This window comes from Dasypus novemcinctus, chromosome 21, assembly GCF_030445035.2.
Source record: "Dasypus novemcinctus isolate mDasNov1 chromosome 21, mDasNov1.1.hap2, whole genome shotgun sequence".
In the NCBI taxonomy this organism is placed as follows: domain Eukaryota; kingdom Metazoa; phylum Chordata; class Mammalia; order Cingulata; family Dasypodidae; genus Dasypus; species Dasypus novemcinctus.
The window spans coordinates 25,871,157-25,983,260 of NC_080693.1; the positions used below are offsets into that span (position 1 = coordinate 25,871,157).

The 112,104-nt window shown below is 46.8% G+C and overlaps 5 protein-coding genes, 1 long non-coding RNA gene and 1 pseudogene across 10 annotated transcripts; 5 read left to right on the plus strand and 2 right to left on the minus strand.

Moving 5' to 3' along the window:
- Positions 1-35,707: 35,707 nt before the first annotated feature.
- PELP1 (proline, glutamate and leucine rich protein 1) lies at positions 35,708-65,936 on the minus strand. Its single transcript, XM_058283656.1, has 17 exons — positions 65,661-65,936; positions 57,191-57,255; positions 56,488-56,593; positions 46,897-47,046; positions 46,609-46,680; positions 41,147-41,206; positions 40,719-40,869; positions 40,402-40,531; positions 40,188-40,275; positions 39,530-39,618; positions 39,332-39,448; positions 39,092-39,239; positions 38,806-38,965; positions 37,813-37,868; positions 37,481-37,687; positions 35,952-37,379; positions 35,708-35,856 (listed from the first exon to the last, which is right to left on the minus strand). Exons 1-17 carry the CDS (start codon positions 65,907-65,909, stop codon positions 35,764-35,766), a joined length of 3,369 nt encoding a protein of 1,122 aa, XP_058139639.1. The 5' UTR covers positions 65,910-65,936; the 3' UTR covers positions 35,708-35,763.
- On the plus strand, positions 47,169-54,407 carry LOC139437196 (cytokine receptor-like factor 3; annotated as a pseudogene).
- Positions 65,927-86,919, plus strand: ARRB2 (arrestin beta 2). 5 transcript variants are annotated; one of them, XM_012518297.2, is made up of 15 exons: positions 65,927-66,015; positions 81,436-81,466; positions 82,104-82,164; positions 82,277-82,321; positions 82,516-82,712; positions 83,024-83,083; positions 83,477-83,544; positions 83,706-83,841; positions 84,047-84,131; positions 84,396-84,468; positions 84,762-84,899; positions 85,684-85,767; positions 85,849-85,928; positions 86,011-86,065; positions 86,352-86,919. In XM_012518297.2, exons 1-15 carry the CDS (start codon positions 65,942-65,944, stop codon positions 86,443-86,445), a joined length of 1,281 nt encoding a protein of 426 aa, XP_012373751.1. In that variant the 5' UTR covers positions 65,927-65,941; the 3' UTR covers positions 86,446-86,919. The 5 variants fall into 5 exon arrangements, with proteins under 5 accessions (XP_012373751.1, XP_004475310.1, XP_004475305.1 ...); XM_004475253.4 differs by lacking the exon at positions 65,927-66,015 and adding an exon at positions 78,304-78,509 and having other exon boundaries at positions 81,410-81,466; positions 85,684-85,741; positions 86,352-86,445; XM_004475248.4 differs by lacking the exon at positions 65,927-66,015 and adding an exon at positions 78,309-78,509 and having other exon boundaries at positions 81,410-81,466.
- LOC131274997 (uncharacterized) lies at positions 66,144-67,017 on the plus strand. The gene is made up of 2 exons (XR_009182349.2): positions 66,144-66,306; positions 66,734-67,017. It is a non-coding gene; the product is annotated as an uncharacterized lncRNA (long non-coding RNA).
- Positions 86,920-97,247: 10,328 nt separating the features above from the next.
- MED11 (mediator complex subunit 11) lies at positions 97,248-98,596 on the plus strand. The gene is made up of 3 exons (XM_004475256.5): positions 97,248-97,407; positions 97,603-97,733; positions 98,327-98,596. The coding sequence occupies exons 1-3, from the start codon at positions 97,323-97,325 to the stop codon at positions 98,462-98,464; spliced, it is 354 nt and encodes a 117-aa protein (XP_004475313.1). The 5' UTR covers positions 97,248-97,322; the 3' UTR covers positions 98,465-98,596.
- Positions 98,597-99,780: 1,184 nt separating this feature from the next.
- CXCL16 (C-X-C motif chemokine ligand 16) lies at positions 99,781-102,814 on the minus strand. The gene is made up of 4 exons (XM_012518300.3): positions 102,745-102,814; positions 102,222-102,360; positions 101,750-101,832; positions 99,781-100,214 (listed from the first exon to the last, which is right to left on the minus strand). The coding sequence occupies exons 1-4, from the start codon at positions 102,812-102,814 to the stop codon at positions 99,781-99,783; spliced, it is 726 nt and encodes a 241-aa protein (XP_012373754.2).
- ZMYND15 (zinc finger MYND-type containing 15) lies at positions 102,759-109,076 on the plus strand. Its single transcript, XM_058283658.2, is given in 16 exon segments — positions 102,759-103,507; positions 103,965-104,085; positions 104,088-104,436; positions 104,438-104,580; positions 104,967-105,210; positions 105,299-105,454; positions 105,692-105,852; positions 106,381-106,533; positions 106,863-106,954; positions 107,097-107,202; positions 107,313-107,401; positions 107,491-107,589; positions 107,742-107,895; positions 107,985-108,043; positions 108,263-108,423; positions 108,771-109,076. Coding segments are annotated over 16 exon segments (2,646 nt in total). The 5' UTR covers positions 102,759-103,123; the 3' UTR covers positions 108,946-109,076.
- Positions 109,077-112,104: the final 3,028 nt, after the last annotated feature.

Sequence of the window (112,104 nt, forward strand, 5' to 3'; positions counted from 1 at the left end):
CAGCAACAGACCGCAAGGACGCCTTTTTCACAATCCCCGTGGACGAAGAGTCTCACACCATCTTTGCTTTTACATGGACAGACCCAGATGAGCCCCTAAATCCTAAACCCAAGTTAACTTGGACCGTCTCCCTCAGAGCTACAGCTCACAGCCCCCGTGTATTCAGCAAGCGCCGCGTAGACCTCGGCTCCAGCCTCCCCTCCGGGACCCTCGTCAGCGCATGGATGGCCTTCTAGCCCGCAGTCCCTCTTTATGCTTCTCTATCTCTAGTACTACTGCCTTTCTCAGTTTCCATGGACAAAAAGGTTAGCATAAGATGAAAATGATGGAAGCCAATCCTGGTCTCCTCTTTTCTCTCATATTTTTCTTCACTTTTCAAAGCTAATATTTTTCCCTAATATTTTTCTCCTAATTGTTTTTCTCCTTCTCAGGCGCGGCCCTTGTCTCCTACAGCACCTCACCCGAGTCATCCGCTGCGTTGTTCAAACCACCACCTAAGAACATGGAAACGGGGCCGTCCTGTGGGGAGAGCAACAGCCCATAACCACCTCAGAGGGCCGGACCCCACCGCCTGGGCCACAGGAGAAAGAAACCTCTGCGCGCCAGCGGCAGGAAGCAGCAGCGTGGGCCGACGCCCCTCTCCTCCACCCTCACGTGCCAGCGCGGCTGTCCACTCGCAGACCTAGTTTATTTTTTATTATTATAATCAAAACCCGGGAATGACGGGACTAGGCCCCATCCCTAGCCCCCGTAACAGCCCCACCTTGCAGAGGCTGCAAGTTTGTTATCAAACCTATCCCATTGTGAAAGGGCCACCAGCCGTTTACACAGAAGAAACCGCCTCTGGTGACATAGGACAGCCCCATCCTGGGCCTGCATATCCAGATACGGTTCATTTCCTCCAAGAATAGACAAGCCACCCCACCCCTCCAGCCCTCCCGCACCCCTAGAACTCACGGCCCCTCGCCCACCGCCCCCTGGCCATCCCTATGGTCCCCGAGTTTCACCCAAGCCCCCGCCCACTCCCACTGAGGAGCACGTGCCCACCTATAGACGTTCTGGATAAATTCATGACCGCCTCTGCCAGGGGCGGGCTGAGGCTTAGTCTTCAGACCCCCTCTGTTGGGAGAGCTTCCCCATAAATCCCTGCCTGCAGTCGCTGGTCTCCACGTCCCAGTTGGCTCACCCCGACATCGAGCGCCCTCCACTGCCCCCCCACGTGCCTCACCAGCTAGCTCGCCACTGCCAAGGTCTTGCTTAAGGTTGCAGGGGAGGAAGGAGGAGGCGAGGGCATCAGGTCTGCCGCAGCATCTGAGGAATGTACATTTGGGCCAACGAATTAATTCAACCAACTGAATACTTGCCCACCCTGTGCCAGGCCCGGGACCCATTCCTTTCCAGCTGCAAGGCCTCTGCCTCCCTGGTGCTGCCGGATAAAAGCTCAAACTCCTTGGCGTTCCAAGCCTTGGCTGGCCTGGCCTGCCCTCCTCCCGCCCCATCCTCCTCCCCCGCCCCTCTCCGGGGGCTGGTGCCGTGTGGTTTCCAGAACCCACCGTGTTATCCTGCCCCTCGGCCTGACCTCTGCAGCCCTTGCTCCTGGGAAATTCTGTTCACCTTTCAAAAGCCTGGTGAGACCCCAGGTTTTCCGTGACATCCTCCCGGGCACCCCCACCAGAACCTGATCCGCTTTCCTGTCCATTGCTGGCGCTTCCCGGCATTCTTCCAGGATTGCGGACAGTACTGCATCGTGATCGCTTGTTTGAATGTCTGCGTCCCCCTAAGAGGAGCATCCGCCAGGGCCACACTCCTACAATGACTTACCCATTGGTTCCCCTGGTCAATAAGTATTCGCCAATCACCAAGTGCAGTGACTGTCCCATGATGATGGAGGAGGTTATGGTTGTGGGAGGAGTGGGGTGAGGGGGTATATGGGGACCTCATATTTTTATAATATAACATTAAAAATAAATTAATTAAAAAATAAAAATAAATGATAAAACAGAAAATAAAAGTGTTGAAAGCAAAAAAAATAAGTATTCACCAAAACACACGAAAGGGAGATATCAATTAGAGACAATCCTTTCTAAGGGAGACAAAGCCAAACAAATTAGGCCCAGGCGATGTGAACAGTGAGGGAATAGTAAATTAAACCCTGCTACCATCCTCGTCTTGAGTACTTTAAACCTGGTGGAAACAAATGAAGTAGATGGACACATGCCTGTGAGACATCATTTTCTGGTCTGTTTATTTTTAGTAGGGTGTACATTCAAGTGATTCAAAATCCAAAAGAAAGTGGCGTCCAGTAGTGTTTTCCTCCCTGTTGGTCCCAAGCCACGCAGTCCCCTAACTGCAGCAGCCCCTGTTAGAGTCTCTTTGGTATTTATGCACAAGCAAAACTTTCCTCTTTGTCCTTTCCCTGCACATGGCAGGACACACAGTGCTGTGCCCCTTGTTTCTACCATATCACAACATAAATCAGCAGGTCACTCCCCCGGTACCTGAAGAGCCTTCCTTCTTTCTTAAGGCTGTCTGGTTTGGATGTACCGTAAAATACTCTACCACTGCCTTATTTTTCTTTTTTTTTTCATTATCTTTTTTTTTAAAGAAATATAGATCACACAAAATGTTACAGTAAAATATATGAGGTTCCCATCTATCCCCACTCCCCACCCCACCCGCACTCTCCCACATCAACGACCTTTTTCAATAGAGGGCAAACACCCCACATGGCTGATGGACGGGATTCTCCTGCTTGCAGTTGTAGACTCTCTTTGTTCCCTGGTGAGGTGGTTGACCATCCTCACCTCCCTGGGTAAGTCCAACGAACCAGAGTGTAGGTGTTGCAACTCTGCTGAGGTTCAGAGACCACCGCCTTATAAATGGACATTAGGTTGTTTACAATCTTTCCTAAATCAGACATATATCTGTAGTATAAAATGGAATTGGTGGATCAAAAGATACGTGCATACTCCAGTGGAAAAAGAAAGACCTCTTCTTATTGTGCCTGCCTTTTTAAAAGCAAGGGAAGCTTTCCCAGAAACCATCCATTCCATCCAGCGATGGCCAGAACTGTGTGACATGCCCACCCCAAAACCTTCAAACAGGCAAAGAAAACAGAACCACCACGATCATCTTAGTCTACCCAGGACTTACTCCTGAGTGACACAAGGTGGCATAGACACCAGGCATACTTGGAGCTCCACTAATAAGCTAAAAGGATCGGGTAATGGATTTGGAAGAGGCACCCAAAGGTGCCTGCTACAATTAGTTAAAGGCCTGAATTCAAAATAATATTCAAAAGATAAAAAGTACTGTCACCTGTTAATACAAAAAAGAGTGAATTATTAGGATATTTAGAGGTTTTTGTAAGGTTTACTAAGAATAAAGACTGTTTCTTCTAGGCATATGTCTTTATAACCTACAGCTATGTACTTATTTCCATTGGTAAGTAGAAAAGGGATAAAGGCAGGAGAAGGCATGTGAGACAAATGGTCTCAGAGAAAAGTAGGAACTATTCCAAAGAACAGGAAGGACTGACCAGCAGCAGGCAGAAATGAGATCCAGTTATCCCACTCCATGACCAGGGAGAAAGGGGGCTCTGAGATGCTGAATTAACCAAATGTTAGCAGCTCCTTAAGGTACAAACACATTCCTTCTCTCTTAGGTGTAGCCACCAGATGCCCCCTTGATCATAATAAGATATTAATAATGCATGCATACTTTAAAAGTTTTAGTCTTTCAAGTCTATTCTTTTATAGCTTTTATAACATAGTTATATTTGCCACTGTCTGAGTACTACCAAAAATATTACTATGGATAGTTTCTGCTTTTATAGGCTTGGAATTGCAAGTTCAGAGCTACATGTATTTTTTCAAATCTTTTTTTTTTAATATATTTGAGTTACACTTCTGTGGTTGAGTTTTTGTCCCCTGTCCTTGATCTTTATTAGTGTTACAAATACTAATTTTATTACAAAACACTGTCAGGGGGAAGTGGATGTGGCTCAAGCAATTGAGCTTCCGTCTACCATATAGGAGGTACAGGGTTCGATATCCGGGCCTCCTGGCGAAGGCAAGCTGGCCCATGCAGTGAGCTGGCCCATGCAGAGTGCTGCCCGGCGCAGGAGCGCTGGCCCTCACAGAGAGCTGGTGCAGCAAGATGATGCAACAAAAAGAAACGCAGAGGAGAGACAATAAGAGACATAGCAGAACAGGGAGCTGAGGCGGCGCAAGAGAATGATCACCTCTCTCCCGCTTCAAAAGGTCCTAGGATCAGTTCCCGGAGCCACCTAATGAGAATACAAGCAGACACAGAAGAACACACAGTGAATAGACACAGAGAGCAGACAATGGGGGTGGGGGGAGAAGAAATAAATAAATAAAATCTTTAAAACAAAACAACAACAACAAAAAAATGCTGTCAGGTATAGTAATGTAACTAAGACCCAACCACTTCAGCATTAGAGTTGTTTATAATCCAGAAGGGAAGATGAAATTTCAGGAAATCCACATAGCAGGGTAGAATGAAATATGTAATGAGAATGTATGGATAGCATATTATGGCATTATTATTTTATTTTATTTTGTTTGGAAGCAATTGTCATGATTCATGGCTAGAATCAGTCGGAGAATCAAACAGAGTTCAGTATTTCTATTAGAATTTCTAACATTTCTGTTTTCCCTATAGTGAATGAAAATATACGGGTATTCCAGAAATATTCCAGATTGCTTACTTGCAAAGAGCAGAGAATGCACGAAAGATGGAGCGAAGAACAATAGTGAGAAAGGGAAAAGCAGTCAGACTCACAAACTGTTTTGAAAATGATTACTCCATTTTGGGTGAAATGCCTCAATGAGTATGGTATAGCAAGTAATTGCCTAATAGAACATCCTTTAGCCAGAATGGAATTATGAGAATATCTGTGGGCCCTAATTTGAAAATGATCTCAGTACCCAATTTGGTCCAGAAACTTTTTTTTAAACATTCTTTTCTTTATTTTTAAAGAAATTTTAGATTATATAAAAGTTTCATCAAAAATATGGGGGCAGGGCTCAGCCCCCCGTTCTGGAGGAAGGCCAGCCCAGGGGAATGGGGTCCTGAGGCTTCCCTGCCCCCTCATTTGCATGGCTCCTCCCCCCACTAAAGCAATAGGGCCCCGCTATAGGAAGACCCCTGGGAAGAGGGCTGTCAGAGAGGCCTGGCCTGCACCCCGCTTCCTGGTAGCCCCAGGGCAGGGCTAGGCTGGGGCCCACCTCCTTCCCCAGCTATTTTATGTCTGTAATTAAATATGTTAAAGTCATTGTAAATCAGAAAAATATATATATAAGAGATTCCCATATACCCCACGCCCTCCCCCTCTCACACTTTCCCCCATTAACAACGTCTTTTGTTAGTGTGGTACGTCTGTCACAATTGATGAACCCATACTGAAGCAATGCTACTATGGTCTAGAGTTTACAATCTGGTTTATACTTTGCACTGCAGAATTTTACAGGTTTTGACAAAATGTATAATGGCCTGTAGCCATCATTGCAATGTCATTCAGAACAATTCCAGTGTCCCCAAAATGCCCATGTTACACCTATTCTTCCCTTTCCCTCCCCTCAAGCCTGCTGGTGACATTGTCTTCATATCAGTGTTACAAGTTCTTCCATTACTAGACTAATAAGTCTACTCTGGTCCATAGTTGCACTCCCCCGCCCCTTATGTTTATTCATTCCTCAGTCTTGAGTTTTGGGATTGGTGATACCCACTCTACTTCCAATTGAGAGGGGGCTTAGATCACATGGGGCAGATGGATGGAACTCTCTTGCTTGTGGATTTAGATACTGTTTTTTGGGATGGGCATTGTATTAGTCAGCCAAAGGGGTGCTGATGCAAAATACCAGAAATTGGTTGGTTTTTATAAAGGGTATTTATTTGGGGTAGAAGCTCACTGTTACCAGGCCATAAAGCATAGGTTACTTCCTTCACCAAAGTCTATTTCCAAGTGTTGGAGCAAAATGGTTGCCAATGGCTGCCAGGGTTCAGGCTTCCTGGGTTCCTCTCTTCCCAGGGCTTACTTCTTTCCAGGCTCATGGTTCCTCTCTTCCTGGGGCTTGTTTCTCTTTCTTTTGTGTGCTTACTTCCTGGGGCTCCAGCTTAAGATTTCAGCATCAAACTCCAACATTAAAAGCCCACAACTCTGTCCTTTGCCATGCCTTTTATCTGTGAGTCCCCACCCACCAAGAGGTGAGGACTCAACACCTTACTGATGTGGCCCAATCAAAGCCCTAATCATAATTTAATCACTCCTAGGTAGACCAGTTTACAAACGTAATCCAATATCTATTTTTGGAATTCATAACTTCCTCAAACTGCTGCAGGTATTGTTCATCATCATCCTTTTGTTAGTTGTCCTGGGAGAGTCCGGAGAACTGGAGAGAAGGTGTTGGTTGGAACTCTGCTGAGATTCAGGGCTCAGCCAGCATATGAACAGAACTGAAGATTTAAGTCTCTGGGACATACACTTAATGAGGATAGTGCTAAGTATACATTTAAATAAAAGGGGAAGAAGTACCATGTGTAGAAAAATCATAAATGAGTCTAAGTCTGTTACATTGCAGAGATAGGTTATCACATATTCCAAGGTAAGGTCCACTGACAGGGTGCTGATTTCCTGGGGTTGTCTGCCCTTCTATAGTATCTAGATGTCTCTAGAGCCTCAGTTGGGTGCCTGCCTACCACATAGGAGGTCCAGTTTCAGTTCCCAGTGCCTCCTAAAGAAGACAGACAAGACAGCAACCTGATACAACAAGATGACAAAATGAAGAGACACAACAAGGAATCACAATGAGGACACAACAAGCAGGTGCTAAGGTGATTCAAGCTATTGGGCATCTCCCAGAGGCCCCGGGTTCAGTACCCAGTGCCTCCTAAAAAGAAGATGAGGCTGTCTAGAGCTGGAGCCCCAGGAAGTAAGCACACAGAGGGCCTTAGTCATGAGGAAAGAGAGAAGGCCCAGGAAGAGAAACAAGCCATTTGCCTAATAGTCTATAGCTGGTCTTGTGGAGATTACAGAGCAGCTGAGCTGGAGAGAGGCAGCCCCGGGAAGAGAGGAAACCAGGAAGCCTGAACCCTGGCAGATATGGGCAGCCATCTTGCTCCAATACGTGGCAATAGACTTCAGTGAGGGAAATAACCTATGCTTTATGGCCTGATAACTGTAAGCTCCTACCCCAAATAAATAGCCTTTATTAAAAAAAAAAAAAAAAAAAAAAACAAGAAAAAGCACACAATGAACAGACATAGAGAGCACACAGTGAGCACAAACAATGATGGAGGGATAAATTAAATCTTTTAAAAAATATATCATAAACAAAGTATTATCAATGGCTTTTAGTATAATCACAATGTCATGCATTCATCAACACAAAAAATTTTAGAATTATTTCATTACTCCAGAAAAAAAAATACCACACCCCTTAGCATGCCTTCCCTAGTCCTATATAACTACTACTCACATTTTATCGTTATAAATTGATTTACATTTATATGTTATACAAATGGAATCATACAATATGTTACACAATGTTTTTGATTCATAGTAATGCAATCATACAGTATTTGTCCTTTTGTGTCTGACTTGCTTCACTCAACATAATGTCCTCCAGGCTCATCCATGTGGTCCCATGCTTTACAATTCCATTTCTTCTTAGAGCTGCATCATATTTCATCATGTGAATACACCAGTTTGTTTATCCATTCATTGACTGAAAGACACATGGGTTGTTTAAACTTTTGGCAATCGTGAATAATGCCACTATGAACAGAGGTGTGCAGATGTCTGTTCGTGTCACTGTTCTCAGTACTTCTGGGTATAAACCCAGTAGTGGTATTGCAGGGTCATGTGGCAAATCTATATTCAACTACTTTAGGAACTGCCAGTCCTCCACAGTGGCTGTACCATTCTCCATTCCCACCAACAGTCAATAAGTGTTTCTATCTCTTTACATCCTCTCCAACACTTGTAGTTCTGTCTTTTTAATAGTGGCTATTCTGATAAGTGTGAAATGATCTCTCATTGTAGTTTTGATTTGCATTTCCCTAATTATTAGTGCTGTTGAACATTTTTTCATGTGTTTTGTTGCCATTTGTATTTCTTTTTTTTTTTAAGACTTATTTTTTATTTATTTCTCTCCCCTCCCCCTTCTCCCCACCCCCCATTGTCTGTTCTCTGTGTCCATTCACTGTGTGTTCTTCTGTGTTCATTTGTATTCTTGTCAGCGGCACCCAGAACCTGTGTCTCATTTTTGTTGCATCATTTTGCTGTGTCAGCTCTCTGTGTGTGCAGAGCCACTCCTGGGCAGGCTGCACATTTTTCGCACTGGGTGGCTCTCCTTATGGGGTGCACTCCTTGCACGTGGGGCTCCCCTACACAGGGGACACCCCTGCGTGGCAGGGCACTCCTTGCGTGCATCAGCACTGTGCATGGGCGAGCTCATTACACGGGTCAGGAGGTCCGGGGTTTGAACCCTGGACCTTCCATGTGGTAGGCAGACGCCCTATTCATTGGGCCAAATCCACTTCCCTGTATTTCTTCTTTGAACAAATGTCTATGCAAGTCTTTTGCATTTTTTAATTGGATCATTTGCCTTTTTTTGTTGAGTTGTAACATCACTTTATATATTTATGGATATTAAATCCTTATAGGACATGTGGTTTCCAAACATTTTCTCCCTTTGATTCAGCTACCTTTTCACCCTTTTGACAAAGTCCTGTGAGGTGCAAAAGTGTTTCATTTTGAGGAGGTCCCATTTATCTATCTTTTGTTGCACATGCTTTGGGAGTTGGTTACCTTTTCACCCTTTTTTTTTTCCAGTTTTTTAAAAAGATTTTATTTGTTTATTTCTCCCCACCCCCTCATTCTTTGCAACTGCTGTGTCTGTTTGTCTTCCTTGTTTCATTAGGAGGCACTGGGAAGTGAATCTGGGAACTCTGATTTGGGAGGGAGGTGCCTAATTGCCGGAGCCACCTCCATTCTCTGCTTTGTTGTGTCTCTCATATTTTTCTTCTTGTGTCTCTTGTTGTGTCATCTTGTTCATCAGCTTGCCATGCCTGCCCATCACACCAGCTCGCTGTCTTCTTTAGGAGGCACAGGAACCAAACCAGGGACCTCCTGTGTGGTAGGCGAGAGCCCAGTCACTTGAGCCACATCACTTCCCCCTTTCACCCTTTTGACAAAGTCCTGTGAGGTGCAAAAGTGTTTAATTTTGAGAAGGTCCCATTTTGTTTTTTCCTTTAGTTGGTGCATGCTTTGAGTGTAAGGTCCAAGAAACCATCGCCTACAAAAAGGTCTTGAAGATATTTCCCTACATTTTCTTCTAGTAGTTTTATGGTTCTGGGCTTTTATATTTAGGTCTTTGATCCATTGAGTTGATTCTTGTACAGAGAGTGAGATAAGGTCCTCTTTTATTCTTTTATAGATACCCAGTTCTCCCAGCACCATTTGTTGAAGACTGTTTTGTCCTGTTAACATGGACTTGGTAGGTTTGTCAGAAATTAGTTTACTATAGAGGTGAGGGTTTATTTCTGGATTCTCAGTTTTATTCCACTGATCTTTATGCCAGAACCATGCTGTTTTGACCACTGTAGCTTTGTAATGTGTTTCAAGGTCAGGCAGTGAAATTCCTCCCAAGTTGCTCGTCTTTTTTAGAATGCTTTTGGCTATTTGGGTGCATTTTCCCTTCCAAATGACTTTGGAAATTGCCTTTCTAATTCTATAAAGTAGGTTAGGTTGTTGGAATTTTTTTTTTTTTAAGATTTATTTATTTATTTAATTCCCCCCCCTCCCCCGGTTGTCTGTTCTTGGTGTCTATTTGCTGCGTCTTGTTTCTTTGTCCGCTTCTGTTGTCATCAGCGGCACAGGAAGTGTGGGCGGTGCCATTCCTGGGCAGGCTGCTCTTTCTTTTCACGCTGGGCGGCTTTCCTCACGGGTGCACTCCTTGCGCATGGGGCTCCCCCACGCGGGGGACACCCTTGCGTGGCACGGCACTCCTTGCGCGCATCAGCACTGCGCATGGTCAGCTCCACACGGGTCAAGGAGGCCCGGGGTATGAACTGCGGACCTCCCATATGGTAGACGGACACCCTAACCACTGGGCCAAAGTCCGTTTCCCAGGTTGTTGGAATTTTGACTGATATTGCATTGAATCTAAAAATCAGTTTGGGTAAGACTGACATCTTCATGATATTTAGTCTTCTAATCCATGAACACAGAATGTCTTTCCATTTGTTTAGGTCTTCGTTGATTTCTTTTAGCATTGTTTTGTAATTTTCTGCATACAGACTCTGTACTTCTTTGGTTAAATTAATTCCTAGGTAGTTGAGTCTTTTTGTTGCTATAATAAATGGATGTTTTCCCCTGTTTCCTCCTCAGATTGTTCAATATACAAAAACATTACTGGGGAAATGGATGTGGCTCAAGCAGTTGGGCTCCCATCTACCAAATAGGGGGTCCAGTGTCTGATGCCCAGGGCCTCCTGGTGAAGGCAAGTTGGCCTGAGTGGTAAGCTGACCCACGCGGAGTGCCAGCCCACACAGGAGTGCCACCCCACACAGGAGTGTCGGCTGACACAGAGAGCTGGCGCAGCAAGATGACACAAGAGACACAGAGGAGAGACAATAAGAGATATAGCAGAACAGTGGGCTGAGGTGGTGTAAGAATGATTGCCTCTCTCCCACTCCGGAAGGTCCTAGGATTGGTTCCTGGAGCTGCCTAATGAGAATACAAGCAGACACAGAAGAACACACAGTGAATGGACACAGAGAGCAGAAAATGAGGGGAAACGGACTTGGCCCAGTGGTTAGGGCGTCCATCTACCACATGGGAGGTCTGCAGTTCAAACCCCGGGCCTCCTTGACCTGTGTGGAGCCAGCCCATGCACAGTGCTGATGCACGCAAGGAGTGCCGTGCCATGCAGGGGTGTCCCCTGCATAGGGGAGCCCCACGCGCAAGGAGTGCGCCCCATAAGCAGAGCTGCCCAGTGCCAAAGAAAGTGCAGCCTGCCTAGGAATGGCGCCGCCCACACTTCCCGTGCCGCTGACGACAACAGAAGCAGACAAAGAAACAAGATGCAGCAAATAGACACAGAGAATAGACAACCGGGGAAGGGGGGGGGAATTAAATAAAAATAAATAAATCTTTAAAAAAAAAAAAGGCAGAAAATGAAGGGGGAGAAGGATAAGTAAATAAAACATTTAAAATAATTAATGATTTTTGCATGTTGATCTTGTATCCTGCCACTTTGCTGAACTCATTTATTAGCTCAAATAGCTTTGTTGTAGACATGTCAGAATTTTCTAAACATAGGATCATGTCATCTGCAAATAGAGTTTTACTTCCTCTTTTCCTATGTGGATACCTTAAAAAATTTTTTTTCTTCTCTACTTGCTCTAGCTAGAACTTCTACTACGATGCTGACTAACATTGGTGACAGTGGGCATCCTTATCTTGTTCCCAATCTTAGAGGGAAAGCTTTCAACCTTTCCACATTGAGTAAGACGTTGGCTGTGGGTTTTTCACATATGCCTTTTATCACATTGAGGAATTTCCCTTCTATTCCTATCTTTAGAAGTGTTTTTTCTCAAGAAAGGATGCTGGATTTTTCTAATGCTTTTTCTGCATTGCTTGAAATGATTATGTGGGGGTTTTTTCCTTCAATTTGTTAATGTGGTGTATTATGTTAATTGATTTTCTTATGTTGAACCAGACTTGCATACCAGGAATAAATTCCACTTAGTCGTGAAGCATGTCTTTTTTTTTTTTTTTAACAGACTTGGGACCAAATTTACTATTAGTAAATTGGCAGAGCAAGTAAATGCAAGGATCTCCTTGAATTTCATTAATAGTTTTTTTTATATTTCTCAGTTAAATATACTGATACATATAAAAATTTTTGAGTCATACAATATGTTATGCAATATATTTGGTTCATAATAACTCAATCACACAGTATTTGTCCTTTTGTGTCTGGCTTGCTTCATGCAACATAATGTCCTCCAGGTTCATCCATGTTTGTATATGCTTCACAACTTCATTTTTCTTACAGTTGCATAATATTCCATCGTGTGAATACACCACAGTTTGTTTATCCATTCATCGGTTGATGGACCCATGGGTTGTTTCCAACCTTTGGCAATCAGGATAATGTCGCTATAAACATCGGTGAGCAGGTGTCTATTCATATCACTGCTCTCATTTCTTCTGGGTATAAACCCAGTAGTAGTATTGCAGGGTTGCATGGCAAATTTATATTCAGCTTCTTTGGGAGCTGCCAAATAGTCGTCCACAGTGGCTGTACCACAATGCATTCCCACTAACAGTGAACAAGTGTTCCTACCTCTCCACATCCCTCCAACACTTGTAGTTCTCTGTCTTTTTAATAGTGGCCATTCTGACAGGTGTGAAATGACATCTCACTGTAGTTTTGATATGCATTTCCCTAATCATTAGTGATGCTGAACATTTTTTCATGTGTTTTGTTGCCATTTGTATTTCTTCTTTGGACAAACGTCTATTCAAGTCTTTTGCCCATTTTTTAATTGGGCATTTTTTACTGTTGAGTTGTAACATCTCATTATATATCCTGCATAATAACCCTTACCAGACATATGATTTCCAAATATTTTCTCTCATTGAGTCAGCTGCCTTTTCACCCTTTTGACAAAGTCCTGTGAGATGTGAAAGTATTTAATTTTGAGGAGGTCCCATTTATCTATTTTTTTCTTTTGTTGCATGTGTTTTGGGTGTAAGGTCCAAGAAACCACCACCTACTAAAAGGTCTTGAAGATGTTTCCCTACATTTTCTTCTAGTAGTTTTATGGTTCTGGCTTCTATATTTAGGTGTTTGATCCATTTTGAGTTGATTCTTGTATAGGGAGTGAGATAGGGTCCTCATTCATTCTTTTGGTTATGGATATCCAGTTCTCCCAGCACCATTTGTTGAAGAGACTGTTTTGTCTTGTTAACATGGACTTGGCTGGTTTGTCAAAAACCAGTAGACTGTATAAGTGAAGGTTTATTTCTGGATTCTCAATTCTATTCCACTGATCGATGCATCTATCTTTATGCAAATACCATGCTGTTTTGAACACTGTAGCTTTGTAATATATTTTAAGGTCAGGCAGTGAAATTCCTCCCATGTCATTCTTCTTTTTTAGAATGCTTTTGGCTATTTGGGTGCATTTTTCCTTCCAAATGACTTTAGAAATTGACTTTTCTAATTCTATAAAATAGGCTGTTGGAATTTTTAAAAAAGATTTATTTTATTTCTTTCTTTCTCCCCACCCCCTCATTATTTTGTATTTGCTGTATCTGTTTGTTGTATGTTGGTCTTCTTTTTAGGAGGCACCAGAAACTGAACCCAGGACCTCCGACATGGGAGGGAGGCACCCAATTGCTTGAGCCACCTCCGCTCCCTGCTTTGCTGTATCTCTCATTATGTTTTCCTCATGTCTCTTGTGTCATCCCATTGGGTCAGGTCGCCACACCTCCCCATAGAGTCAGCCTGCCGGCTTGCTTGTCTTCCCTAGGAAGCACCAGAAACAGAACCCGGGACCTCCCATGTGGTATTTGGGAGCTCAATCACTTGAGCCACATCCACTTCCCAGCTGTTGGAATTTTTATTGGTATTGCATTGAATTTATAAGTCAGTTTGGTAAGATTGACATCTTCACAATATTTAGTCTTCCAATCCCTGAACATGGAATGTCTTTTCATTTAAGTCTTCATTGATTTCTTTTAACATTGTTTTGTAGTTATCTGCATATAGGTCCTGTACTTCTTTGGTTAAATTAATTCCTCGGTATTCGAGTCTTTTTCTTGCTATTGTAAATGAAATTTTCCACTGATTTCCTCCTCAGATTGTTCAGTACTCGTGTACAAAACCATTACTGATCTTTGCCTATTGATCTTGTATCCTGCCACTTTGCTGAACTCATTTATTAGCTCAAGTAGATTTGTCATGGATATTTCAGAGTTTTCTAAATACAGGATCATATCTGGAAGTGGTAAGAGCTTCACGTCCTCTTTTCCTATTTGGATGCCTTTATTTTTTATTTTTTTCTCATTGCTCTAGCCAGAACTTCTAGTACAATATTGAACAGCAGTGGTGACAGTGGGTGTCCTTGTCTTGTTCCCAATCTTAGAGGGAAAGCTTTCAACCTTTCCCCACTGGGTACGATGCTAGTTGTGGTTTTTCCATATATGCCTTTTGTCATATTGAGGAATTTTCCTTCTACTCCTATCTTTTGAAGTGTTTTCATCAAAAAAGGATGCTGGGGGAAGTGCATGTGTCTCAAGCGATTAAACTCCTATCTACCACATGCAGGGTCTTGGGTTCGGTTCTTGGTGCCTCCCTGAGAAGACAGGCAAGACAGCGAGCTGACACAATAAGATGATGCAACAAGAGACACAAGGGGTAAAATACAATGAAAGACACAATAAAGCAGGGAGCAGAGGTGGCTCAAGCAATTAGGCACCTCCCTTCTGCATGGGATGTCCTGGGTTTGGTCCCTGGCACCTCCTAAAAGGAAGACAAGCACACAATGAACAGACAAAGTAAGCACAAACAACGGGTGGGGGGGGGCGATGATGACAATAAATAAATAAAATCTTTTTTTAAAAAAAAAAGATGCTATATTTTGTTGAATGCCTTTTCTGTGTCAATTGAGATGATCATGGTTTTTTTCCTTCAATTTGTTAATGTGGTTTACTACGTTGAACGATTTTCTTATGTTGAACCAGCCTTTCAAACCAGGAATAAATCCCCCTTGGTTGTGATGTATGCTGTTGTATTCTATTTGCAAGTATTTTGTTGAGAATGTTGGCATCTTTGTTCATTAAAGAGATTGGTCTATAATTTTCTTTTCTTGTATCTTTATCTGGCTTTGGTATTAAGATGATTTTGGCTTCATAAAATGCATTAGATAATTTTCCCTTCTCAATTTTTTGGGTTAAGAATTCTTTTTTAAAAATTAAAAAAATAATTATTTAAACAGGATTGGTGTTAATTCTTTACTAAATGCTTGGTAAGAATTCACTTGTGAAGCCATCTGGTCCTGGACTTTTCTTAAGTGGGAGATTTTTGATGATGGATTCAATCTCTTTAAATGTTATTGGTTTGGTAAGTTCTTGTATTTCTGGTAGCATCAGTGTAGTTTTCCATTTCTAGGAGTTTGTCCATTTCATCCAGGTTGTCTAGTTTGTTGGCATATAGTTTCTCATAATATCCTCTTGTGATCCTTTTTATTTCTGTGGGGTCAGTCATAACTTCCCCCCTTTCACTTCTGATTGTATTTATTTGCATCTTCTCTTTTCTTTCTTTTTTAGTCTAGGTAGGGGTTTGTCAATTTTATTGATCTACTCAAAGAGCCAGCTTTTGGTTTTGTTGATTTTCTCTCTCTCTCTCTTTTTTTTTGCTACCAATTTCCTTTATTTCTGCTCTAATCTTTATTATTTCTTTCCTTCTTTGCTTGCTTTGGGATTGGTTTACTATTCCTTTTCTAGTTTCCATAGTTCAGTTAAATCTCTGGTTTTAACTCTTTCTTCTTTTTTAATTTGAGCATTCAGGGCTACACATTTTCCTTTCAAGAGTACCTTTGCTGTATTCCATAAATTTTGATAAGTTATGTTCTCATTTTCATTTGTCTCAATATATTTATTGATTTCACTTGCAGTACCTTCTTTGATCCGCTGATTATTTTAGGAGTGTGTTGTTTAGCCTCCAAGCATTTGTGAATTACTTATTTCCAGTCTATTATTGATTTCCAGTTTCATTCCATTATGATCTGAGAAGGTTCTTTGTATAATTTCAATCTTTTTCTATTTCTTGAGAGCTGCATTGTGCCCTAACACGTGGTCTATCCTGGAGAAAGATCTATTGGCCCTTGAGAAGAATATAGAACCCAATGAGTTTGGATGCAACATTCTGTATATGTCCATTAGGTCTAACTAATTTATCATACTGTTCGAGTTCTCTGTTTCCTTGTTCATCTTCTGTCTAGTTGTTTTATCTAATGGTGTGTGTGGTGTGTTGAAGACTCCAACGGTTATTGTAGAGGTGCCCATTTCTCCTTTAAGTTTTGCTGAAGTTTGCCACATGTATTTTGGGGCACCCTGGTTAGGTACATAGATATTTATGACTGTTATATCTTTCTGATGGATTGTTTCCTTTATTAATATATAATAACCTTCTGTATCTCTTATAACTTTTTTGCATTAAAGTCTGTGCTGTTTGATATTAGTGTGGCTACCCCTGCTCTTTTTTGGTTACTATTTGCGTGGAATATCTTTTTCCAACCTTTCACTTTCAGTTGGTTTGTATCCCTGGGTCTAAGGCGAGTCTCTTGTAAGCATCGTGTGAATGGGGTTTTTTAAATCCATTCTGTCAGCCTGTTATCTCTTCATGGGGGAGTTTAATCCATTCATATTCAATGATATTATTGTAAATGCATTATTTACTTCCACCATTTTATTCTTTGGTTTTCATGTCATATCACATTTTCATCTTTTTAATCTTTTGGTTATCCTTTCTGCTATTCTTTCTCCTGTGCTCTCTTCCAAGCCTCTCTCTTCTGTCTTTTTCTTTCAGGCTCTCAGGCTTCCTTTAATATTTCCTGCAAAGGTGGATTCTTCCTCACAAACTCTCTTAGTTTCTATTTGTGAATATTTTACACTCACCTTAATATTTGAAGGACAATTTTGCTGGATAAAGAATTCCCAGCTGGCAGTTTTTCTTTCAGTATCCTGGTTGTATCATACCACTGTCTTCTCGCCTCCATGGTTTCTAATGACAGTTCTGCACTAACGCTTCCTGGGCTTCCCTGGTATGTGATGGTTTGCTTTTCCCTTGCTGCTCTGAGAATTTTCTCTTTATCTTTGACGTTTGGCATTCTGAGTAGTATGTGTCTTGGAATAGGTCTATTCAGATTTATTCTGATTGGAGTATGCTGCACTTAGACATGTAAGTTCATTTCTTTTGTGGGAGTTGGGAATTTTTCAGATAGTATTTCCTCATGTACTCTTTCTGCCCCTTTTCCCTTCCCTTCTCCTTCTGGAACTCCCATGGCATGTATGTCATTGCATTTCATGTTGTCATTCAACTCCCTGAGCCCCTGCTCAATTTTTTCCCATTCTTTTCTAATTTCAGCTGTTCTGTCTTCAGTATCTCTTATTTCCTCTATGATTTTGAGTCTGCTGTTGTATGCCTCTAATGTGTTTTTTATCTTACCTATTGTGTCTTTCTTTCCCAAGAGCTGTTACTTTTCTTTTCTTTTTTTTAAGATTTATTTCTTTCTCTCCCCTCCCCCCACCCCGGTTTTCTGTTCTCTGTGTCTATTTGCTGTGTCTTCTTTGTCCGCGTCTGTTGTTGTCAGCGGCATGGGAATCTGTTTCTTTTTGTTGTGTCATCTTGTTGTGTCAGCTCTCCATGTGTGCAGCACCATTCCTGGGCAGGCTGCACTTTCTTTCACACAGGGCAGCTCTCCTTACAAGGTGTGCTCCTTGCACATGGGGCTCCCCTATACGGGGGACACCCCTGCGTGGCAGGGCACTCCTTGCGCGCACCAGCACTGCGCATGGACCAGCTCCACACGGGTCAAGGAGGCCCGGGTTTTGAACCGCAGACCTCCCATGTAGTAGATGGATGCCCTAACCACTGGGCCAAGTCCGCCACCCTCTGTTACTTTTCTATTCAGGTTTTCAAATTCTTTTTTGTGCTCACTCAATGTCTTTTTTTTTTTTTAATTTCCCCAATGTGGGGTGATCTTTTTTATTTGTTTGCTTATTTATTTCTCTCCCCTCCTCCCACCCCAGTTGTTTGTTCTATTTGCTGCGTGTTCTTCTTTGTCTGCTTCTGTTGTTGTCAGTGGCATGGGAATCTGTTTCTTTTTGTTGCGTCATCTTGTTGTGTCAGCTCTCCGTGTGCGCGGCACCACTCCTGGGCAGGCTGCACTTTCTTTTACGCTGGGTGGCTCTCCTTACGGGGCACACTCCTTGAGCATGGGGCTCCCTATGCGGGGGACACCCCTGCGTGGCAGGGCAACTCCCTGTGCACATCTGCACTGCACATAGGCCAGCTCCACACGGGTCAAAGAGGCCCAGGGTTTGAACCGTGGACCTCCCATGTGGTAGACGGACGCCCTAACCACTGGGCCAAGTCCACTTCCCTCAACATCCTCTTGATGTCATTTATCTTTAGCCATATTATCTTTCAGCTTGTTAATTTGATTTTGGAAATTTGTGTGCATTTTGTTAATTATTTTTCTCAAATCCTGTGTCTCTGCTGGGTCTTTGATACATTCCTTTTCTTGGGCTATGTCTTCCATTTTCCTAGTATGGCAGAAGTGGCTCAAGCCATTGGGTGAATTTTGCTAATGTCTAGGCATCTGATTAGGACTGTAGATTACTCAGATGCTCAAGTTCTCTCTCATAGGGATTTAGCAGCAGGCTGTGTATTCCTGCTGCTCTTTGATTCTTGGTTCAGCCTGGATTGTTAGGATTTTCCCTGTTAGTTTGCTCAAAACTGGGTTCTGGACCGAGTAATGAGTTGTAGACCTGCTTCCTAGGGCCTTCGAGAGGGAGGATATGAAGGACAGAAAAAGCCTCTCTCATTCACTTTTAATTTCCTCCCATGCACTTCCTCGGTCTGCCAGCAGATGGTGAACTTTGACAGCCCTCTCAGTTCAATTCGTGGTGGGCATATGTTGCTCCAACACAGACTGGACCAAGTGATAGAGGTTCCTTCTGAGAGCCTTGTAACTCAAACTTTCTCACAGACAGTTCTCCAGCCTTGGCTGGCAGCACCCTCCCTTTTCTTGAATAGGAAAGAATTCCATTCCTCTCTGCGTCCTCAACAATCAGTCCCGGTTAGTATAGAGGGAAATTTGGAGGGTTGGATCTCTTTAGTTCAGAGCTTGCTCCTAAGGCAAACTGGTGTGGCCCCACTCAGCTGGGAGGAAACAGCAGACCAAATTTGTCAAAAGCTGAGTCAGCCTTAGGTTGTGTCCCTCTCTCTCCCCTTTCCTGGGCCAGTGGATCCCTGGAGCTCCCTTAGTCTGTAGCTGGCCCAGAGGCCTGAGAATTATAAATTGTCTTTAGTGTGGGGGAGGGTGCTGTATCAGCGGCTGCTTTTTTTTTTAAGATGTTTTATTTATTTCTTTCCCTCCCCCCTCGTTGTTTGTGCTGTCTGCTCTCTATGTCTGTTCACTATGTGCTTCTTTTTAGGAGGCATCAGAAACCGAACCCAGGACCTCCCATGTGGGAGGGAGGCACCCTATGGCTTGAGCCACTTCTACTCCCCTGGTTTGTTGTGTCTCTTTGTTGCATAATCTTGTTGGATCAGCTGTCTTGCTTGTCTTCTTTAGGAGGCACCTGCAACCAAACCTGGGACCTCCCCATAGGCAGGTGCCCAGCTGCTTGAGCCCCATCCACTTCCCAACCTGCTGGTTTTAACTCACAGTTTTGCAGTGGCAACTATTTTTCTTTGTCTCTCTCTCTTCTGGGCAGTGTCTTTGCCTGGTGTCCTAAACCCTAGAAGATTTTTTTCCCAGGCCATTTCAACCTGTCCTCTAGCTATTTTTCTGGGAGTGAAGCGAGCCCTTTGTCTTTCTAGTCTGCCATCTTCCCGGAAGTTCTCCCTATCCTTCACTTTTAATCCTTTATTTTACACAAGTACAAGTCACTATATCTAAAGCAAATCTCGGGAAGCAGACTTGGCCCAGTAGATAGGGCTTCCGTCTACCACATGGGAGGTCCGTGGTTCAAACCCCGGGCCTCCTTGACCCGTGTGGAGCTGGCCCATGCGCAGTGCTGATGCGCACAAGGAGTGCCCTGCCATGCAGGGGTGTCCCCCGCATAGGGGAGCCCCACGCGCAAGGAGTGCACCCTGTAAGGAGAGCCACCCAGTGCAAAAGAAAGTGCAGCCTGCCCAGGAGTGGCGTCGCACACACGGAGAGCTGACACAACAACGAAAAAAGAAACACAGATTCCCAGTGCCGCTGATAAGGATAGAAGTGATCACAGAAGAACACACAGTGAACAGACACAAAAAGCAGACAACTGGCGGGGGGGGGGAGGGGGAGAGGAAAAAAAAATAAAGCAAATCTCACAAAGAGCGTAATTAAGAAGCGGTGAAGAATGTGATGTGTTTGTAGGGAATTGGCACTTAGACACTGGAAATGCTTATGAAAAAATGTAGAAACTTGGTGAGAACATTATGGCTAATTTTATATAAAGAGCTGTCAGGATTTGGGTGGAATTTGTCAATGAATCTTGTTAGAGGTAATTCACTTACTAGACAATACTTTTGGATTTAATTTTTATCAGTTGTGTTTAAATTCCATGTTAAATTCCATTCTTAAAACTTGAAATGAGACTCACCTAAACTCTAGATATGCTGGAATTAACTTATAAGCATCATTCTTAGAGTTAAGGTTACCATTCCTGACAGAATTTCTAAAAGTAGGTGTTTCCTATTCATATCAATTTATTATTTTCAAGGCATTTCCTATTGTGGTTTTTTTGAGGGGGAGGAGGGGAGTTTCAGATCATCTTGTGCTTTCCCACCACCAAACTTATTATGAGATATAAATCCACTTTGAAATCATGATTTCATGTCAGATTTCCAGCTTACTATGGTGACAAAACATATACTCAGTAACACTGGTCATTGGTTTATGTTGAGGAAAACAAAGACCTGGCACATCAGGGCTGGCTATGTACTCTATCAAATGCTTCCTTCTGCTTGGGCTCACAGATTTGTTTGACTTGCAAGAACAAAACTGAATCAATGATCATAACTATAAGCAGCATGTGTGCTTTGGGAACAAAAATGTTTCTCAATGTGAACAGGTACATTGTAGTTTGAATTCAGCAGCATATTAAGTGCTGAAAGTTATTAGTTGGCAGGGGAGTCAGGAATAAAAGGAAAGAATTATTTAAGTCCTCCATGGACTAAAACACCTGCTTGCTTGCTTTAGTATTTGTATTTGGTAAGTAAGGGTTAAGCAGTCTTGGAGTCTCAGAGTCAGTATTCTTTCTGCAAGCAGTTATCGAGTATGGAGTACTTTCCTTTTTATTTTATTAATATGTCTTTGCTCGATCAGCAAGGATGTAAGTGGCTGAAACCTATTATATTCCAATCTTTGTGCTAGGTATTGGAAATACAAAGAGTAAGATATATTCCTTGTCTTCTTGGATCATATTCTTTGGGAACATGAGCTTTTAGGGAAATCAACTCCTGCTCCCACCCACTGGATATGAATAGAAATTACTCTCATTTCAAATAAATATTCTACATGAAAATGTTTACAAGAGTTATGCATTCTGGAACTAATGCAGAAAGGTAGAGGGGGAGGAACCAAATAGGAAAAAAAAACTGTCTTTACAATATTTAATAATATTCAAAAATTTGATAAAAATAATGAGTAGTGAAGTTTGTAAGCACAGGCAAAAGGGCTTTCTTGGTTCCCCCACAAGGTGCCTCCCGTTGTCTTGAGGACATTTCTTACGCTCTTTTATGTAAAGTTGCAGAACAAGCCGCTAAGACTCAAAAGAAAGCATCGCTCTTGATATCTAATTTACATCTTAATAGTAACACCACATATTGGTAAAATGAATTTACTTTTAATATTTTCACATTACTGTTAATCAGACATGGTTGTTTGTTTTTTTACTATATTGAAACGAGTCTTTCGAGTCTCTTCACACACATTCACAAAACCCAGGTCCAAAGTGGAAAACTTAGAATCTGCATATCAAAAAGGCGATTTGCTCAACTGTTTTTTTTTTTTTAATATATTTTTTATTTTACTGTTTTCTTTGTAGCTTATTAGTAAAATGCTAGATCTGAAAACACATAGTACTATATTCCCCAAACTCCTAAATGCTGCCTTTAATCAGTTCCTGGAAAAGAGTAGAGGGAAAACAAATTTAATGAATCAAGGTGGTGGACTTTTTTAGTTAATAGTAATTTTGTAGCTGTAGATAGCATGAAAGGGATTTTTTCCAACCCTTGGTTTTAAAAAGTCCAAGTGAAAAAGCACAAAGACAATGGGAATTAACTGAGGAAAAAGTTATCCAGTAAGCAATACACATGTGATATTAACAGGCATGACAGAGATCTGAGACAGTTCTAAGCTTGGATAAGTTTGGAAGGTGCTGGAAAGGCTTTCTTTTTTTAAATTAATTTCTCTCCCCTTCCCCCCACCCCAGTTGTCTGTTCTCTGTGTCTATTTGCTGTGTGTTCTTCTTTTTCTCCACTTCTGTTGTTGTCAGTGGCACAGGAATCTGTGTTTCATTTTGTTGCGTCATCTTGCCGTGTCAGCTCTCTGTGTGTGCGGCACCATTCCTGGGCAGGCTGCACTTTCTTTCGCGCTGGGTGGCTCTCCTTACGGGGCGCACTCCTTGCACGTGGGGCTTCCCTATGCAGGGGGCACCCCTGCGTGGCACGGCACTCCTTGCGCGCATCAGCACTGCACATGGACCAGCTCCACACGGGTCAAGGAGGCCCGGGGTTAGAACCGCGGACCTCCCATGTGGTAGACGGACGCCCTTCACTATCCACTGGGCCAAGTCTGCTTCCCCCTATTACTCTTGAGACAGCATAAGGATCCCTTTCTAACATCTGGGATAGATGGTCAATTTCAGCCTTTTCTTGGGCACTTGCAGCAACAGGAAATAATCCTACTTGGGTCCATTCCTCTTTAGGACAACAATCATCCCTAGAAAATTCATTTTTATATTGTGGCAAACATCTGTCATCTGTAAATTTCCTGTTACGTTTTTGTCCTTTGAAGCTACACAGAGTAAGTCTAATTCTTCTTCCATTTTATAACTCAACAGAAATTTAGAGACAATTATTGTATCCTTCTCTTATACCTTCTTTTCTTCATGTGATCAGAACCTTCACAAGCCAGTGATCTGCCTCTGAAAAATCTTAAAATCATTGTTAGCTACAAGTATTATTTCTCTTGGGAAAAAAAAAAAAAACATTTATGAGCCTCCTCCTATGTGCTAGGCAGTATTGAGCAAAAAGAATAAAAGGTAAGGTTCAAAATACTTTCATTCTTTTTCATGATGCCCTTGATTATTTGGAGCCCCTTACCCTTTCGCATAAATTTGATGATTGGCTTTTCCATTTCTGCAAAGGCTATTGAAATTTTTATTAGAATTGCATTAAATATATAAATCACTATGGGTGGAACTAACATCTTAACTATATATATTTTTTTCTCTCCCATAACCCCTCCCCCCACTTGTCCGCTCTGTGTCCACTAGCTGTGTATTCTGTGACTGTTTCTATCCTTATCATTGGCACCAGGAACCTGTGTTTCTTTTTGTTGCATCATCTTGTTGTGTCAACTCTCCGTGTGTGCGGCGCCATTCTTGGGCAGGCTGCACTTTCTTTCGTGCTGGGTGGCTCTCCTTATGGGGCGCATTCCTTGCACGATTTCTCCCCCCTCCCTCCATTGTCTGCTCTCTGTGTCCATTCGCTGTGTGTTCTGTGTCCGCTTGTATTCTCATTAGGTGGCTCTGGGAACTGATTCTGGGACCTTCCAGAGTGGGAGAGAGGTGCTCATCCTCTTGCACCACCTCGGCATCCTGGTCTGCTGCATCTCTTATCATCTCTTCTTGTCTCTTCTCCGTGTCTGTTTTTGTTGCATCATCTTGCTCCATCAGCTCTCCGTGTGGGCCAGCACTCCTGTGTGGGGCGGCACTCCAAGGGGGCCAGCTTGCCACATGGGCCAGCCTGCCTTCACCAGGAGGCCCTGGGTATCAAATCCTGGATCTCCTCCTATATGGTCGGTGGGAGCCCAATTGCTTGAGCCACATCCGCTTCTCATCTTAACAGTATTTAGTCTTTCAATTCATGAACATCAAACATTCTTTATTTAGATCTCCTTTTATTTCTTTAAGCAAATTTTTTTTTTTTTTAGTTTTCAGAGTACATGTCCTTTACATCCTTGGTTAAATTTATTCCTAGATATTTTATTCTATTAGTTGCTGTGGTAGTTTCAATCTCTTCTGGACTTCACTAAATTTTGTCCTTAGAGCTAATCCATTCCTGTGCCTGTAAACCCATTGCAGTGGGACTTTTTGAATCAATTACTTCAGCTAAGGGCCTTTGATTAGCTCAGGGTGGGTCTCAATCTGCTTACTGGAGTCCTTTATAAGTGAAGAGATAAGAAGCCACTGATACAGAAAAAAGCAGCAGAGCCAGAGAGAAACCCGCAGAGGCTGAGAGAAAAGGCCCCAGAGCCAGAAACTGCAAGCGAGGAGGCCTGGAGGAGGGCGGATGCGCCAGATGCCCTGCTCGCCCACAGCCGCAGCTCAGGGACAGCGTCTCCTGTGATGCCTTGACTTGAGCACTGTCAAAACCGCAGAACTGTAAGCTTATTAGTCAATAATCTCCATCCTAAAGGCAATCCATTTCCGATATATTGCCTTGCCAGCCTTTAGCCAGCTAAAACAGTTGCCATTGTAAATGGAATTTTTTAATTAGTTCTTTATTACTGTAGAAACACTACAGATTTTTGCATGTTGATCTTGTACTCTACCACTTTACTGAATTTGTTTATTAGCTCTAGTAGCTTTGGTATTGATTTTTCATGATTTTCTCTTTATAAGATGATGGCATCTGCAATTAGGGAAATTTTCACTTCTTCCTTTCCAGTTCAGATGCTATTTCTTTCTTTTTCTTGCCTAACTGCTCTGGCTAGAACTTCCAGTACAGTGTTGAATAATAGTGGTGACAGTAGACATCCTTGTCTTGTTTACGATCTTGTACAGGGAAAACTTTCAGTCTTTCACCATTGAATGTGATGTTAGCAGTTGTTTTTTCATATATGCCTTTTATAATTTTGAGAAGTTCCCTTTTATTCCTAGTTTTCTAAGTTTTTTGTTTTTTATTTATTTATCAAGAAGGGGTGCTGGACTTTGAAAAATGCCTTTCTGTGTCAATTGAGATGATCATGAGTGGTTTTTTTCCTTCATACATTAATCGATTTTCTTATTTTGAGCCACCCATGTATACCTGGGATAAATCCCACTTGATCATGGCATATAATTCTTTTAATGTGCTGTTGGAGTCTATTTGCTATATTCATAAGAGATATTGGTCTGTAATTTTCTTTTCTTGTGATATCTTTGGAATAGGGTGATGCTGGCCTTGTAGAATGTATTAGTCTTCCCTCCTCCTCAATTTTTTTGGAAAAGTTTGAGCAGGATTAATATTAATTCTTCTTTGAATGTTTGGTAATATTCCCCTGTGAAGCCATCTGATCCTGAGCTTTTCTGCTGGGAGGTTTTTGATTACTGATTCAATCTCTTAACTAGTTACTGGTTCGTTGAGATCTTTTTCTTCTTAAGTCAGTGTAGGTAGTATGTGCGTTTGTAGGAATTCGTCTATTTTGTCTAGGTTATCTAATTTGTTGAACAGCTGTTCATAGTTATTTTCTGATGGTTCTTTTAGTGGGTTTGGTAATAATGTTCCTCTTTTCATTTCTGATTTTAGTTATTTGTGGGTGTTTTTTTTTTTTTTTTGCCAGTCTAGTATGTCCATTTTACTGATCTTTTCAAAGAACCAACTTTTTGTTTTGTTCATTCTGTTGCTTTTTTATTCTCTAGTTCATTTATCTCTGCTCTACTTTTCATTAGTTCCTTCTTTCTGATTAGTTAGCTCTTCTTTTTCTAGTTCTTTCAGTTTTTAGGTTAGGTCTCTGATTCAAAATATAATGTAAACATTTAGTTATAAATTTTCCTCTCAGCACTGCCTTTGCTACATCCCATACATTTGGGTATGTTGTCTCTTCATTTCATTCACCTCTCAAGATATTTCCCAATTTCCCTTGTGATTTCCTCTCTAACCCATTGATTTGTTATGAGAATGTTAATTTCCACATATTTGTGAATTTTCCATTTCTCTGTCTTTCATTTCTTGAAATCCAGATGCCATGCTATTAGAGGAAACCCAGGCCACATGTACAGACCATGCACAGATGCTGCAGCCAACCACCGTAACTTAAAACCCCAGTCAACCGTCAAAACCAGCCACCAGACATTTATGTGAGGAAGCCGTCGAAATGGCTCCAGCCTCAGCCACTGTCTGACTACAACCACAAGATTCCTCACATGCGAACCACTAAGCTGAGTCCAGTCAACCCCAAGAACCATAAAAGTTAATACAAATTGTTAACGTTTTAAGCCACTAAGTTTTGGGATGACTCATTACCCAAATGTAGGTAACAAACAGACATGAAGAAACCAAGGGCAGGGAAAAGGAGAAGGCCCGGAGGCAGGAGCGAGCCCAGTCCTTATAGAAAAAAAAATGTTCCACAGAAACCACAGGACCATAGAGGCAAGGAATATGGAAGGCAAACAGGCCTGTCTTATAGAAAAAAACCTGAATAATTTTAAAGGAATAGTAGTCAGACTAGGTAAAACAACAAGCATTAGCATATTTGTGTTTATAGAAATAGAGATTAAATAGCATAAAGCAAAGAATACCTCAAGTGGGGAAACTTTAGTTTGGTTTTGTCTTCCTAATTTTATCTTGGAATGGAATGGCTAAACCACTTAACACTTTTTCCCCCTATCTAATGGATACCTGTGTACATACACATATAGCATATATTTCAGTTATCCTGAGGACATAATATAAGCCATTGAAAGCAAGGATTCTTTGTAATATTTGTACTTAAGGGCTCAAACTATGGATGTTCTCAGAGTGAAATTACTGGGATTTTGATCATTTGGAAGGAATAATATAAGAAGCTAGAAAGTATTAAGAGAACAAAATAACTGAGAGACTTAGATCAGGGACTTGGAAAGGGAGTTTGTTTTGGAAACCTCAAAACTTGAGAAGAGGTGGCAACTGGAAAGTTTTCTAGTAAAATTCCAAGTGATAGGGTGTCATTTGAAAAATAGTACTTTATCTTTCAAACAGTTTACATGGAATTAGATTTTTCACTTCAGTTGGTTCTCTCAGGACTTAATGTAGGGTGTGGATTTAAAAGTCAAGGACAAAATAAGAAACTTGGCTCATCCAAACCCATCTGTGACATTCTAAATGTGTGATTTTGGAAATTTTGGAAACAAACTCAGATGGAATGTAAGTAACCTAGATCATAGACTTGAAAAGGCAAGATTTTAAAAAGGAAAACTCTTAAAAATGTTCTAATTGAAGACAGAGTGTGTTAACAGAGACGAGCCTGACGACAAGAATACAGCAGGTCAAACATTTAATGACATCTGAAAAATGTAATTACCTAAAACACCTGTGAGAAAGAAGGTGCACCCTTTATGCCAGGTGCATTTCTAACACAGTCACACATCTTGGGTTTTCTACTCAGGGACTGGGAGGAAAAAACACAGCAGCTTGAGTTGACTGGAGTATCTCTGCGACTAATTTATGATGGCTCCTTTGGGTTTACTGTACAGAAGATCCCTTGTTGGCATCCCATTCCATTCTTCTACAGAAGAATGACTACGTCCAAAGGAGCTGACTAGGGAGCCCCTCCTAAGCTGGAGGGAGGGTTCTAGAGCTCTCTCCTTTCATCTTGGCCTTGTTCTCCGTGTAGACACCACCACACTTCAAATGCAGGAAAGCTATATATCTTGGTGCTTCTAGCCCCTACTTGAAGCCCATCCTGGTGTGAGTGCTCTCATCTACGACCCATGAAGATGGAAGAGAGGGAGCCCATGAACTGGAAGTTTTCTTCACCAGTGCACCTCTCTTCAGTGACTAAGAAGAGTGGGGCTCAAAGATGGAGTAAAGAATAGGTTGTGTAGACAGCCCTTCAGTTTTCCTCAAACATACAGCACATAATACATAAACACAAAAAAATTTGGCATCTGCCATTTTTTATTTCCAAGATGACAGACTCACTCCACACCTTGCCCGAGAAAGCTTGTCTTTGTAACCGGGATGAGAGTACCAATTCTCAGTCCAAAAAGATATTGCAGGGACTTCTGATAAAAAAAGGATTGTACACCCCCTTATCTCCACTCCTTCCCAAAACCCAACCCTAATGGCAGTAAAGGAATTTTTAAAAAAGATATAAGCCCATAAGATCAAAGACAGTGGGAGAGGCAACAACCATAGATGACTGATGTCAACAAATTTTGTATCCTGGGAAGCAGTCAGGGGAGAACTGCCTTAATAGAATGGATAGATGAAAACTAAATCTATGGAGTGGGGACGAGCTGGGGTTATATAAAATCTTCAAGAAGCAAGTCAATTCCTGACACAGAATCTTAAAAAGGCTCAGAAATTGGAGACATCAGGTACCTCTAAGCCTGTAGGTGCAGGGTAAGAGTGGACACTGGAGGATTAGCTGAAAACTCCTAGATGGTGGTTTTATCTCCAGATCTCTTCCCCAAGCTGTCCAACCCTGGGGAGAAACTAGAAGTTTACTTTCTAAGGATACCAGGCACAGCTGAAAGTGAGGGTACAATTCTATGCTGAAAACAAGGTGAAGAATGGGATGTCCTGCCCCCAATCCACCCAAGCTTCCTTAATGCCAGCAGTCAGGGTTAGACCTTCTAAACAAGAAGTAAAAACAAGAGGTATTTGGGGGAAAGCCACTCATGACCAAGAGAGATAATCTAACAAATAATGGTATTTAGGGTCCTCTCACAAGATAATCAGGTCCCCACCTGATCACCCTGAGAAGCCCCACTTTCAACTCAAAGGACCGGAGAGGGACCAAAATTACCCATGTTTGTGATACCTCCCAGGGCCCAGACAGGATTCCCCCAGTTATTCCTTCACTCATTAGTTCCTTCTTTTACTTATTCAGTGGTTACTAAGCCCCTACTAGGTACCAGGGCTGTAAACAAAGTCTCTGCCTTCATGGAGCTTACATTCTCCTGGGAGGAGACAAACTCTAAAGAAACTGGTTTTAAGCAATATGTATCAGGTAAGTGCTATAAAACGGGAGAAAGGCAGGGTAAAGAGTTAATAGCGGGAGAGACAGCATGGGGGACTTAGGATGGCCAGGTGCAGCCTCTCTGAAGGGAAAACCCTTGTAGGGCGAACTCACAAGCAGATGTGCACACAAAGCCTGTTAGGATCCAGAAGCTGGACACCTACCTGGGAGTCTGCCTCTCCTTGGAGGGTAGGACGGGAACCAGATGAGAGGGTGAGGACTGGTCCCTCCTTGGCAGCTGGATGCCATTCAGAGAGCACATCAGGAGCGGAGCAAGGCTGGCGGCATCACGGCTACCTTAGCAGCCTGCACTCGCAGCACCACCTCCTTTCCTGCCCGTCACGTGCAGAAGCTTGCTCTTCCCCTTCCCCACCTCCCAACTGCCCCACGGGCTCTACTTTCACCACCATTCTGCAACTGTTCTCCCAGAGGTCCCAGATCTGACAAATCTAGTAGACAGTTCTCAACGGCACTGATGTTCTCTCCCTCCTTTCTGAAGCTCTTTTAGCTCCCGGGCACCACCCTTTCCCAATTCTCTACACTCTGCTGCTTTTTTTTTTCCCTTGGAGGTACCAGGGATTGAACTCAGGACCTTGTACAAGGGAAGCAGGCATTCAACCACTGAGCCATATCTGCTCCCCATCATCACTCTGCTTTAAGGGCTCCTCTTGGCCTTAAAATGAGGATGTTGTCTGGGTTCCACCTGAGCCCACTTCTTTCACTCCAGTCATATTCCCTGAGTGATGTGTCCTCTCCAAAATCTCTCTCCAGCCCTGAACCCTCTCCTGAGCTCCACAGCCCACATATCCAGCAGCTTGCTAGACACTGAGCTGTCCTACAGCATGTGTACTCAAAACCTTCTATACTGATTACCAGCTTGTGACATTCCTTTAGAGAATAGTCTTAAGACATTATCCCCCAGAGCCAGGTACCCTACTTTGTGCACCAGAAGCATTCAACAAATGCTTGTTTAAATCACTCTTCCTCTCCCTTTCCCCACCCCAAAACTACTCCTGCCTTGGCTATAGGCCCCACATCTGGGGGATTAGCTACAGTCTCAGCTATCTATTCTCCCATAACCCCAACTCTCAGGGACTATAAGCACTAAGGACACTGGCACAGCATACTGGTAGTGACAACAGAAGACCAAAGGCCTGGCAGCTCTTCCTGGGGAAAAGCAGAGACCGGGAGACTGCTCCCAAGTGAGCCCCATCAGCCTGTGGTGAGGCTCCCTGGGACTGAAGCAGGCGCGCCTGGGACAGCGGGGTGAGGGCTCCCTTCCGCACCAGGGCAGCCCGACCTCCCAGCCCCATCCGGAGCTTCTGCCCCAAGTCAGACCTCAGCATGCCTCACCTAGACCAGTGCGCATTCCCTCACTGGCCTTTCGGGCTCCAGTTCTCCTCCAAGCCTGCCACAGCTGATCACATCTCTCCTCAAGGATAAACCAAAAATGAATCTCTACTACTAGAGAAGGAAGCCTGAACTCCTACAGAACAAAGTCCAAATTCCTAAACAGCTCTCAAGGCCCTCCACCACCTGACCCCTACAAACCTGTCCAACCCCATCCCGTGCCTCTCCCTTCACTTTCACAACCTAGAACAGAAAGGCTCTCTTAAGTCCTACACCCATCTCTGAATCCCGCTTTCTGCTAATCCACATCTTCCCCTCCTTCCTGAACCTATATAATCGCTTGAGGGATGCAAACACAGACTCACATTCCAATCCCGATGAAGTCCCACCATGCAATGTTTTAAAATCCTTGTCATTCCAAATACACACCAGAATTCCAACTTTGTGTCCCATGCAAATTTAATAAACAGATCTACATTCAAGCTAGAGTGATTTTGAGGAAGACAGATATATAAAAGGTCTTATGCACACTGTAAGAAACCTCCCCAAGTAACTCTGATCTGGTATCCCTTGAATAATTTAATTAATTTTCCTAACATTCCACCAACATCCTCTAACCTGGCACAAGCACATTGTGAAACTGTTGAAGTGCTTGCTAAAGTCAAACAATATGCTGTCCACATTTCCCCAACTATCAACCCAGAAACCAGAAGGCTAGATAGGCCCTGTTCTGAATTGTGGATCCATTCTGGCTCCTACCTGTTATTTTTCCCCTAAGTCAACCCACAATATACCTTAATAACCCAATATTCCTACCAAATATTGGAACTTATCATAAAGCCACAATAAGTAAATGTGCACAGGCAGATCAATGGAATAGAACACCACGTCAAAAAACAGATCAAAGTACACATAGGAATTTAGAATATAATAAACATGGCAATCCAAATCAGGAGAAGACTAATTATTTAATAAGTGACATGTGGATAAAATAGTAAAGTTGGATCTGTACCAACTTTATATCTTACACTCAGATAAATTCCAAGTGGATGAAAGATTTAAATGTAAAATATAAAACCATAAAAGTACTAGCATTATAAAAGTATGGTATCATAAAAATACTAGGAAAAAAATGTGTGAATCTTCTAATAATTTCAGACAGTGAAGGCTTTTGAAAATATGCCTCAAAATCCAGAGCTTTAGGGGAGCAGATATGGCTCACACAGTTGGGCAACTGCCTCCCATATTCCCAGTCCCGGCTTAGGTTCCTGGTGCCTCCTAAAGAAGACAAGCTGACACAATGAGTTGACAAATGAGCAGACACAATGAGCAGACACAAAGAGCAGGCAGTGGATGTGGCTTAAGTGGTTGGGCACCTGCCACCCACACAGGAGGTCCCAGGTTTGGTTTCCAGTGCCTCCTAAAGAAGACGCAGAGACAACAAGTGGACACAAAGGGCAGAGACAAGGGAGCACCTGGGGGGGGGGGGGAAGTCCAGAGCTTTAAAAGAGTGATAAATTCAAGTAAAGAAAAATAAAAATTTTCAGTATGGCACAAACCACCAGAGCACTCAAAAGACAAAAACAAGCTGGGAAAAAAAAATTGCAAAGGGTTAATTTTCCAAAATATAAAGAGCCATGAAACAGACAAAAAAACTTCAACAACTTAAAGGGCATGGGTATTTCCCATAAAAGGAAATTCAAAGAGATCTTAGACCTCTCATAAGAGAAATAAAAATTAAAATGCACTGATGTACCATTTTCTACCTAACATAATAGCAAAGTTCCGCAGTTTGTTAACACTCTTGGGTTAGAGTCTGGGAAAACATTTATTCCTGGTAGGTACAAAAATTGGTAGAACCTCTAAGAAAGGAATTCAGCAATTCAACTTACAAAATTTATTCCATAGATTTTTCACTCGTGCAAAATGACATATATATGCCATTTCTATACATGTATACATGTTTGCTTTGTGGCAGTTAAGGATTGGAATGAACCTAAGTGTCCACTGATCAGGGAATGGTTAAATTATGATATAATTAAATTCCAAGGAGCTGTGAAAAAAAAAAAAAAGCTATGTATAAACTGAAATGAATAGTTACCAAATTCTGGCAATTCTACCTTCAAAAAATATCTGAAATCCAACCACTTATCCGTAACCTTGGTCGAGGCATCATTTCACGAAGGGGAATTGGCGTTCTGGCTGGTCTCTACCACCCCCACTCCCCTTCAGTCAACTCCCCAACAGAGCAGTCAGACCCATCCTGTTAATATATTTATCACATTAGGTCAAAGCTGAATCTTGACTCAAAACTCTCCAATGTCAGAGCCCTAAGCCCTACGTTGCTCCATCCCATTTCTTACTCCTACTCTATTGCTCTGAACTCATCCTGTTATCAACCTCCCTGCTTCCCTTGAACCCCAAGCATGCTCCTGTTTCAGGACCTTTGTATTTGCTGTGCCCTCTGCCTAAAAAACAATTTCCGCAGAAACCTGCATTGCTCTCACTCAACTCCTGAAGGTCTTTTTTTTTTTTTATCTCTCTCCTTCTCCTCGCTTCCCCACCCGTTGTTGTTCTGTGTCCATTTGCTGCGTGTTCTTCTTTGTCCGCTTCTGTTGTTGTCAGTGGCACAGGAATCTGTGTTTCTTTTTGTTGCATCATCTTGCTGCATCAGCTTTCTGTGCTGCACCATCCCTGGGCAGGCTGAGCTTTTTTTGCACTGGGCAGCTCTCCTTACGGGGCACACTCTTGTGAGTGGGGCTCCCCAACGCAAGGGACACCCCTGTGTGGCATGGCACACCTTGCACACATCAGCACTGCATGTGGGCCTGCTGCACATGGGTCAAGGAGGCCCGGGGTTTGAACCGTGGACCTCCCATGTGGTAGACGGATGCCCTAACCACTGGGCCAAGTCCACTTCCCTGCATGTCTTTATTCAAATACCACCTTCTCTGTGTGATCGTCCTTGGCCATCCTACTTACCATTGTACAAACATACAAATGTAGTAAAATGTTCTCTGTAGAATCTAGGTCATGGATAATGAGTGTTCTCTGCGTCTTTCAAATTCTCTAAATGTTTGAAAATTTCCCTAACTAAATGTTGAAATAACACATACCCAAACTTATTCCCCTGAATTTATTTTCCTATAGTGCTCATCACCACCTAACACAAAATATATTTTGTCTATCTTGTTTATTTTCTACCACCTTGCCCTACCCAATCGATCTAGAATATAAATTCCATAAGGACAGGGCAGCAGGGCAGGGATTTTTGTTCCCTGCACTCTCTCCAGCCTATAAAACAGTGCTTATCACTGCACCAATGCCCAAGTCCTGATTTTGACATTGTACTAGGACCATGTAGGAGGTAACCAACCACTGGAGGATACAGGGTGAAGGGTACACGGGACAGCTCTCTATTATCTTTGCTGTGAGCCTATAATTATTTTAAAAATATACATAAACGAGAAAAGTGCTTTAGTACATAATTGGTACTCAATAACTATTCCTTGAATGAGTAAATCCCCAGGATATTAAGTGAAAACCTGTACAATATAGTGTGTATAATATACTACCATTTGTGTAAGAAGAGGAGAAAAAATATGATAAAAATCTGCTTGTAAATGCACACAAAATCTCTGGAATAAATACTGGTAAAACTGGCTGCCTGTAGACAGGAAATGGGTGGAGAACCTAGAGTACACAGGTGAGAAGACTCAACAAATCTTTGATTTGGAACTATGTGAATATATTATCCATTCAGAATACAATTTAGAAAAACTTCTGATCAATGTCAACATTACCTCTACAGCTTCCAGAAATCAAATTCTATCCCTTTTTGAAAATCACTATTTCAGGAGTTTTCACACTTCTTCACCTTTGTTCTGGCAATGATCCTTAAGCTTTAAATAACCTTCTCCACCTAAAAAAAACATACTCCTCTTGAACTTGAATCAGAGGAAAAACAAACAGCTATTAAAAAAAAAAATTAGCAATAAATAGGAAAATTAGGATATTGCCATATATATACAACATTATTTGAATAATAGTTATTTAATATGTCATTTTTCTTAGGTTTGATTATGGTATTGTGATTAGAAGAACATCCTTATTCTTAAGAGATAATGATGAAGAATTTAGGGGTGAAGGGCCATGATACTTTCATGTGGTTCCACACATGAAATGTGGATATAGAGACTGACATACATACACATATACATACACAGAAGTATCTATGTAGGTGCAAATGTTTGTATGTAGATAAAAGCGTAGTGATAAGGGGAGCAGGTGTAGCTCAGTGCTTGAGCACCTGCTTCCCATGTATGAGGTCCTGGGTTCAATTCCCAGTGCCTCCTAAAAAAAAAAAAAAAAGCACAGTGATAAGAGATAAAAGCGAACACGGCAAAATACTAATAACTGGCGAATCTAGGCAAAGGTTAATTGTACTTTTCTTACAGTAGGTTTAACATGTTTCAAAATAACAAGTTAGGAGAAAAAGTTGTTTTTTAGCCCCTTTTGAAGTTTTCAAAAATTAGCTCAAACGCTGCCTTCTCAGAAAAGCCCTTCAGGGCACACTGAGCGGGAATAAATCCCTGTTCGGCTCACTTCAATAAAAACTGAGTGAATAAACCACAGGGCATCTACCTCAAGTCCACACACCTTGGTCCCTCTCATATACTCCACAGTTTCATGCTTACATATGCGAATTCCAGCAAGGCCTAGAACTACTGTACGTGCTGAAAGGAGCCAAAACAGCCTGGGAAATTTCCAAATCTCAAGTGGGAAGGCCCAGGATGAGCCTATCACACTCCTGCTGGGGAGGTGCCATCACTGGAAGGACCAGCCCCAGAACGGAAAGCATCCCCAAACCCACTATGGATGCCCCTTTAATTTGGGGTGACCAAGGTTCAAGTTTCACAGAATTTAGTGCCTAAATGCTACACCTCTTCACAATTTTTTAAACTTCAATCACACTCGCTCAGCTTGTTCTTATAGACCAAGGGCGTGGGGGGGGCGGTATGAGTGTTTTTTTAAAAACACTAGCTCACTTACCAGGATACATAATCCATGCGTACACTTTCCACACATTTCTCACACCTGGGTCACAAACTTGAAAGCGGGGCAACATTTTAGAACTCCTTGTATTAACCACACAGCAACCCAGCACATAATTAGCATCAGCAGAAGCAGAGGGGAAGAACTGTAAAATCCTCACACTGACTTGCTCAAACACAGGACAGGTCCCACTGCCCCTAAAAGTCACTGGCTCCTCCTCTGAACAATGGAGATAACAGGGCAGCTGTGAAGATACCTGGAAAAACAATGGATACCTTGGAAACCCTGGCAGACACTTGAACTTCTGGCTGGGCAAAAGGCAGAAGCAGCAGTAGATAGTTAAGGACTTAACTTTATTGGAAACGAGGAGTGGGGGTGGGCAGGAGAGGGCTAGGACTCGAGCTCAGGAGCAGATGGCGGCTTCTCATCATCAGGAGGGCAATCGATGAAGTCAGCCAGCATGGCAGCTGTGTCATCCTGTTCCTGTCAGGGAGAAAGACGTGAGGCTCCAACAGTCACCACAGACACAGAAGAGTGGGTCAGGCTGGGGGCAGAGCTGCCTCCCACGCAATTCTCACCTTCCCCTCCAGAGCTGCCGCCTGTGCCTCCGTCTCGGTCTCCTCTTCAGCCGGCGCCTCTGGGGGAGGCGGTGCCTTGTCTCCCCCGCCCTCAGCCCCCTCTTCCAGCAGGGCTGGGGGGGCAGGGGGCTCCTCCTCGACCAGCTCCTGAGGGGGTGGCCCTGCCATGGGGCTTCCCCCTTCCCCGTCCGCCTCCCCCTGGGAGGGGAGGACCTCGGGGGCCAGAGTGGGGGCGGCCTCGGCCCCAGGCTCCTCCTCGGCCTCCGGCTCCTCCACCTCCAGCAGCAGCCCTGGCTCCACCTCCGGCTCCGGCTGTGCCTTGGGGGACTCTGAGGAGGGCAGCGCTGCGGGCAGGGCCGGGGGCGGAGGCCCAGCTTCTTCTACCTCTCCTCCTGCCGAGCCAAACTCCAACTCCTCTACCTCCTCCAACTCTTCTTCCTCCTCCTCCTCCTCCTCTTCCTCCTCTTCTTCCTCTAACTCTCCTTCCTCCTCCTCAAATTCCTCCTCAAACTCTTCTTCCTCTTCTTCCTCTTCAAAATACTCTTCTTCATCCTCTTCTTCTTCCTCAAAATCCTCCTCCTCCTCCTCCTCCTCTTCTTCCTCTTCTTCCTCCTCTTCTTCCTCCTCCTCCTCCTCCTCATCACTGCTGTTGATATTAATGACTGTCAAATCTTCTTCTAGGGCCGGGGGTCCTCCCCCACCAGGCGTCCCTTCAGGGACCAACTGGGGTGGTGGGAGTGTCACAGGACCGGGAACAGGAGGGGGCGGGGGTGGTGGGAGAGGCCCTGGGGGTGCGGGGAGCTCTTCGGGCTCCTCCTTGGCTGGCACAGGAGGGGAGGCTGTGGGTGGCCCAGCAGGGGTCACAGGGGGAGGTGTGGCGTCTGATGGCGGCGGGGGAGGCAGGGGTGGCAGCCCTTCGGGCACGATCACCACACTGTCATCAGAGTCGCTCTCCAAGGAGATCTCCACATCGGACGCCTCCTCCTTATCGTAGTGGACAAAGGCTGGTCTGGGAACTCTTCCCCCAAACGTCTCTTCTGGGGGTATAGGAGGTGGGGGAGTGCCACCAGGGGCAAGGGCAGGGTCCTCATTTGAGCCTGCCCGGTGGTTCTCAGGGCCAGGAAGGAGCCGGGGCGGTACAGACACCAGGCCTGGGACGGAGAGGCCTAGGTGGTTGGCTGTGGCTGGAGGTCCAGGGCGTGCTGAGGGCAGCGGGCCCGCCGAGGGCAGGGTGCCCACCGAGGGCAGGGGGCCTATGGAGGGCATGGGGCCCGGGGGATGGAAGGGTGGGGCCCTGAACGGAGAAGGGGCCTCAGGAGGGGGCACTGGGGCAGGCGTGGGGCAGGTGCCCATGGACTGCAGGGGTGGGACCCGGGGGTGGGTCAGAGCAGCACAGGTCACAAGTGCTTCTGAGCAGAAAGAAGAGACCTGAGGAAGGAGGAAAGGGCAAGCATCAGGAATACGGGGCTCCCCAGCCCAGAGGAGCTACAAGCACCAGAGACGACAGTGCAGGCATGGGCAGCGCATACCTCGAGGCTGTCTTCTCGCTGGCCGAGGGAGAAGGCCTGCAGGGCACAGGCGAGAGGGGGAGGGCAGCGAGGAGAAGGCGCCAACAGCAGTGCCAGCAGCAGGCGGTAGAGCTCACGGCGGCAGCGGGAGCTGGTATACGGAGAGCTCCCCAGGACCTCGCTCTGCTGGACACCCATGACCAGAGGGAGGACCAGGTCATGCAGTCTCTACAAAGGACACGGAGCACACCTAGACACAATGCCAAGGCCACCGAGCGTTCTCCAGGCCTCTCCCACCCAGGCCCACCTCTGGGAGCCCCCTCCCCAGCCTCCCCGCGCCAGGCTCCACTAACCCTGTGAGTCTCCTCCTTGATGAGAGGCCCACACATGAGGATGGTGCGGCTGAGGCCTGGGGCAGGAGAAAGGTGTGAGAGGCCATGTGCAGGACGGGGGCTCGTGCGGAGCCTCACAGCCCAGGGTGAGCACCTGGCTCTGCTGCTGCCTGGCTCGGCAAGTCGGGGAGCCCGAGCCTGTGCTGTCGACTACACAGCAGAGATCATGAAAGTGCCTCTATACATGAAACTGCTGACATTTGAGATGCGGTTAGAAAACATTATAAATGCCTAGAGATTTGGGGAGGGCTGGCAGAAAGTTAAATATATGGAATGGAAAGTCACGGTGTTTGACTAGAAGCTGCTGCTTACAGATAAGAGAGTGCTGGAAGCAGGAAGCTCCACTGGGCAACCTGCCCTGGGGAGAACGTAAGCTCACATGGCAGGGATTCTTTTCCCCAAGTGCCTAGAAAAGTAGCTGGCATACAGAGTAGATACACACATACAAAAAGCTGACTAAATGAGATAAAAGAGACCTTGGGGGGGGGGCAGAGTAAACTACCAAAACCCCCAAACAAAGAGCAGCATTTAAGAGTCAGCCTGCAGCCCTGGGAAATGCCTTGGTCAATGCCTGGCTCCTTCAGGCCTGGCCTGCGGCCCTCAGCCGGCTCTGCAGTTCACCCACTCCACTTTACCCTTAGTGGCGCTGCAGTTCACCCACTCCACTTCACCCTTAGTGGCGCTGCAGTTCACCCACTCCACTTCACCCTTAGTGGCGCTGCAGTTCACCCACTCCACTTCACCCTTAGTGGCGCTGCAGTTCACCCACTCCACTTCACCCTTAGTGGCGCTGCAGTTCACCCACTCCACTTCACCCTTAGTGGCGCTGCAGTTCACCCACTCCGCTTCACCTTTAGTGGCGCTGCAGTTCACCCACTCCACTTCACCCAATGGTTCGGGGCTGTGGCCCAAGGCACCCAGAGCCTTGGGGCCCAGGGCCCGGCCCTCACCCACCTCTCAGCGCAGCTGCACACACGTCGCTGTTGGCGTTGCTATCCCCTTTCCGGTGGATGGGTGGGGTCATAGCCTCCCCCACATCCAGCTTGAGCTTCTTGGGGGCGCTGGGCTTCCCGGTTTGTAGGCCCCCATCAGGGCTCCCCCGGGGGCTGCGCAGCTGGCCGTGGAAGGAAACAAATCACAACAGGAAGGCGGGCCAGAGGGGAGAGAGAGGGCTGGTGAGGAGGCAAATTTGGCCTGAGGATACAGGCTGAGCCCTGGGACAGCAGGAGGCCTCACTCACCTTCAGGGCATCTGCCGCAGGGGAGATGTCACTGAGCAGGTGGGTCAGCAGGGCCTCTGCCGAGGCTCCCCCCTGGAGCACTCCCGCCGAGGCTCCGCACACCTGCACCCACAGCTCTAACACGGCATACACCTTGGTCCGTATGGTGCTGCAGGGTGAGCAGAAAGGCAAGTCACGAGGAAGAGCCTCCAGCTGGCTCCTCCCCCGCCCTTCCGCGTCAGTCCCCTCCTGGGTGGTCACCTGTAGGGCCTCTCCTGGCCAGGGGAAAGGGTGTCCCTACCCACACTCCAGGCATTGAGGACCTGGGGGAGCAGGCGGCTAATCAGGCCCCCAAATCGCAAGAGCCGGCTTCCACACCTGGAGGGTAGAGACAGAATGGCAAGCCCTCCCCTCCCGCGTGCCCCGGCCCCTGCGCCAGCCCCTGCCCATCACACTCACGCCAGGATGAGGGCAGAGAGCAGGTCCAAGGCTTCCAGATGGACGGAAGGCAGCAGCAGCAACCGCAGGGGTCCATCTCCAAGCAAGCTCTGGCAAAACGATTGGCAAAAAAAAGGAGTGGAGAAGGAAAGTGAGAGACGAAAGAGTCAGACACACAGACAGAGCAACCGGGTATGACTAGCTACATGGAGATGTAAATGTAAGGGGCACACTAGAAAAAAGGAAAAAGATAAAAATTAAAATAAATTAAATAAATAAAAAATAAATAAATGTAAGGGGCACCACCTCCCACACCCCAATTCTCTTAACAAAATCAAACTTCCATCTTTTAAAGCAGACCCTGCAAGAACAAAATAAAACAGCAAATAAAAAAATAAGAACAGAAAAGAAATTGTAATAATAATTTTAAAAACCAGGCCCTGGAAGGAAGGTCAGGGGAGGGTTTGCTACAAGTGTGTCCACATATGTGAGAAAACCCATCCTGAACGCGAGCGTCACGTGTGCTGGGGGAGGAAAGGGAATACAGCACTGGCTGGATCAAAGCAAGAAGCTGTCCAGGGTGGCTTCGGGGAAGACACTGTTTGGAGGACTTCAAAGTCCTACAGTGCTTTCCTGGCCAGCTGAGCAAGGCCCTGAGCAGAGGGCAAACTCTACTTACTATATTCTTGCCAGTGACACTAAGTGTCCGGCAGATGACATCCAGGATTTCCTGCACAGGGACGGACACAGGAGCCCCAAACTCAGAGCTAAAGAGAGAATCAGAGCAGGGAGACCCTCAGCACAGGCTTCCGGCATGACTCCACCCCCTCCACTCCTGCCTCAGGATGGAGCCCCCACTCTGGCCCCTCGCTCCCTCCACTGCTCCCACACACCTGAGCATGAGCCCCAGGCAGCGGGCCAGGCCGGAAAACCTCTGGCGAAGCTGGAGGAGGGCGTGGGCATCACCGTCTTCTGAGGGGGAGAAGAGCACCTCCACTCCAGGGCCCTCATACTGCACAGGAGCTGAGCAGAAACACGACCACCTTCGACACCTGCCCTTCTCCCTTCCCAGCCTTTTCTCACTGTGGTGGACGGCCCAGCCCACGTTCTAATCAGTGCTGCCTGGAAACCAACTGCCCTGCCTTTCTGGCCCACCGTCCTTCTAAGTTCCCCAACCACTCTCCTGTTGACTCCCAGCCACGGTCCCTACCTGCCTCTGCTCCCTCGTACAGGGTCCCCAGCAGGCTGTGCAGCGAGGCCAGCAGGCTGTGGAGCTCCTGCTCCCAGCTCTCCGTGTGCTTCAGGCCCTGGGAAAAGCCAGCCCCTAAGGAGGGCAGCCTGGAATAACACTCACAGGCCAGCTGCAGAAGGAGGATCAGACACCTGGTCAGATGGAAATCCAGCTCAGCCACAGAATCTCCCCACCCCACCAATGCCCAGAAAGATGGAGATACAAGAGAGAGGGCACTGAAGGAAACACGGAAAGGGGCAAAAAGACAGGACACGGGCAGGAACAAGTAGAGAGTTTAATGTGTTAACAGGGTGGGAAGTGGGAATACGGTCCAAGAGCAGTAACAGAAAAACAAAGAATGATGGTAAGGAACAGCCCCGCTTTCCATATCCTTCCCTTCCCGTCACCTGCTGGAGCTGAGGGCTCAAGGCATCCACCCGAGACAGGAAAAACGAGGCCAGCTTGCCCTGGATTGGAGGCAAAGAAAGGCAGAGGCTGGTAAGTAACTCTAAGGGCCAGAGATGTGCACCCTGTCCACTCCCACCATCACAATCTAAACCCACGCCTTTTTCTTTCCTACAGATACAGGAAGCAAAGAATCTTAAGGGGCATCAGGGCCTGGTAGCAGACATGCTTTCACGGTAAAAGGACAACTGAAAGTCAGCTCTTATTCTTAGCTTGTCTGTCCTGGGGGAAAAGGAGCTGACCCCTGATCCACAGGCAGCTGGGCTTCCTCCCGAGAGTTTCTGTAAAATGATAACGTCATCTCCCTCAAGTCAATAAGGATACAAAGTACTGAGAGCAGTAAGCAGCTCTCTACAAGCTTAGACAGACAAAAAGGTCCAAGCTGGGAGGCGAGGTACATGAATCTCCAATTTGGAAGTATGGTCATGATTAGAACCACCACTAGATCGTATTATTTAAGCAGATATATTAGTCCATCAAGTGTAATACAAGATGTGTATGGGGTTGGGGGCATGGGAACTCTGTATTTCCCACACGATTTCTCTGTAAACCAACAACTGCTCTAAAAGATAAAATTTTTTTAAAAAAAGCAGCACATACTACTCTCTCGTAAAATTTTAAAATATTGTGATAACCACATTTCAGTAGAAGTGGTTTCCCTTAAAATACCATGTATTTTATTTTACGAATTTAAAAACATTATTCCGAGAAAGGATCCATGGCACAAAAATGTTAAGAACCCCACACTAAAGATCTAGAAAGGAATGATACAGGATTTTGGTAGGATTTAAGAGTTAGGAAAGCTGAAAGCTTTATATCAATGTTAAACTTCTTGAATTTTGAATTTTTACTCAAGGTAGTGGTGTAAGTGAATAGCTTTGTTCTTAGGAAATGCACATGGCAGTATTATGTGGTCAAGGAGCATAACGGATACAACCTACTCTCAAATGTCCAGGAAACAGATGATAAATAGACAGGCAAACCAAAAGATGGACAGATGGATTAATGGCTGGATAGATAAGACAAATAGAAAGAATAAGTTAAATGTGGAAAAATGTTAAATTGGTGGATCTGGACATGGAGGTGTATGTACATGCTGGAGTTCTCTGTAGAGTTTTATATTATTTTTGCAATTGGCTTGTAACCTGGAGCCTTCTAGGGAAGACGAGCAAGACAGCAAACTGACCCTATGGGCTGATGTGATGAGCTGGTGAGGCAAGCTGACCCAACAAGATGCCACAAAAAGGAGATACAAAGAGGAAACACAATGAGAGACACAACAAAGCAGGGAGTAGAGGTGGCTCAAGCAACTGAGCACCTCTCCCCCACATGGGAGATCCTGGGTTCAGTTCCCAGTGCCTCCTAAAGAGAAGATGAGCAGACACAGAAAGCACAAAACAAATGGACAAAGAGCAACAGTGAGAGCAAACAACTGGGGGGGGGGGGGGCTTATAAATAAATAAAATAAATCTAAAAAAAAAAAAGGTATAGAGAATAATAACCTGGAACCAACACTGGCTAAGAGAGGGTCAAGAGAGAAAGATACTGAGGCTGGACAGGGCAGAACTGAGTGGTTTTAGGAGAACAGGTAAAATGCAGATGAGACCAGAGTAGAGAGAAACTATGTGAGGAAAGCTAGAGTCAGAGGGTATGCCTGGAGAAGCAGGTGGGGCCGTAAACGCTGGGTTGAAAAGTACTGACCTTCTCTAGAGCTCAGATCCATGACCCAGGCGGTATTACATGCACAAAGCTAAGCTTCTAGAAGAGAAATCAGTAGTAGCACCAGGTAGAGAGGAAGGGGCTTAAGGAAGAAAATGAGGAACAGCACGTGGTTCAGAAACCAGGACACCCGAGCTACCTGCAGCAGGACCACACTTAGTTTCCCACGTTCTACTTCAAGACTCTTACTGACCATGAGACAAGCAGTTATAGTGACCCAGTTATAGTGACTTCAGAGAGGATCTAGAACCATTTCTCCTGGAACCTGGAAAGCATTTTCACGTGTGATGCTGTGGATTTCAGAACACTTTAAGCCAAATAAGAGCAACCACCCACAGGTCTCCTGATTCCCAGCTTCTCCAAGGATGATTTTCTTATAAAGCTTTGGGACTGCAACAAAGCAGAATACAGTGACATGGCTCTGACCACAAGGTCTGTGCTGGTGACCCACAAAGGAAATTCAGGTAATGGCTCACTTGGGGCATTTCACTTAAAACACATATGCACACACAACACATGCCTGGGATGTCTCCCAAAATTCCAAGGAACTATTAATCACTTTGGCAAGGAAGAGGAGGTGAAATAAAGTTGTGTAGGGATTTACTTCATGGACTCAGAATGCCTGAGATGCATCATCTGGGAAGAACTTGGAGACTGCAAGTGCCCTGGGATCTGCTAGGGGAAGGGAAGTAAGACATAAAAACACTTCAAAATGGCAATTATCAGTTTCCTAAGTTCTGATCTGTGAGACTTTCCAAGTACAAATCATCACAGGGGCCTCTCACAAAGAGATTCTTATCTAGTGTTGGCAGGACATTTAGCCCAATTCCTCAACAGAGAGAAAGTCTCCAGATGACTCTTTATTCCTAAAGAAATAAAGACATAGATACCCTGTAACGACATATGAAAGTTTTATTGTCTGGTTTGGAAAGGGCACACAAAAAGCAGGCCAAAAAGTAAACACAACTGACAGAAGGTTGTGGATTATAGATGCATTCTTCTTACTACTCATACTGAAAATTAACAGCAGAAGAAACATTTGGCTCTCTACTCCCCATAATTTTCAATCTCTCTACCCTGCAGGTAACACTCAATTCCCCCCACTTTTATAGGAGGATGCAGGTAGATGAAGATGATACCAAACAAAACTAAATTAAAATAGACACTAGCAATGAGATCTCACTTTGACCAATGAGGGGTCAGGGACAACATGTAATTTGGGAAGTCTAACTTACAGAATATTTTACAATACAAGCAGTTTTTATTAAACTTAACTCCATGAGTTACGCCAAATGTCTTCTTGACAAAGGTCCTGCCCTGTCCTCTCAAAGATTCTAGAGTTGTGGTTAGAAGCATTTGCATATAAACAAGGAATTAACAAGAACATGACTTCATGTTCACTGAGAAATAGCATCTGCTAAAGAACTGTGATGGATTGGATCACATCCCCCACAAAGGCATGTTCAAGTCTTAACCTTTCATTCTGTGACTGTGAACAACAAATTCCTATTGTTTAAGGCAATGGGTGTGTGATGTTTGTTATAGCAGCCCTGGCAAACTAAGACAGAAACTTTGCCAGGTACTGCAAGTAACCAATTACTAAAGCCATGGCAGACACCACTCCTCGATCACAGAGCCTGAACCCACAGAGCTCCAACTCACCCTTCTTGAGCCAGCAGTCTACAGAGACACTCCCAAGTGATCAGAGCTGGCACTAGATTTGAAACCATATGCCAAGCCTGTCTATATTCTTAAAAGCACCTTGAGAGTTTGGTTTAGTGGAAAGAACACAGGCTTTTAAGGCAAACAGATTTGGTTACATCCTGATTTTACAACTAGCAGATAAATAACCTTGGACTGAGTTACTTAAATCCCTCTGGGCTGTTTTTTCCTCTGTAAAATGGGGTAATACCAACTCTGCAGAATTTTTATCATGATAAATGGGACAACAGTTTAAAACACTTGACTGAGTGCCTGGCGTACAGTGGGCCCCTATTAAATACCAGTTCCCTTTCCCTTAAAAGATTTTGTTTATTCTCTTGGTTGGGTCATAGAACCCTGTAATCTTACTTTCAAGATAATGTGAATGGCAAACTCTCACTTAATTGATAATATTGATGGCCAATACAGTTAAACACACCAGTTATGCAAAAAGTACTATTAAGTTGCCACTAATTCCACCTCTTTATAGATTTATGCTTCCATCTGAGTAAGGGTACACACCCAATGGTTTGTCAAGCAATGATGAGTATTTTTTTTCCTTTTTTCTTTTTTTATGTTTTGTTTTGTTTTAGAGTATTAACAACATAAGAGAGGTACATTTACTCTACAGGAAAACATCTACTTCTTAGGTATTAGCTGACATCTAATTCTACGACAAGCAAGAAAAGTGCTAATTACAAATGGCCAGTAATTTTTGCTGCTTTAGCAGAATCTATTAACCATTCATATTTGTTATTACTTCTCTGGAAACTAAAATTGTAATTCTTGTACTTACCTCCCTCATCGGACCCACACACCCCCTGCCCGTCTGAACTAATAAGGCTTTGCTGTACAGCTATCTGTATGGGTCATGACAGCTTGGGGGAAGGGGTCAGGAAATGATAGAGGGAGATTATAACCAGGAATATGAGAGGAGTTTTGGGAGAATAGTCATAGGAAAGTGATAAGTCAGGAAGACTTCCTGGAGAAAATTATAAGAACTTTAGAACAAAGTAAGAATAGAAAAATGAGCAGGGCATTCTAGAGACACAGAGAAGACCGGGCATAAAGGGGCAGGGGTCCATGGTTAAGGGCCTAGGCTTTGGCATCAGATACGGGTTCTGAGCCCTACTAATCTTGAGCAAGTAACTTGATTTCAATTTCTTCACCTGTGAAGATTAAATGAGATAAGGCATCTAAAGTGCTACAAGATGGTATAATTGTGGCTGTGGAGATAGGTGAATTTAAAGAACAATAAAAAGAGAGGTGCTCAGAGGGACTCGAACAGATATTTATACACCAGTATCTATAGAATTATCCACAACAGCCAAAACAACTCAAGCGTCCATCAACAGACAAAGGGACGAACAAAATGTGGTATAAACATACAATAGAGTATGGAGAACTATTCAGCCGAAAACAGAGTGAATTCATGCAACGACATGGATGGACCTTGAAGACATCATGTTGAATGGAATAAGCAAGACACAAAGACCAATACTTTATGATCCTGCTTATATGAAATAACTAGAATAAGCAAATTCATAGACACAAAAAACAGATTAGTTTACCAGGGGCCAGGGGTGAGGTGAAGGGGAAGTTACTGCTTAATGGGTATTAGTGTTTCTGTTTGAGAGACGAAAAAGTTAGGGTAATGGATGTTGGTGATGGTAGCAATATTTTGTGACTATAATACCATTGAATTTGTATATTTGTACATTTAAGTGGCTAAAATGGGAAAGTTTTATTTATATGTATGCTACTACAAAATTTCTAGTTTAAGAAAAAAAAAGAGGCAGGGTAGGGACCTACTGTTTTACAATTAGCCTTTTATTGATTTTATTTTTAAGCTATATTATCTTAAAAAGGTAAAATTTTGTTTGGGAAAAAAAGATAGGTGCTTGGAAATCTCAGGAATGGAAGCAGAGGTGAGAGAGCTACAAAGGCTTATTTTGGTGGGGAAAGGAGTTTCTTGAATACTTACTTTGAGAGAACCACAAGCCCGAGGAAAATAGATCATACAAGCCTTCATTCCCTCCAGTGCTGAGAGCTCACACTGTGGGAAAGACAGCAAGTGAGGGAGGACACCTCTGAGAGCCCAACACCCCCACGTAAACCCACCCCTTAAAGTCCCTTCTCCAGATAATGATTTTTCTTGGCCCCTCCCTCTTACTTCTTCAATCCTAATCCCCAATCACTTCCTATCACGTTCTTTAACTCAAACAGCATGCGTGGAGGCAAGCACTGCCAGGGGCCAACGGGGACCGCTCACCTCGGGTCTCAGGCCCAGCAGGGAGGTGAGAAGGCCAGGAAGGTGGTTCATGGAGATGTCCCGGAAGAGCGTGGGAAGCTGGGCCGCGTATCGGAGCAGGTCCCTCAGGATGGCCACGGCCAACTCCATCGTGGGGGCTGGGTCCTGGGTCTAAGAGAAGGACAACACCCCATGCTTCCAACCTCACCTGAACATGGGCTTCTGAGAAATAGCGCTGTTAACGACAATATTACCATCAAATCTACTGTCTATAGAAATAGAGGGCGTTAGAAATGTGGATTATCCAAAAGTAACATATTGGTCTATAGAAAGGACATGTTTACATTTTTTTTGGTTTGTTTGTTTTTAGGAGGTACCAGAGATCAAACCCAGGACCTCATACATGGGAAGCAAGCACTCAACCCCTGAGCTTATTGGCTCCCCCATGTTTTACATTTTTGTATTAAGGATACCTGGAGTCATAAGAATTTGTTTGAAAGTAACAAAGCCACACCTTATAAACTGGAAGATATCAAGAGTTTTCTGGTTCTCTCATAATATATATGCTAGGAATAGGAAACAGGACCTTTCAGACTCAAAAACAAACAAACAAACAAAAAATCCCAACCACAACAGAACTGTTCCACCTCTCCAAGGTTTCTATCTAGATGGTTTAAACCTAGAACTCATGAAGAAAAACTATTTGGATTTAGAAGGATTTCCCTGGAAAATTAACACGTACCTAAGGGAAAAACATAACAGCACATATCTCCTGCTAGTCCAAAGAAGGCCATGTGCCAACAAAACAAATGAGAATGCATATTAATTGGTGGATTCCCGCAGCTGGCTGCCACGGGGCTGGACAAGAGGTGAAACGGAGCTGGAGCCCAAGCTACTGCTGCAGGAAGTTCATGAGAATGTGGTGGCTGCACAGAGCTACTGGCAGGAGTTGGGCTAGAGGCTGCAGGGGTGGCTGGAGGTGTGGAGGCAGATCAGAGAGAGTGCATCACAGATAAGAGACGTCTTCAAAAAACATTAATGGAGAAGTAGATGTGGCTCAAGTGATTAGGCTCCCATCTACCATATGGAGGGTCTGGGGTTTGATTCCCAGGGCCTCCTGGTGAAAAGCAAGCCAAGGGGAGCTTGCTGGCCTGAGTGGTACAGACAGCTGGCACAAAAAGATGATGCAACAAAAAGAGACACAGAGGAGAGACAGTGAGAGATACAAAAAACCAGGGAGCTGACATGGTTCAGGCGACCGAGTGCCTCTCCCCCATATCAGAAGGTCCCGGGATCATTTCCCGGCACCTCCCAAAGAGAAGATGAGAAGAGATGACAAGCAGACACAGAAGAACGTGCAATGAATGGACATAGAGAGTGGAATCCTCGGGAAGCTCCTTGATGAGAGACTGGTGACCCTTTTGCAAGAAGAGGATACCAGGTCCGCCAGAGGAGTGGACTGGTGGCTGCCTCGTCATTTTGCACTGATGCTTGGTGGCCATGAAGCTGCCGCTGTTGCCGCTGCTAAAGGTGCTGGCAGAGCAGTTGCAGCACAACATGGAGGATGGCCCAGGCACGTGGCAGCTGGCATGGGCTGCTGGAGCTGGTGGCCGTGTGGATGCAGGGCATAGTGCTGGCAGCTGGCAGCCGGAAAGCAAGGCTGCGGGACCCGAGAGGGCCCTTCTTGGTGTGCAGCCTGGAGCGGGTGCCACGCAGGGGGCCCTGCCTCGAGCCAAGAAAGTATGTGATGGTCATGGATGTGATTCAGGCATGCAACCCCGAGCTGTGCCTTCAGGCTGTGAAGATGACAGGCCTTTCTGATAATCCCATCCATGAACGCATGTGGGAGGTGGCAGTGGAAGACTTACATAGGAATATTCCTTAGATGATACTGGAACATCAAGACAACTAAGATTCTGATGCTGTTGAGGTTCTAATACCATGTGGGTTTCTTGGACATCTTACAATGTATTTGTGGTAAAAGTTTCTCAGAGAGCTTTGGGTCATCAAAGTATCTGGATGTAGGATTTTTTTTAAGGCTAGGAAACTTCAGCTACCTCAGCCTCTGCTGCTGTCCCTTGCTTTGAATGTTTGCTGATAAAAAGCAGATGTTTTATTTTTTTCTTTTGGGTTTGTGTATGTTAATATTCCCTCTTTCTCTCTCTCTCTCTCTAACACACAAATTTCATGTTGCATATTCCAAATTGTTTAAGTGTTGATATTTTTTCCCATTACTGCTATGACTTTTGCTTTATGGTATAAAATTTGACTTTCAATCATTGCCCACAGTGATTAAAGTGTGGTTACAGGCAGGAAAACAGACTGCGTAAAAAAGGAATGACAACACGGCGGCACCATTTCTTCTCCATCAACGACTTCCATATTTAGTTTGCAAGTCAAATGGCATTTTCTAAATGCAGGTACAGCTGTCGTCTAAAAGATACAGCTTTCTTTCTACTTCCACTCAGCCATCTAAGGTCATTTCCAGCTAGATATGGAAGATGATACCTACCATGCTTCCTTCACTGAGAGATGGTGAAACATGTTCAGACTTTCTTTGATGAAAGACGCCATACAGTGGCATTAAAATCAAGACTGGGAAGAACTTTCAGGCCTTAACTAAACTTCTACCTCCCAATTTTTGGTGAGACACCACCAGGGAGCAACCTCCTGGTTTAGAATTCTTATGTCTTTTTGCAGAGTGACTCTTGTGTTGTGGTTGTATTGAATGTTAGGTTTCTGCTCTCTGCATGTTACCTAGGTCTCATTTCTCTTGCGCTTGTGAACATCGAGGGAGTCGAATTTTGCTCCAACGTTGCTATAGCATTGTCTGGGTTACTATAGTTCAACTACCAATAAATGGTTTTATATGTCAAAAAAAAAAAAAGAGGTGGACACCATTGAGCAGGAGACCATTAAGCCACCTGATGACTGCCAGAAGCTAAGTGAGCATGGAGGTAACACTGCAAAAGACTTAATTCAAGAAGGCGAGGTTGCCATTCTTAGGGATGGAGGAGAACAGAATGAGAAACTGGAGCTTTGCCAAAAGGCCTCTCACATTCTGTTGGACAGCTTACCAGAAATGCCATTACTGGTTGATGTGCCTTGTTTATCTGCTCATTTGGATGACTCAATTCTTAACATAGTTAAAAACCACATGTTTAAACCATGAAACAGTTAGCATCTCGCCCACAAGTACAGTTAGAAGAACTAATAGAGAAACCTGGAGGCATCATAGTAAGATGGTGTAAGGTTAATGACTTTCCAGCCCAAGACTACAGGCTCTAGTTCTGGAAATGCACTTCACATCATTTTGAGGATGTATATGTAGGCTCTGAAACTGAATTCATAGTATTGCACAGAGACCCCAATGTTGATTATCAGTCAGAGTCTGTGCCCGGGGAGATGGCCAACAGGAATGGAGTTCTTGGAGTGTCCCTCACATAGGTCATTCCACATTGGGGTACCTCATGGTATGCTCTTTTCTCACTCTTGAAGCTTAACTATTTATAAGAACACTTGTAGGGAAGCAGACTTGGCCTAATGCATAGGGCGTCCGCCTACCACATGGGAGGTCCACGGTTCAAACCCTGGGCCTCCTTGACCCAGGTGCTGATGTGCACAAGGAGTGCCCTGCCACGCAAGGGTATCCCCCGCGTCAGGGAGCCCCCCGTAAGGAGAGCCGCCCAGCACGAAAGAAAGCGCAGCCTGCCCAAGAATGGCACCATACACATGGAGAGCTGACACAGCAAGATGATGCAACAAAAAGAAAACCCAGATTCCTGGTGCCACTGATAAGGACAGAAGTGGTCACAGAAGAACACACAGCGAATGGACACAGAGAGCAGACAACTGGGGGGGGGGGAAGGGGAGAGATATAAAAAAATAAATAAGTAAATCTTAAAAAAAAAAAAAAGAACACTTGTATTCTTTGCTAAGGGCAGCACACTGACAACCTTTTTCTAAGGACAAATTCTGAATTGATGAGAACAACATGAAAATGTTTCTTCCTGCTCAAATTACTTCATGTGAATTTTGAGAAATTTTCACAAGTTCTTTTTTAAGATTTATTTTCTTTATTTCTCTCCCCTTCCCCTACCGTTGTCTGCTCTCTGTGCCCATTTGCTGTGTGTTCTGTGTCTGCTTGCATTCTCGGCAGCACCAGGAATCTGTGCCTCTTTTTGTTGTGTCATCTTGCTGCGTCAGCTCTCCATGTGTGCAGTGCCACTCCTGGGCGGCCTGCGCTTTTATCACGCAGGGTAGCTCAACGTGGGGCGCACTCCTTGCACATGGGGCTCCCCTAAGTGGGGGACACCCCTGTGTGGCACGGCACTCCTTGCACATGGCAGTGCTGCACATGGGCCAGCTCACCACACAGGCCAGGAGGCCCAGGGTTCAAACCCTGGACCTCCCATATGGTAGGTGGACACTCTATCAGTTGAGCCACATCTGCTTCCCTTTCATAAGTTCTTATGACCAGAGTTCAAAAATAATCCTGGACAGCAGTATTAGCATCATCTAAAGTCAAAATTTTAAATAATGCATAGGACACTGAATTTCCATACCCTCAATAAATAAATATCTTGGCTTTTACGAGGCTTTTTCTTAAAAGTTTTATGATTTGAAATTGATCTCTCTCCTGCATTATAATTTTAAAAAGACTTAGACTCATTTGTTAATTAGTTCTTAATTAGTTTGGAATAAGCTCAAACAATTGTTTTAACCATGATTTTATTAGATAGGAGATATGCCTGAATTAAAGTTATTTCTCAAGAGTCTAATAATTTTTCATATCTTCACATTAAAAAGAATGGACAGCTAGCTTTGAAGGATACAGTCTGAGCAGTCAAAGAAATACAGTACTCCAAATGATTCTGAACCATCACGTTTCTCCACTTCAGTGTTTCAACTTATTTTTGTGGGCAGACATTGAATTTCAGGCAAGTAGATATTAAAACATCCATCTTTCAAGTTTTAGGCAGTAGAGTGGAAGAGCATAGAGCATGGCTGAGTTTAGGATATGAAATAGTCCTGAGTTCATGCCTTTACCTAAAGGCAGTGTTGCTTTGGGGAAGTTTCTTTATTTCTCTATGCTTCAGTTTTCTCATCTGTATTCACGGGGTTATTATGAAGATTAACTGAGATAATGTATGTAAAATTCTTTGCTTGTCCTTGATACATAGTAGGTACTCTATGTTTATGTCTCTTTTTCTTCTTCAAAAGTCAGTCTTGGTGGGGAACATATGTGGCTCAACCAATTGGGCTCCCGACTACCATATAGGAGGTCCAGGGTTTGATCCCTCGGGCCTTCTGGTGAAGGCAAGTTGGCCCACGGGGCGAGCTGGCCCACACAGCAAGCTGGCCCACTCAGGAATGCAGCCCCATACAGGAGTGCCGCCTCTGTGGGAAAGTCACCCCGCGCAGGAATGCCGGCCAATGCAGAGAACTGGTGCAGCAAGATGATGCAACAAGAGACACAGAGGAGAGAAAATAAGAAGACGTAGCAGAACAGGGGAGCTGAGGTGGTACAAGAGAAGAATCACCTGTCTCCCACTCCGGAAGTTCCCAGGATTGTTTCCCAGAGCCACAGACACAGAAGAATACACAGCAAATGGACACAAAGAGCAGACAACAGGCGTACAGGGGAGTGGGGGAGAAATAAATAAAAAATATATCTTAAAAAAAAAAAGTCAGTCTTGGGAAGAAGATGTAGCTCAGTGGTTGAGCACCTGCTTCCCATATATGAGGTCTTGGGTTTATTCCCCAGTACCTCCTAAAAACAAACAAAAAACAACTCTCACTGAGGGAGGATATAGCTCAGTGGTTAAGCGCATGCTCCCCATGTACAAGGTCCTGGGTCCTGGGTTCAATCCCAGGATTTCCTAAAAAGTCAATCTTAAAAATTCAGAGGCCAAGAAAAATTTTTCCTTTTGCGAATCAGTAAGAGCAGGTCACTGTGAAAGATAACTTATCTGTGCAAATCATACTAGATATATAATTTTCTGTAAAATCAAACTGAAAGCAAGTCTCTTACCATCAATTAATTTCCTACTTCTTTACTCATTTCTTCCTGTAGTAGGAAATTTACCTTTTATTTGTTTTCATGTTATTTGAGATGTACACTCTATGGTAATGTTTCTAAATAGCTCCTTCTAGAAAGCAAAGCCCAGTTTTGTTATGTAGAAGTAAGGTTTGCCTGATTTTCACTATCCTCAGCTCAGCAGAGCAAACTCTTCTCTAAATTTTAAGTCTTGAGAGTGTGGGATTTTATTGTGAATGCCTGCCCCAAATTCCTCTCATTCTCTGTCCTTGTTGTGTAAGGCACCAAGAGTATCTGAAAGTTTTATCTAAACCAATGTTGCCACATTCCTTTCTAGTCAAATGATTTGAAATGGCAGCAGTTACCAGAATGTAATAGTTTATGCTTTATCTCATTTTTTATACCTCCTCTCACCTCGTGTTATGATGAAAGAATGACTTAATAACCAGAAAAATACTAATGAGAGAAATATAAGGAATCTATTTTTTTTTAAGTCTATTTAATTATTACCTAAATAACCATTAGTTTTTCTTTACTAACACTCCTCTTCTGTCTGCATCCCTTGTTTACAGAAATTCTTCCATTAGTGAATCTCTTAGGAACTAGGTTCTTTTGTGCAACAGAGCTTCCTGAGTGGTAAATTCAAACTAAGAATTTCAGAATATCATCATCATAGTTATAATAATTGTAGTTAATATTTAAATAGCATTTACTACACACCAGGTACCGTTCTAAGCACTTTACTTGCATGAACTCATTTGATTGTTACAATAACCAAATGATAAAGAGATGCAGTTATCCATTTTAGGATGAGGAAACTGAGGCAGAGAGACATTAAGTCACTAACCCAGTGTCATACAACTAGTAAATGGTGGAGCCAGGCAGTCTGGCTCCAGAGTCTGTGCTCTTAATCACTCATCTGAATTATTTCTTGTTTTTTCTTTTCGTGAGAGTATTGATTCTAGTTTGTGTGGAAATCTATAGAGTTTTTCTGCTACTTTTTTTCAGCCCTTTAACTTTTCTCTCACTATCTGGTGATGGTGACTCTTGCCACTTGATCTTGTTGCATACTTCAATTAATTTCTTAAAAATTTAATAAATATTAAATAAGACATTAGAAATTAAAAAAAAAAAAAAAAGGAATAGGTGGGCCTACCAAGTAGAAAGGGACCCTCAACACTGTCCAGTGAGTCTACTGCATTTCTCTCTGTAACTCTCTTCACTCCTCAAACTTCCAAACCCCAACTTCTCCCACCACAATCACCTCAGTGTACCCTTGCCTACAAATTCATGGAGAAAAATAGAGCCCAAAGCCAGGAAATCCCTTAACTTCCTTCTCCCGAACCTGAAAACACCATCTTCAGGCTCACCACCCTCTCTTGGCTTCTTCCCGTTACACTAGAGGACGAATTCCTCCTCCTGTCAACAGCCCCCCAGTATGCTTTACAGCCTGCACCCCGTCTTCTTCCCAGAACCTTACCCTATCAATTAGCCCTCCCTCTCCTGCATTTCCAACCAGTTCCTCTCAAATGGATTCTTCCGGCTGACATTTATGGGTGCTCGAGTTTCTTTCATCTTCAAAATCCTTCCTTTTCAGCCCATATTCCACTTGCCAAATCCCAGTTCTGGGAAGGTAAATCTCTCCCTTACCTTCACATCCAAACATCTTGGAAGGATTTCCTACCTTCCTTGCTTCATTCCCCACCTCTCATTCACTTCTCATCCCATGCCAGTCTGGCCTCAGTGTCCACAACGCCACCAAAAACACTTTCACTACATTCCTGATAACCCTTGAGCTACTATATCTGGTAATTTTTGTCCTCATCTTGCTCTACTTCACAAGGGCATAAACATTTAAGTGACTCCTCCCTCTTCCCTGAAATACTCTTCTGTTTGATTCCATCCACCCATAATCTTACTTATCTCCACTCTCTGCTGCTCCGTCTGTCTCCTTTGTAAGCACATTCTCCTCTAGCTGATCATTAAAATCCCATCTCAATAATACCATCCTCAGCTTCAATTACCGTCTAAATGCTGAAGACTCCCTCTCCCTCCCCTTTGTAAAAACATACCAGCTGAAGCCCTCCAACCACTCAGGCACCTGGCCACTCCCACTCCCACTCCCACGCCCACCACATGTGCACTAAGCTTACTAAGAGGCTTCCACGGAAAGCCAAGCCACACCCTTGGCATTTCCACCCCTCTCCTCTGAACCTGATTTTCTTAGTGTTCAAAAATCCAGGAGCCACCCTGGACATACCCTTCTCCCTGACTCTAACCCATCATCAGGACCCATCCGTCCACTTAGCTTCCTAAGTCTCTCTCAAAAAACTCATCCACTTATCATTTCTATTGCCACCATCCTATGTGAGGTATCAGGAATTCTTTAGCAGGCTTCTATATGGTCTCTCTGGTTCCACTCTGGCTCCTTTCTCCACACAGCAGCCAGAGTGATGCTTTCAAATGAAAAGCTGATCATATCATCCCCACCACCTCTTCACCCCTACTTGAAAACTTTCAATGATTTCCCACTGCTAGAAGAACAAAACCCAGAATTCTTAACAAGGCCCATGGTTAGCTCCCTTCTACCTACCTCTCCAGCTTCATCTCATCTCCAGCCCTGCCACCTTGCTTACAATTCTTCTGAAGGGCCAAACACCTCTTTTCTCAGGGCATTTGTATACTTAGAACACTTTCCCCCCTTTCTTCGTTTAATTACCTCCAACTGATCAGTTCTGAAAAGACTTCCCTGACCACTGACCCTCACCATCACCACCCACCACCCCAATCTGGGTCATTCTCTTGTTTTATGTTCTCAGAGAACTGTACTCTTTCCCTTCATAGCACCTCCTCAGTTTACCACTTCACACTCATTTGTGTAATTATTCAATTAAATCTTCTTCCACTAGAACAGGGATCAGCAGCTACAATCTGTGGGATCCTATTTTTCTATGGCCCATAAGCTAAGAATGTTTTTTACATTTCTAAAGGGTTAGGAAAACAAACTAACAAACAATATGCAACGAGACCATATATAGTTTATGCGGTCCACAGAGCCTAAGACATTTACTACCTAGTCCTTTATAGAAAAAGTCCACCAACCCCTGCACTAGACTATAAGCACCATAAAAACAGGGGCTACAGACCTCTTTCTACTGCCTCCCCACAGTTTGGCATGCAGTTGACCATACATGCTTAGAAAATTCTTGTTGAATAGCTAAGGACAGTGACATAGGAGGTTGTAAAAGTAGAAAAAAAAATTAAAATGTTGAAAAAGGAACAAGGGCAGGCAAAAAAAAATCAAACACCTAGAAAAAGGAATTTTAGAGATGACACTTGTTAGAAAAATGACAAGGAAGTTATATTGTGTGAAAGGTCAGATGAACTAAAATAACCCAATAGATAAAAACATCAGAAAGTTAAAAAGATGTTCTTCTTTGGAACTCATGTTCCCCTCCACCAGGAAATTGTTTCTAACTATTCTGTAAACCAGAGAACTAAATGTCCAAGCACCAAAGAACATACCACACCCAGGATGGACAACTGGGTGGAGGAGGGTGGTGAATCCTTACCTGCAAGACCTGCTGAATGCTCCGGAGCCAAGAGACACAGTGCTGCTGGAACATCTCTGTGGGGCTCTCCCCTACCAGCAGGGACAACAGACACAAGCCTTCGAACCTTGTAAGACAGGAGAGAGTGGAGGCAGATGTGGTTCAAGTGACTGGGCTCCCGTCTACCATATGTGAGGCCCCAGGTTCGATTCCTGGGGCCTCCTGGTAAAGGCAAGCTGGTCCGCGCCGCTGCAGAGAGCTGAGCTGGCAGCAGACAGTAAGCGCAAACAACAAGGGGTGGGGGAATAAACAAAATGAAGTAAAATAAATATATCTTTAAAAAAAAAAAAAAGGAGAGATGACAAGCAGGTGGCACTAAACTTCAGAAAATCTGTTTACCATTCTTTTACTCTCACTGGACTATGGCAAGAATTTACCCCCAGACCCACATAAGTTCCAAACTCCTGAAATACTTGGAAGACTTGGAGTGATTGGGGGCAGCAAGGAAAGAAGAGAGAAGTAACTCCAGGTGGCGAACAGGAAACTCAGGAGCTGGAACAGGTGGGGTTCAACTCAGTTGAGCTCACAAAAGAATGAAACGCTCCACCCTCTAGGGAATGGACTAATCTCTTGGATCCATGGGGTGGTGACAATAGATGGACAGATAAATAGCCAACTTCCTAAGGATCATTTCCCAGGAGAAAAAACAAGGTTAAAGACTTACCGAGTTTTGATAGAACCAAGACGTGCATTACTGAGACCCACCAATGCTCCAACAGCTGAAAGGTTCTGGAGGAAAGAAAACAGGCGAGTCAGAGATAGGATACTAAAGACACAGAATTTCTCCAGGCCCTTCCCTGATGCTTCTATGAGGTCTTTGCTGAAGTCACACCTCCTCCGAGGCCCAGAGGCCCTTGCCTACCAACACAGACCTAGTCAACCAAAGCCCCTTTTCAGTCTTCTCTCCCATTCTGAGCACCCCATAAAAAGTTCCTTTACTAGATCTCCCACAAGTAACCTCTCCACATCCAGACTTCTCTTAAGGCACCTGCATCTCCCTGACAGTTCTTATCACTCATTCTATCAACATATACACATTATGCACTGAGTCAGATGAAGGAATACAGAACTGAATAAAACAAATAAGTTTCATGCTCTTGTGGAGGGAAGTGTTCATTTATTTATTTAATAAGTGTGTTTAATGCCACCTTCATGTAAGGTACTATTTTAGGTGCTGAGGAATTTATAGCCTAGTTAGAAGAAACAGAAAATGAACAATTCACCGAGCAAAAATATTGTACATCAGATGGCGCTAAGTGCTATGGGGAACCATGACACAGGGTAAGAGAAAACAAAAAGGAAAGAAGTGCCTGGAGAACAGAAGGACAGTTCATAGTTTTTTAGAGTGGGTTCAAAAAGTCTCTCTAAAAAGGTGGCATACAAACAGAGACGTAAAGGAAAGTGAGAGAGCAAGCAAGATACACTGATACCCTCATACACTGCTGGTAAGAATGTAAAATGTTACAGAAACTGTGGAAAACAGTTTGGCAGTTCCTCAAAAAGATAAATGTGGTGACCATATGTTCCAGCAAATCCACACACAGGTATGTATGCAAGAGAAATGAAGACACATGTCCACACAAAAACTTGCATACAAATGTTCACAGCACCATTATTCATAATAGCAAAAAGTGGAAACAATCCAAATGTCCATCAATGGATGAATAAACACAACAAAGTATATCCATAAAATGGAATATTACGTGACCATTCAAAAAAATGAAGTTCTTTTATGCCTCAAAAGTGTTCACCATGAAAGTGAAAAGATAACCTACAGAATGAGAAAAAAGTATTTGGAAACCATGATCTGATAATGTTTAATATCCAAAATACATAAAGAAAGCCCACAACTCAACAACAAAAAGACAACCCAATTTAAAAACGGGCAAGGCATGAATAGAAATTTCTCTAAAGATATAAGAATAGCCAAAAAGTACATGAAAAGATGCTCGACATCATTAGCCATTAGGGAACGGCAAATCAAAACCCCAGTGAGAGACTATTTCACACCCACTAGAATGGCTACTATTTAAAAAAATGGAAAACAGGTGTTGGAAAGTATGTGGAGAAACAAACACTCATTCACTGTATTGTATTTGGAGAATGAAAAATGGTGTAAAGCCACTGAGGAAAATGTTGGCAGTTCCTCAGAAAGTTACAAATAAAATTACCATATGAACTGATAATCCAAATTCTAGATATATATCCAAAAGAATTAAAAGCAGAGACTAGAACAGATCCTTGCACACTGATGCTCATACTGGCATTATTCACAATTGCCAAAAGATGGAAACAACCCAAGTGTCCATCTACAGATGAATAGATAAACAAAATGTGGTATATACATACGATGGAATATTATTCAGCCATAGAAAGGAATGATGTTCTGATATATGCGACAACATGGATGAACCCTGAAAACATCATGTTGAATGAATATAAGACAAACATAAAAGGAAAACTATTGTATGATCTCACTGCTATGAAATAATTAGAAAAAGCAAATTCTGAGTCATAAGCTAGAACACAGGTTACCAGGGGCCAGGGAACTAGGAGGTAATGCTTAATTGGTACAGTTCCTGTTTGGAGTGATGAAAAAGTTGTGGGAATGGATGATGGTGATGTAGGAAACCAATGTGAATGTAATTAACACCAGTGAATTACTAATATATATTTGAAAGCAGGTGTATATATGTTACTAGAATAAACAAAGGACTGCCAACACAATAAACCCTACTGTAATTGATGGACTATAGCTTATAAGTATAAGGATGTTCTTTCATGAATGATAACAAATGTACCTCATTAACGCAAGGTGTTAATAAATAGGGTAGTATATGGGAACTCTGTATTTAATATCTTTTATGCATATTTCTGCAAATCTACAACATCTCTAGTGAAAAATTAATAAAAAACATACAGGGAAATGGATGTGGCTCAAGCAGATAGGCTTCCGTTTACCATATAGGAGGTCCAGGGTTTGATGCCCAGGGCCTCCTGGTGAAGACAAGCTGGCCTGCGCATTGAGCTGGCCCACACAGGAGTGCCGCCCTGCGCAGGAACGCCGCCCCGTGTGGGAGTGCCACCCCGCGCAGGAGTGCCACCCCGTGCAGGAATGCCGGCTAACGCAGAGAGCTGGTGCAGCAAGATGATGCAACAAGAGACACAGAGGAGCGACAAAAAGAAGACATAGCAGAACAGATTGCTGAGGTGGCACAAGAGAATGATTGCCTCTCTCCCACTCTGGAAGATCCCAGGATTGGTTCTGGGAGATGCCAAATGAGAATACACAGCAAGAACAATGCCTAATGAGCAGACACAGAAAGAACAACATACAGTGCATAGACACTGAGAGAAGACGACGGGAGGGGGGGAATAAATAAATAAATCTTTAAAAAAAATACATAAAAAGGGGGAAATGTTAGGGTACATACGTTACTAGAATATTTTTTTTAAGAAATCCATGTCTTTATAACACAAATGCTAAATACGGTGTATAATTAACAATATTATAAAAATATTCTTTCATCAATTTTAACAAAGGTAGCACACTAATGCAGTTTTAATGGGGAAAACTGGGGGGGGACATGGAAACTGTATTTTCTGCATGATTTTTCTGTAAACCTAGAACTTCTCTTATAAGAAAAAAAGGAACAAAGTTCTAGTACAAATATACTAAAAACCACTGAACTGCACACTTTAAGCGGGCAAACTGAATGATATGTGAATTATATCTCAATAAAAGTGTTTTTTAAAAAATCCATACTGATAACCAAAAAAAAAAGTCTCCAGGCAGAGGAAAGAATAAGGGTGAAGTTATGAGATGACATACACTTGGCCTATCTGAGCACAGCAAGGAGGTGAATTACACTGGAGAAGAGCAAGCAAGGGAGAGAGGAGCAATAAGATGAAGTCAGCGGGAGCAGGGCCAGACCTGGTAGAGCCAAAGAGGTGGCTGGTAACTTTTACTCTGAGTAAGATAAAAGGCCACAGGGGAGAAAGGAATTGAGCAGAGGAGTAACATTACCTGACTTACAGTTTATTTTTCAAAAACATCATCATTTGAGTTGCCTTGTAGAGAAGGTAGAAGCAAAAAGACTAGTTAGGAGGCTACTGTAATAACCCAGGCAAGAAAAGATGTGGTAACAGTGAAGGGACAAAGCAGTCAATTACAGATATATTTTTAAGGTAGCACCAACAGGATTTAATAGCAAACTGGATACAGGTGGGAGAGAAAGAGAGGCCATAAAGATAACTCCAAGGTTTTCAGCTTGAGCAACTAGAAAGATGGAGTTGTCATTTGCTGAAAAGGGGAATACTGCTGGAGGAGCAGGTTTTAGGGGTGAGAGCCAGGGGTTCAGTTTTAGGTAAGTTAAACAGGGATGCCTATTTAACATCAGAATGGAGACACCAAACAGGCATTGATTAGCTCAGTCTGGAGTTAAGAGGAGAAATCCTAGTTAGAAAAGTGACTGTGGGAGTTGTCAGTCAGAGTTGATCAGATCACCCAGGGAGTCAGGGTAATGAAAGAGAGGCCGTGCTAGGACAGGGTTCTTGGGCACTCAAACCTTCAGAGGTCAGAGAGATGAGGAAGAACCAGTGAAAGAGGCTGAAAAGGTGTCCAGAGTGGTGAGAAAAGGATCAAGAGAATGGTATGCCAGAAGCCAATGGGAGAAGGTGCTTCAAGAAGAAAGGAGCAATCACCTTTATCAAACGCTTCAGAAACATTTACATAATTTCAAAGTATCTCTCTGCAAGACACTAATCAGAAAGGGAAAAATCATAACTTTACCGGGAAAAATCCTGGCAGATACCACATTAACTCAGTTATCATGTTTAACATCACCAGTAATGGAACAAATAGACATTATGTGCCTCCTGATATGACACACTAAGAATGGCACAATATCATTTCTGTGGTACTCCTACCAAAAATACACAACCTGAATCTAATTATGAGGAAAAAGCAGACATAGAAACTGAGGGACATCCTACAAAATAACTCTCCTGTACTCTTCAAAATGTCAAGATCAAGGAAGCGGATGTGGCTCAAGCAGTTGGGCACCTCCTTCCCACATGGGAGATCCTGGGTTCCTGGTGCCTCCTAAAAAAAGAAGACAACAATATAACAAGGAGACAGCAAGCGCAACCAAAGGGGAAGGGAGAAATAAACAGAAATCTTAAAAAAAAAAAAAAAGTCCAGATCATACAACAAAGACTGAGGAACAATTTCAGATTTAAAAAAAACTAGAGGGAAGCAGACTTGGCGCAATGGACAGGGCATCCACCTACCACATGGGAGGTCCGCAGTTCAAACCCCAGGCCTCCGTGACCCGTGTGGAGCTGGCCCATGTGCAGTGCTAATGTGCGCAAGGAGTGCCGTGCCACGCAGGGGTGTCCCCTGCATAGGGGAGACCTACGCGTAAGGAGTGCACCCCGTAAGGAGAGCCACCCAGCACAAAAGAAAGTGCAGCCTGACCAAGAATGGCGCCACACACAAAGAGCTGACACAACAAGATGATGCAACAAAAAGAAACACGGATTCCCAGTGCTGCTGATAAGGACAGAAGTGGTCACAGAACACACAGCAAATGGACACAGAGAGCAGACAACTGGGGGGTGGGAAGGGAGAAGGGGAGAGAAATAAATAAAAAATTAAATCTTTAAAAGAAAACTAGAGAGACATGACAACTTAATACAATGTGTGAGTCTTAACTGGATCCCAGATCAGATTTTTTTCCTTTTGCTATAAAGAACACTCTTAGGACAACTGGCACACCTTGAACAAGCTCTATAGGTTAGATAATTTATTGCAAGCGTTCTTAACAAGGGGTCCATGAGCTTGAACTGGAATTCAAAAAAACCATTATTCTTGTGGGGATGTGTTAGTGTGGGTGTGATATATTTATTAAATAATACACAGTAGAGTGTGGACTTAGTAAGGGGTCCGTGGTTTTCACCTGTCTGGCAAAGGGGTCCGTGGAACAAAAAAGGTTAAGAATCCCTGATTTATTTTATCAATGTTAATTTTCTGACTTGGATAATGGAATTGGTTATGTAAGAAAGCATTCTTGTTTTTAAGGAAATGCTAAAGAACTTAGAGATAAAAGGCATCATATCAGCAACTTACTCCTAAATGGACCCAGAAAAAATATACAAATGAGAGAATGATAAAAATGCATTTAAAATGCACTTAAAATGTTGACATTTTGGAGAATCTGGGCGAAGTGAATACAGCAATACTTTGTACTACTCTTTCAATTTTCTGTAAACTTAAAATTATTTCAAAATAATGTAAAAATTAAAAGAAGAGAAAAGGAGAAGAATTAAAGACAATAGGTATAGACAACCCATTTAAGAAGTTTTGCCATAAAGGAAAATAGAGAAAGGAGGCAAGAGGTGGAGGGGGGATTTTGAACTGTATTCTGATGAAGATCCAATAAAGAGGGAAAAACTAACAGGGGTGGGGAGGGGAGGAGAACTACTGAAGCAGTGTACTTGTGCAAATGGAGAGGGGACAAATCTAGTGCATAAGCGGAGGACTATTCTTAGAAGAATGGGCAGTTCATTCCTGCTAAGGGGAGGGAAGAGCCTATGAGCACAAATCCAGGCAAGGTGGTAGTTATGGTGATGGGAACCTATGGAAATTCCCATCCAAGTGCTTCTACTTTCCCAGGGAAATGGGAAGCAAGGTCATCAGCTTAGCGTGAGGACTGGGAGATGGAGGGGTAGATATCTGAAAAGAAGGAGGTATGAACAGCTATGTAGAAAAGTGTGCATGTGTAGGATTGCTAGACAACACTCAGGGTCCACTTGAGATGACAATGGTCATGAATTTACCATGAGAAGAGTCAACAAGGATGAATGTTTGCTTTTAGCCACACTAAGCTGCTGCTGATGCAGATACAGAATAGAGTTTAAGATAGGTGCGGTATTGCCAGATGAGTACAATGAAAAAAGAAAGGAGCAAGAAAGTGATTATAATGAACCATGGAATTTAAACCAGGTAGGAAGAGAAGTGAAAATATGACAGGTAATAAGTAAAATTTCTTCAACTAGTAATAAGTGTTAGTTATGAAACAAAACAGGGTAATGTGTCAGAGAATAATGGAAGGGGAGGGACTACTTTAAGGTAGGCTGTGAGGAAAGACCCCTCGGAAATGGTGGCATTTAAGCTGAGACCTAAATAAGCTCATATTCCTGTGAGTTTCCCAGCAAAGACTGAAGGAACTGACAGGCAAGGGCCTCAACATGATCCAGAAATTACGCAAGCCGGGGGTCAGAGCACAGTTAAGAGCAGAAGGAAATGGTATGAGGTCAAGAAGGAAGCAGAAATGACACTATATAGCACCTTGTGCGACAGTAAGTTCCTACAGGATTTTAAGCAGGAGACTACTGTAATCTCCTCAATGTTTTTTTTAAAAGAGCACTGGCTACAGGCTGAAGAATGGACAGTACTAACTAAGCCCTGGTGATATAAGGCAGAACAAGAAACTGCCTCTATCCTTCAAAGTATGTACAGTTATAGGGAAAATGATATCTGAAATTTACTTTAAAATACTCAAAAAAAAAAGGTTGGTTAGTGGAGGGGTAAAATAAGAGTTAAAATGTACATTGTTAAATTGAGGTAACAGGTACACAGCATAGGGTGGAGTGGTTAAAAAATTATTCCCTCTACTATTGCATATGTCTGAAATTTTCCGTAACTTTCCCTCCCTCCCTCCCTTCCTTCCTCTTTCTTCTGAAATTTTCTATAGCTTTCCCTCCCTCCCTCCCTCCCTCCCTTCCTCTCTTTCTTCTTTAAGGTACCAGGGGAGGGGATTGAACCAGGGACCTCATATGGAGGAAAGGGGTGCTCAATCACTGAGCCACATCGGCTCCCCTGAGTTGGCTCCTCTGTTTGTTTTGCTTGTTGTTTGTGGGGTATTTTTTGGATTTTAGGAGGCACCGGGAACCTAACGAGACCTCTCATGTGAAAAGCCGGTGCCCAACGGCTTGAGCCACATCCACTCCCCTGTAAATTTTTAAAATTACATGCAAAAACAAATCAAATCAAAGTGCATAGAGCTAAAATTGCATCCAGCATCCATGTGGAATCTAAGCCCCCTCTTGATATAGATGTGGAGTGGACACGGCCATTCTAGGGTCCACAGGATGGAGGAATAGAGTATGGATTAGAGTGGACTTACTGATATTCTATTCATGAACTATTGTGATTAGTAATCGAAGCAAATGTGGCATTGGTGTGGAGAAAGTGGCCATGGTGGCTGCTGGGGGTAGGGAGTGGGAGGAAGAGATGTGATGTGGGGGCATTTTCGGGGGTTGGAGTTGTCCTGGGTGGTGCTGCAGGGTCAGTTCCCAGACACTGTATGTCCTCCCATGGCCCACTGGCTGGACTGTGGGAGAGTGTGGGCTATGGGGTGGACCACTGACCATGAGGTGCAGCAGTGCTCACAGATGTATTCACCAAATGCAATGAATGTCTCATGATGATGGAGGAGGTTGTTGTTATGGGGGGAGGAGTGGGGTGAGGGGGTGGGAGGTATATGGGGACCTCATATTTTTTTAATGTAACATTAAAAAAAATAAAGACAAAAAAAAGTACATAGAGCTAAGTTATGTATCTCTAAGGGAGAGGGTTTGTAGCTATATATGAAACAAATTAATAGATATTTCACCATGGTGTATTCTGTTGGTTTTTTTTAAGCTCCTGGCATCGAAGGAAAGCTCTGTCTTTAAGCTACATACAAGTTTAAAGATGTGTCCGTCTTACATTCCAGAAATAACACATTAAAATAGCAAAATGTCCAGGTTTCAAAAATCATAAAACATATCAAGAAACAGGAAGCAACGCCCCAGGCGAAGAAGCTTAAAGCAGCAGAAACTATCAATGACGAGCGAGGGGACCTACAATCGAAGATCCATTTCCTCCCCTGGAGAAACTCACGGATGGTTAAGGAAGAAATGCAGTGCATCTCGTCGGGTCTAAGTGGATCCGTTTTCTGCCCTCTCCTCTTTCAACCTCTCTACTCTCCCTCAACCTCCCTACTGCAGCTACTGTGCGCCGGGACCCCGGCGACAGTTGCCACACTAACCTTCCAACAAGGCCAAGGCTACTCGGACCACGGACTCACCTGGGCCCCGCCCACCGTCCCATGCAGCCGCAACAGGCACATGAGCGCAGGCAAATGTGGGGCCGAGCGGACTGGGGGATGCACGGGCGGCACGGTGGACCCCGCTCGCGGCTGCAACAACCCGGACACACTCTCCAGCAGCAGAAGACGGAGGCGCGGCCCCGAGCTCATTGCCGAAAGACCCCCTGTCCCGCCGGGAACCCCAGCCGCGGAGCCCGCAGAGGGCCCGCTGAGAACGGCGGCCGCCATCTTCCCCCGGGTTCTAGCGGTGCCGTGGCGCGATGACGCAAACACACCGCGACGGACGCCTCCCGGGCAGGGAACGTGAGGAGGAGGCTGTGGTCCTGCGCGCTGGGTGAGCGGAGATTGGGGAGGGGGCGTGCAGGCGCCGACTGGGAGGGAGCATGCGCGGGGGAGGACGGCGATGATTAGGATCCCTGACTGCGGAAGTTTAGTTTCCGGCGTGTAAGAAGATGGTACGTGTGTCCCGCTGGAGAATGTTTTTGGTGTTTAGGGAACACGTGGTCAGGACAAAAGGCGCTGGGGTCCGAAAGATTCTCCAAAGTACAGAGAGCCTCAGGGCGCCTACCATTTAGGAATCAGTAATTTCTATCGAAGGAACTGGCTCCCTTGTCTGAAATCCCAGGTATTTATAATTACATTTATAACTACTAAGATGATACAATACACGCGCCTTGCAAAAACAAATTCATACAATACAGAAGGGTATAAAGTAAAAAGAGAAAGTCCGGGAGAGCGGATGTGGCTCAGGCAGTTGAGCACCCGCCTCCCACTGTGGGAATGGGAGGTCCCGGTTGGGTCTTACACAAAAAGGTATAAATACATAGTTTGTTTTACAAAAGTGGGATCTGCATTTGACTTTTTTCACTCGATATGTATGGTGGACCACCTCATGCTGTTTTTTAAACTGTATATTATGGGTGGCAGACTTGGCCCAGTGGTTAGGGCGTCTGTCTACCACATGGGAGGTCCGCGGTTCAAACCCCAGGCCTCCTTGACCCGTGTGCAGCTGGCCCATGAGCAGCGCTGATGCGCGGGTGTCCCCCGTGTAGGGGAGCCCCACGCGCAAGGAGTGGGCTCCGAAAGGAGCCCCCGGCACAAAAGAAAGTGCAGCCTGCCCAGGAGTGGCGCCGTGCACACCGCAGACATGGAGAGCTGACACAAGATGACACAACGAAAAGAGGAAAAGAGACACCGATTCCCGTGTTGCTGGCAACAACAGAAGTGGACAAAGAAGACACAGAGAACAGACAACCGGGGTGGGAGGGGAAGGGGAGAAAAATAAATAATAAAATCTTTTAAAAATAAATAAACTGTATATTATTACAACATGGAATGGATGCATCATGATTTATTTAACAATTCCCCTATTGCTGAATACTGCTGGCAGCTCCAATTTTCTCATTAATATCTACAATGTAGTGAACACTGTAATATTTACTTGTCTGTATCTCATTATTAGATTCTAGTCTAAGAGTTATCATTTTTTTCTTCCCTTGTTATCTTATATCCTAGCATTTCTGCATCCAAAATACATAATATTGGGTTTATTTTTCTCCATTTCTCTATTTCCAGTGCTCTAATCCGAGCCACCGTTCTTTTCCTTACAGTGGCCTGGTCACAGCTCTCCTTGCTTCCCTGTGGCCCTCTGTAGTCCCTTTTCCACAGAGCAACCAGAATGGTCTTTTCCAACGTAAACTGGTTCATGTTACCCACTGATTAGCCCTTCCGTGGCTCCCAAATGCGATTAGAATGAAATCCCATCTCTTCACCTTGGCCAATTAGAATCCACATTATCTGACCTCCACACATACCACATTTTTTCACTGCCCTTACACCAAACTATCCTTGCTTTCCTCCAGCAAGCTCATTCCCACTTCAAGGCTTTGGCTTCTACCCGGAGAAACTTTCTCTTGACTCTGTGACTGACACCATCTTGTCATCCACAGAGAGAAGTGGCCCCTATTTCAACCCCCATAACCCTCTAGCACATCACACTGCTTGCTTTTTCTTTTTTTTTTTTAGGTACCCATGGTGGGGATTGATTCCCGGACCTCTATGTGAGCTGTCACTCAACCACATCAGCTTCCCTGAATTGATTTTAGTTTGTTTTGCTTGTTGTTTTTGTTTTTTCAGGAGGCATCAGGAACCAAACCCGGAACCTCCCATGTGGTAGGGCCATATCTGTTCCCCTGCTTACTTTTTTTTTTCAAGATTTTATTTATTTATCTCCCTTCCCCCCTCCCATTGTCTGCTCTCTGTGTCGACTCACTCTGTGTTCTTCTGTGTCTGTTTGCACCCTCGGTGGCACCAGGAAACTGTTATGTTTTTTGTTATGTTTTGTTATGTCATCTTGCTGTGTCAGTTCTCCATGTGTGCAGTGCCACTACAGGGCAGGCTGTGCTTTTTTCACACGGGGTGGCTCTCCTTGCAGGGCGCACTCCTTGCGCGTGGGGCACCCCTGGTGCCCCCGCATGGCAGGGCACTCCTTGCGTGCAACAGCTCTATGCATGGGCCAGCTCACCAAACAGGTCAGGAGGCCCAGGATATCGGACTCTGGACCCTCCCATATGGTAGGCGGACACTCTATCAGCTGAACCACGTCCACTTCCCCCTGCTTACTTTTTATTTATATATGTATATTAAGAGATTTATTGCAAGGAATAATTGACTTATGCAATTGTTGGGCCTGGTCATGCATGTCTGAATTCATATTGCAGACAGTTCGGGGACAGGCTGGACCTCTTGGGCGTCAACTGAAGCCAAAGTCCACAAGCAGAATTTCTTCTCTTTGAGGGAATCCTCAGGTCTGCTTTTAAGGCCTTTCAACTGATTCAAATAGCCCAACCAGATTATCTAGGCTCATCTCCCTTACTTCAAGTCAACTGATTATGGGCTTTAATCACATTTACAAAATACCTTCACAGAAACACCTAGATAAGTGTTTGGTTGAATAACTGGGTGCTGTAGCTGTGATGGTTAGGCTAATGTATCAACTACGCCAGGTAACTGTGCCCCATTGTTTGGTCAAGCAAGCACTGAGCTAATTGTAATACAAGGACATTTATGGACTTTAGTCATCAGTGAGTTTACTGCATAGATGGCTGATTACATCTACATCAACCAGGGAGATTGCCTGTAGCAATGAGTGAAGCTTTATCCAAACAGTTGAATGCCTTAAAAGGGGAAGTGATTTCAGCATTCAGGGAAACTTTCCCAACTGGCTTTGGACAGCCAACGTTCTCCCAGAAACTCATCAAAGACCTTCATTGGACTTTCATCATTGCTCCTGGTTTGCAGCCTGCCTGCGGAACCTGGACTTGTGCATCCTCATGGTGACATGAGAGACTCATAAAATCTCTTTCTATTTACAGGTATCTCCTGTGGATTCTCTTTCCCTAGAGAACCCTGACTAATACAGTAACCTAGCTAAGTTGATACATAAAAATGAACTCATTAAGTGATCAAAATTAACATCACCCAATAACAGACATATAGACATCATGTGATTCCAGATGTGATACAACTCTGCAGTATTCATGCCAAAAATGAAAAATATGTATCTAATTCAAGAAATACCCAACAGACTCATAGTGAGGATAGTTCAGTTGTTATAAGGTGGGGTGGAGGGAGGGTTTTGCATTCTTCAAAACCATCAATATTTTAAAAGACAAACTATGGAAATGTCCCACCTTAAAGGAGGCTAAGGAGACATAACTAAGTGCACAACCTAATTCTAGATGGATTGGAGTAGTATGGTGGCGAGAGGAGATGCTATGAATTTTATTATTGTATAATATGACAAAATTGGAATAATATTAGGTAAGACAAAAGATATCAATGTAAAAATTTACTGAAGTTGATAACTGTACTATGTGTAAGTAAATAGTATCCCTATTCTTAGGAAAAACACCCTGAAATACTTCAGGTAAGTTTATATAAAGGCTACTTTTATGCATATTACCCTCAGAAAATTAAAGCATGCATGTGTGTATGCACAGAGAGGTTCTCAATAATTACTGAATAAAGTAAAATACTCATTTCAAAAGGAGTAACATTTGACAATTTGGATGATAAAAAGAAAGAAGAAAAATCATGTAATTTACAGGTGTGAGGTAAAGATTATAAACAAAACATAAAATTCATATAAAATTAATATAGATTTAAAGTTCCTAATGTTTTTTTCTAAATGATACTTCTGATTTCCTGGTCTTATATTTGGTGATTCCTGCATCTTCCAAGAGTAATTATAACTAGACTTCTAGATTGTGCTATTTTTGACAACATACTAATTGAATTTACTATATAAAAATATATAGCAATTTGCAAATATAGAACTATAACTTTGATATTATAAAGTCTATCAAAATTTAAATTAAGGATATGCTTATGTATGCATAAAATTGACAAATTCTAAGAAAGTCAAATTTCTGTCAAGGCTTGAATACTCAGAAACCATAATTACCAAATAACATGATTCTTTGTCTTTGAGGTAGGAATTATTCATCCTAGTCTTATCATCTCTAAACCCTGTACTATAAATTCAATGTATGATATGGAAGTAATTAGCATAATGACACATTCATGGGTGGAAGAGCAACTTTTCCTTTGTGTAATGATTCAATACTAATAGTTTCAGAAAGAAATACGGGCAGCATGAGATAAAATAACAAAACCGGGAGCTAAACAAAATGCAGTATCATCTATCACTATATTTTCCATTCCCCACCATTGTTTGTTTTTTTAAAAGATTTATTTATTTATTTGTTTCTCTCCCCTCCCCCCCCACCTGGTTGTCTGTTCTCTGTGTCTATTTTGCTGCGTCTTCTTTGTCCGCTTCTGTTGTTGTCAGCAGCTCGGGAATCTGTATTTCTTTTTGCTGCATCATCTTGTATGTCAGCTCTCCGTATATGCGGCACCATTCCTGGGCAGGCTGCACTTCCTTTCGCGCTGGGCGGCTCTCCTTATGGGGCATACTCCTTGCATGTGGGGCTCCCCTACCCGGGGGACACCCCTGCGTGGCAGGGCACTCCTTGCGCGCATCTGCACTGTGCATGGGCCAGCTCCACACGGGTCAAGGAGGCCTGGGGTTTGAACCACGGACCTCCCATGTGGTAGACGGACGCCCTAACCACTGGGCCAAGTCCACCGCCCATAGTTTGTTTTATTCCTCATACTTCAAGCTACTAGATTTCACAGTACTGGATATTTCATCATACATAAAGACACATTTTCCACCAAAAACTTTCTTTTCCTATAATGATTTACATACATTCCTTATGTCTCATATTCTGATTGATCCTGCATGTACATAGAATCTGAAATGACTTCAGACTTCCCTTACCCTAGAGGAGGTATGAAAAATATCTCCATTTATCACTGTAAAGTGTTCTAAGAATTAGGTCCATTATCCTGGCATGCTTTTCAAAGGCCTTATCTGATAGGCCATGATTTTCTTCCAGTGTTTAGTCTTACAATACTAATTTTTTAATAGAAAGTACCTGGGCCATTGGCTCAAAAGAAAAATTGTGTCTTCCATATTACTGCAAAGTGTCAAATCAAATCTAATCTAATCAATGCATCCTACCTTCAAGAGAATTATTACCCAATGCTTAAAGACAAAACACTCAAGAATATTGTATTTTTTTTCATTGCTACATAACAATTTACCATAAATTTAGCAGCTTAAAACCATACCCATTCATACCCTCACAGTTTTGTGAGGCAGAAGTCTAGCATGCCAGGACTGGGTCCCCGAATCAGGGTCTCAGATTGCCCGACTGAGTCCTTGCCCAGAGGCTCTGAAGATAAATTTTCTCCCAAACTCATTCACATTGTTAGAAGATTTAGTTCCCCCCAGGGCTTCTCATATTGCCCATCACCTGCAAGGATTTCTCACATGTCAGAGCACTCTCCTGCTTCCAATTTCTCTAAATATACTCTTTTTTTTTGAGGTATTAGGGCCAGGTATTGAACCCTGAACCTCGCATGTGGGAAGCCGGCCCTCAACCGCTAAGCCACATCAGCTCCCTTTGCTTGCTTTATTTATTTATTTATTTTGCCCCACTCTGGCATTTTTTCTAAGATTTTATTTATTTATTTATTTATCTCCCCCCCCCCCTTTGTTTGCTCTCTGTGTCCATTCTCTGTGTGTTCTTCTGTGTCTACTCTGTTCTCATCAGGCAACGCTGGATTTGTATCTTTTTGTTGTGTCATCTTGCTGCGTCATCTCTCCATGTGTGGCACCACTCCTGGACAGGCTGCAGTTTCACTCAGGGCGGCTCTCTTTGCGCAGGGGTCACCCTTACACGGGGGCATCCCTGCATGGGCCAGCACTCCTTGTGTGCAGCAGCACTGCTCGTGGGCCAGCTCACCACATGAGCCAGGAGGCCCTGGGTTTGAACCCTGGACCTCCCATATGGTAGGTGGATGCTCTATCTGTTGTGCCACATCCACTTCCCTTGTCTTCCTTTTTCAGGAGGCACCAGGAACCAAACCGGGACCTCCCATGTGGTGGACTGGCTATGAACCACTTGAGCCACATCTGCTTCCCAAGACCCTTGCTTACTTTTTAAAACACCACTATCAGAAATTTATTTTTTTATTTGTTTCTTTGTTTTGGCTATCTTGTCTAAAATATTAACTCCTTGAAAGGGATCCTGTCTTCTTCACTATTTTATTCCCATCACTAGAACAGTGCCTGACACATAAAAGTACTCAGTATTTGTTGAATGAATGAAAGAATGTTGGTTAGTAGAGAATGCCAATTTTACATTTTGATAGGACGTGACAAAATGCCCTCTAGGGAGGTTGCAACTGTGTAAGATAGTGCTCTACACTTTATACACCTTCCCAAAACTAGCCTTGTCTTTTTTTTTTTTTTAAGATTTATTTTTTATTTCTCTCCCCTTCTCCCCCATCTGCTCTCTGTGCCCATTCGCTGTGTGTTCTTCTATGTCTGCTTGCATTCTTGTCAGCGGCACCAAGAATCTGTGTCTCTTTTTGTTGTGTCATCTTGCTGCGTCAGCTCTCCATGGGTGTGGCGCCACTCCTAGGCAGGCTGCGCTTTTTTTCACATGGGGTGACTCTCCTTGAGGGATGCACTCCTTGTGTGTGGGGTCCCCCTACACAGGGGACACCCCTGCGTGGCACAGCACTCCTTGCACGCATCGGCACTGCACGTGGGCCAGCTCACCACATGGGTTAGAAGGCCCTGGGTTTGAACTCTGGACCTCCCATATGGTGGGCGGACACTCTATCAGTTGAGCCAAACCCACTTCCCTTGTTTGTCTTTTTAAGTTTTGTCAGTCTGAATAGTGAAAAATAACATTCCTTCTTTTAACTTGTTTTCCATGATCATTAATGAAATGGAGTGACTTTTTTTTTTTTAAAGATTTATTTATTTATTTAATTTCCCCCCCTCCCCCGGTTGTCTGTTCTTGGTGTCTGTTTGCTGCGTCTTGTTTCTTCGTCCACTTCTGTTGTCGTCAGCGGCACGGGAAGTGTGGGCGGCGCCATTCCTGGGCAGGCTGCTCTTTCTTTTCACGCTGGGCGGCTCTCCTCACGGGCGCAGTGGTTGTGCGCATCAGCACCGCGCATGGCCAGCTCCACACGGGTCAAGGAGGCCCAGGGTTTGAACCGCGGACCTCCCATATGGTAGACGGACGCCCTAACCACTGGGCCAAAGTCCGTTTCCCGGAGTGACTTTTTATATGTTTAGCAGACATTTGTATTTCTTTTGTAATAATTATCTTTTCATATTTTTTTTAAAGATTATTTTTTATTTCTCTTCCCTTCCCCATCCCACCCCCCAGTTGTCTACTCTCTGTGTCCATTCACTGTGTGTTCTTCTGTGTGCACTTGTATTCTTGTCAGCGGCACCTGGAATCTGTGTCTCAGTTTTTTTGTTGCGTCATCTTGCTGCTTCAGCTCTCCGTGTGTGCTGCACCATTCCTGGGCAGGCTGCACTTTTTTCACACTGGGCGGCTCTCCTTACGGGGCACACTCCTTGCGCATGGGGCTCCCCTACGCAAGGGACACCCCTGCATGGCACGGCACTCCTTGTGCATATCAGCACTGCACGTGGGCCAGCTCATTACACAGGTCAGGAGGCCCAGGGTTTGAACTCTGGACCTCCCGTGTGGTACGCAGATGCCCTATTCATTGGGCCAAATCTGCTTCCCTCTTTGCATATTCTTGACCCATTTTCCCATTGGCTTGTCTTTATCTTATTAATTTATCGGTGCTCTTTGTATATCTGAGAAATTGTCTATTATATGTATTACAAGGATTTTCTTCCGATTTGTCTTTTTATTCAGTTTATGCTATTTTTTAAAATATCTTAGACTCCTTGAAGTAAGGTGTTGTGACTAAAGACACAGGCTCTGGAGCTAGACTGCTGGGTCCATACACCAGCTTTCCTTTTACTTGTACAACCCAGCAAGTTACATACCTGCCTCCATTTCTTCATCTGTAAAATGGGGATAAATATAGACTCTTAACTCATAGGGTTGTGAGGATTAATTGAATCAGTATTTGTAAAGTGCTTGGAAAGTATCTGGCACATTGTAAATGCTATAAAGACTTGACTATGACTCCTAGTCCTGGGGTTTAATATCCTGTGAGGCCTTCCCTACAGCCAAGATGATAAAGATATTCCCTGTATTGTCTTCTCACACTTTCATAGTTTTATTCTGTGCATTTAAACCTTTCATCCATCTGGAATTTATTTTATTTAAGGTATGAAATAGAGATCTTTTTTTCCCCCAAATGGATGGCCATTTTGTCCAACACTATTTAGTTAATATGCCATTCTTTCTCCCAGTCACCTGAAGTGCTACCCACATGGGTCTGTATCTGGACTCTCTATTCTGTTGCTCTATGTGATGGTTTGAAGTTGTATATACCCCCAGAAAAGTATGTTCTTAAAGTTAATCCATTCCTGTGTTTATGGACCCATTGCAAGTAGGATCTTTTGGGAGGAGGATCTTAAGATGTGACCCCCTCATTCAGGGTGGGTCTTAATCCTCTTACTGGAATACTTTATAAGAGAATGAAGCTCAGACAAAGAGAGAAAAGCCATGGAAGCAAAAAGCTGAAGGCAAGGAAACCTGGAAGAGAAGGGAGAGCCTAGCAGACACCGCCATGTGCCTTGCCATTCGACAGGAGTCCAGGATCACCAGCTGCCAGTCCTCGGGAAGAAAGCATTGCCTGTTGATGCCTTGATTTGGACATTTTTCTCAGCCTTGAAATTGTAAGCTTGTAAGCTAATAAATTCCCACTGTTAAAAGCCAATTCCATTTTATGGTATCTGCTTTTAAGCAGCTTTAGCAAACCAAAACACTTAATTATTATAGTACCAATAACACAGTTCTCATTATTGTAGTTTACAGTAAATTATCTTATCTGGGAAGGCAAGTACCTGCTTCATTTTTATTTTGCAGAATTTTCCTGGCTATAAGTGGAAGTTGATTCTTCTGATTACCTTTAAAGATTTTTTAAAAAATTTATTCCTCCCCCCTCTGTTCCCCCCTTTCCCTCCGTTGTCTGTTCTCTGTGTCCATTTGCTGTGTGTTCTTCTGTGTCTGCTTGTATTCTCATTAGGCAGCACCGAGAACCAATTGTGGGACCTTCCGGAGTGGGAGAGAGGTGATTACTCTCTTGTGCCACCTCAACTTCCTGGTCTTCTTTTTTTAAAAGATTATTTATTTATTTCTCTCTCCTTCCCCACCCCCCCTCCCAGTTTTCTGCTCTCTGTGTCCATTCGCTGTGTGTTCTGTGTCTGCCTATATTCTTGTCAGCAGCACCCAGAATCTGTGTCTCTTTTTGTTGCGTCATATTGCTGCATCAGCTCTCCGTGTGTGCGGCGCCATTCCTGGGCAGGCTGCGCTTTTATGGCACTGGGCAGCTCTCATAAAGGGGCGCACTCCTTGCACGTGGGGCTCCCCTATGCAGGGAACCCTCTGCATGGCAGAGCACTCCTTGTGCGCATCAGCACTGCACGTGGGCCAGCTCATGACAAGGTCAGGAGACCCTGGGTTTGAACCTTGGACCTCCTATGTGGTAGGAAGATGCCCTATCTGTTGGGCCAAATCCGCTTCCCATGGTCTTCTTATTTTCTCTCCTCTGTGTCTCTTGTTGCGTCATCTTGCTGTGCCAGCTCCCCCCAGTGGCCGGCACTCCTGCACGGAACAGCTTTCCTGTGCTAGGCAGCACTCCCACGCAGGGTGGCACTCCTGCACAGAGTGGCATTCCTGCATGGGCCAGCTTGCCCTCACCAGGAGACCCTGGGCTGCGAATTCTGGTATCCGAATTGGTTGAGCCACATCTGTTTTCTCTGATTACCTTTAAAATCAACTTGTTGTCAACACCTCTCACCAAAAAAATCCCATTGTTGTTTTGATTGATGTGGCATTAAATCGATAGACAATTTTGTGAGACATGATATCATTATAATAATAATTTTTCCCACCCAGGATATGATGTATTTCTTCATTCTTTCTGGCCTTCTTTAGTACTGTATCTTTCTAAAGTTATCTTTATTTTTGTATCTTTTGATATAATAGCTTTCATGTCATGCAATCCACTACCTTTCTGCACCAAGAGTACTTCAGATATTTAACAATACAGATCTCATTAACATTCAGTCGTGACCCTTTGTCCAGAGTCAAATTTAGATACAACTGATCTAAGAACCTAAAAGAAACGCATGGCATAAAGCTTGAAAAGGGTTGTGGTTGAGCTGAAGGTCTAGGTATCCCTGAAAAACGCATCCTTAAATTTAATCTATTCTTGTGGATGTAAACCCATTGGAAGTAGGACCTTTTGATAAGGCTATCTCATTCAGGATAGGACTTTTATTACTGGAGTCCTTTAGAAGAGAATGAAATCAGACAATGAGAGAGAAAGCCATAGAAGCAAGAAGCTGAAATCAGTGAAGAGAAGGGAGAGACCAGCAGAACCACCACGTGGCAGAGGAGCCAAGGATCACTGGTAGCTGGTCTTTAGGAAGAAAACATTGCCTTGATGATGCCTTCATTTGGATATTTTAGTGGCCAGAAACTGTAAGCTAATAAATTACCATTGTTTAAGCCAGCCCATTTAAAGGCAGTTGTAGACCAGCCTATGAAAGTAAAACAGGGATGAGGAGTAAGCTTAGAAGGTGGTGATGGAGCTGAGGGGTGGGCTGGGGGAGGGTAGTTGGTCACAAAGCCTATGTTTGAACCTTAAAGATGATCTCAGAAACTGTCCTGTTGCACATATTACTTCTTTATTGCATGGAAAAGAGGAGGGACAAGTGTGAAGGTAGTTCATTTTGATGGGTAGAAGTATGGGACAAGAGATGGAAGAAGGAGAAATACCTTAGCACCATAAGTACAGATGCCAGTCATCCACCATCCTCTCCCAAGTCCAGCCAATTTAACCCCAGAAATAACTCTTCAGTCTGACCCCTCTTCTCTCTTCCACTCTAGCACTGTAGTTCAAGCCTTCATCATCTCCCCCTGACTAGTTCACATACAACTAACCTCCTCTTCCTCCTCCCAGTCTTGCCCCATTCTCTCCATCCTCCCTATTGCCCAGATCTGTATTCCTAAAAGAGGTATCCCATCATGCCATTCTCTTGCTTTAAAAAAATCCCTTCTGGCGTCCTGAAAGGGCGTCAGCCTCATTCCTTCACCGGCTATACAAAAACCCTCACCTGTTTCAGAGCTCCTCTCCACCCTCATCTCTCTTGCTCTCTACCCCAGAAGTGCTTCAGAACAGGATGTGTCCTTTGTCCTTCTCTCTCTCTCTCTCTCTCAAGATTACTTCTGCCCATCCTTCAGGATTGTCCTCAAATGTCTCCTCCGGACAACCTGCACTCCCTCCACCCGCGCCCCCTTCCGAAGCAGTTAGTCTTCTTAGTCAAACCTCTATTTTAGTATTCCTGGGCTCCTATTTTTCTGTCTCCACGGCTGCATTAGGAAGCCACGAACCATGTTAATTCACTCATTCATGCCTGTGTCCCCAACGCCCAGCATAAAGATTGGCAAAAAATATGGATGGGTGGATGAATGGATGGGCAGATACAAGCTGGGATGGGTTGATGGAAGGAGAAATTAGAAAAAGAGCAAAGACAGACACCAGGGGGAGATGAGACACTACAGTAAAGAAGCGGGAGGGAGGGCCGAAGGCAGTTGCACGCCCTGGGGTGAGCCGGTGAGCGGCGCGCAGTAAAGCAAGAATCACGCAACTGCAACCGCTCACCCACGTGTGCATCCCCTCAAACTCCTTCCCAGATCGTGCTTTGGCTCATTCCACCGCCCGCACCACCCCCAGCGCCTCCACAGCCACAGAGAAAGCAAACAAAGGGGAGGCGACCCCTGCAGGGTCTTGGACGCCGGAAGCCAATCAGAGGCCCTCCAAGCGCCAGGGAGGCTGGAGCCTTGGTTTTAGGGGACCCAATTAGCTTCTACGGGAATGTGGCGGGGCGGAGAGATGGGCAGGAAGAGCCGGGGTAGGAAAGCGCACGCCAGGAGAGCTCCCTGGAGGCGGGGGAGCGCCGGGGGGGGGGCGGAGCCAGTCACCGCGCGTGTTCGGGAGCGGAGGGCGGGCCGCGGCGCGGCGCGCGCGATCCGGCTGACGCATCTGGCGGCTGCTCCCCGAGCTCCGAGGGCGGGGAGGGCCGGCAGGGAGGAGGGCGAGGAGAAAGAGCGGAGGATGCGCGTGCGCAGTGGCGCGGGGAGGAGCAGGGACCGGGCAGCGGGTGAGGAGGCTGCGAGCGAGCCGCGAACCCGGCGGGCTGCTGGCGGCGGGCGCGCGCACCATGGGGGAGAAACCCGGGACCAGGTAGGGGAGGTGGGGCACGCCGCGGGGCATGGGCGGCGGCTCGGGGCTGGTGCGGGGATGGTCCCCAGACTAGGACACCGAGAGAGAAACCGGCAGGGCGGACTCCTGGGTCCCTAGGGGGCAAGCCACCCAGGGCCGTACACCTAGGTGCTCCCGGATAATGGGGGCGCATGCAGGAAGCTAGCGCTGAAGGGGACCAGGAAACCGGCGTCTGGGTTCTCTTTGGGATGTGGGGGCCGGGCGCCTGGGTTCTCCGCGAAGGCTGCATTGCAAGGGCGGAGGAAGAAGAGCAGGTGGCCGACCCCGAGGGATAGTGTACGGGGAGGCTGAACGTCGGGAGAGGAAACCCCCAAAACGAACGTCGAACCAATGGAAAGCCTTGCGTCCAGTAGCACCTCGCAGGCGGTTGTACTGCCCCCACCTGTCCCGAGGGCTGGGTGGCTCCGCTTCCAAACTTCTGCCTTCTCCCAGGTTGCTAACAGCAACTGCTTCACCTTGGGGGAGTTCATGGCGACCCCCCGCGATTCTGGGCCCAACTCCTCTCCCCCTGGGTGGGGGTTGGGGCAATATCTGCCCTGGGCACGCCGTCTACTCCCGCTACTCCCCGGATGTTTTCTGTGCAATCGAGGCTCCTTCCTTCCACTGACACCCAGAGTTCTCTTTTTTGGTCTCTAGCAAAATGCACTTCCTGTTGTGACCCAACACCCTTAAGCGGGAAGGGGGTGAATGCTTGAGTCCCTGGGAAGCAGGAGCAAAAGAGGAAAAGGTTGCAGCTGGTATGCTTCAACCCACAGGGCATCAGGACCTGAGCTATCACTTGTTCTGCAAAATATTCTATCAGCCCCACTCCCCACCCCTAGAGTATGAGAACCTAGGTTTCTGAACACCGAGTGGACCAGTATTGCACAAGGAGGATAAGAGGGAGGATTGGAGGGCACCCCAGAGATAGCAGAAGTTGCTGACTTGAGGGAGGCCCCCAATTTCCGTTATGTGGTTCAGGGAAGGGGACAGATGGACTAAAAGGGGGGACTGCTGACTTGGCACAATTCTCCCCACCCCCGCCAAGTTCTGGACTGCTGACTTGGCACAATTCTCCCCACCCCCGCCAAGTTCTGGGCTGCATGAAGTGTGAGGAAATGGCAGGAAGTGTGAGGGGGTATCTGCTGCCTCTCCCACCTCACGGGGCACCTCCCTGGTCACCCCCTCACCCGGCCTCCTTGGCCAGCCTCAGTGTACACTCATTGCTTCTCCCTAGCCTGGCAGGAGGTGGCTGGATTAGGATCCAAATGACAGTTGTCCCAGAGCTGCACTTCAGTTGACCAACTGATTGTGGCTGTTACAACCCTCTGTCCAGGTTCCTAATCTGAGGAAACATTGAGACAAAGAGAGAAACCAAAAGTAACTGAGGTCAAAGAGGAGAGAACACCTGAATGATGCCATAGGAATCAGTTCCCCAGTTGGGGCAGGAAGTGGGATTCTTTCTTCTCCTTGACTGGTTAGGGGTACCAGGAGGCTGCTATACCTTTGCCTGTGGCCAGTGGCAGTGCAGTCTCCTGGGGAAGAAGGGACAAGTAAAATTGTTAAAGTAAAAACTGGGGCAGTGGGGTTGGAGAAGGGATGGGCCAGTTGGAAGGATTCCAGCTTCTACTCTCGGGAGGCTCTTCCCAGGGATCACTGGTGAGGGTGAGTGCCTTAGGAGGAAGGTGGTGCAGCAAAGAACAGGCCCGCAAGTGGCCAGAGCGTTGGGATCACCAGACTTTTCCCTACCCTCCCAGCCAGAGGTGGAGTCAAGGCTTAGATTGCTTCAGCAACTGGGAAGCAATTCTCTAATTGGACAAACTATTGGTGCTGATTACCCCGGCTGGATAGTCTAGTAATTTGCTTAAGAGCATGGCCTGGAAAAGCCAGATTATCTGTGTTTGTATCTGCATTTCACCATTTACACTCTCAGTGGCCTTGGGCAAAAAAAAAACCATTTGACCTGTTTCAGGTTCCTGGCTTGTAAAATAGGGATATTAGGACCTCCATCATTGGGTTGTTGAGAGTATTAAATGAGCCAACCCATAAAACACTTGAACAGTGCCAAGCATGGAATGCTCACCCAATAAGTATCAGCCAGCTCCATTGTCTTCATCACATTGTGCTGGGGATGCCTAAATAGATAAGGTCCTGGATGCACACAGTCCGTCTCATGAGAGAGTCGGATGACACACAGCTAACTGCCCTTGGTGGGCCATCAGACCGCAAGGGAAAACATAAACAAGGTGCGACAGGTCACCCCAAAAAGGAGTGATCCCATCTCTGGGCTGGGTCTGCTTCCTAAACATGGCATCTGAGCTGGGTCTTGAAAGATGAACCAACTCTTAAGGTGCTGCGATCACAGATGGGGACAGTTGGAGGTTAACCGCATCTGTCAGACTTGGGTAGTTCCTGCGGTAGAAACCGTGTCAGGGACCAAGGCCAAGGCCACTGGTCTTCCACGTACTCCAGCTGTCTTTGGGGCTCGGACCTCTGCCCCTTCCTCTGTGAGCAAGCGGAGACCAGACCAAGTAGAAAGAGGGTTAGGCCTTCCACAGACACTGCTGCACCCTGCCCCTCCAGGTCTCCTCTTCAGGGCCTTGGGGGTGGTTCCTGTGGCGACCAGAGGCCATAACGAAGGGAGTAGGCTCATGAGGGTGGGCCAAGGATAAAGGGGGGGTTTGCCTTGGCCACCAGCGGTGAGTGGCTGCCTTGTTAGAAGTATTAAGGAGCGCCGGTTGCCTTTCCTTCCAGGAATAAGTGGGAGGGGGTAGGCCTGGGCAAAGCCAGGAATCCAGGGTGAGCTCTGCTTCTCAGGCTGGGCGGGGGGCGGGGGGCGAAGTCCTGGTGTGGGCTGCCCCTGCTGAGTCTAAGGGAGGCAGTGGGGTTTCCCTTTCTGTTTTGTTAGGGTCTTCAAGAAGTCGAGCCCTAACTGCAAGGTGAGTCTCCCCCAGTGTCTCTCCTTTTGACCCTCCCTGGGCCCCGACAAAGCCGTGCCTGCCCCTAGACCTTCCCCAGCCCCTGGTTCCCCACTTCCTGTGACAGCTCAGAGCCAACTTCCTTCCCTCCTGAAGCCCCTGGCAGAGGCTGTCCTGCCTGAGCTAGCCGCAGGGGTGGGTGGGGAGAGGCCTGGGTCCCTAAGCAAAGCCAAAGGAGAAGGGTCTGCTCCCATGCCTACACCCCTCTTAGGAGCCAAGCCCGGATGCCTGGGGCTGGGAAGAGTTAACAGCCCCCAGGCTCTGGTCTGTTTGTCTCAGAACCCCTTGAGGGGAGCTAGTGAGGCCCACAGCTGCTCCCTAACTGGCTGCCTAGGGCCGAGGCCTCCCTGAGGGGACACACACACACACACACACACAGCTGGTGAGCAGAGGATTGAAAAGAGATGAGGGAACAGCTAAAAAGCCTAACGACGGAGCAGTCTAGGAAACCCCACCAGCCTCCCTCTCCAACACCACTGAGAGGAAAAGAGGAGAAACTCCTTCCGATACCCCAGCCTGGGAAGAGCAGCCACTTGAGGGTCCTGATGCCTCGTCCCCCTCCCACCCAACCTTCCCTGTGACCCCTCTCCACCCTCAGCTCACCGTGTACTTGGGCAAACGGGACTTTGTAGATCACCTGGACAAAGTGGATCCTGTCGGTAAGTTTTCCCAGAGAGTGACAGCTGCTTCCCCAAGAGGGGAAGAGGTTCCCGGGCCCAGAAATGGGGGAGAAGCCCTGGAAAGATATGAGCCCCCGTGTCCCTTTCCTAGATGGCGTGGTGCTTGTGGACCCTGACTACTTGAAGGACCGCAAAGGTACTGGCCCCAAGTCCAAGGGCCCAAGGGGAGGTGAAATGGGCTGGCCCTGAGATAGAGGCACAGAGGGATTGGAGGCCGTGGGAAGGGGGGTTCAGGCAAGGGTCATGCTCCCAGGAAGGAGCTGCTGCTGCTCGGTGGGAGGGGACCTGGGGAAGAGGGCTCCTGACCCCCACCTCGCCCTCCCTTACCAGTGTTCGTGACCCTCACCTGCGCCTTCCGCTATGGCCGTGAAGACCTGGATGTGCTGGGCCTGTCCTTCCGCAAAGACCTGTTCATCGCCACCTACCAGGCCTTCCCCCCGATGCCCAGCCCTCCCCGGCCCCCCACCCGCCTGCAGGACCGGCTGCTGAGGAAACTGGGCCAGCATGCCCACCCCTTTTTTTTCACAGTGAGGATGACCCCCACCCACCCACTGCCTTCCACAAGGCGAGGGATCCGGGACTGTGTGTGTGTGTTTGTGGGGGTGAAGCACTTGTCATGGGCAGATCTGGAAGAAGGGTGAGGCAGGGACCCCAGGTCCACCTCCCTCAAGGTCACCCTGCACTCAGAAAGTCCCTGCCTCTCAGGTTCCTCTGGGGTCCCCTTCCTTCTTCCTTTCTTGTCCCCAGGAGTCCTTTCTCCAGCCTTTTAAATTGAGATTGGGAGGGAGATTGGGGGGCTCTCCGGAAGGACTGAAGCCTCCCCCTCACCCTGCCACAGATACCCCAGAACCTGCCCTGCTCAGTCACACTGCAGCCAGGACCAGAGGACACAGGCAAGGTGAGACGGCAGCAGCTCTGGGGGCTAGTAGGGCAGAGCTGGGAACACCCCCCGAGGTGGACTACGGAGAAACCAGGAGCGGAGACCAGGGGAGCAAGATAGCCCAGGGGAGCGAGATATCCCAGGTGGGGCTGGGTGTGTGCGGTGCAGTCACTGCCCCCTGTGGCACTGCCTTCTGCACTCTTGACCTGAGTGTACCTGGGGACAGGGGCTCACCTGGCACTGCCAGGACCGAGCCCCTGCCAGGTGCCAGCCTCAGGGAGGCAGAGGAAGACACCCAATCCCTAGCTCAGACCACGATGGGGCAAGAGTTCCTGCCCCAGGCAAAAGAGGAAGGAAGGGGTGTGGTGGTGGCCAGAGGGCCTGTGTAAATGTGGCCTTTCTCCTCCCAAGGCTTGTGGGGTAGACTTTGAGATTCGAGCCTTCTGTGCCAAGTCATTAGAGGAAAAAAGCCACAAGAGGTGAGGGAAGCAACCACCCCTCCCATTTAACCAGTCCCTCCCACTCCCGAGTCCCTCCCACTCCCCTGAGTCCGTCCCACTCCCGTGAGCCCAGCCCCCCGGGAGCAGGTGTTGGAGTGCCTGGAACTGACCGCTCCCCTCCCTCACCCCCACCCCACCAGGAACTCTGTGCGACTGGTGATTAGAAAGGTGCAGTTTGCCCCAGAAAAACCCGGACCCCAGCCTTCGGCTGAAACCACACGCCACTTCCTCATGTCTGACCGGTCCCTTCACCTTGAGGCTTCCTTGGACAAGGAGGTGGGGCGTGAGCGGGTGACGAAGAGCCCACGCCGTGGGGGAAGGGGTGAAACCACACGGCCAGACAGCCTGTAGCTGGGTGCGGAGAGGCGCGGTGGGCTTGGAAGTGCAGGGCGGCGGCAGCGCAGTGCACTTGCGTTGGGGCACTCTAGTCCTTGGACCAATGGAAAAGAAATCACATTAACTCGACCCTCCTCCTCAAAAGCTGTACTACCACGGGGAGCCCCTTAATGTTAACGTCCACGTCACCAACAACTCCACCAAGACCGTCAAGAAGATCAAAGTCTCTGGTAGGAGGTGGGGGTTGGGGGCGGGTCTTGGGAGAGGGAGATGCCCAGGGACATAGCCCGGCATGGGAGGCCACCCAGCGCGCAAAGAGTTTAGACTGTTCCAGAATGATATAGAGGGCCCCAGAGTTTATAGCCATGGGGAGGGCTGTGTTTCAGAGGTGTAGGGGTGGCGCTGGGCTGGGGCCCCGGGTATGTGCTGTGGGATCGGGGTGGGGCAGTAGTTTGCACTCCATCCAGAGCTGCTTGATCCCCCCGCCCCCGCAGTGAGACAGTACGCGGACATCTGCCTCTTCAGCACCGCCCAGTACAAGTGTCCTGTGGCTCAGATTGAACAAGAGTGAGTATCAGAAAAGAGGTGGGTCCCAGTCTTTGGGGAGAAGAGTAGGGCCAAGAGAGCATGGGGGGGGGGGCAGGGTTCTTCTGACAAAGGGCCTGCCCACCACAGTCAGGTCGCTCCTAGCCGCTCGCTTTATTTTCTTGAGCAGGATGAGCTAAACCTACCCCCTCGTGACCTGCGCCCACAGAGGGAAGGGGCCAGTGCTGTGGGCGATGAAGTCTGGCGGTGGCAGGCTGCCCCCTTGCCCAGCCTGGCCCCTCCAAGAGTCTTGGTCTCCCCTCCCCACCCCTCAGCGACCAGGTGTCCCCCAGCTCCACGTTCTGTAAGGTGTACACCATAACCCCACTGCTCAGTGACAACCGGGAGAAGCGTGGTCTTGCTCTGGATGGGAAGCTCAAGCACGAGGACACCAACCTGGCTTCCAGCACCATGTGAGGAGGGGGCTCAGTGGGGGGGGGGGGTCCCCCACAGCCCCAGAAACACATTTGTTCGTTCAGCAAACATGCCAACTGTGCCAGTCTCTGTCCTAGGTGCCAGGATGTATCAGTGAACAGAAGAGAAAAGAAAAAAAAATCCTCTTAAATTCTAGGGGAGATAGGACATGCAAATAAATAGCGTGTTTAGTGACAAGTGTTAGGAGAAAAAGCAAAGCAGAGACGGGAGAGATCAGCACAGAGGGGGGCGAGGTGTGTTCCTTTTAGACAGGTGGCTAGGGAAGGTGTACTTCAGAACTGAATTTAGAGGAGGACCTGAAGGCAGTAAGCAGTGCGGATATATAGGGAGAGAAAGGTCCTGGCAGGCAGAAGCACAAAAGGAGTCAGGGGAGAGAGGAGCTGTGAGGAGGTCAGCAGAGCCACCGTAGCCGTAGCTGTGGGGACCCCGCAGGGCCAGCCCTTCACAGAGGCGGGGCTGGATGTCACACACAGCTGGCCCAGGTGGCATGGGAGGGTAGGAGAGCCAGCCAGTCAGTGGAGGGCTTCAGGGCATGAGGCCTTCGACTTGTACCCAGGGAGAAACGCGAAGCCACAGGAGGCTTCTGAGCGGCGGAAACGATGACGCCGCCTTACCACTGTGACAGCTCAGGCTCAGCTGCGAGAACCGCGGGCCCAGTGGGTGTTTGTGGTTCTGCTTGGAACCCTGATGCGAGCCCCAGGGGAGGGCGAGGGGCAGGGGGCAGTGAGCCCCGGTCCCACTCCCCCTCTCCCCCGCCTGCAGCGTGAAGGAGGGCGCCAACAAGGAGGTGCTGGGGATCCTGGTGTCCTACAGGGTCAAGGTGAAGCTGGTGGTGTCCCGCGGCGGGTGAGTGTGGCGGCGGAGCCCGGGCTGGGGGTGCAGCGCAGCTCTGGCTGTCGCCCTGACGCCGCCCCTCCCCCTCCCCAGGGACGTCTCCGTGGAGCTGCCTTTTGTTCTTATGCACCCCAAGCCCCACGACCACATCACCCTTCCCAGACCCCAGACAGGTGAGCGTCCCACCCCAGGCCCCTGATGGGAGGAAAGTTGGCACCTCCAGCACCCACCCACCCCCTCTCCTCCTCCCTTTAGCGGTTCCTGAAACAGATGTCCCTGTGGATACCAACCTCATTGAATTTGATACCAAGTAAGACTCTCCCCCCTCCCACCTGAGACCTTCACCGGGCAAAGATTTCTGAAGCATCAGAACGACTCTCATGCCCCCTGCTTTTTTCTCTTGGGGGTGGGGGGTTGGTGGAAGCCTCACATTAAGATGTGAGGCTGCCCGCGCCCGCCCACGACGACGCCCCCTGACCCTTCCTGCAAATCCCTTCCATCACGTTGCTGCCCCCAACACCTCTGTGGCTGGGAGGGGAGTGAGAGGCCAAGAAAAGGGTCTGAAGCCCTCGTCTCACCCTCCCCTTTCCACCAAGCTATGCCACAGACGATGACATCGTGTTTGAGGACTTTGCGCGGCTTCGGCTGAAGGGGATGAAGGACGAGGACTACGACGACCAGTTCTGCTAGGAAAGGGGGGCTGGACGAAGGAGCGGGCGGTGCTGGGAGAGGCAGGGGCAGGACCAAGATCCCCGCCGGCTCTGGAAGAACTGCCCAGCCCCTCTTCTGTCCCCTCCATCCAGCTGCTTCCTCAGCCCTTTCCCTCCCTCTTCCCCTCGGCCTCCAGAGGCGCACTGGACCCATCTCCTCTTGAAAGCGGGCATTAATTTGGGGGTTACAGCTGTGCCTCCCCAGCCACCACCCCGTCCTCCCCCCCGTGGGTGGCAAGCTGTGTTCATACCTAAATTTCTTGGAGGGAAATGCTAAAAAGAGGAGGGGTAGCTGGGAAAGGGTGGGGGAAGAACTCCCACATTCCAGTTCACACCAACACCCCCCTCTGTCACCCTCTCTGCCTCCCATTCCATTCAAGATGACACCCCTTTGGGGACAAGGCCGTTGCTTTGTTTCTGAGCATAAAGAAGAAAATAAACCCTTTACTAGGCATGAATGTGTGTTTTCTGAGCGGAGCATAATGTGCTCATCCACGGATCCCACTGGCTTGTGACCGTTTCACTTTTGTCTGCTCCCTCACGGCCGCTGGCACTTAGGCCGTCAGTCGATAAACGCTCACTGAATGACCGTGCGGGACCCATGTTCCAGGGCAAATATCAAAACTTACAATTCGGTCATTCCAAACGCCAGGACACAGTTTGGAAAAGCCATGAAGTAAATGTATTCACTGAGGGGAAATAACTAACCGCCCTGCAGACTAGGCGCTCTTGGGAGCTGGCAGGGCAGGCTTCTCTTGCTGCCGGACCCACACGACCACACGACCGAGGTGTGACCTCTCTTTTTAGTTTGTTTCTACTGCTTGTTTGCTCAAAGCAGGTCATTCCTGGGGGCTAAGAGGACCACATCTGCAGGCCTCATCAGACAGGAAGATCACGTGACATGTGACATGTACCATGGCATCTGGTACTTATACATCGTAGTGCAAAAGCCAAGGGTTTGGGCAGCCAAAGAGTCCTGCTGCTGCGAGTCCAAGTCGCAAGAACAACATCCTAGGGCTGCTCCTCCCACTGCCACTCATTAGGGGCTCCCTGAGGCTGGCCAAGGCCCCAGGCTGTCCTGCAGGCAGTTGGCAAGGCTCCACATTCCTCACCCCCCTCACCCACGCCCAATCCAGAGCCCATATTCTCTCTCCTTTTTCTCTTAAGGTTCATTCATTCATTCATAAATACTTACCTGAGTCCTTACTACGTGTCGGGCATAGAAAAGGGACTTAGCAGTGAACAAGACTAGGATGAAATCAGTCCCCAAAGGTTTAATTACAACAGCTGATGCATGGCAAGGAGTTCTGACCGAGGCTGGGGTTTCGGGGAGATTTCCCAGGAGGAAGTGACCTTTAAGCAGAGAACTGAAAGACAAGGAAGAGTCAGGAGACCACGCAGGGGACAAGCATTCAGGGCAATGTCAACATGTGTGGAGGCCCAAGGAACAGAGAACGTTCCAGGGCCTGAAAGAGGCCAGAGGGGAGCGGGGCAGAGACAGCCAGGAGCAAAGCAGTTCAGATGAGGCTAGTGAGGCAGGTGGAGGCAGCCCCAGCAGGCCTTGAGGCCACGCTACTGCTCAACAGCTAATTAAGTCATTATTTACCAAGCGTCAATAATCTTGCTTATCCCTCCTCCCTCAGGACACAACCTGCTGCCAGTGTACATCCTGGACTTTACGGCTCCGAGCAACTATCCCCTCTCAAGCCTCTACCACCAAGCATCCCCCTGACTCCTAAGAACCTGACTGACCTCTAGGCTCTTGGCCCAGGGAATTGAAACTTTTTCAAGTGAATCGGAATCCTCTGGGAGGCCCGGAAGAGCTACAGAGTCCCCAGCTCTGCCTTCTAGGATTCTGATCCAGGAGGTCCAAGGAAGAATTCAGGAGTCTGGTTTTTTCCCTTAGCACCCTGGATAATGTGATGCAGATGGTGCTGAGACTGTACACCTTGAGAAACAGAATTGCTTGTTTGTTTTGCTTTATATGTTTTGAAGAAGGTAATACATGTATGTGGTTTTTAAAAAATCCTACCAGTATAAAATAGTAAGAGAAAATAAGGCTCTCTCCCGCCCCCAATCCCTAACCTCCCATTTATCCTTCCCCGAGTCAACCACCCACAAGCAGTTTCGTGATTATTCTTCCAAATATGCTTCACATTCATACGTGTGAATTTAACCCCACCCTTTTTTTTTACATATAGATGGTAGCATACTGTGAACATCCTTCCACGTCTTGCTTTTTCTGCTTAACTGTGTATCTAGAAAAGCATTCCTCATTCCCTAAACAATACATAAAGAGCTACCTCATTCTTTTAAAGGGCTGCATAATTTTCCATCGTCCAGACAGCATTATTTATTTTACCACTTTTCTGACAGGCCATGTGTCCATTCTTTTGCTAATTCAAACAGTATGACAGTGCTTATCTTTGAAGATGTCTTTTTGTATATGTTAAACTGTATCTGTAGGACGCATTATTAAAAGTAGAACTGCTGGGTCAGATAGTCTCTCTTTTTTTAAAAAGATTTATTTATTTATTTCTCCCCGCATTGTCTGCTCTCTCTGTCCATTTGCTGTGTGTTCTTCTGTGTCTGCTTGTATCCTCATTAGGCAGCTCTGGGAGATAATCCTGGAACCTTCCGGAGTGAGAGAGAGGCGATCATTCTCTTGTGCCACCTCAGCTCCCTGGTCTGCTGCATCTCTTATTGTCTCTCCTCTGTGTCTTTTTGTTGCGTCATCTTACTGCACCAGCTCTCCGCCTCGGCCAGCTCGCCTTCACCAGGAGGCCCTGAATATTGAAGCCCTGGAACTCCTACATAGCAGACGGGAGCCCAAATGCTGGAGCCACATCCGCTTCCCAGAGTCTCTTTTGATAACTGACAATCTAACAGATGAAACCTTATATCATCCTAGTTTTAATTTACATTTATTTTATTTTAAGTGAAGATGAACACAATTTATTGGATCAATGTTATTTACCTTAACATTCTCTACGAGCTTTTTATGTATTAATGAAACTACTCTTTTGTTATATATGTTATAAACATTTTTTTCCAGTTTGTCATTTGAATTTTTTTTAAGGAGGTAACAGGGATTGAACCCAGGACCTCGTATGTGTGAAGCAGGCGCTCAACCACTGAGCTACATCTACTCCCCAGTGAGAGATGGCTTTTTTTTGTTTGTTTTCCCTACCCTGAAATGGCTCCCTCAATTTGTTTGCCTGTCGTTCGCACTCATTATCTGCTTGTTATCTGCTCATTGTTTTTGCTCCTTGTCTGTTTTTTCTATTTTTTTTTTAAGATACATGGATCACACAAAATGCCACATAAAAAAACACAAGAGGTTCCCATATACCCCACGCCCCACACACCCCACTCCCCCCACATCAACAACCTCCCTCACTAGTGTGGTACATCCACTGCAACTGATGAGTACACTTTGGAGCACTGCTACACAGCATGGACTATAGTTTATGCTATAGTTTACACTATTTGTTTTTTCATTAGGAGGCACTGGAAACCAAACCCAGGACCTCCCATGCTGAGGTGGGCACTCAACTGCTTGAGCCATATCTGCTCCTTGCTCGTTAGTTTTTGATCATTGTCTTGCTCTTGGTTTTTGCTCGTTGCCTGTTCATTGTTTTTTTTTGTTCAACGTCTGCTCGTTGTTTGTTTTTCTTCTTTAGGAGGCACCAGGACCTCCCATGTGGGAGGCAGGCACTCAACTGCTTGAGCCTTATTCACACCCTGTTTTGTTCTTAGGAGTACCGGAGATCAAACCCAGGACCTTGTACATGGGAAGCAAGCGCTCAACCACTTGAGCTACATCAACTCCCCTGTCATTTGAATTTGTTTCTAGTATTTTTTTTGGTAATGGGGTTATTTTAAAATTTTAGTTTTAATAATTTAAAATGTATATCAATTAAATCACCATATAAATATTATACCAATTATAATCACTTTTTATCCCCTTAGGATAGGCAAAAGAGTCAAAAGTTTATTAAGAAACAAGAAAAGAGATAGCACACCCCCTAGACGTGAGTGCAAGCCATGCTACAGGGTGATAGATGCATGCGTGGGGCCCCAGGGGAGGCCTTTTTACTATAATCACTTCTACTCAACTTCTTCATTTTGTGTCACCAAAGCTCTTGACCCTTCTGCTTTCTCACGATCCATGACATCTCCTTTTCTTTCCAACCTACAACTTCAAGATTGTATCAGCCACTATTTCATCAGCACACTCACCTTCTCATCCTTTCACAATACCTGCTCTCAACCCCACCCTTGGATGTGTCCTACCACCAACCTCTGCTCGACACGGGGGACTGCTGAGCACTGCCCGAGAAAACCACGCAATTCCATTTATTCGTCCATTCAACGAATGTGTTTGGATCCGTCCCAGGTGCCATCACCATGCTCCATGCTGGATATGGGTGTGGGACCGCTGCAAATGAACGGTCTCTAACCTCAGCTGGGACCTCATTCTCCAGGAGTCCTTGCCCCGCTCCATGTTCCCTCCTCTCTTGCTTCCTTTCTACTCACTAATTTTCCAAATCATTCTCACTCTCACAATGACTGGAAAAAAAAAAGAACCCAAAAAACAGAGCTTAGGTTGTGAGGGACGGATGGTTTCAATTCCCCACCTCCTACCAACAACCGCTGACATCTACACCAATTCTCCTACACAGCCAAGGTTAAGATGCCACCTCCAGTTCAAAGCTAATCCCGCCACCTGCTCCCAGTTCTTTCCCCTCCCACCTCCTCCAAGACCTTGATTCATTAAACCAGCCCCCTCCTTTCAACTCCTCTCTCTCTCCTGGCTCTTCCTCCAAAGTAAATAAACCCACGCAAGTTTCTTCCTTTACAGGAAGGGAGGGAAGGAGGGAAGAAACCAAAGAAAAACCACTCCTCTGCTCTTAGATCTCTTTCACAGTAAAACACAGCCTCTTTTTCCCCTCTTACTTTTCATTCTTTTTTCATTTTAGTTTTTATTTTCAAAGTTATATATGCACCAAGTTTAAGGAGTCAGAATACAAGACATATTACAATAAAGACCAGAGCCCTCTTCCCTCCCAATTTCCTCAGAGGCAACGACTTTCGCCTTTTAGATGTTTTCTTTGGTATTTACCTCCGTATCTCTAAACAACATTCTGATTTTGCTACTTGAAAAAAGTATGGTCTACTGGGTTTCTGCCATATAAGCCGAAGATTAAGCTCTCTTTCACCCCCTGCCCTATTATGGAACACTTTTCATCCTGCCCCCACACTCCATACTACCAAAAGAATTATACTAATTTGGGTTAGACCAATATTCAGTATTTATATTATTATGATAAAACGAATGTTATCCACATCTAAATCATGTGGAATGATTATCTTTCTCTTCTTGCACAACTGTTTTCCCTGAAAAATCACCATTTTAAATTTGCTTATTCTCTGAATTCATCACTAATTCAGCCTTATACTCTTTCCAAAAGTCTACATATCCTCTCAATTTATTCAAAACAAAACATGTTCTATCTCTTTCATTTCCTTGAAGAAATCTCTCCAGAAGCCTTCTAATCAGCTCCATTCTGGACTGCACGTTCTTCATACCTGTCACCCTGGAAGACCCTTCCCAGAATCCTGGGGTTCTCCTTCACGTCTAGGAGTCAAAGGCCTTAGTTCCTGGATCCCACTTCTTCCTTTCTCTGGATCTAAGTAGATCTAGCTTCCTGAGAAAGAGTGCATGGGAGGGAAGCAGATGTGGCTCAAGCAGTTGGGCACTTGCCTACCACACGGGAGTCCCAGGTTCAGTTTCCGGTGCCTCCTAAAGAATACAAGCAAAACAATGATCTGACACAACAAGATGATGCAATGAGATAATGCAATGAAGAGATACAACGAGGAAACACAATGAGAGACACAAGAGGGAGCAGAGGTGGCTTAAGCAATTAGGTGCCTTCCTCCCACATGGGATGGTTCCAGGTTAGGTTCCCGGTGCCTCCGAAAAAAAAGAAGATGAGCACACAATGAATAGACATAGAGAGCAGACAGCAAATGCAAACAATGGGTGGGGGTGATAAATAAATAAAATAAATCTTAAAAAAAGAGTGCACAAGGCAGGGAAATTTTGAGACCTTGTAGACATTAAAACGTCTTTGTTCTAACTTCATAATTGACAGTTTGGATGTTGTGAGACCCTGGTTAGCCCCTAAAATCTATCTTCTGTGGTAACAAAACAACAACTGGGGAAGTGGATGTGACTCAAGTGGTTGGGCTTCTGCCTACCTAGCACATGGGAGATCCCAGGATCGGTTTCTGGTGCCTCCTGGAGAAGGTGAGCTGGCACGGCAAGCTGGTGTGATGGGCAGGCATGACAAGCAGACGCAACAAGAGACACAACAAACCAGGGAGCTGAGGTGACTCAGATGACTGAGCACCTCTCTTCCACATGGGAGGTTCCAGGTTCAGTTTCTGGTGCCTCCTAAGGAGAAGAGGAGCAGACACAGAGAGCACACAGCAAATGGACACAGAGAGCAGACAACAACCGCAAACAACAAGGGGAGGGATAAATGAATAAATCTTAAAACAACAACAACAACAAAAAAAAAAACAGTAACTGGCCACCTACATAGGACTGGATTTCCCAGAACCCCCAAGTTAGGAGACAGCATATGTCTAAGTTCTCGTCAGTGGAACATGAGTAGTTTGGGGCCACTTCCTAGTCAGACCTCAGAGACACACATGTGTCTCCTCCACATGTTCTCTTCCCTCTTCCTGCCAGTTGCAACCCAGAGATACCAGCACCCCAGTTTTGAAAATGCAGACGTTGCAAATTTTCTCAAATTTTACCGCACATATGAACCACCTGAGGACCTAAAAACATATACTGTTTCACTAGGTCTGAGGTGAGGCTGAGATTCTGCATTTCAAACAGGTTTCCAGGTAATCCAATGCTGCTGCTGCGCAGACCCCACTTTGGTGTATAGACCTGAAGGACAGCAAAGCCACCCTGCTAGCCTTGGTCCGTGTATGGCTTCGTGGAGCACAGCTGCCTACCCTCACTGAACCGTCTTAAGAGAAAATTTTAAGTTTAAGTTTTGCTTTAAGTCACTGCATTTTCTGGTCTCTGTGTCTTGCCAGTTTAATTTGTACCCTAACTAACACAACTGAGTATAGAATTCTAGACTGGAGGGAAGTGGACTTGGCCCAATGGATAGGGCGTCTGTCAACCACATGGGAGGTCCGCGGTTCAAACCCCAGGCCTCCTTGACCCGTGTGGAACTGGCCCATGCGCAACCCTGATGCACTCAAGGAGTGCCCTGCCACGCAGGGTGTCCCCCACATAGGGAAGCCCCACGTGCAATGAGTGCACCCCATAAGGAGAGCCGCCCAGCATGAAAGAAAGAGCAGCCTGCCCAGGAATGGCTCAGCACACACACAGAGCTGACACAACAAGATGACACAATAAAAAGAAATACAGATTCCCAGTGCCACTGACACCGTTAGAGGGCAAGAAAATGTCCAAATCAAGGCATGAAGGCAATGCTTTCTTCCCAGACGGTCTGCCAGCAACCCTTGACTCTTCTGCCACACGGCAAGACGCACGGCGGCCTTGCTGGTCTCTCCCTTCTCTTTCAGGTTTCATTGCTTTCATCCTCTTGCTTCCGTGGCTCCCTCTCTCTCTCTCCAAATAAATGAATTTATAAATTAATTCCCTTTATGTATTCATTCCACACTTTATATAGGATTAAGTCCCATCCTGAATGAGGTGGGTCACACCTTAACTGAAATAGCCTCATCAAAAGGTCCTACTTACAGGGAAACGGACTTGGCCCAGTGGTTAGGGCGTCCGTCTACCACATGGGAGGTCCGCGGTCCAAACCCCAGGCCTCCTTGACCCGTGTGGAGCTGGCCCATGCGCAGTGCTGATGCACGCAAGGAGTGCTGTGCCACGCAGGGGTGTCCCCCGCGTAGGGGAGCCCCACGCGCAAGGAGTGCACCCCGTAAGGAGAGCCGCCCAGCGCGAAAGAAAGTGCAGCCTGCCCAGGAACGGCGCTGCCCACACTTCCAGTGCTGCTGACGACAACAGAAGCGGACAAAGAAACAAGATGCAGCAAATAGACACAGAGAGCAGACAACCGGGGGAGGGGGGGATTAAATAAATAAATAAATCTTTAAAAAAGAAAAAAAGTCCTACTTACAATGGATTTATACCCACAGAATAAAGAACAGGGTTTTTTTTTTAAGTTTTACTCCATATTGTCTAAGGTGGCTTTTTTCCTGTTTATTTTTAGTCTCTGTCATGTTAGAAAGTTTCTTCAGATATCTAGAAATCCTTTACTGTCTGCTCATCTTTAAAGGTAAGGTTCTAAGAAGCTGATGAGAAGTTCCAAGTGCTTAGCTGGGACTTAACACTTGTGGGGTTCACTATGGGTCATCTGGATCCTTTGTTGGAAAACCCCTGATGTTAAGTCTTTTACCTGACTAGTCAAATTCCCCGGAGAAGAGGCTTTCTTTCTCCTACCTGGAAGGTCTAAGCCTGGTTGAGAGAGTTTTGGAAATCACCACTCAATATATAAACTTTCATTTAAACCCTGTTTTTTTTTTTAAAAGATTTATTTATTTATTTAATTCCGGTTGTCTGTTCTCTGTGTCTATTTGCTGCATCTTGTTTCTTTGTCCGCTTCTGTCGTTGTCAGTGGCACGGGAAGTGTGGGCGGCGCCATTCCTGGGCAGGCTGCACTTTCTTTCACGCTGGGCGGCTCTCCTTACAGGATGCACTCCTTGCATGTGAGGCTCCCCTACGCGGGGGACACCCCTGCGTGGCAGGGCACTCCTTGCGCGCATCAGCACTGCGCATGGCCAGCTCCACACGGGTCAAGGAGGCCCAGGGTTTGAACCGCAGACCTCCCATGTGGTAGACGAACGCCCTAACCACTGGGCCAAGTCCGCTTCCCTAAACCCTGTTTTCAATACAGTACTCTTGCCCTCAACTGCACCTGGTGCCCTTCAGGCCAAAGACCCTCTGATTTCCATGTCCAACAAAGAATCCTTCAGTATTCTGATGGGATGTACTGCCCAGACACATGGATTCAAGGAGGAGATCTGGGGGTCTAACTACTTCAAATAATCCTCCTAATTGTAGTACCACCTTTACCTAAGTGATGCCACTAATATAATCAGGTAAATCAGGTTGTTTCTAAGCTTTCTTCACTGCAGGCTCAGTTACCAGTTCACTGCTAAACTTATCTTTCTGTTTTCCAGCTTCTACCAAAAACTTTGCTATTTACTCCTCTCCTTTTTAAAAATTCTTTACTGTTATTTTATTGGGATTTAGAGATGGAATGAAACTGAACACTAGATCTAGCAAGTTTAACTGAAGAGCTCCACTCATTTGATAAAACCCTTGCAAAATGGCTTCATCCCCGGCAATCTTCCATAAGTTGTCAAGAATGTGATCTTTCCAAAAAATAAAAATAAATGTAGGGAAGCAGATTTGGCTTAATGGATAGAGTGTCCACCTACCACATGGGAGGCCCAGAGTTCAAACCCAGGGCCTCTTGACTTGTGTGATGATCTGGCCCACCCACAGCGTTGATGCACACAAGGAGTGCCGTGCCACGCAGGGGTGTCCCCCACCTAGGGGAGCCCCATGCCCAAGGAGTGCACCCCATAAGGAGAGCCACCCAACGTGAAAGAAAGTGCAGCCTGCCCAGGAATGGCACTGCACACACGGAGAACTAACACAGCAAGATGACACAACAAAAAGAAACACAGATTACCGTGTTGCTGACAAGAATATAAGCAGACACAGAAAAACACACAGCGAATGGACAGAGAGAGCAAATAACTGGGGGGGGGGGGGGGAAGGAGAGAGAAATAAATGTTTAAAAATCTTTAAAAAATAAAATAAAATAAAATAAAATAAATGTGGTCTTAAAACCAGTCAAAGGCTCCCAAACACCTTCAAAATAAAGTCCAAATTAGCTTGCAAGCCTTTCCTGACCTGGTTCCAGCTCCAGTCTCATCACTGTGCATCTACCCACCACCTTACCCCAGTTACTCCAGTCAAAACTAAACCCAGTGCTTGGCTCCTTCACAGCACCTAGCCCCTACCTGTGCTGTTTCTCCTTTCCACTCCAACCTCGCGTCCTCCTGGCTAACCCTGTAACATTCAGTTCAGGCAGCACTTCTTCAAGAATCCTGTTTCTCAGCAGCATATGGGCCCTTCCTCTGTGCTCCCCGAGGCACCATGGGCATATCCCTATCAGGGCATCTGTCCCACTTCACGAGGGAGTCCATCTCATTCATCTCTGTATCCCAGGAGCCCAGCACATATGGAAAGGGAAGAAGGCTGGCAGGAGCCAGCATGTGAGAATGCATTGATAGTCTGTGTTTCAGCTGGGCTCACGATCAGGGGGAAGAGCTAGGGAGGATAATGTAACACTCACCAAGTCAAGCTCGCCCTGGACCCTGACATGTGGCGGAACGAGGTGGACAGGGAGAGGGCTTGTGGCTCTTCCAGGATGGAGGAACAGCTCAGAGCTCCTGCCATCACCACCTAGCACCCGGTAGACGCTTCATAAATTCTCGTAGCGTCGGGAAGGTGGAGGCTTCAGGCTAGGGACTGCGTTAATACCGCCTCCTACCACAGGGGGTCGCGTGCGGGTAGCTCACACCCAACCAAGCGCAGGATACCCTGGGAGTTGTAGTTCACCAGTGGACCAAGAAAAATGGGACTGCGCCGAGCATCCTGGGAATTGTAGTGCCAGCTAGAGAGTAGTCTCTGCGCAGGCGCAAGTCGACCGCCACTTCCGGGCTCCAGCGCGGTATTTCGCAAACGGAGAAAGTCCGGTGGGAGATTCCTGAGTGACGATGGCTACCTACAACCTGGCGAACGAGCGACTGCGCGCCCTGGAAGACATCGAACGGGAAATCGGTGCCATCCTCCAGAACGCAGGTTCGGGATGCTACAAGACGGCAGGGAGCGAGAGCGAGGCGGAGCCACACGCACGTGCGCCGACGGGAGAGTAGGGGAAGGGTGGAGAGAGCCAAGTGCACGTACGGCGACCGTGTAGGGGTGCGAGGGGCTGGCCTTGGGGCGGGGCGGTACTGACGGTCCCCGGGTGGCACCGCCCTCTCTCCGCTCCGCCAGGTAACGTGATCCTCGAACTGTCCAAGGAAAAAACCAATGAGCGGCTCCTAGACCGGCAGGCGGCGGCCTTCACGGCTTCGGTGCAACACGTAGAGGCGGAGCTGTCGGCTCAGATCCGCTATCTCACCCAGGTGTGTGTGGGGGGGGTAGTTGCTACGAGCCCACCCAGCTCTCAGTCTCAGGCTCCGGAGTCCATAACCGAGCTTTGGCCGCAACACTGACCTGGCTGGATAAACGTGCCAGGGCTCCTCTCTTCCAAGGATGGTTTCTTCCTCAAAAAGGAGCAGTGAGCAGCCCGCCTACCTCACTGGGTTGCATCACATGATCCGCTGGATGGGGAAGTGCCTGGGAAGTGGCTTGCAGAGCCAAAGCCACAGGACTTTGTCCTTAGAAACTTGACCTGACCACAGCATGAAGCCCAGAAAAAAGGAACAGATTGCGAGGGTTCTGAAATTATTACCACAGCTGCCACCATTTACTAACTTCTTACCGGGTGCCAGTCATACAAATGATCTTATCTAATCCTACAACAATTCTAGGGAGTAGTTATTGTCACCTCCAGAATGACAATAGTTAACAGAGGTTAAGTGACTTGCCCTAGGTCACCTAGCTACCATGTGGCATAACTGGAATTCATATTTAGGGACAAAATAAGAAAAGAGACCTGGTTGGGGAGGTGGATAAGGCAGCAGGTGCTCCACTGATCGGTCTAACTGTCCTGTAGGTGGCCACAGGGCAGCCCCATGAAGGCTCCAGCTACTCTTCAAGGAAAGACTGTCAGATGGCCCTGAAGCGAGTGGACTATGCCCGTCTCAAGCTCAATGATGTGGCCCGCACCTGTGAGCAGATGCTGGAAAACTAAACCCAGGAGGTGAAGCAGCAGCTTGGAGGAAGACTACCACCTGCACCCCAGGACAGAACCTAGAGACCTGAAGGAATGGGGTGCAGGGGCTGACGCATACAGGCCCTGCTGGTCATAGTCTACCATGGCAAAGGGAAAAAAAGGTCAGAATGGAGAAGCCAAAGACCAAGACACCCTCCTCCAGCACGGTGCTCTGACTCCACACTTCCCACAACTGCAGACAAGCTCAGACGCACAGGGAGACTGAGACACCCAGCCTACTTCCTCACACACTTCATGCCCCTGCCCCAGGCTTCCTACAGACATGGCCCAATGAATACACATTCGTCTTCATTGGGAGAGACAAAGCAAGAACTAAAGGTTTAATAATAAAATCATAACAATAATAATAAAAACAAGAAGATCAGACTCTTCATTGGGGCGTGGGAGTAATTCAAGAGGCCGAGGAAGTGAAACCAGCCTATAAGGCGTCAGCAGCTGCAGCAAGCAGGGGAGAGTGGGAAAACCCAATGTTTCACTGGGGGGCTTGGGGAGGAAGGGGGAGAGGACTGAGGTCGGGGAGGAACAGCTGATAGAGTGTGGGGAGAGACTTGGGATAAAGGCGAACCATCAGCAGAGAAGCCAAAGCCAGCAATCCTGGTAGGGGGCAAGGGCCTGAGGCCAGTGTCTGCAGAAAGAAGAGTCAGTAATTATAAAAATAAATTTTAGTAGTTAAAAAACACACGGAATTTGTCCAAGATATCATTAACCAGTTTAAAAGGGAATTTACATTATAGCATTCAAAAAAGAGAGAAAAGGTATGGGGTGTCCAAGAGAGGGCAGCAGCTGGTTATTCAGTCATTAAATGTTAACAAATATGCACAGAGTGCCTACCATGTGCCAGAGACTACTAGTACACAGGCTGGGCAAATCAGTCGCTGCCCTCACAGAGCTTCTATTCTTGCGAGAGGTTGATTCAGGTATTGAGTATCTGGTTCCACAGGTGTGTAATGGAGCTGCAAATCTGAAAGGGCAAAAGAAGAGCTTTGAGATAAAGAGTTGCTGAGGTGGGGAAAGGAGAGGAGAGGTGGGGAGGATGGGTGATAGCCTGAACCGGGGAATCAGACTCCGAGACCTTAATCCATGACCTGGTACACAGCACTGCCTGGCTTTGAGGGCCAAGCACTGGTCCCTGAGTCCCCTCCCTCCCCACTCTAGGCTCTGGCTGACTCTTCCTTCGAGGCGTGGATGTGTCTGCCTGGATCAGGTCTGCCAGCCCCCTGGGATCTGCAGGGGGCAGGGCCCCTTGCCAGGGAGGTTCTGGGTTCCCTGGAGGTTCAGAGGGCCTGTTTACCTGGAGAGTATTGCAGTGACCGCTCCCTCCTTCTCTTGTACAGCACATAGAGTAGAATTCCAGTGAGGATGAAGATGATGACCAGGAGGGACAGCACTGGCACTATGGCTGATGACCCAGCTGCAGGTCCCACATTTTCAGCTCGCTGCTGTGGGTTCTCAGCCTCTGGCCCAGATGCCAAGTTGTGACCCAGAATGGGAATGGTGGCTTCTTTGCGGAAGGTGAGCACTTTTTCCAAGGATGGCACTCCTGCTGGAAGGGTGGGCTGCTGGGAAGACTGCAGGGTCGATGACAGGTAGGTCTGGACAAAGGTGCCCATGTCTGAAGGTGCCTGTTCTGTGGGCTCAGGAACCTGGGTGCTGGGGGGAGGTAAATGCTGCCGATGGGCCTGACTCTCCAAGTGAGCATGTCCACATTCTGGAGAGGCAAGAAGTAAGGAATCAGAGCCATCAGGAGTCAAGGTGAAGGAGCAGATAGAGGGAAGGGTGTTGGGTCAGGGAGAGCATTAAGAGGATAGCTGAAGGTCAGGAGAGGAGGGCAATGGCAGAGGGAATAGTTGGGGACAAGGAAGTACAACCACTGAATGAGTGTGCTTTGAACTGGGAAGTCAGGAGATATGGGTTTGAACCCCTGCTCAGCTACAAAGCAGCTATATGACCTTGCCAAGTGTCTCTTAACTGTCTCTGGGACTCAGGTCATTTCAGCTGTAAAATGCAGATCATTTTAGTACCAAGGGCCAGAGTAACTGGGGGAATTAAATGAGATCACGTAGTTTGGGTGGTCCAAAGGGTGGTATGTGTGCCACTGATGCTACACAAGATTTTAGGTGGGACATGGAAGAACATTTTGCATTTGAATGATTGTGCTTTTATTTTAGAGTGAAATACAACTAATGCATCAAATTTGTGATTAAGACAAGTGGCTATTTAAGACAAGTTGCTATTTAAGTTTTTCAAAAGTTCCTATGTACATTTAAGACTGATTCATTTCATCATATGTAAACTTTATCTCAAGAGGGAAAGAAACATAAAATACTGAACTCTAGTTAATAATATACATGCTGAAGTGTTTGGGATGAAGTATAGTGATGCCTGCACCTTACATTGAAATGCTTCAAAAATTAAGATGGATAGGGAAGCAGACTTGGCCCAGTGGATAGGGGCGTCCGTCTACCACAGGGGAGGTCCATGATTCAAACCCCGGGCCTCCTTGACCCTTGTGGAGCTGGCCCACGCACAGTGCTGATGCGCGCAAGGAGTGTCCTGCCATGCAGGGGTGTCCCCGTGTAGGGGAGCCCCACGCACAAGGAGTGCACCCGGAAGGAGAGCCGCCCAGTGTGAAAAAAGTGCAGCCTGCCCAGGAATGGCACCGCACACATGGAGAGCTGACACAGCAAGATGAACCAACAAAAAGAAACACAGATTCCCGTGCCGCTGACAACAACAGAAGCAAACAATGAAGAACACGCAGCAAATGGACACAGAACAGACAAACGGGGGGGCGGGGGAAGGGAAGAGAAATAAATAAAAATAAATCTTTAAAAAAAATTAAGATGGATGATGACGTTGGAGAGAAGGATGAATAGATAAGTTAGATGTGCAATAAAGCAAATATAGCAAAATAATTGTAAACTCTAGATGGATGGTATATAGATGTTCAGTATACAATCCTTTCAACTTTTGTGTTTATCTTTCAATTTTCGTAATAAAATATTGGAAAACAAAATCAGTGTCTTGGTTGTAAGAAAAATATTGAGTAAATAACAGCACAGGTGGTAGAAGGAATTCACAAAAATCATGAAGGTGGTGATGAGTGAAGTTACTTTGGCCAGCGTCAGAATGTTCTGGGAATGTGATGTTTCATAGGGTAAAGGGCTGAAGCAAGGAAAATGGTAGGGTGGAGGCTCTTCAGCCTCCGAGGCAGAGCCAGGTAAGGAAGGGGAAAGTGCTCACCTTTGCGGTCAAAACAGTCCTTCAAGTTCAGAACCCATGGTTCTTTGCTGTACCCACACACTCTCTTGGAGCGTAGCTGGAACCTGCAAGGGAAAGGACCTGTTCTTAGGGCTGGCTGCTCCCCACTCCCTCTTCCCTGCTCCTTCCTCATTCCAAAGGAGTAAATCACCCAGAAAGAAACCTGCCCTGGGTCTTGGAAGTTCCCAGGTAGGCAGACAGGGAAGTGAAAGTGTGGAGAACTGGGGCAGACGTAATCCAGCAAGGGGTTGGGACCACCATAAGGAGTTCAGTTTTAGATCAGAAGAGGAGGGGTGTGGGGGGGCATATGGGGACCTCATATTTTTTTTAATGTAACATTAAAAACTAAATAAATAAAGACCAAAAAGAAGTTGAAAAAGGAAAAAGAAGAGGGTCCTGGAGGCACCCACAGGAAGGCAGCAGGTGCTGCCCTCCCAATGGTGGGTGAGATTACCTGATGTAATGTGAACAGATATTGTAGCCTCTCAGTTGCTTTCGGAAATGTCTCAGGTAGTTAGCCTCTGGGGGGGAGCGCAAAGGAAATAATCGATCACAGGGACAACTTCCTGCCACACTGCCTTCGTTGCCATCACCTGGGGTGGGGGGGATAGAGGTGGTCAGCGCAAGTTCCCAGGCCAAGGGGCTCCGGGCTCCGTTTCTGCTTAACCCCAACCCACCGACCCCATTGGAGTCTCTCCCTAGACCCGGGTGTCTGACCTCCAGACTTAGCCACCTATCACCGCCCCACCCCCCAAAAGGTCCCTAATCCCACCTGGACGCAGGTGTCCCCTAGCTTCTGTCCCCAGTCCCAGGCAGCTGACCCTCCCCTTGCCCCGGCTGCCTTGGGGGCCACAGTGGGGGGCCTGGTTCCCCATTTATTCAACCCCGCGGCCGTCGTACCCCCACCCCCACCTCCCGACAAACATCCCCTTTCCTGCACTCGGGGATCCGGACCCCCAGCCCGGCCCCTGACCAACCTGGCAGAGTCAGCAGCGCCGGCAGTAGGAGCAGGAACGTGCGGGACGGGGGTCGCCGGCCCCACCACATCTCGGGGTCGCGGTGGAGTTTGGGGGGGCCGGGGCCGCCTCGCCCCGTCCGACTCGCGGGCAGGACCGCGGGGCCCGACGTCGGGCTGGTTTCCCTGGCCTGCTCCGCGCGAGGTTCCGAAGGAGACGGCGGCCACGGAGGCCCGGTCGGGAAGGCGGCGCGAGGCGGCGGCGCGTCCACCGTCTCGAACCGACCGCGGTCGGTACTGCCCGCGCGGCGCGGTGCCGCGGCCGCCCACGGCGGGGAAACCCCTGCGGGCGGAGCTCCCTCGGCCCGCACCCCGAGCCTTCGCCCAGCCGGCGGCCAGGGATGTTGGCAGAAACCGAAAGGAGACGCGGGCGGCGGGGCAAGGCGGGCAGTGGCCCCGAGCGCCGCCGCGGTGGGGTCAGGGGTGCCGGCCCCCCCCCCCCCACCTCCTCCAGGTCGCCCCCGGGCGGGAGGCGAGAACGCAGCGAGCAGCGGGCGGCTGGCACCTGCCCCCGGGCGCCCGCACAGCCCCGGCTCCGGGCGCAGCCGAGTCCACTCACCAAGGTGGCAGAGTCCGGCCGCGCGCACCCTGGCCGGGGCAGGGACGCGCGGACGCAGTGTCCGCGGGCGCTGTGCCACCCGAGGCATGGGCCGTGGGCTCGGGCAACCCTGACGTCACGACCGCCCCCCGTGGTATTTACCTTCGAAAAGTGGTGGCGGCTGCAGGTACCGGAGCAGTGGGCGGCCGGGAGGGGCTAGGGCTGCGGGGGCTCCCACGAAACCCATTCAAGCCGAGCGGATACCCCGCCCCTGTTCCCTCCTCCCGCACCCCACAGGCGGGTCCGAGAGTCTTCCCTCCTCGCCAGACCCTTCCCGATGGGATTGGCCCTCCTCTGCCCCATCCTCAATTCAAACCCCACTTTTGAGGGTTTCAGCCCTCAAGTTCTGAACCCCAAATTTTGAGCTCCTGACTGCTCATTCTCTACCTTAATCTTCCACTTTCAAGCCTCGCTAACCGCCCCCCCATCCTCATCTCTGAACTCTCATCCTCAGTCCTGAAAACTCGATTCTCAGTTCCTACCACTCCTTCACAGATTCCCCCTTCAACTGTTCTTAAGCACCCGCCAGCCCTGATCTCTCTCCACTACCCCTTCCCTCATCATATATCCCTTCCTCTGCTCAGTCTGGGCCCAGACTCGGTGCTCCTGAAGACATGGAGTTTGTATCTGGATACCGGGATGAGTTCCTCGATTTCGCTGCCCTCCTCTTTGGCTGGTTCCGCAAGTTCGTGGCCGAGCGTGGGGCTGTGGGACCAGCCTTGAGGGCCGCTGGCGACAGCTGGAGGCCCAGATCAGAAGGCTGCCCCAGGACCCGGCCCTTTGGGTGCTCCACGTCTTGCCCAACCGTAGTGTGGGCATCAGCCTGGGACAAGGGGCAGAGCCAGGCGCTGGGCCAGGCCTGGGGGCTGCTCGGCTCCTGGGAGATGAGCCCCCACTCCATCTGCGAGACCTGAGCCCCTATGTCAGCTTTGTCAGCCTGGAGGATGGGGAGGAAGGAGAGGAGGAGGAGGAAGAGGAGGAGGAGGAGGAGAAGGGAGAAGAGGAGGGTGCAGGCACAGAGAAGGTGGGGCTCAAGGAGGATGGGGAGCCAGTCACTACAGCAGGAGTCCCCCCAGGAAGCAAACCCTCCAGGGGAGCCGGCGGAGGCTGAGCAGGAGGCCAGAGGCGCGGAGGATGGCTGCCGAGAGGTCCACGCAGAGGACGAAACAGGGACTGAGAAGAGGAGAGGACGGAGGAGTGGTGAGAACCTGCCCTACCCCCTGCCCAGCTGTTTCACCTTCCGGAGCTCTCCCCCACCACCCAGAACCCAGGCAGGGGCTGGTCACAAACTGGTGGCCTTCCTTCATCCACAGTACCTTTTGGTTTTTGAGCCAACCTTTAAACATTGAAAGAGAAAGAAATCCAGGGGTCTGGATTGATGCCTTCTCAAGAAAAACCTAATGTTCTAATAGTGGGACCACATTTCTGCGTGGCAGCAAACGCCGGTACCATGAAGTGGCTTTAGATGGGGCATGCCCTCCCCACCTAGGCCCCTTTCCTCACTGGTTACTTGTCTAGCCCCTATAGGCATTTGGTGCCCCTGAGCTTGACCATCTTTGCCCACTTAATGTTTCCTCTTTTCCCAGAGGCTGCCCCCCTGCACCTCTCCTGCCTCTTACTGGTGACAGATGAACATGGCACCATCTTGGGCATTGACCTGCTAACGGATGGAGCCCAGGGGAGTGCAGGCCGGGGCTCAGGGACAGAGAACCTAACTCACCTGGCTCCTCGGGCCTACGCTCTCCTCTGCCACAGCATGGCCTGCCCCATGGGGTCTGGGGACCCCCGAAAGCCCCGTCAGCTTACCGTGGGAGACCCCCAGCTGCATCGGTACAGAAACATGGCATCTGAGGGTGGGGATGCCTGGGGGCATGGGCTCCTGAGCCCCCAGCCTGACAGCATCTCCACCCCCATTCAGAGAGCTGGAGAGCCTGGTCCCAAGACTGGGAGTGAAGTTGGCCAAGACGCCAATGAGGACATGGGGTCCCCGGCCGGGCTTCACCTTTGCCTCCCTTCGGGCTCGAACCTGCCATGTTTGTCACAGGCATAGCTTTGAAGTGAAACTGACGCCCTGGTGAGCAGCCGGCAAAGATGGGGAGAGACGGAGGATGACCCCAACAGTCAGGCAAACAGAATGCAGGCTGGCGGGGGGCCAGCAGCCAGATGAGGGAGGGAGGGGAGATACCAAGACAAAGACATAGAAACATCAACCAAGCTGTTACAGTTAGAAAGACAGACCAATTGACAGATGGGCAGACTGAGGTCCGACAGAAAGAAACCCTCAGGGCCCACCACCTGCCGTGTCCCCCAGCCCTCAGTGTAGTGCTGTCTTGTACTGTGGAGAGGCTTGTCTCCGGGCCGACTGGCGACGGTCTCCAGATGATGTGAGCCACCGATTCTGGTGCCCCAGGCTGGCAGCCTTCATGGAGCGGGCAGGAGAACTGGCAACTCTGCCTTTTACCTATACTGCAGGTACCACAAGGAGGTCAGGATGGGTGGGGATCAGGGCTTTGGGAATGTGGCCTGGGTGCCTAGGAAGGTACAGAGTCCTGGCATTGAAGGCTAAGTGCTTAGGGCTGGAGTCTAGATTCCTGAAAGGAGGGCTGGGCCCTGGGTGTGTGGGATTAGGGGCTGGTTAGATCTCTGGGGCTGGAGCTCGGTCTCTGGAGCTGAGCACTAAGTGCCTGGGGGATTCAGGGATAGGGATTCAAACATTAGCTCCCTTCCCAGCTCCACCATTAACTGGCAGCTTGACCTTAAACAAATTTCTTTAGTTCTCTGGCCTTGGGGTTTCATCTGTAAAATCGGGATACTAACAAATGTTAAAACCCACGGATGGACTTGTTGTAAGGATAATATGGGCTTGGCGCCTAGTAAAATATTAGTTCCCTCCCTGATCAGAACCAGGCTCAGTTCCAGGGTCCTTGGGGAGGCTGAGGAGAGTGGAAGTCTGGAGTCTGCGCCTCCAGGCCCTCAAGCCCTCCTCTCCTCCTTCTCCAGAGGTGACCAGTGAAACTTTCAACAAGGAGGCATTCCTGGCCTCCCGGGGCCTCACTCGTGGCTACTGGACCCAGCTCAGCATGCTGATTCCAGGCCCTGGCACCCCCAGGCACCCCCGGGGCAACACGCCATCCCTCAGCCTTCTTCTCAATGGTGCGGGGAGCGTCTCTTCCAGCATGGGCCCCTGAGTTTGGAGGGCCGGATGGGGGAGAAAAAGGCTGTCCAGGTCCCAGAAAACCCCTCCACATTCACACCGAAGTTCCCCTCCCCAACCAGGGCCACCACAGGCCTTCCCCCAACCCTCAGAGGGGTCAGCCCTGCCCGCCCCGTCCAGAAGCCCCATCTCTACCTAGGCAAACTCCCATTCCTCTTGTGGCAGCGCCAGACCCTCCTCAGGGGATGCGGCTCCTTCCAAAGAAGAGGGGGATGGCCCAGGTGGGCGTCTCACTGACACCCGGCCCTTCTTCCTTTTGTCCTCGCAGGAGATCCCTACCAGCTTCTCCAGGGGGACGGGCCTGCCTTGATGCCTCCTGTGCCCCCAGATCCACCCAGAGGCCTCTTGGTGAGATGGAGGGCCTCTTGGGGACCTGGGAGGGGGAACAGGAGGGTCAGAAGCCTGGAGTTGCTGAGAAAAGGGGCTGTTAGACTGGAGGCAGGTGGGGTCCTGGCCTGGGGCCAGGTCCCCCAGTAACCCCCCCTCCCCAGTCTCATGGCAGGATTACTACACATGGCGGGGCCTTGGCTTGGACTCCCCCATGGCCGTGCTTCTCACTTACCCCCTGACAGTGTACTACGTCATCACCCACCTCGTGCCCCAATCCTGTAAGGAGAGCCAAGGCGGGGGAGGAGTGCCTGGTGCATGGGGGGACAGGGGGCTGGAGGGAGAGATGGGGCAGGGGGCGATCTCCTTCAAAAGCTGGTTTCTCACCCAGTCCCTGAGCTCAACATCCAGAACAAACAGTCGCTGAAGATCCACGTGGTGGAGGCCGGGAAGGAGTTTGACCTTGTCATGGTGTTCTGGGTAAGTCTCTCCGGGCCTGAAGCTTGGGCATTGGCGTGTGGGGGTGGATGCCTGTGGGACCCATATCTGACCTGGTCTCTGTCTTTCAGGAGCTCTTGGTCCTGCTCCCCCATGTGGCCCTGGAGCTGCAGTTTGTGGGTGACGGCCTGCCCCCTGAGAGTGACCAGCAGCATTTTACCCTACAGAGGGTAAGGACTAGGGAGAGCCCTGCTCTTCAGTCCCCATCCCCTGCTGTCCTCCTCACTGGCCCTCCCTCCCTCTCCCTCCTCCCTTCTTGCCTGGTGCATCCTCTGGTACCCTGATGGTCAGTGGCTTCCCCACCCCACTCCCGGCCCCCCAGGATGGCCCTGAGGTGTCTGTCCGCCCTGGATCCGGGGTATCAGCACGGCTCAGCTCTGGGACTAAGGAGAAAGGGGGCCGCAGGGACCTGCAGATCAAGGTGTCAGCGCGGCCCTACCACCTGCTCCAGGGGCCCAAGCCTGACCTGGTTATCGGTGAGAGGCTGGGCTCAGGGGTGGGGGCATGGAAAGGTGAGGGAGAGGCAGACCGTGGGAGCCAGCTTCTCTTTGCTCTCGCCCCGCAGGATTTAACTCTGGCTTTGGTCTCAAGGACACTTGGCTGAGCTCTCTGCCCCGGTTACAGGTGGGGACGCGGGTGACAGCTTCTCTCCCTTCCTGCCCGGGACTGCCTTCCCCACGACCTGCTCTACAGATCTGGGGGGCGCCCGCGGTTTACGCCCCTCCCCAAAGCCGGTCTGTTCTGGGCCTCAGTTTCCCTCCCTGTCTGCCCCTCGTGGCTTGGGACGCCCCTGGGGGGGGAGGGGGGCTCGGGAGCGCGCCTGAGGCCCCGCGCGCTCCGCAGTCGCTCCGCGTGCCGGCCTTCTTCACCGAGAGCAGCGAGTACGGCTGCGTGATGGACGACCAGACCATGGCTGTGGCCACCGGCGGGGGCACCAGCCCGCCGCGCCCCAACCCCTTCCGCTCTCCCTTTCGCCTCCGAGCAGCCGACAACTGCATGCCCTGGTGAGGGCCCGCCACCCTGCCTGTTTCCTTCGTGGGCCCTCAGCTTCTCCTCTCGCTCGCTGGTCCAGCACCCTAGAAGGCCCACCCCTCCCCTACACCTCTCCCCGTCCCTGCAGCCCCACCGGCTGCCCCCAAGGCTCACCACCACCCTTCTGGCTCCGACAGCCGCCCCCCCCCCCCCAACACCCTCTTTAGATCCAGCTCCCAGCAGAACCTGCCCGGCGCCTCGCCCCCCCCCCCCCCCCCCAGGAGGACCCTGCTTCCCTCCAGCTAGCCTAGCCCCGGGTCTGGCCCCCCTCCCGGGAGCTCGGGGCCCCGCCCCTGACCGCGCCCCCCCCCCCCCCCAGGTACTGCAACGCCTTCATCTTCCACCTGGTCTACAAGCCCCCGCAGGGGAGTGGGGCCCGCCTGGCGCCCGGCCCCGCGCCCCCAGCCCCGACGCCTGCGGCTCCGCCCGCCCCGGGCCGAAGGCGCCGCGGAGAGAAGAAGCCCGGGCGGGGGGCCCGGCGGCGGCGGCGGTGAGGGCTGGGGCGGCGGGCGGCCCGCGACCCCGGCGCGCTGCCGAGGGGAACCGAGGAGAAAACGCGAGGCCGCCGGGGCGGGCTGGGTGGCGGAACCCGGAAAGGCAAATAAAATTGCTTGTTTGAAATCCCTGAGTCGTTGACCTTTACTTTTCCGCTAATTGGCAATTAAACTGGGAAAGGATAAAAGGGAAGAGAAGGATTTAAGGGTGACTTTCTTTGTCCAGTCCCTTTAGGTCCCTCCGACGGCTGTCCCTTCTCTTACTTTGACACTCTTTGCTGATCCCAAACCTCTGTGTCTGTCCCTAAGCCATTTCCCAGCCCCGGAAACCTCAGGGACCTGCCTGAAGGATGGAAGCAGAAAGTGGCTTCTCACTAGCCAGGCAGGGGAGGCACAGGGAGCGCTTCACCCAAGCTCCTAGGGCACACAGACCCCTTGGCTTAGATTCTGGGGCTTAGCCCCAGAGGCCCAACTGTCCAAGGTAGAAACCTGGTGGCCATCCTCGACTCCACCCTCTCTCACCCTTCCTATCCAGTGCACTCCTGCTAAGTCGACTGGGGCAGCTGCAAACTCCACCCTCTCTCCTCTCCACACTGCAGCCAGAGTGTTCTAAACCCACGCCTAAACACTCTCCTATCCTGCCTAACTGCCTTCAGTGACTTTCTAAAAGTCCCCCTGGGTATGGGCTAGATCCAGTGACTTACCTGGAAATAAGAGTATGAAAAGGGGAAAAAAAGAGTGGAGAAACCTGGCAAACACCTTAACCAAGTGATCAAGATGAAGAGTAATGATTCAAGTCATGTTGACATGGTGTGCCCCAACAGAATGTGATGAGAAGACCACACTGCCTCTGGGATAGTCTTTCCCAAAATCTACAATCTCAGTCTAATCATGAGAAAACATCAGACAAATCCAAATTGTGGGACAGTCTACAAGAACCTAACCACTATATTTAATCTTCAAGAGCGCCAAGTTCAGACAGCAGATGTAGCTTAGTGGTTGATCACCTGCTTCCCATGCACGAGGTCCTGGGTTCAATCTGTGGTACCTTCTCAAAATAAATAAGTGCCATTGTCACCAAAGGCAAGACAATACCAATGTTAAGTAAAATAAAATGGCCTTCATTTTTTTTCCTTAAGATTTTATTTTTTAAATTTATTTCTCCCCACCCTTTCACTGTTTGCACTTGCTGTGTCTGTTCACCTTGTTTCTTCAGGAGGCACAGGGAACTGAACCAGGGACCTCCAATGTAGGAGGGAGGCACCTAATCACTTAAGCCACCTCTGTTTTCTGCTTTTGTTGTGTCTCTCATTATGTTCTTCCTCCTGTGTCTCTTGTTGCATCAGCTTGCTGCGCCTGCCCGTCACGTCAGCTCACCATCTTGCCCGTCTTTTCTAAGAGGCATCAGGAACCTATGCTCCCTGCTTTGTTGTGTATATCCTCATGTTTTTCTTCTTGTGACTCTTGTTGCATCATTCTTTAGGAGGCACAGGGAACCAAACCATGGACCTCTCCTGTGGTAGGCAGGAGCCCAGTCGCTTGAGCCACATCCACTTCATTGAGTATTGCCAGGAGGGACCCCCTTTATAAGAAGGGATTTTCCAGAAGACAAAAACAATGGACCTGGCAGGCTTTCTGAGAAAATGGACCACACCCTACAGAACTGCAAAAAAGCAACACCTGGTGATACACCAGTTTCTGTCCAGTAGAGAAAGCTTATCAGAATGGACAAGCATACTGTTCTATTTTGCTAAACTGCTGAAAGCAGGTATCCTAAAATATGTCGGCCTTAACTATGGGAATTTATTAGCTTTCAAGCTTACAGTTGTCCAAATCAAAGTATAATCAAGGTGATACCTTCTTCTTGAAGACTGGCTGCTGTCAGTCCTGGATTCCTGTCACGTGGCAGAGTCTGATGCTCTCTCCCTTCTCTTCCAGGTTTCATTGCTTTGAGCTTCTTGCTTCTGTGGCTTTCTCTGTCTGAATTTTATTCTCTAAAAAAGGACTCCAATAAAAGGATTAAGGCCCTCCCTGACTGAGATGAGTCACATCTTAATTGAAGGCTCTACTCACCAAAAGATCCTACTTACAATGGGTCTACACCCACAAGAATGGATTAACTTTAAGAACATAGTTTTCTGGGGTACATATAGCTTCAAACCACCACACATATCATATTAATGTGTATCTGCTCCCCACTTTGTAAAACTCCCCTATGTAAAATGAAAACTTAATATCAGCCAATCAGAACATTTTCTCACTTGCTTCAGCATTTTGCCCTGTAAGCATCTGCTTTCCAGCCTTCAGTAGAGCTCCCTTCTACTTTCTGAATGGGATGCTGCCCAATTCATGAGTCACTCAATAAAGCGGTGGGATCCTAAAATGCATGTAAAGTTTTTAACACCAAGGAACTGTTACAGCCTGGAAGAGACTAAATAGATAAGACAACTAAATATAATGTGCTATCTTGGATTGGATCCTGAAACAGAAAAAGGACATTAGTGGAAAAACTGGAGATAGATGAATAAAGATTGTGGTTTAGCTAATTGTACTGTACCAAAGTTAATTTCTTAGTTTTGGTAAACATACCATGGTTACATAAGCTGCAACATTATAGGAAGATGAGGGAAGAGTATATGGAAACAAAACTATCTTTGCAATTCATCTGTAAATCTAATTACCAAATAAAAATTTCATGAAAACCAAGTTCAGACATTATATTAATTTACAATGTTCCTTTCTCTCATTCTTTTTTAAAGTTCTTTTCTTTTTTTAGATTTTGGTATTTTTTATTTCACTCCCTTTCTCCACCCTCCCCCCACCCCAGTTGTCCGCTGTCTGTGTCCATTTGCTGTGTTCTTCTGTGTCCACTTATATTCTTGTCAGTGGCACCAGGAATCTGTCTCTTTTTGTTGTGTCATCTTGCTGTGTCAGCTCTCCGTGTGTGTGGCACCAGTCCTGGGCAGGCTGCACTTTTTTCGCGCTGGGCAGCTCTCCTTACAGGGCACACTCCTTGCGCGTGGGCCAGCTCATTACATGGGTCAGGAGGCCCTGGGTTTGAACCCTGGACCTCCCATGTGGTAGGCGGACGCTCTATCCATTGAGCCAAATCCACTTCCCTCTCATTCTCTTTTTATTATAAATATTTTTACTATCTAA

What these genes read in the sequence shown, in the direction of transcription:
- PELP1 (XM_058283656.1), bottom strand. Translation starts at nt 65,909, where the DNA reads ATGGCGGCCGCCGTTCTCAGCGGGCCCTCTGCGGGCTCCGCGGCTGGG. An exon ending in GTACGAGGGAGCAGAGGCAG is followed by an intron (nt 40,532 to 40,718) that starts GTAGGGACCGTG and finishes GTTTCTGCTCAG; the next exon opens with CTCCTGTGCAGTATGAGGGC. An exon ending in GTGTGCAGCTGCGCTGAGAG is followed by an intron (nt 37,869 to 38,805) that starts GTGGGTGAGGGC and finishes CTCCTGCCCCAG; the next exon opens with GCCTCAGCCGCACCATCCTC.
- ARRB2 (XM_004475248.4), top strand. Translation starts at nt 78,381, where the DNA reads ATGCGCGTGCGCAGTGGCGCGGGGAGGAGCAGGGACCGGGCAGCGGGT. An exon ending in CCCACCCCTTTTTTTTCACA is followed by an intron (nt 82,713 to 83,023) that starts GTGAGGATGACC and finishes ACCCTGCCACAG; the next exon opens with ATACCCCAGAACCTGCCCTG. An exon ending in CTGGTGGTGTCCCGCGGCGG is followed by an intron (nt 85,768 to 85,848) that starts GTGAGTGTGGCG and finishes CCCCCTCCCCAG; the next exon opens with GGACGTCTCCGTGGAGCTGC.
- MED11 (XM_004475256.5), top strand. Translation starts at nt 97,323, where the DNA reads ATGGCTACCTACAACCTGGCGAACGAGCGACTGCGCGCCCTGGAAGAC. An exon ending in TGCCATCCTCCAGAACGCAG is followed by an intron (nt 97,408 to 97,602) that starts GTTCGGGATGCT and finishes CCGCTCCGCCAG; the next exon opens with GTAACGTGATCCTCGAACTG. An exon ending in AGATCCGCTATCTCACCCAG is followed by an intron (nt 97,734 to 98,326) that starts GTGTGTGTGGGG and finishes ACTGTCCTGTAG; the next exon opens with GTGGCCACAGGGCAGCCCCA.
- CXCL16 (XM_012518300.3), bottom strand. Translation starts at nt 102,814, where the DNA reads ATGTGGTGGGGCCGGCGACCCCCGTCCCGCACGTTCCTGCTCCTACTG. An exon ending in ATCTGTTCACATTACATCAG is followed by an intron (nt 101,833 to 102,221) that starts GTAATCTCACCC and finishes TTTCCCTTGCAG; the next exon opens with GTTCCAGCTACGCTCCAAGA. An exon ending in GGACTGTTTTGACCGCAAAG is followed by an intron (nt 100,215 to 101,749) that starts GTGAGCACTTTC and finishes TTGCCTCTCCAG; the next exon opens with AATGTGGACATGCTCACTTG.